At 40.1% G+C, this 144,179-nt stretch overlaps 1 protein-coding gene across 2 annotated transcripts; it reads right to left on the reverse strand.

Annotated features, from left to right (window-relative positions):
- Nucleotides 1-38,530: 38,530 nt before the first annotated feature.
- Nucleotides 38,531-105,293, reverse strand: PIK3C3 (phosphatidylinositol 3-kinase catalytic subunit type 3). 2 transcript variants are annotated; one of them, XM_063179619.1, is made up of 26 exons: nucleotides 105,167-105,293; nucleotides 102,920-103,108; nucleotides 102,267-102,410; nucleotides 99,908-100,037; nucleotides 95,932-96,018; nucleotides 93,865-93,960; nucleotides 87,970-88,041; nucleotides 87,452-87,541; nucleotides 86,770-86,874; nucleotides 86,224-86,316; nucleotides 85,854-86,039; nucleotides 84,414-84,568; nucleotides 83,131-83,218; nucleotides 81,909-81,976; nucleotides 78,775-78,880; nucleotides 77,765-77,881; nucleotides 76,102-76,233; nucleotides 73,983-74,111; nucleotides 73,594-73,663; nucleotides 72,941-73,005; nucleotides 70,630-70,714; nucleotides 69,500-69,574; nucleotides 61,486-61,654; nucleotides 55,911-56,001; nucleotides 43,140-43,265; nucleotides 38,531-39,260 (listed from the first exon to the last, which is right to left on the reverse strand). In XM_063179619.1, exons 1-26 carry the CDS (start codon nucleotides 105,232-105,234, stop codon nucleotides 39,246-39,248), a joined length of 2,751 nt encoding a protein of 916 aa, XP_063035689.1. In that variant the 5' UTR covers nucleotides 105,235-105,293; the 3' UTR covers nucleotides 38,531-39,245. The 2 variants fall into 2 exon arrangements, with proteins under 2 accessions (XP_063035689.1, XP_063035690.1); XM_063179620.1 differs by lacking the exon at nucleotides 87,452-87,541.
- Nucleotides 105,294-144,179: the final 38,886 nt, after the last annotated feature.

The following is a 144,179-nucleotide window of genomic DNA, read 5'->3' on the forward strand; positions in this document are numbered from 1 at the left end:
ATTCCATCTAAGTGGGTAAGGCCCTTCCTCCCGAAGCAGGGGACACAGAAGAAGGCTGTGCCACAGGTGCAGGTAGCATGCTGGTGGCAGTGGAGGAAATCCTCTCCGGTAACATAGTCTTTCTCTCCCGAACTCCCCCTTATTCCTGAAGCTGAGTCCCCTCCTCCCTCTTCCCCTTCAACTCAAGAGTTACCTTTAATTTATGAGTCCCGACCCTCGTCTCCCGTTTCCTCCCCATTCTCTTCTGATTTAGATTTATTATTTGGGGCAGAACCACCCATTTAATTACTACATACTTTCACTATTCTTTTTTTACTTTTAGTACACCTCCCCAATGGCCCCCGCATTGACATTGCCGTCTCCCAACCCTGGCCTTCTACTGGTGATACTGATGACCTACGGACTCCTTCTGCCATCTTCGGAGTCATGGGTCATCCCCCAGCCCAAGGTCAATGTCTGGCGTGCCTTGGCTCAGTCACTGGGACAGGATCATATATGCCTTGACACTGGTGCAGCAGAGGGCCCAATGTCGTCTTGCCTTGTGGGGATGGATCCCTTTCTCTCCAGGCGAGTTCCCATCTGCCTTTCAGTCAGCCCTTTCCCCTATTTTGGCCTGGAGCCTTACCATCCTCCCTAGTTTTGATTCTAGCAATGCCTGGAGAGACGGAGTGGTTAGGCTGGACCCTTTACCCTCCGAGCCCACAGAATTACATCTTCTCAGTTCTGCCAACGCCTCTGTTTGTTTTCAGTTTGATTACACCTTTGCCCCTATAGAGAAGGGCAGTGAGGTGGTCCAGCAAACTAAAGAAGAATATCAAGCGAACCAGTGGTGCAGGGCCGTACTGAAGATCAGTGGCCCCACCACCACTGGACGGACCCCACATGCCTTTCCTAGGGGGTCGTTTTTGATTTGTGGCGACCGAGTGTGGGCAGGCATCCCCTCTGGTCTGATCGGAGGCCCGTGCACTTTTGGCAGACTGATGCTGTTTACCCCCAACATCACCCAAATTGTCAACTGGAGAAAGACAAACATCACGTCTGAATTGGCCAGGCCTAAAAGAGATCTTAAGGATCTCACTGAGGACTGTGATGACAAAATTACTCATTGGTCTCATTCAAAATCCGTCGCTTTTACCATCCTATTGCCATGGCTATCAGTGGCGAAATCTCTAGGTGAATTGGGCCACCTGGAGTGTTGGGTGGCTAAACAAGCCAATCTTACTTCAGCTGCTATATACGACCTCCTCACAGACGAGGAAATAACAAGGAAGGCAACGCTCCAAAACAGGGTGTTAAGGTTTGACACTGGCACAAGGCCAAATGCCCCCATGAAAATACACTTTCTCTGGTGTCTGCTGTGAGATTTTGACCAGGAACAAACAAAGCAGGCTCTCACTTGAAAAAAAGAAAACTTTATTAACTAAACTACAAAAACAATTACTAAACTACACACAAAAGAAAAAAAGAAAAGACAAGGAAAATGAAAATCTCACAAAAAAACTCTCCTCCTCCTCCCCCCTAAATTCCCAATACAATACATCTTCCAAAATCACCAATTCTGGGTCCAGCACCACCCTTTAGAATGCTCAACTTTCAGTTCCTCAAGAGGGGAGTCCTTCCATGTGTCGTGGTGGCCTTTTCCGTCCTTCTTCCGGTGCTCTCACCACCGAACAAGAATCAGGGCTGCTTCCAGGGTTGTCTTTTTAAGGATGCTTTGTCCAGTTCCAGAAAAGCACAGTCTTCCACCTTTGGGACATCTGTCCCCCCCATATTTTATATACCCCCTGGGGCCGAGGGGTACCCACACTGAATCTTCTTTGGCTCTGGGACATTTCTCCCCTGGACTCAGTCTCTGTATCACACGGAAACATAGCTCTATCCATGGCTACACAAGAGTCCAGCATAAAATGCCACTCCATCTTCTCCATTTTTCCAGCATCTCTCACTCTTTCTCTCTCTGATCCAGACCTTCATCACTTGTCTAGGAAGGTTAATGTTCTGTGAAGTTTTCATTGTCCAAGAAGGGTTAAAAACTCCTCCAAGCAGCTGGACTCCTGGCTGCACACTCCCCCCATCTCCTCAGCCGGGCTGCCCGCTGCCTTGACATGCTTACTAAATTTCAAGGTAACGGCCACAAACACAGGCTGCACTCTCTCTCTCTGTCTCCAAGGGGGGGGGGGGGGGGGGGGGGGGGGGGCGGGAACGGGCTGCCCATTTCTTCCCAGCATTTCTTTACTTCTTCCTTCAACTCCCTTGTGTGTGGGGGGGGTGGGGCCGGCCAGGCCTACCTCTCCCGGGCTGGGCCACATGGCTTCAGCAAGCAACTGGGCTGGGGGAGAGACCCAACTCCTTCCCACCAGAAATCTAAAGAGAGCTCTGAAGGAAAAGAGCCCTGCTTTTAACTCCTTGGGTTTGTGGTCTCAAGAGGCGGATCCAATGCCCCACTGGTCAAACCAGGTGCTCGTCTTAAAATCCGAACACCCATTGGTGACCACAGCGAAAACAACATATCCCAGATGTCCCATTTCTGGTCAAACCACAACACAGGGCAGCAATAGATTTTCTATTGCTGCTTCATCACCATCGTTGTGAGGAGTCTGAAGGCCTCTGCTGCATGAACCTGTCCTCTCAAGCCGAGGACGCCAGGCACTCAAGCATGCGTTTACAAGACCTTCTTCACCAAGTGAAGCTAGAAACATCTGACTGGCTGGGGGACATCTTTAAGGGTTGGGGCCTTAGCAGGTGGGCCAGTTCAGTTTTAGAATCAGCATGTGAAGTTGTTTTAAGTTTGATTATACTTTTAGTCTTAGTTGCTTTGATCCACGGTTTGGTCAAAAAACTGATGACCAAAATAACAGCCCCAAGTGTGAACCACCACCACCTTTCCCCTCAATGAGCCCATCAAGCTGGAGAACCTCTCCTCCGAGGCCGGAGAAGCCATGGATGAGGAGGGGGCGACCGCGCCGCCCCTCGACCACCTATGGGCGGGCGGACTCCAGCTTGAGGGGGGCGAGACTTGGCCGGACCAGCCACGGGTCCTTGCAATTTAAGTTTTATATGGACTTTCCCATTCTTCCAATTTTTATTTGGTAAAAAACAGGGAGATGTTGTGATGGGTGCGTTAAGTTTATTGTATTACTCCCCCATTTTATGTATTGTTTCCCCCTGTTTAATGTAAGTGGTTCTGCCCTCCCCCAGTTTAGCCCTGCCAGTTATGTTATTCCTATGACAACTCCCACCATTGGGGTTGTCAGTCCTTTTGGTTATATAATTTCTCCTCTCTCTCCTTCCCTTATATGTATATTGGTTTCTCCTCCCTGGGCCCAGTCAATCACCCCTGCTCCTCCTCACTTGCCAGAAGCTTCCACTTACTCAGGGTTATGATTGGCTGTGGTCCCGGGGCCACTCCTTTACTTTGTATCTATTGGTTTCTCCCTTACGTCAGTTATGTTAACTTTATCCCTTCATCCTTCCTTATTGGTTCTTTGTGAATCCCTCCCATGTACAACTCTTTCCTTTAAAACCTCACTGCTCCCTCCCATCGGGGTCACTCCCTGGTCGGTGTCTTGGGTCCTTCAATAAACCTGACTTCACCCCCAGTGAGTGTCCAGCTCCTTTCTCGTCCTGTCGGCAGTGAGACCGTCCGCAAGACAGCTCAGCCCGAGGCCAACAGACGCCAAGGGGGGCTGGCCGTTTATGCAGCTGGGTGTCGGCCATTACCCTCTGCTAGCCGGACATTGACCTTTTGGCCACACACACCTCGCCGCACCCCTTGCCCCTTCTTCACTGGTATCCCATTGTCCAGCTCCTGTGGCTGCAGAGCAGGTTACAGGTGGCATGCAGCTGGTTTCCTACTTGAAAAGCAGCCCTGCCTTTTCACGGGCAGTTACACTCCAGACTTGTTCTGGTTCAAAAAACTCCCGAGGAATTTTCTCCACAGAAATAAAACCATAAACACACAGAGGAGAGAACCATTCCCAGACTCAAATATCTATCACATGACAGAATTGCTACAGCCTGGTGTCTCGAATTGTCTGTGCAAACCTGTCAAAGAGATTCTCCTTTATCTCTACCAGGAGATAAAAAGGCAGCAAGCTGGGCTAAAGGGATGGACAAGCCTAGTTTAATTCCAAAGGTAACAAGCACTTTGGATGGCCACATAGCAGTGACCAGGCAATTCCAACCCACAGTTCCTAAACTCTGCATGGCTTCATCAGGTGCCAGAAGAGAGATAACAGCTCGTGAAGTTCCTAAACAAACATCAAAACATATCTGGATGCAAGAAAGTTTTGTACTATTATAATAAATGAAATCCATGATAGATAGCTAAGTCACAGGAGGCCAGTTGCAAGCCTTTGCTGCTGTCAAGTGATGAATTTCAGTAAGAACATTGAAAAGACGGAACAAGGAAAATGGATGAGATGCTTGCTCCTGTGGCAGAAAAAGCAGTGGGGGATTTTGCCCACACTAGAACTGTAGCCCTGTGCTCAGAGCTGCCAGAACACATTGTAATTGCTATTCTATTTGCTCCACATAATCTTGACAAGTAGTAAAACTCACTGTTCTCTGAAACAGCACTTAATAGCAGGAGGTAGAGTCATTTAAGAGAGGCTGGATAACAGTAGTGGTCTGCCCTTTCCCACTGCAAAAGTGGTGAGATCAAGTTTAATAATCACAACATTTAAAAAAGAAAATCCATGTGTTGCAATTTGGAGCCTCTAAGTTTCCTCTCAGGTTGTAATTGTGAATTCTTAGCCCTTAATGAAACCAATTTTGATCTTCAAAAAAATAAACCAAAAATCATTGCATTGACATTGCATGTCAGGGACTTATACACTAATGGCATGGGAACTGCTCATAACACTTACCTCACTTCCTGAGGATCCTCCAGTGTCATTAATACTTATAGGAAAATGTCAGAGAGAAAGCAGAATGCAGTCCTTGGGTTAGTATTGTCACAAACCAGTAAAACCTTGGGGCAACAGGAAAAGACCAGCTTTGCAGACAGAGCATTTGAACTCTGATTCCAACTTCATATTGAACTTGGACTTCATATGGAACTTCAGGAAAATCAAAGACTTCTCTGACAACTGTAGATAGGGGGAATGATAATTTTGAAATGGAAATCATGAGCATGTTGGCTTTGTGGGTTTTTTTTGTGCATGTGTTTTCTGATTTGGTTGGTTAGGTTAGTGGCAGAGAATGATGTGGCAATTTTTGGCTTTTTTTCATCTAGGATATTTTCTTTGGTGAGGGAGGAGGCAGTGGGTACAGTATTGCCAGGAAAGCAAGGAGGGGATTTTCCTATTCTGCTCTGTACTGGAGCAGCCTCACCTTAAAACCCGGGGGCAGTTTTAGGCGTTAGAATATGAGAACATTAAACCGATTAGACAGTGCAAAAACAGGGGCAGGAGGGTGGTGAAGGTCCGTGAAGGGAAGTCATGTGATGAGGGGCCGAGGATGCTAGGTTTGTTCAGCTGGAGAAGTTTGCCGGGGGGCTTCAGGACAGTTACAACTTCTGCGACAAAAAGGGAGGGGCAGGCACTGATCTCGGCTCTGTGGGGACAGGACCCCTGGAAACGGCCTGAAGCTGTGTCGGGGGAAGTTTAAATTTGGCATCAGGAAAAGATTCTTGATCGAGTTAGCGAGCACAACGTGTGCGCTGCTAACCACGGCGGGTCTGCCGCGGCGGGCTGAGAGATTCATTAACAGCGGCGGGCTGCGTATCCCTTCCCCGGGCAAGAACATGCTGTATGCCCCTTCCATCCGCAGGAGCAGGCTGCGTGCCCGTTCCACCGGCAGGGAACAGGCTGCGTATGGTTTCTATCGGCAGGGAACAGGCTGCGTGTCCCTTCCATCGGCAGAAACAGGCTGCCGTGGCCACGGGCACTGCCCTGGAGCAGCCGCAGCTCCCTGGATCGGGGACCGGCACCAGGCGGCAGCGACAGGCTGCTGCTATGGAAGCTGGGTGGGTGCGAGCGGGCTCGGCTGCGTGCGGGCCGGCTGCGGGGCCCGGCAAGCACGGCTGCGTGCCTGGCTGCAGTGAATGGCTCCATGGATGGCTGCAGTACATGGCGGTAATGGATGGCTGCAACGCCGCCCGCCCCGTCGGGGAGGCACCGGAGCGATCGTGGCGGTGATGAATCGGGATGGTTCTCCGGAGTGACAGAGCAGGTTAACAGGACTGGGGGGTGGCGAGGGCCTGAAAGAAGTACCGAGTGAATCCTGCAGAACACACACCGCTCCCTCCGGGATTCCCCAACAAAATGTCTCCTCTTGCGTCGCCCTCAGCCGGTTTTATGTGCTGAGGCTCCTCCCACAGCCCGCCCCCGCGCGCATTTTTGGCGGGCATTTTTGGCGGGCCTCCGGGCATTTCACTCCGCCAGTAAATGGCGACGTTCACTCGCCGTCCGATCATGGAGGCTTTGTCAGCCCTGAGTGACTGCCAGAAGTCTTCCTGGGGGTGCAAGCTCAGCACAGCTCCTTTAAGAATATAACATATGCTGAGGCATAAGTGGAAATCAGATTGGTGCCTCTCACACTGGAACAGGCTCCCCAGGGAATGGACATGGCACTAAGGCTGATGGAGTTCAAGACAATGTGCTCAGGCATGGAATGATTCCATGGTGGAGTCCACAGAGCTGCCCTGTGCAGGGTCAGGAGTTGAACTCGATGGTCCTTGTGGGTCTCCTCCAACTCAGGATATTGAGTGATTCTATGATGCTTAGTGTTCTGGATAAACTCCACCAGCTCAGCCAGGTGTAGTTTGAACTCCTGTTTCTGAGCAGCATAACACAGAGTGTCAGGTAGAAGAGCAGAAACCCACCTCATGAGGAAAAAAAAAAAAAAAAAAAATAGTTCCAGAGTTGGACTTTTTTCCATGGACGTAATGCCCACTGCTTTCAGACACATCTCACCTGCTGTGAGTTCTCTGCTGCATTTATTCAGTCATTGGATTCTCCCAGATGTGAATCCAGGCTGCCTAATATTGAGGGTCCAAAACTCATGTGGATGATGTGGCACAAAATTCGAAAGAGCCTGTGTCCGATGGAGACTTCCTTCTCAGAAACAGAATTTAAACTTTCAATATTGTAACACAAACTCTAGGGCTTCAGCAGCCTGGGAGTGCCTAGGTGACACTGCAGTCTGTCCCTGTTTGTATTGAGATGTATGTTTTCAAAGGCCAGAGAGCTTTTGAGAGATTAATACAGCTGCAACCAATTTCACTTTCAGAGGTCTGGGACTTCCTTTCACGTATTCTGTAAAACACAGAGCAAACGGGAACCTAGAACACCTACCAGTAGACATTCATAGATCTGGAAGAAGAATTAATCACAGCCCTCTGCAAGCATGACCTTCTGTTTAATATAGGCCACAGGATTTCACCTGCTGTGGCGGAGGGAATTATTCTTTCTTTCACCCTAACTGAACACTATCAAGCCCAATAACTTGCTGGTGGCTGAATCATAGTTTATCATTAAGCATGACATCCAGTCCTGGTGTAAACGTTCCATTGTGAATTTACTGCCTTCTTTGCCAAGCTTACAAAGTGCTTAAACACCTTGACTAAATTCATTCTTTTCCATTTGAATTTATTTGGCCTAACCTTCCTGCTATCCAATTTTATTATGCTTTAGTGCATTGGACTGAATACTCCTTAATATAATTTTTCTGTTTAAGACTGTTAAATAAACTATTGCACTCCGGACACCAGGGACCAAAGCGGGCACTTTCAGTGTAAAAATCTGCTGTACCAACAGCCTGAGGTAGTTCAAAGGTTCTGCTCCATGGCAGGATAAATTGGACTGGGACTGCCACAGAGAAATACCCTGTCCCACTGGTACCACCCCTGGTGTTCCCGAGCTTGCTGAGTAAAACAGTTCCGTGAGTTCAGCCATAAGAAATCCAGTACTATAAAAGTGATGGATCAGGATTTTGTTGGCTTGCTGTCTGAACTCTGTAGGCACGAGCCTTACCCACACTGGGACAGGGAAAAGCAGCTCTGACAGATTGAGTTGGGCTGTGAGGAGCTCGCAGTTTTGAGGAACTGTGGTAGATTTACACCATCTGTGCAGAATGGTCACAAAACACACAGTAGGCCAGCAGGTAAAAGCTGATGTCAGGATCTGAAAATGCAGTCCTGAACTTTAACATACCGCTTCCAAAAAAGCAAATCAAACTAAACCAACCCAACTCAAACCTCCTTGCTTCAACTAGTGATTCCTGAATTAATTTTCAGTGTTGGTCAGGGCCTTCAGCACCATGTGTGGACTTATGGCAACAAAAGAACATGGGAGGAGTGATAATTTATAAATAGAATTTGAAAACCAAGATGGATGATCAATCCCACAATGCATCTCTCAGACATTATATCCTGAATAAACACCAAAAAAAGCTGCTGTGTCTGAAGTGAACAAATGCAAGACAGATTAATGAACTGACCTGAATAAAGGCAATCCATTTTTCATATTCTTTTAAAATATTGTTTTTCCCCTTTCTAAATAAGCAACTGGAATGTTAAATCAGTTAAGTGCATCAATTTGATAAAAACTATGCAAATCTTTAAATATATAAAGGCACCATCTATAACATTGACAGTTCAGATAAAGGGTTTAGTTTTAGTGGAAAATAAAAGTTCCCAGTATGGAATGTAAATGCAAACATTTGTTTTATTTATTTTTTTAAAGTACTTTGTATTTTGTACTCTGACAGTTACAAATTGCATGGGTAATTTATTGAAGTTTTCTCTCACCACAGACACAGTCCTCCCTTCATGAAAAGGCTTGCTAATATTGTGGGAGGCTGAATAGAAATGCAGAACTTGAGGGACAGTGGGAAGGAAGATAATAAACACAGAGAAGTGACACAGATTAAAGTAAAACAAATAGCAGGCAGCAGTTCAAATTACAAAATGCTGCGGGTATTGAAAAGAAATTTATCATATGAGGCAGGAAAATGCATGCACTACAGAGCATTCCTCTGCTTCCTTCCTAACTTGGGGGTCACTATCCACCTTTTTTTTCCCTTTGAAGAGGAACTGGCTATTACTGATGTGCTAAACTCAAAACCTTTGTTTATCAAGAAAGAAAAGAGCACAGCAGAAAAGGATGGAGGTAAAGAAACTCCTTCAGTTTCCTTCTCTAAAGAAAACTTCCCCTTCCCTTTCCCCTTCCTTTTGCCCCCTTCCCCTTCACCTTCCCCTCCCATCTGCTGTACCAGCACAGCAGAGTCCACAGTGATGTTGAACATGGCAAAAGCAGAAAAATGATGCAGTAAATAAGGTTTTGCTGTTTGTTTTAACCCAAATAATTCCACAGACCTGGCTTAAACTGCAGCTGTATCAACAGGGCTGAAGGGATGGCAGGGAACTTTGTGTGCTGCAGAAAAAAAAAAAATGTAGGATCTAACTACTCCCAGGGGAACCATTGAGATAAAATGGTTTGCTGTGCCCATTCTGCCTGGGGAGAACAAATTCTAGGACAGATTCAGCTCAATGAGATTGCATGGCAGTTAGGACCTTGCTTAGTGCCAAAGTGCTGTGTGGCGGGGTTTTATTTCCCTGAGTTAATGTACATAAATGGTCTTTTAAAACTAGAGTATCTAATCTCATTTTGACTTTGTAGAATCTGAATGAGGACAAGGAGAAACTATAAAGGTGATGTGGAAATCTGAAGAGTCACTTAAAGACCCAAAATAAGGTGCTATGAAAATTACTGTGAATTAGATAAATGCTCAATTTATTACTGGAAGCACTTCTGGGCCTCCCCAAACAACAAAGTAGAAGGCAGGCTAGAAATCCTACCCCCTGAAGTCCACTCCTGTGTAAAACAGCACAAAAATCACCTTTACAGGGTCTTCTGTAAACTGAAAATACGGAGCCCAGAGCACTTCACATGTCTGCAATCAAGCCAGCGCCATAGGTGTCTGTGATGAGTGAGAAGCTGAATGTATTTCTTGATATTTAGGTGTTAGAAATCATGTACCAGGTCAAATTTAAAAAGACAGTGCCATCATATCTTCTACAGATTTTTTTTTTCCCCAAGAAGCCACTGTTTCTTGAAAACCTTCTCTCCCTGCTTTTTTGGGTATATTTTGTTTTAAACTTTCCCCTTTAAAGAACATAAAGAGCCATACAAAATCCAGTGCAATGAGGTCTGAACCACTTCATTAGCTTTTTCTAGGGCATTACAGAATAGTTATTACTAAGAAAAACAGACCCATTAAGGCTGGAAAGGCCTCTAAGACCATCAAATCCAACCATTAACCCACCACTGGCAGGTTCACTGTGAAAACACCTCCCCAGGTGCCACATCTAAACAATTTTTGTGCATTTCCCAAGACAGTGATTCTACCACTGCCCCAAGGCAGCTTGTTCCAATGCCTGACCACCTTTTTGGAGATTTTTTTTCCCTAATAACACAATTTAAACTTCCCTGTTTCAGCTTTACTTTTTAGAGCCTACTCTTTGCTTCTAAGACAAGACTAGGATTCAACACGTTTTCATCAGTCTGCCACAAAGCTGAACATCAGAAAGGTGGCTTGATAAACTATCAGTCTTTATCTCCTACAGTTTTGAAAGTCAGTAATGCAGACAGATGGTGGCAAAACAATCCAAATTCCATGGGAATCTCAGAACTGACACTGTTTTCACATCATTGTTAAGTTACATCAGAAAACAGAAGCAGTAAAACAGCTTAATATGCACAGAGCATTTGCTCAGTCTAAAAACAGCTCAAAGATTATAGCTGGTAACTCCACAGACCAAAAAAAAGTCTCCAGGCAGATGTTGCAGCATTCTACAGCAACAGGAGCCTGATCCAGCAAAGCTTTTGGGTGGCTAAATTTATTTGAGTAGAAAGAGATACTTTGGGTTGTAGCTCATTTTAAGCTGGAGGTGGGATCAGCCCTTGTTTTGCCCAGCTCTCCACATCCTCCTGGATGGAGGATAGGTCTGTTCTGCAGCAGCTCAGAGCAGCCTTCAGATTGCCTCTAAAATAGAGGAGATGTTAAAATGCCTCAAAATAGGCATGAAAAGAGTGCTTTAGACAGCTACCTCTATTGGAAGGGCAGGAGACCCATATCCCTGTGCTCAAGGAAGGTTTCAGCTCAGTGCTGGGTCAGTGGTTGGATGATTTTAGAGGTCTTTTTTAACTTTAGTGACTCAGCAATGGGGATTGTGGAGCACACACATTCCTGGAGCTCCCCAGGCTGTTCCTCCCCTCCCAGACTGCATGCTGGGCTCTCATGGAAGGAAGCAAATGCTGCAGCTGAGCAGCTGCTAAAGCATCAGCAGCAGCAGCAGCAGGAGCATCAGCATCAGGCAGCCTGGGCAAGGAGCTGCCCTCCCTATACGTCATCAGGGGGTTTCCATCAGATCCCACTGAGGGCCCTCAAAGCCCTGTGCTGAGCCACACACTGTGCATTTATTTTCAGCACTACCCCCACTCCTTGCTGTACCCAACTCCTTGATTTAATTATTCTTTTGTCTTTTCCCCCTCCCAGGCCTGCTGCCTCCCCTGTCAAAGTCTCATCTTGCCTTGGGTCCCTGATCCAATTTGTTCCTGAAGCCCAGCTGGGTCCTGTGTGCTGGGCTGGCGATTCCTGCAATGCTCCCAGATCCCACTCAATTCCTCAATTAGCTCTCCCTGCACACCTGGGTGTAGCACTAATGTGGCATCTGTGCTGCTCAGGGAATGTCTGCTCCATTATGGAGCTTTTCCATCACTTCCAGGAGAGGAAGATTGCTGTGCCCTTAACTGTATCACTGCCTTAGCTAGAGGGATCATTCTCTGCCTCCTTGCCTCATCTACAGCCCTCAAGCTTCTCTGCAGATGGTGAAACTTGGGAAAAATGGTTTCTCTGCAAGGGAGGTGAAATCACAGAGCATCAAGGCTGTAGAACGAGTAACTTATTGGAAAAGTTGAAGCCTGAATCACAGAGCCGCACAAGGCTGTTTTAACTGCTGTGCCTTGATTGAACTTTGTGTAATCCCAGCCAAGTGCAGCTCTTTGCCCTGTTTGAGCTGTCTGTAAAGCTGAGGAGCTCTTCAGGCTGCAGAGCTCCTGTAAATCCTTCGTCAGTGTCCTGGTTTAGGGCAAATTTGGAGAAAACCTCCAAAAGGGGGACCCTCCAGAAAGCAAACCCATACGGCCCCTCCCCACAGCCGGTTCGGGAAGGATTCCTCAGAGAGAAGTGGAAAGAACCTGTTTATTTAACAGGCACAGCACCCCCCAGCACACAAAGTGAATAATACCAGATGACAACACTCTCAGTACTCTGAAAAAGATGACAAAATCAGAAAGTCTCTCCTGGAGGTGGTTGCTCTGTTATCAGTCCCTCCGGCGCCGGGGCAGCTGCTGCCCAGAGTAGGCCCCGCTGGGCCACAAGGTGCAAACTCTCGGGGTTTGCCAGGCCCCAGCCTGGAGCAGGTTTGAGTAGGTCCAAAAAAGGGAAAGGAAAAACAGTCCAGGAAGAATTTGGACTGCTTAGCTAAACTAACTAATCAGCAGAAGCAAAAAAGCAAGAGCGAAGCAGGAGCAAAGCAGAACCAAGAGTAAAGTGAAAAGCAAAACAAAAAGCAAAAGCAGAACCATGTACTGCCCTGTCTCTGTGTCCCACCAGCTGTGGGGGAGCGGCTGATAGCAAAACCAAAACAAAACTTTCACTCTTCAGAGCCAGTCTTGAAGGCACAGAACATAACACCCAGCATAAAGAGAACACATGAATGGGGATACAGACATCATAACGTCACCCTAGGATAATCATGCTCAGACTGCTCAAACTGCTTGCAATAAAAGGTGGACAAGGATTATTTTGCATGGGTATTTTCCATTTGTACCCATAAAAATGCTGCCCAGGTTTGCCCCATGGTCTTCAACAGGAGACTGAAGGACAATGGGAAGGGCATACTCAGAAGACAGAAGTACAGACAATGTGGATTTTTTAAATATAATAGTAGCAATAAAGTGTCTAAAAAAGTAGTTTATTCAGTAGAGGCAATGAGAAGTGAGAGCTAATGCTTTCTATCAAAGGTGATGGTTTTGCCCCTGGGTCTAAGGTGATAAAAGAGCATTTTTCAATAAGACACCAAGTTTGGTTCAGATTTTTTTTTTTTTTCATATAAAATTCAAGCTCTTAATATCCTGTATTCTGGAAATTGGTAGAGGAGAGATTGGCTAGCATAATTTTATTTGACGGACATCAAAGCTAAGGAGAACATTTTTAGTGCTGCAAGGTATATGTTACCACTTCTCATCCATCTGAGCTTCCTCACAGTATAACTGCTGAAGCTGCTAGTTTCAACTGTATCTGCTGGACTCGGGAGGTCACAAAAAGATTTTACGAATGTATGTTTCATGGAAATGAATCTTTAATCAAGAAAGGAGACTGTATTAATTTATCTGCTGATTAGAACAGCTGAGGTCTGCAGCAAGAATCATTAAAAAGAGAAAGTGTACCAGAAATTTTTATAGTCCTCCTAGCTTTAGGAGACAAAAACCCAAAACTAAAACAAGAAATACTGTCACCATTTGAAAATTCAGCTGAGTGACCACCCTGTTAGCAGACAAGCCTCTTCCATTCTTCAGACTTCCAGTGTTCAAAGAACTAGTTGTTGGCAGTAATTTGAGTGTCCAAGAGATACCCCCTTGAATTTGATCTGTACCTAAAAGGAAGCAAACCCAACACTGTCTTTTTTCCTCCTTTTGTCACTGATTCTGATTTTGCTTATTTCCCCTCACATGTGCATGTCTCCTGGCAGACAGCTTCAGTTCACGTAATTCAGACTCCACAGCAGTTTCCAATAACTTTGCTGGTCTGCCTGAGGCAAATAAAAAAGCTTGACGACTTTTAAAGGCTATTAAACTCCTTGTTTCCAAGAATTTTATTCCATCTCATTAAATGCTTCTCTGCCATTCATTTATCCCACTAGATTATTTGACTATTAAAAGACTAGACGTCAGGATGAATGGGCACCAAACTTCTACAACAAAATTTTTCCAAAGCATTTCAACCCTTCACAGGAAGCCCTTAGAAGGCAGTGAGATCATGGAGACAGAACTGGACTTATTCTGGAAGCTCAGCTGCCTTTCCAGAATATAGAGATATTCCCCAAGGGCTGGGAAGGACGGAGCTCTGTGGTCTCTGTTTCCTTCCGTAGTACTGCCCAGCAGGTACCTGCATTCCTCAACATGTAGGGAATTTTTTTCACTCACAGCACAGTTTTTTGGGGCTCAAAGCAGTGCACAGGAACCGATTTATCTTCATTTAAGTGTTAACAAGGTGTATCTTCCTTTGAACTGGAAGAACTTTAACTACATCCATCACTTCTCTCAATTAAACTTCTTTCATCCAGTTTCTTCATTCAGGAGAACCCTGTATTTTTTCACAGTGTTTCATGTTAATTTGTATGATTTCATGGCACACAATCTCACAGTGCTACACAGAGGCAAGAATGAGCTGTGGGACAATAGTAAGAAAAGGATGTCCTGAAGTGGGTTTGATACTAGAGACAATCTCCCATGGAAACTCACTATGAGAAAGATCTGAAATATGTGGTATTCTGAGCCACAGCACAGGTGTCCTCTCCTCATCCTTTAAAAAGAAACGAAATTATAGAAGCCCTTTTTCTAAGGGGCCTGTGCTGAGCCAGTAAATCATTCCCCATGGAAGCAGCACATCGTTTTTCATGTCTCTCGGACCCTGAGATCTGTAGGCACTAATTCCCTTTTGATTGGGGTCTTTTTTTACATACTGAGAGACCACAGCACATGATTAAAGTGGAATCCCAAAATGAGCTCTACTGCCTTCAGGGGAAAACTCTTTCTTCCAGAGCAGCCTGTCATGTCCTGCTGTGTCACTCTGGGTCTTTTCCTGTGGCAGATATAATTTCCATATACTACAGTTAATTTCAGCTAATCAAACAGCTCCACCAGTTGAAGACACTGTGCTGAAAACAAACCTTAACAAAATATGCATGTAAAATATGTATGTGTAGTTTTGACTTCTTTTGGGAAAGGGAGGAAATCTCAATACCCTCAGTTCTGTTTGTCAGCAGTGCCAGGGTTTGCATTCACAGTGGGTCCCTCTGTGGAAAATTGATTAAAGAGAACAAAATCACTGTGTGCTGAGTTTTATAAAAGTCTGTACAAATCAAGTGAGAGGCAGCTGACTCGCTGTAGTGTAGGCTTGTCTTGAGTACTATGGACTAAAAGTAGTTTTACATAGCTCTTTGTGTTCATAAATGCTGTCTATAACATCTTTCATGTTGCCTTTTCTGCAAGCTACAATGTGAGCTCACACACAGTGAATAATTAACAGCCAATGGGTTAAGAATAGTGGATGTGGAAGCAGTTTCCAAGAGGGATTTTTTTCTTTTTTTCTCACTTAACTTCTCAGAAGAGTACTTAAATAGTCAGAGACAGGAGGGATTATATCCTAGAGGTAATTAGTGTCAATCAGTCATCAAAACTAGCTGCTTTTATGAGCTCTAATGAATGAGGAGTCCAACAGCTTTGGGGATTATGCTGCACAGAGAAGTTCTGGCCATGTCCTTGCCCTAGTCCCTGGAGTGTGGTGGAGCTTTCACTCAGTACAGAGATTTCTCAGGGAAATCACAGCCTGTGGGAAGAAGCAGTACTCAGGGAAATGATGTCAGCCTGGAGTCCAGGAAGGACAGAGGCTTTGGCTCTCCTTCTTCTGGAAAACTTTCCTCAGTAGCTGACAATTGTTGTAACGTGGCTGGTGAAAGTCTGTGTGATGTCTGATTCTCGACTTTGTTTCATATTTCTTCAGATCAAACTCATCAGATTGAGGCTGCCACAAGCTGAGAGGCTCACCTTCTCCCACAGCCCTGATTTAAGCGCTGGTGCTGTTTAAACCCAGCAAAACAGGCATAATACCATTTCAACCTGAGGCACAAACTTTAAGGTCAAAGAAAGTGACTGAGAGATTTGTCAAAGTGAATCTGGCTCAGTCTACTTCTCAATTTGAGAAGTAGACACTCAAATTCTGCTTAAAAGCTGTTTTAAGCACTTAGGCTCCTCCTTTTTCTTTTCCTACTATCTCAGCATTTAAATAAAGACAATTTTTATCCCACTTCCATCACAGTTACATGTTTCTTTTGTGTACAATGCTTTAAATGTTCTTTAATTATCATCACATTTAACTGAAGAACATTATCAAAGCAATCAAAGTACAGACAAAGGGACTTGGAACAGTTACAGCTGTGTTCAGTTCTTCAGATGAAGCTCACAACAGCTTCACAACACAGCATGGATCAGGCTCAGGTGCTGGCCACAGAAATCAGTACTGACCCAAGGCAGATATGGGGGGGGAGAAGAAGTAAAGAAAGAAAACAAAACCAAAACCCCAAAACCTTAAGCTGGAATATTCAAAACAAATTTAGAGGAAGAAAGAGATGGGGTATTCCATGGGATTCTTCATACCCAAACAAAACTATCAGCCTTCCTGAGTTAGTAATCTGGAGTTCTACCTTTTCTACCATCTCATTCCAAAAACTTGGAGTGAAGGCAACAGCAGGAAAAAAATGCAGCCTTAATACAAACACTGAAGCATAATTGATCTGGTTCATAATCACTGCTCCACAGGGACCAGCAGAGCTTTAAAAACAAGATGTATTTAATCACAGTGTCCCACTGACATCTGTTCAAAGGCAGCTTCAGCTGCTCTCATCTTCAAGAGAAATCTTGCTTGCCCAGACTTCAGTTAATCCCCACACTGTCCAATTTCTCAACGTTTTCAACCTTGTTCAGAATCTTTGCACAAAATCCTGTCACATCCACTTATTCTTCTCTGTTTGAGCACACAGGTCTTCAGCCAGAAAGGAAATATGAAAACTTTTACTTACTCTTACTCAAACTTTTTCTTCCCTGCACTGCAAGCCAGTGGTGTAGCTGCTTATTAACTTGGTTTTTTGACATAATCAAAGCTAAAGATAAACCCTAAGGTTCAGTCTCCTCAATTGTAGTACATTACAGACATAGCCAGTCTTCTGGCTCATGCAAATCAAATTCTTCCCTATTTTGCCTAAATATTAATGATGATAAAACATGTCTTCAGCATATGCTTCAGATTTTCTTAAAACTGTAAGATTTGTTTTTTTAAACAGGAAAAGCTTCAGTCTCCTAATAGACTCTTGTGTTTTGCAAAAATTACAGACTTCCTAATTCCCATCTGACATTGTCATTTAAGTAATTTTATTTAAACTTCTATACTTTATAAGTAGACCAAGCCTCTGAAAAGCATATTAAATATTCACTTATGCTTGAATAGTTTTCATAATGGAATTTCCTGTATTACATATGAAATATCAAAATTTTAAATAGCCTTGGCAGTCATCAAAAGCAGATATGAGAATGGAACTTCCTTGCTGAACAAACCTGATCTCCATCCAAATAATTTCTTTCTCAAGGCACATTTTCTTCTTCTGAGACAAACTCTAGTTTATATATTTTTTTTTTCCTCAGGGCATTTGCAGTGAAATGGATTACAAAATGCACATGCATTGTACTTCTAAACGTAGGACCAGCTATCGAAGGTCAGCTGTCATGTCATGTCCTCAACTGTGACAAGTAACAAAAGTCAAAAGAAGAGTGAGACCACATTGTTAAGATTATATGAATGTAAAATATAAATTTAAATATATTTTTCTGTCTGTTCTCTGAGTTTCCAACGACTTGTAGATTAAGGAAATCCATGAATTCTGGGTAATACTGTATTTAACTGACCTTGATGAATGTTTCTTCCATGCATTTATCTAATTGGTATTTAACATCCACAAACACTATGATAAAGAGCTCCATAGTTCAATTATGTGCTGTGTAAAAAGCTCTTTTATTTGTTTCCAACCTTTGTCTTGTTAATTTCCTTTTGATACCATCTGTTCACTAAGAAAAGTACAGTAATTTCTTCTTTACTGTTTTTTATTTCCTTGCAACTCAGGATTTTCAGAATAGCTTATGGTAGAGAGACCCTGTTGAGACCACCTGGTCCAACTCTTTTGCTGAAGCAGAGGCACTTGGAGCAGATGTCCAGCTGGGTTTTGTGCACATCCACTGATGGAGATTTCAACGCTTCTCTGGGCAGCCTGTCCCCAGATCTGACCATCTCCACACCTCTTGTCATGCCACTGGTCACTGGGAGGACAGTCTGACCCTCCTCTTCATTCTTTGCCACTGGCTGTTTATACAGGTGGATAAGATACCCCAGTGCCTTCTCTTCTCCAGGCTGAGCAGCCCCAGCTGTCTCAGTAAAATCCCTTCCTCAGCAAGTTTTTATCTTTCTTGTACTGGGTAGCCTAGAACTGGACACTGGCACTGCAGATTTTAAAGAATTCATTCACATCCTTCTTCATTGGTCTCCTTTCTAGACTGAAGCTTCCTGGTCCAGCTGTTGGTGCTGTGTTAGGAGGCATTTTTTTTTCCCTTGCTTATGCTTTTTACTCATCCTCCTATTCCATTTTGGAATCTATTTTGGAATGGGACACCCATTTTTCTTTCCTTGCATTCAGTGTGTGTACATGCACACGTGCAGCAGCATGAGGATGTTCTCAGTACATTCTCTTAATTCTAAATCCTAATGATCAACTGCTCTGTGACTGCTACTGAGCATGAAAAGATTTTTCTTTAACATATTATGGGTATTAGAACACTGAAATCTCTTACCAGAATAAGCATTTCAACAGCTGGGCCTGCAAAAAGCAGTTTTTCGTTATGGTGATGGTGGTGCTCCACTGAGCAGACTTCCAAAACTTACAGAGTGCTTATAAGACAGATGGGGACAGACTTTTATTAGACCTCTAGCATTAGGTCTAATAAAATTTACCTTCTTTTAGCTTAAAAGCACTATAGGGATAGTGCTTTTAAGCTAAAAGAAGGTAAATTTAGGCTAGATATTAGGAAGAAATGAGAGTGGTGAGGTCCTGGCACAGGTCAACCTGAGCAGCTGTGGCTGCTCCATCCCTGGGAGTGTCCCAGGCCTGGTTGGATGGGGCTCTGAGCAACCTGATCTGGTGGAAGGTGACCCTGCCTATGGCAGGGGGTGTGGAACTGGATGCTCTGTAAACATCCATTTAAACCCAAATCATTCTATCATTCCATCATTTTGTTACAAATAAACCTTGGATAACTGTTTTTGCAATCCAGCATGTGCCTTCATGGTGAAGAGTCAGTCACAGGAAGGCATTACTGCCCTCTTAACAACATTTTTCAAGCTTAACTTTTCTAGTCTCTTTCCAGCTCTAGATTGTGTAATGCTAAGGTCTCTAAATATATTACCTGTTTTGTTCTCCACCAGAAGTCATTTGGCGCAGTCTGGAAATCTAGCTAAAAAGATTAAACTGTGTGTTTACACAGTTTAGTTTAAAACCAATAATTGAAAACTCTTCTCACTGTGAATTAGAAAACAAATTTATTTGGTTTTAATTATTTTAATTTCTTTAAGTTTTTAATTTCTGTTTTCTGGTATTTTCAGGAGGATCAAAATAAAAATGTGCAAGTATGTATTTTCTTAACAGGCTTTTGTGCAGCTATCCAGTGTTCCTTCTGATTTTACAGTTAATTTAACAATCAGGATCTAGCTATGTTATTTACAAGTGCCTTGTCATTTGGGCTTGGATTGCTAGTTTCTTCCATAACTATTTATATTATAGGAACCCTCACTGATTCCAGACCTTTGGCAATAATCACTATGTAAATGTAATGATATGATCCTTGCTCAGAAGAGCTTGCAGATTTAAAAGGTCAAGAGAAGACAACACAGATGGATGCAACAGATGAAAGAAGAACCACTTGGATACTTGATACCTGATTCCAGCTATATTGGATTTAAAGGAGACTGGCAAAACTCTTCATATATATGAAATGGAAAACAGCTGGTTTTCCATTTAATTCCATTTAGCCACGGAGCACTGGGATGAAGTCTGTCCTTTCTTGTGCCAGCAGGAATTCACCACAATTATTTCAAATTCAAGTAAACATCATTGCTTCAATTATTCAAATAAATATTAATAAGAAAAAAATCCTCCTTCTCATCCTCAGTCATGCTGGATTTTATAGAATTAAAGAAAATATGAAGGGAATAACCAATAAAATCCTCCAGAGACATTTGAAAACTGCAGTATGAGTAGAAATTCATGTTTAAATTGACATAATTCATGCAAATCTCTACCATAGAAAAATTAATAATTTAGACCTTGTCTGGCATCCTTCCGCTACCAGGAACTGAACACATTTGCTATTTTAAGCTTCACAAAACACCTGAAAACAGTTAAGTAAGAGAGATCAGAGAAAGCATATCTGAAGCCTACCTATGGTGGCAACTAGATGCTATGGGAAGATTCAGAGCCCAAGCTGGGCATAAGGGAAGAGCTACTTGATTTTCTGGGGTCATGTAATTATCTCCTCTTTGATATAGGCTTGGTTGATGTGCCCAGTTGTGTGAAGTACACTTGACTCTGTGACAGTTTCTGAGAAGTTGGCATTTCTAGAACGTGGTGTTCTCTGCTGCAACATCATCCATTAATAAATTTAGGGAAAAGCAGTCCGTCTTCTTGGGACACCACCATCTCCTGTGGTTCTGGGGGGTGACTGTTCATTAAAGCTCTCAGAGAATCACAGAATGGTTTGGGTTGGAAGAAACCTTAAAGACCATCTCTTTTCCACCCCCTGCGATGGGCAGGGACACCTTTCACTAGCCCAGGTTACTCCAGGCCCCATCCACAGGCATTTAAGTATGGGAAAAGTATCACAGGGCTCAGAGATGGGGCTTGTACTCCTTATACTTTATTGTATGTGAAGGTCTCAATTTCTGGTGAAGATGGGCCCATGGAAACAAAGACTTTTCAGGCTTATGGAAACGAAGGGAAGAAGCTGGATGAAAATGTGATAGGATTAACCCTTTCCCTGAATATTCCTTCATCCTCCTCTTGGAAAGTGCATGTGTTGTCGCCGTGTCCTCTTTGTGACCATCCGGTCACTGCCCGACCAGCCCCAACACGGCAGACTGCGGATGACACTGTGAAAAGCAAGAGCAAGGAGACCAGCTCCTTCTGGATGCCTTTATTGAGTGATCAGCTCTGGATGGGGCCTGAGGAGTCACACACACTGCTGCTGCTCCCTTTGGTGACACAGAGGAGGCAGACAGCTTTGCTCCACAGCAGAACTGGGGCTCCTATCCTCATGGGCGTGCCTAGGAAGACACCTTTTTTGGCTCATCGTCTAGGGTCCTCATTCTGACCCAGTTCCAGTCAGGCCACGGCGACATCTAAAGCCTTGCTGGTGGAGTAGGGGAACTTTTCGCTAGTAGGACCTGTTGCTTAGTTCAACCCACACTGGGTCTAGTGATTTCCATGTTAGTTTGATGGGCAGTTGTGGGTGTGTAGCAGTGGCCCTCAGAATAAATTTGTCATTTGGACATCTAACAGGGTTAGGGCATCCCTTCCTAGCAAGGGTGGACATCCGGACATCACATACAGGGATAGGGTGATGGTTCTGCCCGGTCCCCTCTCAGTGCAGAGTGTTAGGGTCATGAGCTGGGTGCTTTTTTGGGCACGGGACAGTCCTCCTACCCCGCCTACCATGGGGGCCTCTTCCAACTTCCACTGCGAAGGCCAGTGTACGTCAGGGATCACGGTGACATCTGACCCTGTATCGACCCAGAAAAGGATACAGATAGCAGAGCCATCAGAGTTGTTATGGAGACAGCAGGCAGCCGACACTATTAGTGGGTGCCTGCCTGCCTTCGCAGCGAATGTCACCCACGAGTCTCTCTTCCACATCTTCATGGCCAGAGCCACTCAGGGGCCTTGTCCCCAGGGAGCTGTTGTCGGTATTCCTGGGGTGTGGATGGGCATGACTGGGCCTTTGGTCAGGCTGTGAAGTTGACCGTGGGAGGGGGCAGTGGGTGTGGGAGTTCTGTGCCCCTTTGACAATTGGCACAGCCGGGCCGGTTCACATTCCAAGGGGGAGGGGTCTGTGTGCGGCCCAGGTGCCCCCTCCCCCTCCGGTTTTCCTGATCCTTGGGCTTGCACTCCCTAGCGAAATGCCCCCTCCTTCCACACGTCCAGCATGGCCCTCTGGGTCCCATCTGGCGGGGGGAAATGGCCGCCAGTGGGTATCCTGACCGAGGGCAGTTTGCTGTGATATGCGCCTCCTGGCCATACTTAAAGCAAGCCATTGCGTTGGTTATGGCAGTGTGGACAGCTGCCTGAATTGGGGCTAGGTGTTCCTCTTTAATGACATGCCTAATCACGTCTGCATGGTAGCCCCGGGTGGCAGCGACCGCAAGATGTCCTTTGTGGCGGTGTTACACTGCTGGCACAGGCACTCCACCAGCACAGGGCCCTTTGCCTCTGACGGCAAAGTAGAAGAATTAATTGCTGCCTGGAGGCGGTCCACAAACTGTGTAAAACCCTCACTTTCATTCTGCCTTATGGTGGACCACAGCGATGGTGTGGCAATGACCTTAGACACAGAGCGAATGGCCTCTCTGGCAGCTCAGGTTGTTGCTACTACTTCAGGGGCCCAAAGGCCCTCAGCCTGCGCCTGGGGGGTAATCATAGTCGGGTCTGTGCCCATTAAGTGCTGCAAGCTGGAGCCATGCAGTGGATGGTCTGCCCCAGTCACCAAGGCCAGCTGCCTTGCAGTTGTCCTCCCACTCTTGTTTAAAAACAATCATTTCTGCCCCATCAAAAATTAACCTACATGTCTGTTTGATATCAAATGGGAGCATGTCATCCCCCCCAAAAACACTGTCAACAAGAGTGGAGACCATTACCGAATTAATTCCTTTGTCTGCAATTGCTTTCACAATTGCCTGGACATCCTTGGGGTTCACAGGTGTATAAGTTCTTGATTTCCGCCTGGCCCCCCCCCCACCTGGACGGGAAACACTAGCTTGGCTGAAGAGGCCCACTCAGCACACGCTATTTTAATTCTCTTCCAATCCGTAAGAGGAGCTTGCCCCTTTCTTCGCTTCCCCCTGACCCAAGCAGGAGGATTGCGGTGGCTACCCTTACACGCCCTCACTCCCTCTTCTTCTGAACCAGAGTGATCAGAATAAGAGTCGGGCTCAGCGATGGACCATTTGTGAAACCACTCATCCGAGCTTCAGTCTGACTCGGTCCCGGAACTCGACTGGCTGGAGACTGCCGGGTTCCAAGACCTTTTTGCCCGGCTCCGACCCTGCTCCTTTGGCTCAGCCACAGGCTGCCCTCTTCCTCTAGGCTCATCCCGCCTCCGGCTAGGGAAGGCCAGTGCCCTGTAATGCGATCCGCTCCGAGTGGCACCAGTCTCCCTTCCATGCCCTTTTCTGCTGCTACATCCCCCACGTGCCTGCGCTACCTTGTAGCCCTTCTCCGTCTCGACCAATGGCGCCCATGCCCGCATCCCCCTCTTTCGGGGGTCCGCTGCTCCGCGGCACGCTGGGCAGAGGCCCTGCTCAGGCTTCCTCGCGGCCCAAATCAATGGCGGTGCCCTCTACCTCCCAGCTAATGGCCGCGTTCCACGCCTCTAACTTAACGGCCCGACCCCGCACCTCCGGGGTGGCAGTCCCGCTCTGCGCCTCTGACTTAACAGCCCTGCACTGCACCTCTGAATTAAGCTGCTCGCGCTTCCTCCAGCAGCCCTTCCCAAAACAATTCCTTTTTGCCTGCAGGGGGGGGGGGTTCCCGTGGCTGCAAATCCTCTCCCTCAGCGGACTCACAGTCGTCCGTGACCTGCTGGGGCCTCTCCCGCAAGCAATCCTGGGCGACCCCCCACTCTCCCCACTCCTGCCAAAAAATCCACATAACCCAGCTCCATAATTCAAAGACAACCTTAGAAAGGGACTCCATCCTCTCCTCACTGGTCCCTCAGTGGAGCCCTCCTGCCTCGCAATCACAATGCTAGCCTTCCTCTCTCGTCGCCCCGACGTGAGACTTCCTCCTTCTTTGGTCCCCCGGGAGTGTCCTCCCTGCCGGAGACATCCCGCTACTCCGGTTGCTGTTCTTCCGCCCAGGCAATCCCCGCTTTTGGGTTCGATCCTGCCTTCCCAGGTTTTGGCACCGCTTGTTGCCGCTGCTCGGAGTGTGGTGTCCCGGGTTGAGGGCGACTCTGTGGCAGCACCCCTGCCACAGGACCAAAACACACGCTAACACCGATGTGGTGGGCGGTGAAATGGCCTTTATTAACAGTTGAGCAGGTGATTTATAACATGGGGTAATGGCAGGGCAATGGTAAAGGGAGAGGGGTTGGGCGTAATATCGCAAGATGTCCTAGATAACCTGATATCTTGAGCCCGCATTTCCCACCCCTTTCATGACCTATTAAAAACATAGAAAACGGTAAGGTTAAAACTGCCTGGTGGGACAGTAACAAACTTGTAACTGTAACAAAACAAACAACTGTAGTAAACTTGTAACAAACTTATGACTGTAGATATTTAACAAACGCAAAGTTAAGCAATGTAATGCAAACGAAAAGCTAACTATCTCTAACTGCTTCTCTATAAAAAACCAACACGAACTTATTTAAAATACAGGGCGATCAGGCAACCATGGGGTTGACTGAACCATGACTTCGGGCATTCTTGCAGGACTTCCTCAGCTTATCTGTTGACATCACAGCACCAGAATCTACGATCTGTTTGACTTTAAAACCAGGGCATTTTGGAGAGCCCATGTCCGGACTCATGTTCTCCCCAAAACACCCCTGGGACCCTTTGGTGCAGGAAAGGTTCTGGGTTGACTGGTATTCCGTCCAAGTAGAGTCAGAACTTGGCCAGAGTTCCAACCCTACCTGATGGATACCACCTAGGAAAAGTGCTGAGCTCTTTTTTTCTCTTTCCCCCAATTCTTCTTTGTGCCGGCCTCTCACTGGGTTTTTTCACTACCCCGATGTAGTCTGCCATCGGGCTGCCTGATGACCCGACACAGCCTTCTGGGAGTGGGGTATACGGGCCGTGGTGATGTCTGAGGGTCCAGTCCTGAAAAACAAACTTTTCAGATTTCGCTAGTTCTTGCCCTGAAGGTCTGGTTTGATTGATTTGAGTGGGCACCATTTGCTATCTTTCTTTACAGCTGCATACCCTCGCCCCACGAGTACCAACCTCCTACCTGCTTCCCACTCTCCCAATTCATTTTTGATTATTACTTGTGGGCCTTCCTCTAGTGCCCGGGTGGCGCAGTGCCTCTGGACAGGACTTTCGATTTCATCTCCCCTTGGGAACTGATTTAAAGCTAATAAGGCGGTTGCTAGAATACGTGCTTGATCTCTCGGCGGGATGGAATTGGTGAAACCTTCCGCCTTTGCTAGCACCTCCAGTTTATTTTTTAGAGTTTGGTTGGCCTGTTTGACTATGGCCTGTCCAGTGCAGTTATAGGGGATACTGTGGACTAACGTTATATCCCATCTTGATATGAATGCTTGTATTGATTTCGAGGTGAAGCTTGGACCATTGTCTGTTTTAATTTGCCTCGGGATGCCTAGCCGTGCCATGGCTGTTAACCAGTCATGGACTGTTGCTCTGGAATCAGCTCTTTGGTGTTGCGTGGCCACGATTATTCCTCTATAAGTGTCTACTGTTACCGCTAACCATGCTCGGGGTCTCAGCAGCTGGCATAACGTAAAATCTGTCTGCCATACATCAGCAGCCTTGGTGCCCCTAGGGTTGACACCGCTGGACCATAATGGTGACCTCTGACAGTAGGGGCATGAGGCGACAACGTGCCTTGCATCTGTGATGGTGATCCTGCATTTTTTTGTGAGCGCTCTGGCCCCGACATGTAGGGATTCATGCAGCCGGCGAGCTTCTCTCAGGGTCCACAACCCTCTCGCGGCAGCACCCGTGTTGTTGTTACCCGCCTGAAAGAATCCTTTGACCGGACTGTGGCTGTTGACATGGATGACGGACACAGTGCCCTTACGCGAGTAAAGCGCTTCTTCCAGCATTGTCGCCACTGCGGACATTACCATGCCGGGTCCAGCCATGGCTAGACAGAGTCGGGCCACGAATATGGAGTCTGTCACAATGTTGAGGTGTTCCTCTGGGAACAGTCCACATGCCAGTGCCACAGCGGCTGCCTCAAGTTGTTGGACTGACAGCACAGGATCTGTTGTTTTAATGCAATGCCACCGCTCTCCTGTCACACTACTGCTGCAGTGGAAATTAGTGAGGATGCGTCAGTGAAAACTGTGGGTCCTTCGCGTGGCTGGTCAATTACCTTAGGTGGTAGGTCAATGTCGATGACCGCCAGCAACTGCGTCCATGGGGGTTTTGCCGTACCAAATCTCTCCCCCAAATCCAGAGAAGGCCATGGCCAGGTATTCTGATATCATTGGCGACTGCGTAGGAACCTGTTTGCGGAAGGGTAGGTATATTCTGGCAGGTTCAGCGGCCAAGTGTCTCAGAGCGAGCTTCCTGCCTTTCATGATGAGGCTACCAAGGCACTCAACTCCTGGGGAGAAGGCATGCGATGGTTTTCCCAGGACCACCCATTGTATTGGTTGGGCTTTATCAGGGACCCCCTGAGCTAGTGCTCCTACTCCCCCTCTCCTCGTGAGATAGACATACAGATCAACCGGCACGTTCGAGTCCCACCTGGCGAGTGTAGTTGCTGACATCTGACACTCGATGAAGTCAAGCGAGCTTACAGCCTCTGGTGTTAGTACTTTACTCTCCCATGGGTTCTTCCCTTTTAAGAGGTCATTTAGGGGATCCATGATCTCAGGAGGGATCAGAATGATGTTGGGAAGCCACTGTAATGATCCCACTAGCTGCTGCATGTCATGAAGTGTTCTGATGTTTCCGATGAATTTTTATTTGGGGAGGGGTGACATAGAAGTTCGAAATTCCCACTCCTAAGAAGGCCACGCGTGGTTCCCTTTTTATTTTTGTGCTGGCGATTTCAAATCCATTTACTTTTAGGATCTCTGAGACCACAAATACTAACTGGTCTGCCTGGCTCGTTGATGGCACAGAGATCAAGATGTCATCCATTTCATCTTGAATAATAGTCGTGGCAGGATCGCTCTGCCGGACTGGCGGTAATGCTCGGTCCACGGTGATTTGGCAGATGGCAGGGGAGTTAACCATTCTCTGCAGAAGCACTTGCCACTGGAAGCACGGGTTGGGTCGCTGGCTGTTTGGGAAGATGACTGAGAAGGCGAACTGTTCTCTGTCCGCATCATGTAGGGGGATGGAGAAGAAGCAGTCCTTAATATCGAGCACTGCACAGGGTTGTCCTTTTGGCACCACAGAATTCATCGGTAGCGAAGTTTGCACAGGTTCCATCGGCTGGATCTTTTTATTCACTTCTCGCAGGTCATGTAGGAGGCGAAAGCCTTCTCCGGATCGTTTGGGTATGACAAAAATTGGAGTGTTCCATGGGCTTGTGGAGGGCTCGATGTGGTTTTTCAGTAGCTCCCGGGTAATCAGTTCAAGGAGGGCAGTCATTCAAGGTTTCGACAGTAAATCTTCAATCAGCTCATCATTTTTAGGGTCTTTTGTTGGATTTTCTTGAAGGTCTCTTAATTTGCATAATTCCCAAGGATGTTACCTGGCGCCATTTTGGAGAGCAGCGGAGGCAGTACCAGACAGATGGAACAAGATACCAGTAAGGTAAGGGGATTAATAGTGGGGGCAACTTAGAGGTTTAACATTTAACGACTATTTAGTTAACACAACTAACCTACTACAATTTCAGATTAACATTAACAGCTCTAATTTTATTAACTTATGAACTTGTTCATAACAACACCCTCCCGTGCCCAGGAGGGCAGCTAGGGTTTTGAGCCCTAATGCAGAAGAGGTGCTGGCTGATGATGGTGGAGGAGTTAGGAGCTGACTCTTCATAGGGGTTAAATCCAAGGCTTATTGGGAGTCCAAAGAGAGCTCCATGCCTCAGAGAAACCAGCTGTGAAGAGCCCAGACTGAGTTATTGCAACAGGTTATAAAGGGGGATGGAAACAAGGGAGGGATTCACGGAACAACCAAAGGGAAGAACTGTGGGTGTGGAAACTGGGGAGATAGACATGGAGGGGCAACAAATTGGGGAATACTTTGAGGGAGGCCCTGACCTCCGACCAATCACTTGATGCCCCCACTGGAAGGTTCTAGAAAGAGGGGATGGGAGGTTGAGAGATTTACAGGGGTCCAGGGAGGAGATTGGGGAATGAATCAGCAGAATTAGAGGACTGACATGAGGGAGGAGGGAAGCAACTCGGGGCAAACCATTTGGGGAGAATTGGGGTACATAGATCAAACCATTACAGAAATGGAACAAAGGTAATAAAAACACAATACAACAGTGCGTGACTATAGAGTCAAACAAATTAAAGCCTGGATGCACACCTAATCCACGCTCACAGTGAATTCCACTGCTCAGGGTCTGCACTCCCACGCTGTGACCTCCTTTGGACATGGAAATGGCCCAATGCACCTCTCTGCTGACAACTAGAAGGATCTGATTCTTAAAATTCTCAAAACCTCTCATGGCTGAGACATACAGTTAGGAATGCTCTCTGTTTGGTTCTGGCAAGGAACATGCCAGTACTGGCAGGAAAGCAGAACTGTCACATGTGCCACAGTGCCGGGTTTGTTCTGCCTGACCAGCTCCTGGCACTGACAGCACAGGTGCGCTGCCCCCAGAAAGCTGTCCAGTCTGGGAGCAGCTGCAGGGTACGGCAGCTCTATGGCACAGGTGGACTGCAGACTGCGCCAAGGGTAGGGACAAGGACCAGGGAGAGGCCTTCTGTGTGGTTTCCAAAGAAGTTTATTCCCAGAGGTTCAGTGACAGAAAGGGCAAACTCAAGAGCATACATCAGCTTATAAGGGGGAGGAGGTTCCAGGAGAGGATACAATCTTTGACCAATTGGGAGAAATTGAGGGTGGAACACAAGGCGGGGAACACAATGTTTAAACCAATAGGGGACTGCAGGGGAAGAGAACAATGTAAACAAACCAGTGGAGTTTCGAAGGATAAAAAATTGATAGGGTAGTTTCTAGAGAAAGGGGTGGGCTTGGGGAGGGCTTGACATCCAATAGGAGGAGGAACAGGCAACAGAGGGGCAGATCTTTGAGGAGATGTACAGCTAGGGCAAAACCAATAATACAGGGGGGAAAGGAACAATCCATCCATAATAAAATATGCTATAACAGTACAAAATAGGAAAGATTATAAAACTGCTAGAAACGCATTACGATCAAAAAACACACTGCCACATCTCCCCTTTCTTCGTTTAAAAAAGAGAGAGATGTTTGAGGATGCAAATAAGTTTTTAGGGTTAACAGCAATTATAGAATTAACAATTTTGAAAAGATACAGAACAAAACCTTTTACCTGCAAAAGAAATATTTTCAAAGTATTTTAGGTTACTAAAATTAAACAAACAACTGACACAAATTCATTTGGAGTACATAAAAGATTCAACTTAACATTTACATGGGAACTAAGATAGTGGTAAAGAAACAAGATTCTACGCACTAGTATAACTTTAAGTGAAATGGTCCCCACTGAACACCAATGCCCACACACATCCATATCAATACAATTGAAATTAAACAGTTAAACTCAACAAATCTATCCAAAAATAATACACAAAGGTATCAAAACAACTTACAATTAAAACCTAGTAGCTTTAAGGTGCCTAAGATAATTAAATAAACACATTATTGATATGAAACTCATTTAAACCTAAAATAATCTGGACAACAAGGAAGAAATTTGAAAAAGATTTCGAGCAACTGAAATAACTTTACAGTCACTTTTAGTTCCTCTTGTATGGTGGCGATGGTGACTGCTGAACTTACTGAAAGAGCTGACAGTAACTAAGGAGTCTATTTCCCAAGATGTCTTCTTGCCAGCAGCTTTCACATGTTTGGTGATGATGAAAAATTATCTGAGTCCCTAGCAGGGAAGAGGATGAAGACAGGACAGGGGAGCACACAAAATGATAGTCTCCGACAAGAAGTCTCCACTTCCATCCCTCTCAGTAGAGACATAACCTAAGGTGGGATGGTTGCGACCCCTGGGGGTGGACTCTTTGGGGGAAGAGATGGAGCTGGAAGGAAGGGGTTGGGAAATGCAGGGAGAGAAAGGTTCTGGGAAGGAGAAGCCCAAGGGAAGGGCCAAGCCATGTGGCCACCGCCATCTTGTGCTCCTTGGGAACCATTTCAGGGAATGGGGGGACAAACTGCTTTGGAAGTTATTTTGGGAGTTATTAACTGGGAATGAGAGAGTGGGTCGAGGGATTAGGGAAGGATCCCTGACAGTGTGGCCATCACCGTCAGGGCAAAGGTACTGAGGGGACTGGGGGAAGCCAGGGAGACGGTAGCAGTCCTGCATCTGCTGTGGAGGGGCTGATCTCCCCAGTCCACCCAGTGTAGGAGAAAAGGATTTAGGGTTGGGGGATCAGGAAAGAGGGGTCTGGGTGTAACTGGGGAAACCAATGTGACTATTTCTCCACCCTCCCTCATGCTTGGGTCAGCTAAATATGGATAACTTTAACCAAAGCTTTCTAATTTAACTTAAACCCTTCCTTAAATAAGTGAACCAAAGTCCCAAATGTGCCCCTACCCAAACAGAAATCTACAGATGGGCAACACAAATCTACAAGTAAATAAGGGATTTCTTGAAGAAAATGGAGAAGCTGCCACTTGATAAATTTCTCTAACATCCCCTTAAAAACTTTAATTTTTCCCTCCCCACCAAGGGTACCCACAACTGGGAAAAGAATCGCCCTCTGCTGTACCGACAGATCAGCACTCAGCCTGCCAGAAACAGCAACAATCCACCCTCCCCTGCAGTAAAGCGAAAAACAAAGATAAAAAAGGGCCTCAAGAGCTGACGGCAGCAAGCCGCTCGCACTGTGCACAGTGCATCCCCTCCCCTGGGAGCACGGCTGCCTATGGGGGATTCCCCTAGCTGGGTCTGTCCCAAAGCCCCCAGGGGAACTCACCTGACCATCAGCCTCAGGAACAAAAACCTGCATGAAAGGTCCCCTACCCAGGAAGCGATCCTCTAGGGTGCAAGAGGGTTGCCGCTTCCCCCCTTGGAGTACTACCAACCAAAAAGTGGAGTAATCTTCCAGGTGCACTGATGCACCAGGGCTTCATACTTCCGATTTGGGTTATCCAGCGCCGGTTCCAGCCTCTTCGAGGGGTCTCACACCGAAGAGGCCTCTCATTGGTGCCTCAGCTGACACAGTCCACTGCAGTTCCTGAAGCCGGAGTCTTGGCCGCCCCATGTTGGGTGCCGAATGCCATGGTGCCGGATTTGTTCTGCCTGACCAGCTCCTGGCACTGACAGCACAGGTGCGCTGCCCCCAGAAAGCTGTCCAGTCTGGGAGCAGCTGCAGGGTACGGCAGCTCTATGGCACAGGTGGACTGCAGACTGCGCCAAGGGTAGGGACAAGGACCAGGGAGAGGCCTTCTGTATGGTTTCCAAAGAAGTTTATTCCCAGAGGTTCAGTGACAGAAAGGGCAAACTCAAGAGCATACATCAGCTTATAAGGGGGAGGAGGTTCCAGGAGAGGATACAATCTTTGACCAATTGGGAGAAATTGGGGGTGGAACACAAGGCGGGGAACACAATGTTTAAACCAATAGGGGACTGCAGGGGAAGAGAATAACTTAAACAAACCAGTGGAGTTTCGAAGGATACAAAATTGATAGGGAAGTTTCTTGAGAAAGGGGCAGGCTTGGGGCGGGCTTGACATCCAATAGGAGGAGGAACAGGGAACAGAGGGGCAGATCTTTGAGGAGATGGACAGCTAGGGCAAACCAACAACACAGAGGGGAAAGGAACAATCCATAATAAAATATGCTATAACGGTACAAAATAGGAAAGATTATAGAACTGACTGCTAGAAATGCATTACGATCAAAAAACACACTGCCACAACATGTATTTCGGCTTCATACAAATATCTCCATCAAGTGCCCAGCATGATCCATAGAAATCTATTCAGCATTGTCAGAGGAATTTAGTAATTTTAGAATCAGCCCATACTAAAGCAGGCATATGGGCATGATCCAGTTTGGCTAAAATTAAGCACACAGTGCCATTTGAAATGACCTGAGGTGGCCAAGACTGCCATGGCAGGGTGACAAAGACAACAGGGAAAACACTGGTATATCCATACTCCCCATAGAGCAATACCTAGAGTCCAGAAAGGATAGTGCTTAAATGCAGGCCCTATCTTGAACAAATCTCCTTTAGAAATCCTAATCCACGGTCCAAATAAAAAGCTAAGGATGGTCATCCTTACCTGCTAGTCCGGCAAGGCAAATGGGAAGAAGAGATTTTTGGGCAACTATCCAAGTGTAGTGAAGAATTGAACAGGATCCTGTAGATACTGAAATATACAGGATCACAACATGCATGCAGCTGGTAGCTTTAATCTAGTATAATTAAAACAGGGGTAATTGCCCCAAATCTTTCTCAGTATGGTAGCAATTGCAATAGCCCCAAATTCCTCCTTAATGCTCCTGCATTGCAGTATTTTGTGCAACTGAATTCAAGCATTCAGTGACTGCATCTTCAGACAGAGCCTAAATTGAAGACTGACACAGCAGTCACAAAACTCAGGTAACCTGACCCCCACAGCTGTGCCAGCCTTTGCCCCAGTACCAACCCCAGCACTGAAAAATGGTAATGGATACAAGAGAACTCAGTATGAGCAACAAAACCAACAAGCTTTATGACTGAGCAGAAGGCTCAGCACTAAAACTCTTGAGGAACATTAGTAGGTGCATGACCAGGGACATAAACATGGACAACCAAATAATGAAATAGTGGAAAAGCATATGGTAAGCAAACCTTTTGTATACACACATAATAGAGATGTAAGACTGAGCTGTAGGCATCCTGATTTATGCTGATTTCCAAGTTTTAAATGAGTTGTTCTTGCTCATTTACACGTCTGAAACTGTAAACAAGAAAATAATCCTTGGGACTCGTAATTCTCAGTTGTTCTTGTACAGTCCCATTTGCATTCCATGTGCTGATAAATGAGAAAAAATCGTACAGCTATTAGCTATCCTTCTGGCTGTATCTCTTCGCTGAATGAAATAATTTATCTGTTACAACATATTAAATCAGGATCAGGTACACACTGAGCTGGACAACATGGATGCAGGAAACATGGACACTGATAAAAATGTGTGCCTGACACAATGTGTCTTGAGGCTATTGCTTGCTTAAGCTGAAAAACTGCTGTATTTCAGTCAGTTTTACCTGTGTATGTACAGAACTGTAGGATCAATCATTAATGAAAGCACAGAAACATTAATTTTCCATATTTTTACTAGACAGAAGGGTGGAGGGAACTGCCAGAACACTGTTTGACAGGAAGAGGGGCTCCAGCAAATACATTTCTTCAGGCACCTTTGAGCTTTAAGGTATGGAACAAACAAAAGCCAATGATCCAAGTCTGAACACAAAGTCCAATCAAAACACACAGCTATTTGGCAAGTTCTAATGACACTTCTCAGGTCCACCTCAAATTAAAGCCCCAAGCTGTGGTACTGTTTGTGTGAGACAAGTTAAGAATTGGTTCTGCACCACTGAGTTTACAGAGCTGGGAGGGAAATGCAAGTTCAAGAAGCGAAAAAACTTCCAAGGCCAATGGACAACATGCCATGATTGTGGCACAGAGCCTCTCAGTTCTCGTTTCAAAAGTAGCATTTGTCAAGTTAGAAGCAGAACGGGAGCTGAGACCTGTCATCTCCTCGTTTGGAGTAAGATGTCGCAGAGCACCTTGTTACTTGGCATGCTGCAACTTGGAAAAGATAAATGCAATATGGCCCAATATGCTTGAAAATGTACCACTACAGGTTTTAGTAAATTTTGTGGATTAACTGTGCAACACATCTCTAAACTATATAAACACTTTTTTTGTCCCATATTCGAGATTTCTACAAGCACAGGTCTTACAGGTCTCCACAGCCAGATCTCTGCCATGTACTTTGCTTTTAAGACAACCTCGTTCACTGTCCCAAGGTTTGCAGCTGTGTTTTCCCTTGGAAAAAGAGAACCTGACCAGAGACCTCACCTGAATAATTCCTTTAAAGAAAGAGCTTCTTGCCATGCCAGTGGATATGCTCATCCTTGAAGTTGGTGAATGACTTAAACAACCATCATTGCACCACTGTCTCCCCTTCACTGCCCTGGGGTCAGCCATCTCAGCATCTGAGTCTGTCACTGCAGGATCAGGGATGTTATCTACATAAGAATGGCTCCCAGCAGAGACAGACAAAGAGAGAAAAATTCCAAGTTTAAGCTGAAATGGAAGCTGCCCACTTCAGGGAATAGACACTGCCACTAGACCAGCTGTGCTTTCATCAGAAATCTCTCACTTGTATGTCAATTAATGAAAATACAGCATTAGAAAAATGTCAGGACAGCTGAATGCACTAAGTAAGTACAACTGACATGATCAGATAAGGGAAAAAAAAAACAAACCCAAACTAATGCAGTATTTACTGGAAAAGCAAAAGGGGTTTGCCCCTGCCCTGAGGACACAGAAGATGCTACACCATCAGGAAGATGCACAGCCATCTCTCTATACATGCACCAGATATGGAACTTAGGTTACTCCCGAAGTTCAAAGAGAAGAAGTTTGCAGATGCTTTGTTAAAAGCAGATTCCACCTAATTACTTCCTATCTTCTCAGCTAGAAAACTGTTTATACATGTCTGTAGAAGAAACTAAACTTTAAAAATAAACAAAACCAAAACCCAAAACTTTTTTTTTTTTAAATAATGAGTTTTTCAGTCTGTAATCAGTGAGAGATGTTAAATTAGATATGAGAGAGAAAACCCTTTGGTTACAATTACCTTTATATTCTGATGCCCAGTGAAAGAGGACACACCAAAAAAAGGCAAATTATCTTCCCACTTAATAGATGAAGTAGAGACAAAGGAATTTGTCACTTTGGGATGTGTATCTTTATGATTTACCTGTTACATAATCCAATCAATATCTAAACACAGAGCAAGAGTAAGAAAGTGGAATTATCTGAATGTAACTGTGAGGACAACAAGCTGGACCAAAGTGAATTGCCTGACCATGGAAGAAAGGATTCCAGAGCTACCCACAGTGGTTCAGCCACATCTTCACATCACTTTTACACTGCAGGTTATGAACACTGAGCTTTGTAAATTGCTATCTTCTGAGCCCTCATCACTGATGAGGACACTCTTCTGTCAAGGGAAGGAATTCCAAATGGTTAAGTTTTGCAGAGCTTCTAATTGCAGAGGTGTTTTATCTGGAATTTAGGTTCCTCCCCAGGGTATAGCTTAATTCCCTTTGGAAAGGACTGTCTCACACACAGCTGAAGTGATTAATGCCTGTGTGTAGATGAGCTATGGATTCTTCCCCAAGCAGTGTTCTCGCTGTTTCAGGCAGGTGAACCACTTCACTGTTAATACTCAGGAAGCAACAGGGGTTGGGCATTTTATCCTCCAAAATGAAATTTCTTTCACCCTTGAAGGGTCCAATCTAAATGACAGAAGGGCAGGAGGGCACCAATATCACACTTTGAGTAGCCTCACTATTACAAAGAATCATCACATCAGCTGAAGAGGTTACAAAAATCTATTTTAACACAATCTACCTGCAATCTGTTTTCGATGACTCCCTTAAGACTCCTAAAATGTAGGCGCTTCAGATACTTCATAATAACCACAGTATTTCACCATCTGCTGATGATACCAGGTCTTGTGAATTAAACCTCTCCTGACTACAAACGGCAGGCCATTTAGACTCCCTCTCTTTCTGCTGTCCCCATTCTGCAAGGGGGTGTTATAATTCCCATTCGCTGTTCTTTCTTCCCTCTTCCAAAGTCATTATTCCTATAAAGCCTTGCAAAAGCTTTTATTTTAAATTCTACAAGAACAACAATACCAGGTAACTGTCTGTAAGAACAGGGATGTTTCTTGCCAAAAGTAGAGGTCTTTTGTATTAAAAGCACAGAGCACATTCACATCTTTCTCATTCCTCTACCCTGCCTTCCCCAAAAATCCTACTTTGGAAATTATTGCTTCTTTACCCTCAAAAGAAAAGCCAACTGTGGCACTTTCTGCTCCTGATGCACTGGCAGATGAAAACAACTAAGGACAGTCTACAGTAAGGAAGGAAAAATGAAATTATTTTATTTGCTTCTCCCACCCTCAATCCCAAAGAATCCCGATAGATTCTGTGAGAAAAAAGATCAGTATGAGACCAAGATGAATGCTGAAAGGCAAATAAAGCATCCACAAGTGTAATTTTATTGCACCTTTTATCTCAAGTTATATAAAATACAACTGGTGGTCAAAATAAGTCCATGGCAAAATTACTGACTGTTTTATTTCTTTTGCTCTGTAATGCTTCCCTGGAGGGACTCAAGAAGGTGACTTTTGACAAGTTACTCTGTGGCACACCTGGTACAGCCTGGTTTCCATGCTCCAGTACACAGGATGGAGCTCACTGCCTCACTCCATGCAGAGCTGTGTGTGTGTGTCTACCCCATTTGTGCACTCACACAAATGTAAGTGCAGGGTAAAACTCTTGTCTGACATTCACATTGGTACCTTCACCTGACTGGGCTTCTACCTTTGTGAAATATACAAAGGATTTCACCTTTAAGAATTGTACTCCTCAAGACAGAATTTTATGTAGTTATTCAAGGGATTCAGAATTTATTAGAGACAACAGGCACATCATACACTTATGGTGTTATACAGTGATATTAAGCCATGAAAGATAACCTGTTATACTCCAGTAAGTCAAAGATTTTAGTAACATACCAAAAAAAAATCTTTCATTTAAAACAAAGTAACATATTTCCCCTCAGCAAACCAGCTTGTTTGGTTTTCTTCTTTTCAACTGTCTGTTTTATTTTAAATAAATTATTCCACATGAGGTGCTAAGAGCCATCAGATTTTACAAAACAGTCAGAACTTTATATAAGACTATTAAAAAAATAAACCTATTGATGTTTTTCAATTTTCAACAATACTTGGTATTTAGAAGACGAGGCTTAAAGTATAAATGTACTTGCATCTAGTATGTTGTAGCAGTCTCAGTGCTGTCCTGTTCTTTGTTCTATAAGGGTTCCTAAGAGCTAGGGACAGAAGAGGCATATCAGCCTAAAAAATGCCACTAGCTGGATGAGAGACATATCCAGTTGGTTTGTCAGTGCTCACTGTTTCACAAAATTCTTTGGAAAATACACTGAAAATATATGCAGAGTCACTCCACATGCATAAACACAGATGAACACACTGGTTCAACTATTTCCCACTGATTCAGGCAAGCTTTTCTGCTTCTGTGCCTGATATTCTCCATTTAAAAAGTGGACCGTGAAGTCTGGCTCTTCCTAAGCCTTTCCTACTGTAATCACATTCCACTTGGGTTCACATGCTAATATTTATAACTTAAGAGTACAGTTTTAATAGGCTGTTGTATAGTCCGGCATAAGAACAGGCTTATTCTAAAACACAAGACATAGTGAACAACCATGCATTTATAAATTTAACAGTTTATAAACATCTCTGCAAAGTAAAAATGTGTTCTAGGATGGAGTTGATGTTGTCTTTTGGGTTTTAATAAGGAGACAACCCTGGCCTGTCGGGTCAACTGGTACACACTGGGTCATGCCCATATCCTTCATAATTAGACTTGAGCAGGAAGAACAGGAAGTTTTCTTCAAAAGAAATAGATGAAAAATCCTACAATATGTACAGTTGAAAAGGCTGGGGTCAGAGACAAGAATTCAAGTCAAATGAAGTGTGGCTGCTTCATAAAGATCAGAAGTTATGTGAGCACACAGGATGCACATTAGAAATTTATTAAAAGAATGAAAAAGACCTTTTTTTTTTTTTTTTGCAGAATTCTCTCTGAACATCTGAGAAGTCCAGGCTCTCAGAATTATACCTGGAAGGTGCCACAAAGCACATGAGAAACAGAGGCAGATGAGGAATATGTAAGTCTGACAGAAAAAAACCAAACCACAAGAAAATGATCACTACTACTTCTCCAAAGAAGAGTGATTTAAGTTAAGAGGGTCTAAAGAGATGGTGGATCCTCTGTGGCAGTGTGTGTTCCTAGACAACATGAGCACCAAGCAACTAGGGCAATGCAGTTCTTAAGTCATACATACAGGATAAAAAAGGGACAACAGCGCAAAGCAAAATTGATTCACAAATACCAGTCAGATTCACATTCAAATAGGTCCCTCTTATCTTTATAATTGGGAAGGATTTCTTCGTGACTAAAAATGTTATTTAAAAAAATACAGGACTATTAGAGCACACTTTGAAGAGAGCCACACATTTATGAAGAGCTAATTACATTATTGATCATACAAACCAGATTCATTATGAACTCAACATGTGGCACAAAAGTAATTTCATGAGTGGTGTTATTCCAGCATCAAGTAAACTGAGAAGTGAAAATCCTTGCAAAAAGACAGTAGTTACAAAAATAATCCTCTAGTGTGCCATGTCTCAGCAAGTGAGATTAAAAAGACAAAACAGAACACCTCAAGACTGCAACAACAAAGGTTTTTATTAGAGTGAAGAATATATAATCACTGTACAGAAAACATTTAGAGTTCAAGCGTGAAATACTGAACTGCTCACTGTGCATTCCCATTGCTGAGCCTGTTAGCAATCATTTAATTGGCTGCCTACAGCTGGGGTAACTTATCAGTACTTAAAAACTTGTAAGCAGGCAAAAAATGACTGTCCATTCTAAATGATAACATTGCCAAAGGCAGGAAATAAAGGATCCTATGAATTACATTTAAAACTTATTCAGGGAACAGAGTGGGTGGGGAGGGACAGGAGAGGATTAACATAGTTTTGTGAGGGGTTTTTCTGCACCAAGAAACTGTAGCCTCCCTGCTTTAGCTTTGTATCTACTTCAGTTTTTAAATAAGAAAATATATTAACATGTACAAGAATTCACCATTAAATCCAACCTCTTCCAGTTATCTTTGGCTTGAGAGGAAGTTGCTGACTTCAACCTTTGAGGCTCCCAAGGATGGTATACAAACAATGATATTCCTTTAAAAAAATGGTTGGTTTTAAACCTTTAATGAACAGAGATTCAAAAAGCTTCTCTACCTTCTGAGTTCTCAGTTCTTCACACTATTAAATCTGCAGCTTTTGCCTTCCAAAACTGTTTGGTTAAGTCCACAAGGGCTTGAGAAAAGTCTCTGTTTTGTGAATTTGCTTGTTTCCCCCATGAGCAGGCAAAAAGCTTATTTTCTCCAATACTGAAGGAAAAGAAAAGAAAAAAACACAACAGCACAGAGATTACTCAATCTGCTTTACTCTCAAAGAACAAATGCTATGCACAAATTGAACTCTGTGTTTAAAAACATGGTGAAATGTGTAAGGGTAGATGACTTTCACAACCTTTTAAGGGAAAAAGCAGAAGCTAACTCTATATACCCCTTTGACAAATTATTTTATCCAATATATACAGTCCTGCTGGTAGACATTCCCTATCTTATTTTGACATCTAGTAGGAGAAAAAGAGAAGCCCTGTGCTGAGGTGCTGCATTCTCTGATGCAGAAGCACTGGGGTTACTGCCAGGAGATACTCTAAATCCATGGAACTTCTACAGCTGAAACTGAGTTTGCTCCTAAGCAGATATCAGCCAAGCATTAATAAACCCCCAAAACTGTACAGTTACAGTTTAGGTGAGACGCCCTGTATCCCACAAGCTTTCACTTTTCTAATCACTGCTTACCATTTCAGCCCTGAATACAACTGACTTGATTTGTAAATTTACAAGGGAAATAAAATGTGAAACTAGACACTTCAACTGTAGATTGTTTCCTTCTCTACAGAAATAAATAATGCTGCTAAAATGAAAATGACTCTCCAGGGAGAAATGGCTATCTAGTCTTCATTAGTGTCAACTAAAATTAGTATGCACCTTTTCCTCCTCTTGAGAACTATTGTACAAAACCATTAGCTTATTCTAAATGCTGAATTTATTTACTTTTGAGACAACTTTTTTTTATAACCATTAAGGAGAGAGGCAATGCAGGAAAAGGTGTGTAAAATATCTGATAAAATAACAGATTAGAGACACATTAGAAATTAAACTAAAGGCTTCATAACACAGCCGTAAACTGAACACAATTTAGAATATTATTATAAAAGAAGAATACTGAGCTGATTCCAAAACATCCAGATTGCTTTATCCAAGAGCTTTACTTAATGCAGAGTGACATACAGAACACTGAAAACACCATGGTTACTATAATAACCAGCCTTGTTAAAAAGCTCTTAAGTGCTGCAGTAGATTGCGCAGATTCCTCACAGGCCTATTCTGAAGGCAGTAAAAGAATAAATATCTACTGATAAACAAAAAATGTGTTGAACAGCATTTGGAATTAAATACTGTGTGGCATTAGGCCAAATCTGCTGTTTACACTTGTGACTTGTGTCACAACACCTGCGTGGCATTGGGGTTTTTTCCAGAAAACTTATAAGACTATGAAGAACAAGGCCACTGGCAATTCCATGCAGAATTACAGATGAAGGAAGGGAAAGCTTCAACTGGCCATTGAGTAAGATGATCCCTTTACAGCAAATTCACAACCCATTAACTGTTCATTTGTTTAATGATTTGCAGACTCCATGAAGACTACAGCAGCAAATTCTTAAGACTGCCTCAGACAAAAAAAAAATGATTTTGACTGATGAAGTAATAAATATTGCTAAGAAGCCTCCCATTTCACCCATAATATAGAGAATTGACATTAATTACACTTACTTTTCATTGGATTCTTTTTAAGTATTTAAAAAATACATTAATAAACCACAGATTCTTAAGACTTGTCAACTGCTGATTAATCTTTGTCTATTGTTTTTGCATCCTCCTCACACTTGCAATCCAGTATCTTTGCAGGAGAAAGCCTGCAAGCCTAAATTTTTTAGAGTGCGAATAAAGGCAGTAACTAGAACTCCAAAACTAGCGTCACATGGAGTCATGAGATGCCTATAGCACTTGCAAATCAACACACTTGTTTTTCATTCTAGGCACCAGATGTCTGAAGCAGAAAGGAAAGCTAAAAGCACACAGGTTGCACACTCTGCAGCAGTGCACAAAGATTGCACAGAGCCTCAGGAAAATACCTCTGTGATGAAATTCAGCATGGGCCAGCTGAAGGGGTAAAAACCACAAAATGACATAACTGTATCAGGCCTACATTAGTGGCTGTCACATCTGCTTATTTGGTGTCCAAAGTGTAATACACCAGTGGGCTTGCACATTAACCCCCAAAAATATGAATGGAAGATGCAATCAGTGCCTGCTGGAATGTGTATCAGCATTTTGCTTAGAACATCATTCCTGGGAGGCAGAATCACAGAATGGTTTGGTTGGAGGGATCTTAAAGACCAACTAATCCTAGACCCTATTCCATAGGCAGGGAGACCCTCCACTAGACCAGGTTGCTCAGAGCCCCATCCTACAGAAACCTGGAATAACATTCTTGGGTACTTTTAAATATTCTGAACAAATCTGTTCTGTTATTTTAAAACCAGGGAAAAAAGATCAAGCAAAACAAGCCTGAATGGAAAAGCAAAAGGTCACCTGAATCCAACCTGTAATACACTTTCACAAATGCAGTAACAATTATCTGGGAGAGTGTGGCAGTCACCTCAGGCCAATGAAGTAAAAAGGCATGTCTTAAAAAAAAAAGTGACTGTCAGTATGTAATGAAAAGAAAGGTCTACACACATACTGGACAAACTTAAACCTGCAACCTTGAATATTTCTAATAGCTTTTACTTTTTTTATTTGAACCCTAAGGCAGATGCCAGGCATTTTCCACTTTGTCTTATGAAATTCCCATTCTCCATCCAAAGTTCAAAATAATCCATAGTGAATGACAACAAATTTTGCATCATTTCCATATAATTACACTTCCTTCTTTTACATCTCATAAAACATCACCTTAATTAAATATATACATAAATGGAAATTACATTATTTCTTCTCATCCTGCTCTACAGTGCAATTCTTCAAAATAAAAACTAAGTTTGAAGAAAAGAACAGATGCTTTTTAGCAAAACAGATAGCCATAAGAATAGTTCTCCACAGTTCATACCAGAATTTGACTGGCCTTTTGAAGAAAAAATCAATTAAAAATCAGGATAATGACTGGCTTTTCAAAGCAGTTTAATTTTTTCTCCTAATTCCATTTCTTGTCATGGTCTAATACTTAAGGAAAATAGAGTAATGTCTCAAATCCACGATAGACACAAACTAAATGTGTCTATCGTGGATTTGAGACATTTTTAAGACGGTTTTAAGGAAAAAAAAAAAAAGAATTGGAAATTCAAAGCAGAAATGCTTTTGTAAACACAGTTTTATTTAACACGGGAATCAAGTATTTTATTGTCTTAGTGTGTATTGTAGTAATACAGCACAGAATAAAAGATGTTGGGGTAAACACATCATTCTTCATAGAGGGTATATTGTAAAAATAAAAATAACAGAGCCAATAATCTATTGTCACCCAGATCATCACCAAGAAGGGTCCTGTAAGGTCTTCCTGGACCCTTTCTGTTCCAGTCTGAACAATCCCAGCTCTCTCAGACTGTCTCCCTAACAGAGGTGCTCCAGCCCTCTGATAACATTTGAAGTGCTCTGGACCTTCTCCAGCAGGTCCCTGTGGTTCCTGTGCTGGGAGCCCAGGGCTGGATGCAGGGCTCCAGGTGGGTCTCAGCAGAGCAGAGCAGAGGGGCAGAATCCCCTCCCTGCCCTGCTGCCCACGGGGCTCTGGGTGCAGCCCAGGACACGTTTGGCTCTCTGGGCTGGGAGTGCCATGGCTGGGCCATGTGCGGCCTCTCACCCACAGCACCCCCAAGCCCTTCTGGGCACGGCTGCTCTGCGGCTGCTCACGCCCAGCCTGGATGGGCATCAGAAGTTGGTCCCAGACACCAGACCTTGCATGATTGCTATGGTGCTTCAAAATGTTTTATAGGACCTCTGCAAGCTTGTTCTCCAGTCCTTACAACGAAAAGTTTCATCTTGTAGTAAAATGAACTAAAATATCTCACAGTGATGAATCTACCACTCACAACCTCTCAGCTACCACAGAGCCCAGCAGCAGAGAAGAAAACACCTCACCTGTGCAAACTTGTGTATTTGCTCCACGACAGCTGCAAAGAGGGCATGGACACTCTCATCAATTAGACTCTGCATGTAATGGACAGCTTCTTCATCAGACAGGTCCAGACGAAACTTGTCCTGCACCTGGAATGGGAGCAGAAATGGCTAAAATTAGTTCAGTGGTTAAAAACATGCATTATTCTATCAATGTATACAGAAGCAGACACAGTCATTTTGGCAGTTTAGTGAAGAATCTCTCTCTTACTTCTAAGCTACAGATTCTTGGAAGTGTACAATGTTATTTAAAACAGCTATTTAAAGTCCTCTAATAAAAAATAGTATTTAAATAAGCTAGAAACAATCCCCTAATTCAAACCAGTAATTTCAAAGCTCAAGGTCAAAAAGTCAAGAAAAGCACTTAGAAATACAAGTTTAAGCAGGACTAAAATCCTATGAGAAAAAGAGGTAATATTCAATATTCTGTAGAGAATGAAATGCTGCTTGAGAAAAAGCACAGAACTTCACCTATTAAATACAAATTTGGAAGAGTGTGGATGATCCCAATAATTTTAGAAAGGATGTAACACTTGTTACTCTAAACCTACTTTCAGGTTAACATTTGTCTTAAAAAAACTCTAAGTAGAGTTAAGTAAAAAATAGGCAGTTAAGAATACAGAATGGGAGGAAAGTCAGCAAATCAACTGTGCCAAAACTGACCTTTGTATGTAAGTGAGAATTTCTTTAACTGTATCCACAGGCCAAGAACACTTGCTTGGAGACACTGCTACCCCTTACATGGTTTTTTCTTTTGACAATAACATTGTACCAGTAACACATTCTGTTACATTTAGTACTTACGACTTGCACATGAGTTAAAATCTGAATGCTCTGAATGCACAATAATTAAGAATACGGCAATACCTTTATTTTCCAATTTCTGTCTTGGCAATGCCAAGAACATCTGTGAAGAGGCAGCAGATGCCTTTCAGTGACTTCCAACTAATTCAAAGAAAACAGTTCAGAACTGATCCAAATTCCCCTAACATACTGGAGGCCCAGCCCTAACTCCACTAAGCCTGGTTTTATCCTCTTCTGCCTTGAAATCTCTTCTGATGAGCCTAGATCCTACCACTGCCTAAGCAACACTATGGCCATCATTTAAAGTACTAGTTACCTTGCAAAGTAGTGCTGGTAACAGAATTTAAATTGCCCAGCAAATTCACATTAGTTGTGGAAGATTTATTGCTGACATGTAGTCATATGCTTTATTCTCATAAAGATAAATCTCAAACTATTCAAGCTCTTCTGGAGCTTGAGTATTTCAGCCTCCTGCATAATGAACTAGGTAAAATGGTATCAAACAATCTCTTTTACCCTATCTTTATGCCAAGTGAGAATGTTTCACATCCTAGGTAAGTTGTTTCAATGATTAATTGTCCTGTTTAACAACTGTGACCTATTTGCTATCTGAATTTGTCCAATTTCCATCTCAAACAGTTGAGCTCATTAAAACTTTTTATATTAAAGAGCTGTCAATCAGAAATCTCTAATGTAGGCAAATATCAAATGATTTGTTTCTTAACCTTCTCATGGCTGTGACTGTAAGACAGAGTTAAGTCTTTCCTAAACATTTTCCCTGAATTCACTATTTTTAGCTGGTGACAAAAATGTGAGCCAAATTATTTCAACAATTTTCACAATAAGGTTGAATTTGTGAGGTGATACCACCTTCATGTCCTAATTTGTATGCTTTCCATGCACCAAGAACAGCACATACTCATCAACAGCCCTCTTTATGACAGCAAAAATGCTCCAAGATTTCAGTTGAATGTTAACTGATTTCAGTTTAGCATATAACTGTGTTCCTTTCAAAGGTCATACATTCCAAAATAGTGCCCTTCAGCACTGTAATAAAAAGCCTAAGCTAGCCAGCACAGTATGGAAAAATTATGGAATTGTAGAATCCTTTAGGTTGGAAAAGAGTTCTATAAACATAAAGTTTCTTCATTCAAAATAACCATTATAACTCTGTTGCTGATATGTTTGAAGTAAGTATAAAGCAGTTTTTTCTCAACTTCCTCTCAAAAAAATGTTTGATCAATATGAAAGAATGGATTAAGCCAAAAAAGTTCAAACTTTCAATTAAACATGTTACCAGTGAGAGATTCAGCAGATTATTCTAAGAAGTTCTTGTTATGAAGAACTTTCATCTTCATAACAAACAAGAGAAGGAAGTTTATTAACTCCTACATCAGAAGTTTTAGACAGTGAATGACGCACACAGTAGAATCCAACGGAATTTAATGGACTACTCACGTGCTTGCAATTATGCAAAAGCTTAAATGCATCCCCAAATTACAGCAGAGATTTCTTTCACATCTAGTTTAGTGCTCACAAAAAAGGTAATGTTAATGAGAATTCATCAAAATCACTAGCTCCACTTTCAAAAAAAAAAAACCAAAAAAAAAACACCATAACATTCTTTTCCACAAGTTTAGTAATCAAATACTTTGTCAATCTTCTAATTTGCTCACAGAAGACCTTCTCAGAATTTTTGCAGTTAGTTATATTTAAGATGCAGTTTCATTCCACAGAATGAATGACTAATTAAACCCACCTCCCACAAAACACACTGGGCACACTGATATATGTGCAAAGAAATTCACCGATGGTTAGATCTCGCAATCAGTTCGCAATTAACAGAAGGATCAAATGATGCCCAGTGTTGAGTCTTTGCCTTAAAGTTTTTCAGCCCTGCATTAAAACTGATTGCTGAAACCTAGATGAGAAGAAATAAGGCAAAATTACAATTTACCGTTTGAGCTGCAACAGCAGCAACAAGATTAATACACACTGACTTACAGCTACTGTAGGAAAGCAATAGTAATTCTTATCTGAACTCTCTCGAGTTCCAATGTGGGATGAGTTCTAAAAGCTGACAGTTTCTCACAGATGAGGTCAACAGGAAGAGATTTTTGCATGGTGTTAAAAACAGAGCTGAATTCGAGGGGTGAAATTCTGATGAGATATACAATTATCTCATTTTATGCACTTATGAATGATGACCATCATGAAGGCATCAAAGATGACCTACCTGAAGACTTAGAGCTCTCACTTTGATACTTAAATCAACTGCATTGTTATAGTTCAGGATTTGTAAAACAGAGAAAAAAGAAGCTTGATGAATCTAATTGAACTTTTGCTTTGATTCCAGAAAATGAACCATTAAACTCCATTTGATATACAAATACTCTTTTGAAATATTAAATCTCAAGAGGACAACTCGAATGTTCCAAGGATGAAGAGGCCAAATAAGTAAGAATAGTCTACCAAGATACTGACTTTCAACTTGAAACTAAATTAAAGTTGTCCACTTCCTATCCCCCTGAACAGAGGATAGTTTAGTATTAAAATCTACAACAAGAGGACTGAAGTTTGTAAGGAAATTCTGTTAGTTACCCTGATACTGCGCCTGTTTTTCACATGACAAAAATTAGAAGGGGAAAAGAATACCAAGGACAGTTCAGAAGAAAATATGGGGGAGTGAAGGTGTGGGCACAAGCATTTAAGTGTAATTTACTTGTGGCTTAACTGTTGATAATGAGAAAAGAAGGGGATCATCACTTACAGCAGAATCACACTGGGGAACTTAGCAAGATAGCAAGTCAGAGAAGGGGAAAAAACCTTTTACAGGAACAAGAAAAGAAAAAAGAAAAACTACTTCACATCATGATTATCCCAAAAATCTAACACACAGAGGAAGAGCACAACAGCTATCAGAATAACAGTCAATGTTAACTGATTGTAAACTCAGACTCCGTTCTTTTCCTTGAATTGTCTTCAAGGAGAACTAAAATGAGTACTGTTTAGAAAATGGCATCAAAGATGTCCTATGAAGCTAATTTCACAGAAAACTTAGAAAACTCACAGTAAGCCTCACAGAGCTGTGTAAAGTAGGAAAAAAAAAAAAAAAAAGGATGACAAAAAGAAGAGATGAAATATTCAAGTAAACACTAATCATCTTATTAAGAATGGTAGTAAAAGATCTGAGAAAATGGGCAGGCCTGGGTTTTCATTCAGTTGAATGAATCTCCAAGTTTAACCTTCTGCCTTTGGCAATTTTGTGTTTGGAAGTGTGAAGGGCTCAGGATTGAGAAACTGTAACAAAACACAGGGGGGAGAGTACTACTGTGGGTAAGTGCACTTCCCTGCAGAGTTCCAAGACTCACTTGCACTTCCACCTTTTGTTCTTGAAGCACAAGACTGCCCTCTCCCTTCCACTAAAGAGCAGATTTGTGTGGACTTGTTGTGTCCTCAAATCAGACTTACTGTACAACGGGGACCATGGTTACCATATTAAACTCAGGGATTTTTTCACTAGCAAGCATCTTCTCACTTGTAAAACATTACCAGAAATGGATGAGGTACTTAGCACTCAGGGTTAAGACAAACTGGAAATTCTGTGGAAACTTTTATAATCTTCAAGCAGCTCCCAAATCCATATTTCATGGATACCAATAGCTCTGTTTTTCAGAATTACTGGTGGTAGTAATGTATTTTAAGGTGACATATAAGATGTACATATGAGAACCCTTTGTTAATCCTGTTTAGTTTTCAGACAAATTATAAATCAGGCATTCTGAAGACTAGTGGGTGCTTTAGTATTTGTTCTTCCAGCAACATTAGACAACACTGCTTATGTTTCATACAGTTTTATCACACTAGCATGGGATTGCGCATTGCAACTTCAGTTGCTTTAAAGAGAAACTTCAGTGTCCTTTTCCAATGCCTCAAAATATATACTGGATGTAAGCACTACTAAAATGAGACAGAGAACAATTAACAGAAAAAAAAAAAAGAAAAAAAAAAAAAAAAAACAAAAGGAAAAAATGTATTTTAAAAAAAATTTATTGATTTTATTGTTTTGCCTTATAATTATTACAGTAGTTACCATCCAATATTCATGTGGCAGAAATTGGCACTAAGTGCTTGGCTTAATCCTTATCACATTTCATCTTTTTCAGTAAATACTTTGCTCCTATTCCTGTTGCTTACAGTCCAAACAATGCACACCACAAACTATTCAGATGCTTTATTTGCATGAAAAATTTCATTTGAGAGACTATTCTGACAACAGTCTTTGTTTCCATGGTTCAATTTGAACAAAATGTGCATTCTAAATAAGTCCATGTAGGCTTCTCTAATTTTTTTTTTTAATAGAAGATAAGAAAGATGTTAGTGAATATCTGTAAACTGAACTTCTGTGAGAATTGGGGTTTCAGCCACTATGGTACTCAAAGATGATACTGTTCCAGCTCAGAATTTCATCATACTGGCCAAAAACTTACAATCAACTAGAGACTGATATAAAGCAATAAGAGCACAAGAGTATTCTCACACTTGGTTCATGTTTTGGTGTTTACTCCAACTTCTGTATTTTTTCAATATTTTGAAATTAATTAATATGCATGAAAAATCAACAGCCTAGAAACAAAAAACCTGGGTGTGCAGCTGCAGTGTCATTACCGAAATGGACAGAGAGAGGAACGTCTGCCGAAGCACAATCAGCTCAGTGGCAATGTGACACTTTTACAAAGCATAAACCTCCCTGGAGCAGTAAGAAAATAGTGCTGAAACAAAGAGCCTCTTATCAAGCAGAAGTAACTTTACTTCTCCTGTAAATTTCCTACTGGCATTAATAAACCTCTAGGAAGATTTCCTAGTACCACCTTTTAACAAATACTGCTGTTTTTGATATCCACTGCCTAAAAAGGCTTATCAAGCTCCAGCTTAGAAAGTCCTTTCCATTTCACTAACTTGGGAACTAACTCTCAATTATCCTTTGGCTGACTGGGGAGCACAGGGGAGGGGAAAAGCAGTGTAAGTTCCACTACAAGCCAGATGGAAAAAAACTGAACAATTAGCTCAGATTTAGAAACAAGGTAGCTCAGAAACTATCTGTACCTCCAGTCACATCTCTGCTTCAGCTTTTATACCTGTAGAATAAAAATAATTTACTTTGACATATTTAATGTTAAAGAAAAAACATATCTGCTCTCTCTTTTTGCTAGCTTCCAAAAAAATTAGACCGACTATTTTCTTATCAAGGGGGGTGAGCCCCCATCAGTGTAGGGTGCTCTCAGTACTACAGCCCACAGACAAACAACTTTCCTCTCTTATGATTTTATCCTCTTTTGTGTCAATCCAAAGATAGTACCAAAATGAATGGGGGTTCTTTCACAAACAGCAGTTAAGCTCCTGCTTATGGGAGCCAGGTATTTGTGCTTTCTGTGCTCACAATAACCTCGCCTATAACGCAGCATCTTTGCAGCACCTTCTTTAATCAATGGACATCTGAAACAGAGCTCAGTCAATTAGACACTGTCCTTTAATGCCTGCTGAATCCTTTGTCTGCCAATGAATCATTGGTCCCTGATGATTTCTCATTTAAAGGTCAAATCTGCTATGAAGGACAGATAGAAACCATCTGGCTTTCCAGCAGAAAAAAAAAAGCTTTTTGTGTTAGGAGGTGACAATGCTGAATCCATTAGCCACATCTGAAGAGTGATGGTGCACCTCTTCCTTACGCAAAACTGGCTACATAACTGACTCCAGATTTTAGTCATTACTACTTGAATTTATAGCAGTGGCTAATTTTACAATGCCCAACAATTAGCAATTAGCACTGCAGCTGTGCTGGAAATGGAAAAGCAAGGAGCAATGGCAGGGAAAAAAGTGAGTGTAGCGATATCTTCATTGTATTATTAGTTATGCATTGACAAGTCAATATAATGATTTCAGCCCAGTCTTTTTCCTGAAATCTGAGAAATGGAAAAGCATATGTGAAGAGTGGAAAATTTAAAGGCAATTATCTCAGAGGCCAAAGAAAGGGAGACACAAACTGAAGAGAATACTCTGCTACTTTTCAATTTAATTCCATTTTGTGACATTTTTGAGCCAGGTTTTCAGAAAGGCCTAAATCAGAGATTGGCAGTAGGAGATGGTGCCATGAACCATGAGATGAAGCACACTCTACTGACAGCTTTCATTATAAATAGTATGAAGAAGACAAAAGAAGATGAAAGGATCAAACAGACAACTAATTTTAAGCTTTGTAGTTACTTTTTTTTGGTCAAAACTGACAAGCTTTTTACCATAAAACTAAACACCAATAATCTGAAAAGGGTTTCTCCAGGTTTGAGGGTGGAGACAAATTTCGTGCAGTTGGTAATCCCTGTTTTCCAGGTTTTCCTATGGGGAAAGTAGTGATCAATACCGGAGTGAGGGAAGTGAATCAGTACCACAAGCTGTTCTTCCCACTGGGAAGTCCTAACCTATTTTTCTATAAATGCCTGGTAAACTCACTGAGTGAGACTGTGTATACCCACTGCAAGCAGACAGTTGGTTCATAAACCAGTTTTCCATATGATCTTCAAGAACAGTTGTGAAACTTCAAACAGAGCTTTGTTTGTTTTCAGGTCAATGCTGACTCACTTATTTTCAGTCCAATTTGAACTGTGAGAATGCATGATTAAGGTCAGCACTGATTTAATGTCTGAAAAAAAATGCTATGCAAAGCAAGTCAGAACGTACTGCCAAATTCTGATATGCTCTAAATCTATATATTCAGGGGAAGCCATAAGGAGTTTCTGTTTCTTTTCATGCTAGCAGGAAAAAAATTATCATCATTGCCATCTTTCTCGGTTAAGTACATGAGTAGTTTGCTCTCTTTTGTACAAGAAGATTGTTAAAGCTCCTTCAGGGAGGACAGGAACAGAGCACCCAGGTGTGATTACACCATCGTGCGCCAATAAACCGCGTAAATGAGGTGCAGTCTATACTTATTTTACAGAATGTTGTATATGACAAAAGCTACTCTTCCAATTTTGCCTTCCCTCAATCGGTGTTTCTCCCAAGACATTTCATAACTTTTGGACAGAAACAATGCTTGGACAATATACCTTCTGTTAGATTTTAAGCTTGATTATACAATTGCATTCTGTCAGCGAGCTCCCTGGGATGTCCCACGGTTATTAGATGGTAGAGGATAATTTGGGAAAAAAAACCCCAAAACAGTCTGCCTTTGTTCCTCAGATTAGTAGTTATAGTTTTTAGGAATATTTTCCACCCTCAGATTTTTCTAGAAAGTCTCATTCAACATATCAATATGAAATTCTTAAAAGAAAAAGCAATCAAATCATCCAAGGCCTCACAGAAGAGGACATGTTTCACTGAAGTTTCCTTATGATCTTACTTGGTTTCCTTTTATGATTAAAAGTAAGAAACTCCTTCCAACATCTCTTAACTATGCTCACTAATAAGTATCCCATTATCAAGCACCAATACACTACGAGAAATGACAAGAGGCAATACAACAAATAAAGACATGGAAAATAAAAGTAGTGTTCTTCATTTTATTTCAACTTATTTTATTCCAGCCATCACTACCATATGGCAGGTGCAAATTTTAGTTTTATTCAGAATATGTGTATGCTTACTAAAATCAAACCTTCATTCTGGCTCTAAGGCCACACAGATTATCTGCTGAAAGTTTAGAAAAGGGGAACACAAAAATTATTTCTGAATGCAGTTTTTACACCCTTCTGTAACCAGCAGGCAGACACTTCCTGCAAAGCACCTTCCTGCCTACTGGTGGGACAGGATATCCCTTTGTGACAGACAAAGACAAAGATTGGACTGTGAGTTCAGCTATCATCTAACATGGCAATGCTTTCACTTTGAGGAAGCAAAATTGTAGCCATTAAAGAAAAGTCTTTCTTTAGCAATAACCTTTAGAATGATTCATGCCTACTCCATAACAGCAGTATAGCTACACCTACTGAAAAGTTCCAGTATCAAAGATCTTTATGCCAAACAAATTGTTTGACAAAATAATTGCAGTGTAGTATTTCAACAGGCATTATAAAACACACAATATATATACTACTTCAGTAAGCATTCCTCTGTGTTACAAAAAAGGAAGTTACTCTCCTTGCAGTTTAATCATCAAACTAGTATTCAGACTAATCCAAACTGAAATACAGGTAAGCTACCTTGTTGCCTGTAAGTCCAGAGCCTGACTGGCTGCAGGCCCCTAAAGCAAAAGAAGGGCTCTACAGGAAAGTGAGCACAAGTGCTGCGAGGAAATGCTGGCTATGAACTTCACCTCTGCTCTTCACCAGGGCACCTTCTTAAAAACAGAAACATTTGTAAATCTCCAACTTTGTCTTCTGTGAAAGTGATACCCTGGTTGAAATGGCTATTGACTTGTCTCACACATCAAAGGTAATTTAATTTTGCAGGTCAGTCCAAAATGGATCTTTACCTAATTTGAGTCTGTTGAAATATATATAGATTTTTTGTTAAAGCTTTAAGGAAAAAAATAAAAATCAATGGAGATGCTGAAAGCATTTATTCAATTTTTCTACAACAAGGTACAGTATTACCTTGTTAAATGACTGAATCAACTTGCCACTCACCCCAAGAGAAGCAAGGCACATTGTTCCTGTTTCTATTAGTTCTAACAAAGCTTATACCTGATTTCAGGTGGGCTAATGGGTATTTAATACTCCAAACAAGTTTTCTAGCACATTATTAAAAAAAAAAAGCCAAACAACAATGACCTATTTACTGTTATACAACAGATTAAGATGATTCTGATCCTAGTCTATTTAAAGCTATTTCCTGGTTTATCTTTTTAAAATAGAAAAATGAAAAATTGAGAACTAAAGAAAAAAATTGCTTTCACAGGAGCTTTGAACATTGTCATAAGCATCCAGCAGATCATAATAACAAACAACTGCTTAATGGGAAGCTCCTCTGCTTACCCACTCTTTAGGGATCCTGGGATGTTGTATTAATTTTGCACAAATTTAAGGACTCATTTAAAGGACAACTTTGAACCAAAATTGCCAAACTGTCAACAGGATTCAGAAAGAGCTGAACTGTCAGAAAAACCCAAAAGTTTATATAAGATAACAAAACTTGAGAGAGCTGAACAATTTAGCTATCTTCCTGACAATACCTTACTGTGCGTGGGTTTTTTTTGGTTTTTTTTTTGTTTTTTTTTTTTGTTTTGGTTTTTTTGTTTTTGTTTGTTTTTGTTTTTGTTTTTGTTTTTGTTTGTTTGGTTTTTTTTTTGTTTTTTTTTTTTTTTTAAGGAACCATCACACTCTAGATTAACTTAAAAGAACCCAGGGAAGTAGAATCTTTCCTTCTCAAAGTGATTTGCATTCCTTATCAGAAACATTTGCCTTCCTGCTTCAGTTCTGTCTGCTTTCACATTTTAAAGCCTCTGTGAATGGACAGCCTGCAATCTCCCATGAGGGTAAGTCACAGTTCACTGAGCTGCACCACTGTCGGAGCGCAGGATCCTAATAACTAATTGCTGCATTTAATCTAACAGTGATCTGTCACGTAACAACTAAGCTCGTGTTCTTTTCATGCAATGAAAGCACTGTTATTTCTACTTTGTAATGGAATTTAGAGGCAACCACATGTATCTAATTCAGAGCTCAGGTGGTCAGAGTGTGTGCTGGTAATGCCACAGTTGTGGGTTTGATCCCACGTGGACCACTCACTTAACAGCTGGACTTCATAATCCCTGTGGGTCCTTTCCAACCCAGAATACTCTGTGATTCTGAATTTCCTTTTAGATTTTGCTGCCTAGCATGATCTACAGATGTATGCAATACTGTTATGCTTCACATAATCTTGGTTTTTAATTATTGTACATAAGTGAACTGTAACATACTTCTCAGCTGCACAACAGACCTTCTGGCTTTCAATTCTGTACCTTGATTTGTTAAGTCAATAAAATTATATTGGGAATTTACAGTGAGTAGAAGAGTTTTAGAAGAGTCTGAAATACTAACTATTGCTATATTAAAATCATTCTTTACAAGTATTTCACAGAACTCAACATTATATTATAATTAATTAGTGAAAGCATATACCCTTGGACAGCATTTCTAGAGAGTTTTCCGCCAAAAATGCAACACCAAGATGCTATTAAGAAACAAGGATATTGCATGTTGATAAGAAGCAAGCATAAGAAGACTCTTAGTAAAAAATATCAGAGCTCACAAGAACTGATTCAAGGCAAGGATGAACAACACTGTCACACAAGCAGTGTCCTAGTGGAAGTGGCCCATGGCAGGGGGATGGAATAACATCATCTTTAAAATCTCTTCTAGCCCAAGCCATTCTGCGATTCTGTGATCAAACGACAGGGAACTCTAGACCAGTGATAAGTAAGATTAAAATGCATCGTAAGTCTCAAACTTACTGGTGCAAACATCAAAGAAACCAGCACTTCTGAAGTTCAGTGAAACCACTGGTTTGAGCTCCTGATGACCATTTCAGTCAAGCACAAACTTATGGTGCATTTATCAGTAGACTTTGCAATCTAGAAGATCTTCCCCCTCCTTACTGTATCACTCATGTTTCCAAAGGGTAGACAGAGCCAAATACATCTTCTTTATAAAGATTAAATTCTTAAGACAGAACTAGCATTCTGTTGGGAAGGTCTCTTCCTTGCAAAGAAGGTGTCTGTACAAAAGTGTAGTTACTTCCAGAACTTGGAAGGTATTGAACCATTTCAGTTGCTTACTTTAGGCTTTTATCTCTCAAGTTCTATGTAAGTAACCTACCCAATCTGTAGGGCATTTAGGGACAGAGGTGAGGTTCAAGTATTAATAAGCAGAAATAATTTGCTGTCATTTTCTCAGGAAAACAGTTGAGTGGAGGGAACACTGTCACCTTTACCACAAAACACAGCACTTGTGACTAGCTCAGCTTCCTGGATATGAAACTGAACAGCCGCAAGAACTCTTTGTATTGATTTGAAACCAAGAAACTCTAAATAGAAATGCCTGGATCCTCAAAGAGAAAAGGAAAAATCTGTGGAAGTCACAATTTAGTTTTCTTTAAGGAAATTATATTAGAACATGAAATATTTATTTGAACATTCTGAATCTCCGCTAAAATAACTTCTTGAAAACAGTGAAGAACAGCCTATCTGAGAGACAATCCACAGCTTGAATAAAAATTACAGTGAACTAATTTCCATTGGACACACAGGCTCCACAAAGTCTTTTGGAGAATTAAAACAGATAGCCCTTCACTATAAATCAGATTATAAAAAAACCCAGCATTTGTCTAAAATGTAAGTGTAATGAAATCCAGATGGAGATGTATCCTGTATTTTTCATGTCAACTATTGCTCCAACACCAAATGGAGAAGAATGACTTGAGCTGGTATAAAGGACAAAGTCAGAATTACAGGACAAAAGTTTGCCTTCCCAAGAAACAAAAATTTCTCATTCATGAAGATATACCAGCCTACTGGTTTTAGACCTTCAGTATACTGGTTTTTTAACTAGAAGAAGACTGTTTTTATAAAACCATCCATGTCTTAAAGGTTTCTAGACTAGCTGGGACAATCTTTCATGATACAGTCAGTGTTGACTGCTTCACTTCTAAGTTTGATAAGGTGGAAACAACACTCTTCTTAGCTAAAGTTCCCACTGGAACAGGGTGCTGGAGCAGAGTGTGCAGCATTACAGGGATGATGAAAAGGCATTCTGTATTCACAGGCACATGTGCTAAGTGTTCTCCAAGTACACTCTCCTATCTTTAACTTCAGTGAAGAAAGGAATTGCTAAAAGCTTATAAAACAGGAGCAAGTATTTTCAGGTGAGACACAAATAAGTCATCATCACAAGTGACTGAAAATTTTGTAATGAGATGTCCTGGGTCACTGAAAGACAATGAAAGTGCCACAATTACCTTTTTTACAGTCTTGTCAGGTTCAAGAGCAATATCTGGAATGTTGGCATCCACCATGAGGGAAAATAAATTCAAGATCAAGTTGGAATACCTAAGCAGAAGAGCAAATTAGGTAAAACATCTTGTAAACTGTACAAAAGACATTTTGTAAACAATTTAAGAACTCATCATCATCTTACAAAGAACTGTTAATGCTTCAGAGATCCATTTTTAGTACGAATTGAAAGTATTTATGTTAAAGAACATGAGATACTGACACACACTATCAAAGTTTAAACTTCAAAATCTCTTAAACTGCCAAAACGGAATAAAATGCTCTGATTTTGTTACAGTTTTCTAAAATCATCAGAACATTTACTTAGAGACACATGAAATATAAACTATGATTTAATGTATTTTAAGTCATAATGCCATTTTCTACCTCTTTTAGGATAAACATATGCTAGAATACTGATGCAAAGGTTATTTTTTATTATTAAGTGATACAGCAGCATGATATTTATTCAAACAGGTGAAGTCTTCATAAGTACAAAAAATTATTTTTCCAATCACTGCAAGGGCTTTTGACATAATGAGTTAAATATTTAACCAGATCCAAGTCTTCAGTTCCTCAATTAAGCTCCAGTAATAATGGTAGCACAGTACACTTAGGAAGTACAAATACAAATGTCATCTATAACCATTAAAAGACAAATCAGAGAACAGTTTTCGGCTTTAAAATGGTTTTGGAAACATTCATGAGTATTTGTTTTAAAGAACACCATTTTGCCCTTGCAGAAAATTAGCTGTCAGTTTCTTTTCTAGAGGATAACTTTCAAGCTGTTCAGCAAAAACTGGAACTCCCCTTCCTCTGCAAAAAGATCTGATTCACTTTAAGATACAAAACATGTTACTGACTTCACCAATTGAAATATTGCTTTGCTAAGAGAACCAGGAGCTTCACAGTTGAGAGCAAACGAATTCTTAGCAGCAAAACTTGTTTATTAGGAACCTGCTGAATATATATCAGCTGACAATTGCAAGGAGTGCAAAGTATTTCAGCTAAACAAAACGTCTGCTTCACAGCTGTATTTTACAAAGTAAATACTGCTCAAAAAAGACATCTCTCTAGATAAACTTAGTTCCAACAAAACCACTTGACACTTTATTATTATCTGGAACTAACACTACCTAATACATTCCAATATAAGTTTTAAAACATTATAAGAAAAGCACTAAAATCAACTGTTTGGCTAGAAATCCTCAGTGTCTTATTTCTTTCAGAAGTTTTACTTCACTTCCCCAAGGGCAGAGAGCTGGAGTCAGGAAAATGACTTTTATGGCAAATTAAAAGAAAAGAAGGAAAGTTAACTCTACCATTTTGTTTCAGGTCTGGCTAAGAAATATGGCAGTCAGGTTGCTCTGCTCCTAGGAACAGATACCACAGATTTTAATCAATTTTTCTTCCACTTGCCTGAAACTAGATTTCCTTTAACACATACTTAAATGTTACAGGCACATGCTCTGAAGTCTCCTCCTAGATTACTGGTACCTTCTGTCAGTAGTTTTCCCTTCAAACTGACAGAGAATCCACAGTCTCAGAGTCCCTTTTGCTCTTCAACCACACAGAGGATAACAGTTTATAATCACTACAGGTTATTGGAGCTATTTATGTGATGGAGGCTTGTAAAAAAAGATTTTAAAGGTCTAGGGATCATTGTTAGATGCCAGTTAAGAGACAGTTCTGTTCCATACAATGAAGTCTTGTGATTCTTGAGGAATAAGATCACCCAAAGATACTCATTTGGGGGGAAAAAACATCAAGAAAAGGTAATCTGCAGGGGGACTATGGAGTGGAAAAAACACTAAAAATTAAGGAAGAATTGCTCACTATAGTATTTGCAGATCTGTCCTCTGCCCCTCACCCCAACATTTCGATAACTCAGTAATCAACTGCAAACCTTCTTACAGGCAACATCTTTGTAATCCATGAAGATTACAGCTGGGGAATTGACAGCCCAAACTCATCTGAGAGGAGAGATTTTGCTGAATCACCTGAGTTAGGAGCCTGACTTGTAAAAAAACAAACACTGTTATCAAGCAAGGTATATCACTCATCTTTGACATCTACATTACAAAGGCCCCTGGAATGGCTGACATCCATCCACAGCCAGAACAAAATCTGAGCCAGGTCATCCTAGTTTTAAGGAGGTTTAAGGAAGTACCTAAACTAAAATCTAAATCCTTCTCACATTACTCTTTGCTTTCTTCTAACTCAGTACAAATTAACTTATAAAATCAATAAGGATTCAACTGCACTGAAGGTTGATTAACTTCTGTTTTGAACATGAAGTACTGTTAAAGAAATTCAGCATGAAAATCCTACTTCTACATAGAAAAGGTCTCATGTATCAAGAAACGAATCCACTTCAGACAAAAGGTCAATTCTCATTACTATGTTTTCTGAGACCAGTAACTTTTGTTTTCAAGTAGTTAATATCTCAAACATCTGCTTGATCCTAAGCATTCCTCTATTTATTTTTTCAATATTTACCAGACCCTTTGCATACAGATGTCCTAAACCAATCAAATATTTAGGGTGTTGGCTTTGCAATACTCTACCAAATACGAAGCTACAGACACTCACTATAAAAACAAGGACAGGAAGGTATACAGTCATCTGCAGTCCCAAACCAAGGCCCTGCTGATCTTAGTCAATAAGTCAAAATTCCTAAGTTTAAAATGCCTTAAGGATGCTACCTTTCTTTCAGTGGAACATGGGACCCCCCATGACAAAATTATCTTCTCAAGAGCATGAATATTTCCTAATCATTGTCATGTCATAGTTAGCTGTAATAAATTATGGCATTTATTCTTCCCAAAGTATTTCCTTGCAGTCCAAACTCAGTGAATATGGACCTGATCCTACCCAGGTTCACTTCTGTTCTTCTCTCTTCACCATCGAATCCCAGCTTTAAGAACACTCTCCAGACACTGCACTACAATCTTTCCAAAGGAGCAGCACTTCCCAAGGGGCCATCACAGCTTTCCTTTTATTGCACAGTGTTTCCATTCAGATCTGGACTGCAGCCTCAGTCACTAAACAAAGAACAGACTGGGGAAAAACTACTCCAGCCAATTAAACTACCTCACCCACACAGAAAAAAAAAAATCTCAGCCCAAACTACAGCTTCTGTCTGTACTCCAACTTACCGACTACTCCTCTGCCCTTTCCTATGCCCAGTAACTCAAACTGAACACACCTTCTCACAGGATTAATGCAGGGGAAACCCTCACCTGGAAGGAACAAAACAATGTAGAGCCATTTTCACTCTGGAAAAAAATCTGAAATGCTCTGACTGATACCTTGCTGTCATAAATTGCCCAGAGAGGGTGCAGAGTCTGCCCCAGTGGAGATATTCCAGAACATTCAGAACATAACCCTGTGCCATGTGCTCTGGGATGACCCTCCATGAGGAGGGAGGTGGGACTCATGAACCATTTTGTCACACTATGGAACCTGCTGAAGATGTGTAAGCAGGAAATTCTTGATGGAAAGGAAATGCTGACATGTAGCAGGATTTAAACATCTTTAAACAGGCTCAACATGTATAACGAAAGCAAAAGAGGCTGCTACAGCCCAAGTCCTGCTGACAGCCACAATTTGCCCTGCAACACATTCACAGTGCAGCAGCTGCTCCTTCACTACAGCACTGCTGACAAAGACACTTGACTGATTACACTATTACTAAGAAAGCAGAAAGCATCTCCTTATTCCTACTCCCTAAGAAAATCCCCAAACTAAAGAACATACAGTAAGGATCATATGCCAAACTGCTTACAACCAGAAACAATGGACGAAACTATTCCTTCACTTGTAACTTTAAAATTCCTTGTATTTTTCTTTTCATTATGCAACATCCATTCCACTAGGAATCCTGATATGCCAAGATACAGTACTTGAAATATTTAGAGAATTAGTTATTCCTCAGGGAAATAAAGAACTAAAATAAAGCATAATCTGATGGAGATGACAGAGTTTGCATTTTGTCTTAGCTATCAGAGGTTATGATTTCATACTATTTGGCCAGAAAATCTGTCTGTGAATGGGTTTTTGTCAATATGCAGAACTGCTAGAACTAAAGTGTTCCACAACCAATTATTCTTTTTTAACAAGTAATCTTAATTATTTTTAGTTCTAGCTGCTTAAAATAATTGTTGCAGTAATTTTAATATTATCATACAGTATTGCTGTCGAAAGCCTTAAGGGTATTTATCTAGAACCATGTAAAAATATTTTCCAATAAAATGAGCAAATATTGGCAATACTATAATTACAATTCCAGACATTAAAAATAAAACCATCTTGATTTACAGCTTAGTTCTATACACAAATTACCATTATACTACACACATTTAATGATGAGCCTTGTAGCATATCATTACATAAATTAATTCAATGAATAATCCTTCATTGACACAACAGACCTTTCCACTGAAACAGCTAGGTTTAAACAAAAACAACTCAAGTATATGACAAATAAATACAGCATTACAAAACAGTTTTAAGCAAAGTTTAGAAGTTGGACTGTTCTCTGAAGCCACAAATATTGCTTGCTGACAACATGGCACTATTTTTTCAAATTGTTGAATGGCTTTTTAACACATTAATAACTTCAGTTCCTAGACCAATTCCTTAATCTTCCTCCTTTTATCAACTGAAGAACTACCTGCAGCATTTTATTTTGTAACACTGGCTGCTTTCCATATTCCAGGCACTTTTCACATAAGCTTACCATATTAACAATTTCTTACACATACTTGAAAGTTTCCGTTAGGTCATCTTTGAAATTAAAATGAAAATCTTTCCTCTTCATTGAAGATGTGCTAAATCCCTAGACAGACCAGGAGTGCTTACCTGTCCTCTCTTCAAACAGAACAAAAATGAGCTACTTGGCTCAGAAAGTTAATGGGTAAGTAATATAGTCACTGCAAAAAAATGAAACTGATTCTAAATGTAAAAGAAAGATCTGTTGGTTCATAGACACCAGAGTCTAAAGAGTTTTTAGCTGCCACAATTCTGGGTATTTAAAGAAATTTCAAACATGCTTGATTGTCACTACAAGTTGCTAATTTTTGTCCCACAGGAGCTGAACTGAACTAAGCATATGTGTGTGTCATCTTCAAGCCAAAGAATTTGATCATCACTAATTTAAACTGGAGGAGAATCAAGCAGCAAATGAGTAATGACTTAAATTAAAATGACAGTTCCTTGATCATCAATAATCAGAGGAAAAGAAGCTTAAGGGCAAAAACATACCCCAAAAGAAATATAATAACGCATTTGAGTTATGAAATGAAGCTATTTAAGTTATTAAACAAGCAAAATTGAGGGCTTTAACTTGAACAATTACATTCACCCTCCACATTACACCAACACTGTGATGTTTTCATTCCTTTGTTTCATACAAATGCTTGTGCTCTCACTTAAACAAACTTTGAATTTTCAACAGAAACATTTCAACAATTCATTCACTGGTGTCCTCTCCTGCTTTAGGGTGGCTCTCGGGCTGTGCCACAAGCCCAGTGCTGTTACCTGCGGAGGTGGAGAAAGGCTGTGTAGCACTGCTTGCGGAACTCCTGGTACTGCTCACTCTGGGTGCCTCCCATGCCTTCCACCATCTCCTTGTTCAGCTTCATCGGGGGAGGAAGGGGCTTGGGGTCCCGGCCCAAAATATAACCAAAGTCAATGTGAAACAGTTTACCTGTAGAAGAAGGAAAGACAAACACTGTGCATAATAAAAGTTCTTGGTGCAAATCTTAGAAAAATAGAATTATTAAGAAGATAGCAAGCAGCTCCCAGAAAGTTTTCTGTAAGGTTTATAACAGTGTATGTTTTATCTTCAGCTGTTAACTGGAAATTATGGTTTTAAAGGAAAAAAGCTGATTTAAAATTCAAGCTTTTTTGATTTTTAAACAAGTGGAGTATATTCACAAAGACTGTACCAATACTGAAACTGGTTAGTAGATACTAAATGCACAGTTTACATAATAGATACTACTAATTCTTAACACCTTTATAATTTGTTAGCAAATTCAAACATTAATACTTAAAGCAGTGCCATGTGTGTTAGGCATTGTCATGAAATATGGTAAATTTAACATACAACTAATATAACAAAGAAAAAGTAAGACTCATAATCCTATAAACAACCTTTCAAAGCCACTGAACACCAAACATGAGTTCAATGCTGTTTCAAAAGTCTTTTGAGTTGTTCAAGTAGAGTCAAAAATTATCAGTAGTTTTGAAATGCACTGAAGAAACATCACTCCAACTTTAAATCTGAAACTGGATTTCAAATCCACCATAAAGTTTGTCATACCCTTTTTCAGTACTAACATGAATTGCCTCACTTTATCACTATGTTTCCATTCCCAGTTCAAGTAATTGCATTTAGAACACTTCTGCAGCATTAACAAAAACTTGTATATGCCTTGTCTCTTCAAATGCACAAGGCAACTGCCCTACCTATCAACAGCCTGCCATGCTGCTCACCATAATGCTCACACACTGACTGGGGAGAATGCAGTGCTCCCTTCCAATAGCACTGAACTACACATGAGATGTTATTGGTAGCAGAATGAACAACTGAGCTTCCCTTGGTAAACCTCAGTTTATCAGCAACTTCAAAAAACCTAAAATATTTAGATTAACTGAAGAATAAATATATTATAAATACACAAAAAATGCACTAATAGAAATAAAAGTAAAACAATTCATTATTCTTAGGTAGCCATTTTTTTAGGAATAATCTTGACTCAGTTAAATACTGTCCACGTTAAGCAGAAAAATGTCTCTTCATGTGTGCTGCAAATGTATTTTCAGTTTGGAATGTGTAATTTAGGCAATGACTTGAGCCATACTACAGCTATATTACAAAAATGATGGTGAGACTGCAGATATGCATGCAGATACAAGATAGAAAATCTTTCAAACAAGAAGGTAGAAAATTATTAGCATGACTGTTATCTAGACAAACACAGCCCAGAAGATAGAGTCTTGCTTCAGAATTATGGAACTGAGCAGCATTACAGACAGGGGTGTATTTGCCTTTGGGTATTTTAACCTGCAGCTTGTGTGTTCATTTTAAGATTTCGTAAGATTAGGTTCTCAGTGCTTTTGGAAAAAAAAATGGAGCAGTCATATTTTTCACTTAATCACCTGTCTTTGACTATTTCTTTGAATAATAACGTAGTATCAAAAGAAGAGGCTTTTTGAGATCTGTCATAAGCATTCTTCTTCAATCTAATAAACTAATTCCATGACAGTCCAATTTCAAAGAGAGATCACAAGTATCCTCAACAAGTGGTAAAACATTTGCTGACTGATAAATGCCATAACCATTACATTTTGCATAACTAATTGTGCTTTTAAAAAAAAAACATTCCTTTGATACAGTCCTACTGGTCTGATAAAGGAGATTCTTTTAGAGCTCCTTTTTGTACACCAAATTTTTGAACCAACCACATACAGAACCCTTTCATCATTAAGCTAGAAAAAATGTTTAACTGAAAAGTTTAGGGGGATTTGCTTTCTGTTCACTTATTTAAACCTGTCACCTTGAAGAGTCAAGAGACAACATTTTGAATAAAACAGTAACCCTTGTAGCAGAAATTTTTTTTTTTTAGTTTGCTCTGGAGATAAGGAATAAAAGATGATAATTAATAATTTACACTGGTAACAAAGACATCTAAAACATTCAAAAATATTTCAATAATTGAGTGATAGACACTTTGAAAGTGAGATGAGGCCATCCTGCATTAACATCATAGTTTTCCTAGATGTACTTCAAAATTCAGCTGTTTTTTAGGTTGACTTAAAATGTACGTACAAGCTCATATTTAAATAAATATATTTAAAACCTTTCAAACCTGTTTACTAAATATAGATTTGATTAATTTTAATTCAGCTCCTGCAAGATCAATTAAACCAGCACACCATGGTATAGAACATGGACAAAAGGCTCTCCCTGGTGCTGGCACAAATCTACACCAGAAGCAGCCTGAGGGAGCACTGAAGGTCTAGAGATTTCTACAGAGGCACCTGACTCATGTTACCCTCCAGGAGTTAACAACTGAATAAGTGAAGAACAAGCCTGCTTTGGACAAATTAAATTTGCAATGCATTTAATACTGGAAATAGGTAATATTTATATTCTTATTTATGTTAATATATAATAAATTTATGAAGTTAATAAACTCAATGATTTCAAATCTTCAAGACCAAGAAAAAAAGGTTGCAAGTCTCTCACGTGATCATCCCAAGTGCCATTTGTATCAGGGCATTACACTGACTATTCCACTTCCATTATATTAATGAATGTGACAGTTTTCACTCAACATTACTCCAATTGCAAGAATAAGGGGACCTCTGGAGGACACCTGGTCAAAACCCCTGGATGAGCAGAGACAGCCAGAGCCAGGTGCCTTAGCCAGGGCCATGTCCAGACAGTTTCTGAGTATCCCCAGGGATGGATGGTCTCTCTACAACCCGTATCAGTCACTTCCCTGTAACACTTGATACTCATATCACAGTATTTATATACAGTAATCACCTATCCTCCCAGTAATACAGCATTCATGTGAAATTTGTGCAACACTTTTCTAAAGTATGTGCAATACTTTTTCTAAGGTATGTAATTGTTTGTAAAACATGATTTTACAAACAATTACACATCCTTCCTTCAATATACAGGGTCAATGTCATAACACATACCCTTCCATCAATCTTAGACCATCATGTTTTACCATGATCCAACTTCTTCCACTTTATTATGTCTTAATTTAAAGGGCTCCTAATCTTTATATATGCTTATAAATTACAGACAAAACTGGACCTCTGCTCTGGTTTACTACCATTCCCAAATGAGCGCTAAATCATAAAGGTGAGGGTTTTTTTTGTTTGTTTCAGTCATGATTTAAACTAAAATCAGGAATTACTTAAGACAACACGTGAAACAGATCTCATCTTTAAAACTAGTGCACTAGAAATTACCCTGCCCTTCCCATTTATTTTACTGTAGAAAAAGAAAGACATTTTACTAACTGGAAGGCATTTACTGACTGGAAGAAGAAGAGAAGCTTCCAGGAAGTAAGCAATATGCATATATAAAATTATTTAATTTAAAATCTAAAAGTTGATACTATTGGGTACTTTTGAGCTTTTGTTTTTTAAAATTATTTTATCTTATGAGTTTGACTACCTTTTTCCACTCAACACCTGGTTTTCTAACATATGGAATAAAGAAGCAAGGCCACTGGAGACTTCAAGGACATGGCACAAAACATGGAAGTCACCCCAACTACCAGTCAGGGTGTCAGGGATTTCAAAGTCCATCTGACTTTCTTTCAGCGATCTTTGATTAAGTGAAGCATGGACCTGTAGAGAATAAAAATTCATACTTGGTCCTTGCAATAGCCAGTAACACCTGACTGCAGCTGGAGAGGGTGATCTGTCCATTACTTTCACTGCTAATATCTAGATTTTAATACAGAAGAAAGTGCCTATAGAGCAGCACAGAAGATTGTTTCATTTTGCTAGGAAAAAACACTGAAAACCAGACAGATCTCTGAAAACCTTAAAATGCAGAGGACAGAGCAAATTAGATGCAATTACTGAAATAAAGTAAGTCTGATGGCAATTGTCTCTTAACAATAAAAAAAGCAAATTATCTCAAACTACTCTGTGCGCATTGCTGGGGAAGAACACAAAAACCACTAAACCAAAACACAATTTGTAAACCAAACCAAAAATTTCATTACTTCTTTGCAACCCTGAAGCACCACTATTATTTTAACTTGGCCCACATTAAAAAAATATACAATTTAGTTATTATTTTAACTAAATTCCTATTTTAAGTTTGAAGCAATAGGATGAAAAGTCCTTGATGAAAATGACTGGATGGATGGGGTCCTTTTCTGGCTTTCCCAGCAAATTCTAATGTTACTATAAAAATTTCTCTTTTGCAAACAGACCAGTGGTATGATGAAAAAATTGGAATGCCTAATTTACTTTCATAAGCAGCATCTTACAACTTTTCTAAGACTCCAAAACAATGAAAGTAATGTGAATTTTTAAGAACTTATTCAGGATGCAGGTTTTGAAGTCAGTATGCAGCAACAGATGGAGGTAAAGTTTAACACTGTCACCCATGTAACTGTTAAGAGCCCAGCTTGTCTTAAGCATTGTAACTCATTTCCCTCCCCCAAGCTGTCCATTCTCAAAATACATTCTATTCAGGCATATTATAAAAAAAAAAAAAAAACAGGTCTGATATTTATAACTAGATGACAAATGCTGTTCAAGGTACCTAGAAGAAAAAGTGTTTCAACAGATCAAGAGCTAAAAGGTTATATTCTTTTTAATAATAAGCACCACAGAAAGTGGAATTCCAGAGAGAAATCTAAAGGACAAAAGTATGCATTAGTTTTTATTTTTTACAAAAATAAGGATGTCCCTCTATCAAGACCAGCAATATTTAAAAACATCTTTAAAAATTGTATTTTACATACTACAGTATTTTACAACATTAATAAATGTACTTAACAATGTACTTGTCTAAGCACTGACCGAGACTGAATGTTTGAATCTTGAACGTTTTCCATTTCTACCATCTCAGACATGCTCTGGGATAGATTTTTTGAATAAAAACCACAGGAAGTACAAACACATGGTGTCATTTCATACATGAATCTGTCCAGGTCCTTGCTGTCTTTCCTGGCAACCCTTTCTAACAGAGACTGAAGAATAAATGTGGTGTCATTTGGAGACCACAGTTCTACCTCTTAACATTAAATGAAAAGACAGCCCAGTTCTTTCATTTATTTACTTCTGATACCAAAAGCAAATGTGGTTTTCAAGTTCTGAGCACTGAGTCTTTGACCTGCTCTTAGATATTAATAACATAATTTTATCCACATAGCAATTTTCCCTCCTGCTACAGAGCAATGACAAGTGTATGGCTCAGGTCAAAGCCCCTGTACTTTGGGAACTCATACTGGGAACTTGCATTTTCATGCAGGTGACCAGAGGTTACTGAAAGATAAGCTGGTCATCACTAGGGTGAGAGTAAATTGGTCAGAAACACACATAAGCAGTGCCATCAAGAAACTATTTGAATGTCTAGGATATCCTAGAATATCCACACATAGCCTGCACATTTGTGAAAACTCTGCATGACTACAAAGCAAGCTGAAATTACTAAGATACCTCTAAAGGGACAGGAGACTTCAATTGTCTATGAAAGCTGAAATACTTTCTAACTCTGCTTATGAATGTACTGACTGCCTTGCAAATATGAAGACATCCATATCTGGATATTTTATTAGTACCTAGATCCTGACTCTACAATCAAATCAGTGAGTGTAAGAGCTGCAGAACAAAATGTTCTCAGGGGAAGGCTTGGCGTAATTACAATGTAATAGCCCAGTGCATTTTCCATGGAAGTTAGCTGAACATGCTACACCTTGTATATCACAATCCAGCTTCACAACCACCCAGATCTTCCCTCCAAAGCAATGAAAGGAATGTTAGCTGTTAAATCAGATGTCAACTTCAATATATAAATCAGTCTGTAATTCTAAAAGGAGGCACCAATGTTGCCTAATCCTGGGCATACAGCTGAAAAAGTGTCACGTTATCCACAAACCACAGTAGTATCTGCTATGGCTTTAGAAACAAGATTTTAAAACACAGAACAATTGAAAATGCATTTTGTCTCTATGAGAAGTAAGAAGTTCAAAGTTTTCAGAGAAAGTAAATATCCCTGCCATGGAATACTGAGTGTTTAATGGCCTTTGGGTTACCAGTCAAGACACATTTATGAAATTGATGCAAGTCTTTTTGTAATTTTTAAGATTACTGACAGATAAGGATGTTTTGACTGAACATTCCCACATCTTCTTCCAAACACACTTCTAGAGTTGCCATTGAAGTATAATGATACAGTACTAAAAAATGTGAAAATCCAGATATCTTTTTCAAGACTGCTACTACAAAAAAGCCACTCCATTTCTAGAACTATAGGTATTAAAGAGTCATGAAAGACAACAGAAATTATTTCATTAGGTAACTGACATCTCATGCAAAAAGACACATTTCTAATGTGTAGAAAACAATCTGTTTTTATGAACTTCTGTATCTAGAGCTTAATATTTAAATTATACTGCATCTATATTATAAGCATGGGCATCTTATGTTACAAGATGATGCACCAATTCCATTGGAAGGAGTCTAAAAGATGTGGCTACATTCACCAAACAGAAAGGTTGAGCCAAAAAAAAGGTAATGATATGTAAGAAATATATGAACCCACAGCTGATACCTAGTATTCTTTACTGAAAAACTTCAATTCATGACATGATTATCATCAAGAAAGGATGCATATAGGATAGTATGATTTCAAAGGAGGTACTTGGAGCATGCATTCTTCAGGAGAAGAATGAAATTAGCTTCTTCTGTCTTAAGGCTAAGGGATTCTCAGTAGCAAGATACAAGCTTTGGTAGAAGGTCTTTGTTGTATCTGGAAAATGTGGAAGATAAGGATTTCTCCTGACAGCTCACAAAAGCCCTCAGTTTGTGGCAGACTGTGGGTTTTCAGACTTGGAATGTACGATGGATGTGCACTGCCCTCTGCTGTACTCCCCAAATTCTTCCAGTAAAGCCACTGTGCTGTACTTAACACAGACAGGTAAGATGCACTTTATCCCAAATCAAAACACTGAACTATTACTACTCTCAGCATGCAAGCAGAGCCTGCTGTGGAAAGATTTATACCCACCACAACAGATAAATGAGAGACCTCTGAAGACAGATCTTTAAATGACTGTATATTTTCAAACAGATAGGGTAAAATACACTTGCTTTAGTTGTTCCCCCATGAGCTTAGAGCAAGACCTTTTAATCAAGACCAACTGTAAATTTTCTACTCTTTCAGACTTACCATGGTTAAAAGCAGTATATGCTTCAGCCTTACCTGTAACTAACAAGCCTTTCACGTGGATGGGTCTCTTTTTCCAAATAACATTTTTATTTAAACGTTTCTCATTCAATAAACGTTTCACATCATAATAAACACTTAACCACAACTCTTAATTCTCCACCACTATGTAATGAAGGTATTCAAGCAATCAGAACTCCTAGGGAAGCTGTAGTTCAAAAGTAAGCAAGCAAGTAAAAATAAGCCAAACAACAATTCAAAAAGATGTTCCGCTATAAGAAATGTTATCAAAACTTTGTGAAGCACATGCAGCTACACATGAACTCATTTTCAATGAAAACAACTGAAATTCCCTCTATCTCCCAGCAGTGATTGTAATAGTTGAAGTAGTTTTATTTTCAAATCCCTCATTTCCTCTAGTTAAGAAATCATCTTATTACACACTGGAGCAAATATTACCTTAAATGAGACAATACAACTTACATTTTAAAATATAATCTAGTCTGCAATACTCAGTGGGTTATATTCACAAGGAAAATGCAGAGAAAAAGTACCAACACAGTAGAAATTAAACAACTGTTGCTATAAAATTATACAGCTAAAAAGAATTACCTGTTTTTGTTAGCAACAGATTATCCAGATGTCTATCTCCAACTCCAAGGATGTAAGTAATCACACAATAACCAGCTGTAAAAAGTAAATTGTAAACATCAGTATGAGTACCTTTCCTGGAGAGAAACAAGTTCCACACAATTAACAACAGCATATTACATTATTTTAGCTCTAGTTAACTAACAATAAATATACCACAGAGACTTGGGGCAGGAGTGGTGGTGGTGAAGAATAATCAATGCCAGCTCTATGAAGAACGTTTGAAGTACTAAAACTCTAGAACTCACTCAGTACTGTCAGGATTTTAATTTCTTATGATACAATTACATGTCTAACCCTTAAAGACTTAATTAGTTCAGTACTGGGAAAAACATTCTTCAAAAGGAGGTGAAGTATTTTTAACTAAGTGAATATACATGTTTTGAACTGAAGCTATTTTAAGGCCACTGTAAACAAATATAAAGCATGGATATGAGCCTGGATATCCATGTCAGATCACCAATGGTAAAAAGCAAACAGTTTTAATAGTTGCTTTTACCCACTAACCAGAACAGTTAGCAGTTCTAAAGACTGCACTATCAGAAAGAGAAGGGAAAAGGAGAGGTACTGTGGAGTCACATCTGAATGCTCCTTTTTTTTAAACTTTTGTTAAAATGGAGGTTTTTTAAATTTTATGGATAGCAAATGTGGTATTTTAACACAGTCATCAGTTTACTGAACAAAAAGTACGCTACCATTTTTTCTTTTCATACAAATGTAACCACACCCCCCAAAATGCCTAATGTTTTCAAAACCAATTAGAATTTTGACACAGATGATTTATCATTACATAAATGCTTTACGTGTCCCTGCATTATGAAGACCCCAACTCGCAGTACAGAGAGGGCAGAGATAAGATTGCTGCTGGAAAGCAAAGAGTATTTATCTCATACTCTCCTTTAAGACCCACCAACAGCGGTCTTGTGTGTGACGTGTCAGGCTTAAAATTACTCTTTCTACTGCATTTCTGACAGCGAGTACATGCACAGTGCCCTGTTTGCAGCCACCTAAACTGAAACAACTTAATACCTCATCCACCATGCCCTTCAGACTTCACCTAAGAAGTTGCCAGCTGTTAGACTGTAACTCACCACAGCTCTTAACATACGTGTCCATCACCTCTGCGCTGATTCCATAAGGGCCAGTCTCACTAGGGGCATGTTTTCTGAAGAAGTTCTGGAGAGAATGCCATGAAGATATTTAGTTATTCCACATAATACAAAACTGGGTCTTCAGAGAAAAAAAAAAATTAATCAAGACCACACATGGCCATTATTACAACTTGTTAAACTAACAACCACCCCCAAAACACCTCCTAAGATCTAGTTTAATATCACTTTATTTATATCCTGTCTCAATCATCATATTCTTAGCACAGAAACTGAAAAGCAATTTCCTTTATTAAATGTTACAGAAGATTAACAATGCACTCAAAAGTTACTAATCAGCAACAATGAGTAACAATACTTCCAAGGCAAACTGTTTAGGTCATATCAACAAAAAGTAAAACAGGATTAACAGTCCTGCTTTAGAACTATACCTGGGGAGTATGCTCTTACATAGTTTAGCATCCTTATATGTCTCCCTATTCCTCAATAAAACCAACTGCTGCTATTAAGTTTAAAAAGAAAATAAGTCTAAGTCATGAAATGGAAAATCTGAATTTCCTGCGAAATGTGGACAGGGCCAAACAATTCTCTTAACCTTCCTGAGTAAAAGAAAACTCAGTTATATCCAAGCCAAAGCAAAGTTTCTTCCAGTAGGCACAATCTAAGGAAACACTGTAAGAAGAGTGTAGTAGTTCCCTGGACAGCAAGTAAGTTACTAAAACCATAATGAAAAACTAAGACACTTACGTAAATGAACTTCTAAAACATGAACTGCAATTTTAAGGTTGTTGATAGAAGGTTAGTAACACTGAAACACCAAAACACCTTTTCTCTCCTGGAGATCTGCATTTCACCAGGCAGCACTGGTTTTCTGGCTTTAAATCTTTTCAATAGTTAATACAGTAGTTATACAGAGTGCTCCTCTTTACTAGAACTGCTGTGAAATCCAAAATGAGTATTTTCAAAAACAGTAACCTAAACTTCCACAACTCCTGAAAGTGTTCAACTGCTTTTCATTTCATTGGCCTATGATGCCCAGCTATTTTATCATGTTTCAGCGCAGGAAATCTCACTCTTTTCGTGCACTGTCTATTTAGATTAAAAATTCTTCACAGGAATAATTGCTCCTTATGTCTGCATAGCAACTGAAACAGGGCACCTATTTCCAGTCACATGATGTTGCAAGGAATTGAAAATTAACACTTTCATAGGCATTTCTAAACAGATTATTTTATAAAAACATGTAATGGAATGATTCATGAACAGTACACCTCCATGATTACAAATGATTGTCAAGAAAGCACTTTATAGTCTGTAAAATTACTGACTGCAGATGAAATGGAATCTATGGAATGGAATGGAAAGCTAAAAAAACTCCAACTTACGTAACTTGATGCTGGTTACTGATTAGTGAAAAATATTTTTTATATGTGATAAGTATTTGGTAAGCAAATGATAAGCAAAGTATTTGATAAGCAAATGATAATGAAAAATGATAAATAATTTAGATCTTCTTATTTTTAACATAGGTAGTTTATAGGAGCTGAGAGATAGTTTGCTTCGACTCACAGTTACTGAATTACAAAAAAAAGCAAGCTTCCATATTGTCTACACAATAGGAAAAAAGCACCATGAAAAATCAAATCCAAATAAATATGCTCTATTTTCATTAAAAAATCTATTAGTTGCTCACCTCATATAGCAATTTGCTTTGTTTTTATCCAGCTATATTACTCAAACAGCTGAGCTCTGCTATCTAGCTTGTGTGCTGGGATTGAAACCAGTATGAGTTTTGTGTGCCACTATTCAATTGTATGTCTCCATTCAAATCCATGAGAATTAAGAAAATCTGCTAAAAAAACTAAGTTACAGTACGTATACATCCACTATCAAGGAGGAACAGGCTTCAGAATTTGTATGAATTAATTATTTAGTTGTTTCATTGAAAAAAGAGGAGCACTAATCAAAGCATATTTTGACAAGGTCAAATAAATGAAAGACAAACATGCAGCAAAAAGTGTCAGGTATCTGCCATTTGTCATTACAGCAAAGCTGAGATTTCAATATCATAACTAAACTCTAATTTATTTAAATAGCGTTACTTTTAGAACACAGGATACTCAAGTGGTCATTTATGTATACCTTTTCAAACAAACCCCAAATGTTTCCAGCTGTAATTTGTCTTCTAACAGACCAAAAAATCAGCTGAAAAACTAAAAATTTTGCATAACATCTACACCTTCAGCTTACACTGTTAGATCAGAAGACAATCTACAACTCCCCCATCACGTACCTGTATAGTTTCCTCAGTAGCAAGAACTTCTGCAACTGGTACTGATGGAATAAACTGCATGAAGCCTATGACAGAAAACAGACAAAAGAGAAAATCTCCAATGCACAGAACTTTCAAACTACTCTCTAATACATGTTTATGAATGGACAGAACTAATACACAGTCATTCAACTGCTTCTAATAGCAAAAAACCCACTTTTTTGATCCCATTTTCCAATCTCCTGCCTTTTAAAACAACTTTTCATTAACACCAAATTAACTTGTAAAAGGTGTGTTTTCACAAGTTTTCAAGATGAGAGAAAGTATGTTGATGGCTTTCTAAATATTTATCCAGAATCTATCTAAAAGCAGCCAAGTTTGATTTTTTGTTTTTCTCCTCCATTTAATGAAAAGATCTCTAGAATAGAAGGGTTAGATTATTTATTCATGATCACACTGAAAGCCAGCAGATTGGTAATTGCTGATTGTCATTTGCTCCTAAATCCAGACCAGGCTCCTTTTATGGAGATATTTGAGTCACCTTTGGAACACTGTGGTGACTCAGACTGTTTACTTCCATGGCTTAAACTCTAACAAGACTTTCTTACACACTAAGAACCCAGGGAGGAGATTCTTCTCCATACTGTATTTTTAGGAAATAAGTGTATTCATACCATGTTTTGTACTAGTTGCCAGCACTTTATAGGGTGTCAACTTCAAATCCAGATTCTCTTTTCTTAACAGCTGGAAAAAAACAATATACAAAAGCAAAGATGAATGCAACAGAAAGTCAGATTTTATTACTAAAAGGATGTTTACTGGACATTGATCTCCACTGAAACTGATAATGAGTGAGAGCCTGTTTGGCAATTATGTATTTTTTTTCTTAATCTACATAGGGTAATTGCACATCTATATATGAAAGAAAAAAAGGCCACCTAGAGATCTGAGAACTCTCAAATTATCAGCAATATAAGCTGCATTAACAGTGTTAAACAGTCTTGCTTTTGACAAGGAAAATCAAGAAAACAGAAAGAACAGGATATAGATTAATAATTTTCACCTTATCCATGAGTGAAATAATCTGAAGAATAAGTTGATCTTGACGTAAATCATCGCCATGCTTAAAAATCACAGGATATTTGCCTCCATCTTCTGTCTTGAAGAATAACTGAGCAGGCATTAAGGCACTCTGCAAAAGGAAATATACTAATAAGCTGGTTCACAGCAGTGTTCATATTAACTCGGAAATAAAATCTTTGCATTGTATTTGCATTGTCTCAATAGTTTAGAGTGTACCACTTCCAATTACCAAAAGTACAACTGTATTTTAATAAGAAAAATACCTTAATGCTTTCCTTCCTTTTTAATCAAGGATACATTCTCCCTCCCTGCACCCCACAGCAGCAGAAGAGGAAAGGACAGAAGTATTCAGTTTTTTTCCATGTGCATATAATTCCAATCAACAAGGAAGCACTATGCAAAAGGTCACATCAAAACAAATTTTAAGTGATCAGATCAAAAAGCAGCACAATTATAGGATAAGCAGAAAGAACTCCTAGGGGCAAGTAATCTTAAACAATTAATTGCTTCCTTAATCTATTTAGCAAAAGCAAAAGTGCCTTTTTACATTATTGTTTGAGAAAACCCATTTAATTGTTTGCAATTTTTCCATGTAAAATGGGTCAAAGAGGATCAATTATGTACATGAATGTTACAATCTATTGCAACTGACCAAGTCACTTCCCTCCACAGCAAACCAAAAATAATTGAGGTACAGAGTTTAATCTTGAGCAGTAAGATTACATTTTTAAATTAATACCACAAAATTATTAAGTTCCACAAGTAAAGGCAAAATTATTCTTTATGCAGTCCTACAAAAGTTATGTGATATCCAAGGGCACCAAAAATCAGTAACTCCTTCCTTTTTAATTCCATTCGTTTTTTTTATCCCATAGCCCAGGATGAGATATTAAATGGAAAAATGTCAACTGTCAGAATTAGGAGAAGAAAAAAAATCTCTGATTTTGAAACAAGTTACATCTCACATTTTTGGTCCTACTTTTTTTGCACAGATACAGAGGACCAATATGTAAAAGACTGCGTTTGTCCTGAAGAATTTCAGCTATTATTACTGAAAGGAAACATTTGGGTGCTGTTCCAGCAATCTGTTTTTCTACATTCTTTCCCTAACTCTTAAATCATACTCACACAAAATGATGATTTGCAAAAGTTTGCTTTCCTAACAAAATCTTTTCAATGTTGCCTCCAACCAAAGGTGCAAGAGCATGCAACTGCAGAAGCCTCTGCTCCAAAGGAATTAACCTGATACAGAGAGAAGCAAGCTAGAACGGGTAGAAAACTATGCACAAAGTATCTGATTTTAAGCAAACTCAAATGACAACAGAGTCAACAAGGACTCTGATGAAACTACTGGGCATAATAAATCTAGAACCTATCCGAGATGAGAGATTTAACACTGGCTGTCACAGCAGCCTACACGAATTCTTTAACTGGCAAACAAAGGCCTCCGGGACATAGGCCTGACTTGTACAGAAAATTTTGGTCATCCTAAAATTAGACTGCAGTCACGTATAGGAGTTGAACAAAAATTAATAAAATAGTCCAACCCCACTGAGCACAGGCAACAACTTACACTGCAAGAATTAACTTACATTTCAAGAAGTAAAATGAACAAAATAACCCCAGCCCTTTCTACATTACATTGGCTGTTTTATGGTCACACGCAGCAGCTACAGTCTGGTTTAAGGAATTACCAAACACAGGGATATAGGATTTACTGCAACTACATGAAATGGACCACCACAGTGCTTTCCACTCTCTATGAACTTAAGCTTGATTAAGCAATGGGACAGACCCACAGATGTAAATGAGACACAGCACACCTGCTTTTAGTTACATGATTTTGATCTTTAAGTGGTACTCACACAAAATTTGGGAAAATTCTGAACTTCGTCATCTGTATCACTGTAATAAAAGCTACTTCAAATTAAAAAATTTAAATTGAAAAACAAAAGAAAATAAGGAGTTGTTTAACAACTTAAAGAGCACGCTATAATTGCATTTTGCCTTGACTGTGTCTGTCCCTTTACATTTTTCAACTGATGTTTAGGATTCACAAGACTTGTTTGTATTTCAGCTACTCAGAAGCTCTCACTTACCTTGAAGAGTGTGGCTTTTTCAGGGATTATTCCTTTAATCTTCACCTGAGGCTCCAGAGGAAGTGGAATAAGTTCCATGTCTGCTAAATTCATCTTTTCATTATCAGCTAACAATGCCTGAAGCCTCTCATTCTAAAAGAATTAAAATTTGTTTAAGAAAAAAACCACAAAACATAAACCACACACTAGGTATATATGAAGTCCACAAATGAAGGATGCATTACTAACGAACATTCAATTTATTCAATTCTTTATCTGTACAACGAATCAAGGTTTTACTCATATAATCCAGGAGAATAAAACTTTCTATCTGCAGTAATTTGAATAACAAAGGAGATAGTCCATTTGGTGTTAGCCCCATCAAGCAATTTTCTAAGTTCCAGATGTGACAGTCTTAAAACAACTTACTTCTAAACTGCCTGCACAAAGCACAGGATGATTTGTTTTTCATACCAAAAATTAAATGTTAGTTGTATTTCAGAAATTGATTAAAATCCAACTCAGAAACTTTATATCCCTCAATTCCACCAAGGAATTTCCTACTACCAAGGAACCAAATGGCCTATAGCTTTCACTGATCTCACTTCCAGGCTTGCTCGACATTCCTCCATCTGTAGTTATCAGAAACACAAAGCTGCTCAACTTTTGAGTATTTTACACTTGGTGTCCTACATAGTAAAGGTTGAATACATTAAAATCTCTAGTCTTTTCCCTTGTCGAATATGAAAGACACAAACAGACAATAAGGAGGACCACAACTGTTAGGAGTAGTTCTAGTGCTTAATTGCTGCTAGCTAGATTGAAATCTAAAAGTAAAAGCCATGTATTTCTTAGTTTTTTAGCGATCTCTTAAAAGAATATACAACTGAACACTACCAATGTACAAGCAGGAAAGAGAATCTTAGAAATTGAAAAATTTTCCTCTTCTTTTAGCCTTTGTTATCGATACACAGAACAAATTGCCTCACTTTTTGTTAATAAGTGCTTTATTTTTCTGCATAAATATACCCGATACATTTAAAGAAACCATCACACTGAAAAATTCATGTTTAAAAATACTGATGTGTGTCAAAGGAAAACATTACACATAAACAGAAATCTCTCTGCATTTCCACTTTCTTTCTCAGACCCACTTGCCAGGGGCACTTAAAACACTTTAGCTAAGAAGGACAAAGCTTCCTGAAACATATAACAGAAAGCCTTTTCCTCAAGACCCAACAGAAAGCAGAATTCTGATAAACACATACATTACAGAAGAACAGTTTTGTTGCTTTTGGAACAAATGAAACCTTGCCAGTAACTGATTTTCACTATCTGTCCTGCCATATCACTCACATGACAATAACCTGATACTCTCCCACATCCCCACAAAATGTTCGGTTATATCATCAACTGTTTAACAATTCTCACATATTTCTTTGGCCAAAGCACCCCATGAGTGCTTATAAGGGCCTCTTCTGTTTTCTATCTACAAACTTGAAACACACTTTGGAGCTTTGAACTATCAGAACCTTTCTAAAGTTTGTTCACAGTTAACCAAAATTATTGCAGAAGGATGGACATCTGTTACAGATGTCAATGCTAAGGAACTTTAATTAAAGGCTAACATTCCTACCCACTGTCAAATTTAGGCCACAGACAGGCTTTCCAATCCTTTAGTTACCTTTTTCTTACGATTCCCACTTTCACGCTGCACTGCCTTCATTACATGAACCAGCCGATCTACAAACGTCTGCTGGGCTGCCAGAAGCGAGCGCATAACTCTGACACACTTATCACCCTAAGAGAATGAAAAGTAACAGAATTAATTCCTCATTCGGTAATTACTTTATCTAGAAATCATTCCTTTATTCTTAGACCTTTGGGCTTTTAAGAGGTTAAGTGAATAATGATCAATTTCCCGTCAATTCAAAAGGTATTTTCTGTAAAACACAATCACAGTCACTGTAGCTGGCAATCAATTATCTGACCTAACAGTGCACTTCAATTTGCTTCAACAATTTCATGGTGAACAGCCATGCGTGACAAACCAATTCACACAGCCAAAGTAAGTTAGTATGGGTAACTGCAAAATATTCTTATGAAGCACAAGAATCAGATTCAAGTAACCCCCCTAAAATTGGAAATAATATAAAGGTGAGATACATGGAATTATGTAAAGACTGCAAACTTGCTATACAGTAAGACTTCCAATTCACAGAATTTTTTTCGGCTGTTTTAGTTTTTTTTCCCTGCTGCTTCAGCACCCTCTGCTGCCGACACACAGAATAGCAAGGGCTATTTCTGAGTTCCACATGAGTCTCTCCACTTGTGCCTCAAGGACAAGAGTTTACAATAAACAACTAAATAAACAGTAAATAAATAACATTGATTACAGAAGGCTTTTAAAGTGTTTTAGACCCAGTGTAAGGCAGGGTATTTTAGAATCAGTATGTTACTAACAGGAGCAAGCAACAAAAGAGAAGAAAGAGTTCTAATATTTGCTCTTTTCATTTTTGGCAGTTTCTTCAGCTTACAAATTCAAAATTCGAGCAGGAGTGGAAGCTTTTATAAAATTTCAATGCATGTGACACACATACACAAAAAAACCCTACACAGCCTCTTAGACACCTGAACCTTTTTAAGGAAGAACTATCCCAAATCATTACACACTTCCTGATACAGAGCCATTACCTTCAGCAAAGCCTGACTGAATCTTCTCATCACGTTTAAGTACATTTCGTGAGTCTTTGGGTCCCTCTGCTGCGTATCTTGGTCTTCACACTCCACTATTACATACCTGCAGCATAAAAACAACCGGAGTTACGGCTTTCTCTTGGAGCTACACAATTCGAGTGAAATGCAGTAACCCTGTATTACCGACCTGGAACTAAAAATGAAGATCATCTTTAGCTCAACCAACAGTCGAACTCTTAAAATTGCATAGTCCCCAGTTCCATTTGGATCAGGAGAGTCTATCAAAGTGTCTCTGGTTTTTCACTTACAGTGAAGTGTCATGACTCAAAGAGGACACACCTGAAGTCCAAATCACATGAACTCTCCAGCCAAGAAGTACAACTGAGCATGTTTTCCACTGTGAACCATAATTCCACCTGCTACATAATTTAGTGGCTGCAAACTTGTTATTCAAGAGCACCTACAATACAAGGAGAATCTCACTCTACTTGCTCCCTGTTTTACCATTAGAAATGGTACAAGGAAAAGTATCCATCCTAAAGCAGCTGTGCAGAGTGTACATGCCAGAGTTTCCATTTCTAAATTATTAACTGGATACAAAACTTAATAGTACAATCTGGAACACCTACACTGAAAATTTATTTTCATGTTAAGCAGTCATTTGCAGTGCTTTTATCTAAATTTCTACTTGCAGCACTGACAAGCAAAGAGTAGCTATTAACTGAAACCTATGTACATATCTGCTTTCTGTTGGTCAATGTATCTCCTAGTACTACCCAGCAAAAACATTCAATAAAAATATAACAAAGTAAAAGCATAATAAATAGTATTAAAAAAAAAGAAATTAGCATCTCAGTAAATTTTCAAACACTGCATTTGGATTCAAAAGTGACTACTTCAAGACAGTCTCTTGGACATTACACGTCAGCAAGAATTACACCTTCCTTATGTACTTGTAGAGAATCTCTTCATGACAGAATAACTGTGAGACAAGACTAGAGGTCTGTCATTTGCAGCTGACCAAATTTGAGTAGTCTTATTTATAAATACACAGTGTATTACATCCACTAGAATAAGGCATATATAACTTATTCCAGGTGTACAACCCCAATGAAATCTGTAACTAAAGATTCTTCCTAGGGCCTTGCTAATGCATGTTATAGACTGTTCTCACACAAATGTGTTTATAAAAGTAAGTCCAAAGTCTGCATGTAAACTTGAAGGAAAAGGAGAAGTAACGAATTGAAACATGCCATTTTCATCTTCATTTGTTAAAAAGCCCTGGACAGTTTCTCAAAGTTATTTGAAGCAAGGAGTAAGAGTAATGGTTCATAGTTGGGTAGGTGTCTCGTATGTCTAAAGAGGAGACAGAAAAAGCAGTAGCACTGACTTCTGAGCCACTGTTAAAGGACAGGATAGCTTTACAATGACAAGTGACTGTGCAGAAGGTTCCATTTTCAAGGGTTATTGTACTTTTTCCATTGATTATTTTAGTTGCATGCTGTGTCTGGATAGTTGAAACATACAATTGATCAGCAGCCATGAGGATTTATGGCTACGTCACCTCATACAGTGGCTGCAACATTTGTATTTTGTCACTGAGAAATTGACATGTCTGGAAAGAAAACAAAGAATAAATTGACTAGGGTTTTTGGTTTGGTGGACTTTTCTTATTCGTTTTGTTGAATTTATTTTTTTTAAGTCATAAGTCAAAAAACTCCACAGAGTTACGGACATTTAAACTTTCTGAGATGTTGCTGAAATGTAAGAGAACAGTTTCTATCAAGGTGATAGAAGAAAGTTAAGATAACAACATCTTAATTAAGAATATTTGACTAGGTCAAGCGCTTGGTTTCTACTCCCACCAATTCAGACTACAATTATTTTAATAATTTATATTTAATAGTAATTTTTAATGAAGCTGAATATTATCTTTGGCCACCGCAACAGAAGTAACTATTGCTTGCAAATGTACATAAGTAATTCAGTTAAGTATCTTAAAATTCAACATAATAAGAATAATTACACAATAAAACTTAGAAAGTTATAAATGGACTCTCTCAGCATAGTTTACAGGTTTCTTGCAAAAATTTTATAAAAACTGTTGATTATATTTTACATCATATATCACATTTAGTTCCCAATTCACAACTTATCTGTGGTTAATGCTCTTAGCACACTAAAATATGATCATATGATTAGTATTTTTGGTTATTTGATGCAGCTACAAAGGTTGCAAATGAGAATCATATGACTTGGGTTTAGACACATAAAAGGCACCTAAGGTCTTCCTTTTAAAATACATAAGTACATGCAAGTAAATAGCTGTGAGTGTTGTATATATGCAGATGTTTGTACACTAATACACACACAGACTCACACTTTCACACAGTGCAGCTCTATCATCTCAGCTTGCTTCAAATGAGAAAATTCCTACATGCACATACTTGTTCAGAAGGCTTGCAGATTACTACTTTAGACATCTAATTTTACTCCTAATGCACTGAGCTGAGACAAGATCCTGAACTAAGCAATCCTACCTCTCTAGAGTATAGATGAACTAATATTTACAACCAAATTTCCCCCTTAAGATTGCACATATCTGCAATGACATTTTGTTTGTGCTCATAACCATAAATGGAATAAAACTAAAATTACGTTACAATTAAAAAAAAACTCCTTTATGAATCTTCTTAACATACACCTTTGATTAATATTTAAGTGCATAAGTTCAGTATTCTAGCCAACACTGTCAAAGATTATACGCACAAAAATTACAACCACGCAAATAGCAAAGCAGAGCAAAGGTGAACTTAATCTCTCCCCGAAACCATAAATAACTTGAATGACAACTTTTAACACTGGCTGCTTTTTGTGACATTGTACGTAATGTTCTAGACATTACCTTCCTTAGTCTAACAGTAATGCGTATTTCTACATTTCATTAGCCTCCATTTATAAATTACTATGTTTAAATGCCTATTGTTTTAAATCTACTACTTTACCCGGAGAAAAACTGAGATTCTGAAGCTCTCAAGACAGGTCATCTTTTCATGAGTATCCTTCTGGGCATTATAGCTTTGATTTCAATTACATCTTGATACATTATAAATATACAGTTTCTAACATACCAGTACAAGTAGTTTGCCAACGTGGAATTTTTGCATGCCCGTGATATCAAGAAAGTGCAAAGGTCTTGCTGGAAGGGATTTAAGAAGAGCAAAAAAAAATTTAGGTTACAAAGAAATCTAAGCATCTGAGAGAGAGACAAAGTTAAGGAAAAACACCAAGTAAATGTAAGAGTTGTGAGAGATATATTTCCTTCTAAAATCTGAATCCAATCCAGCAACACTACTAAAAAGTAGGTGGTCTGCTACTCCAATAATGTAGTTAGCAATATATAAAAAGCACATAATGTTCTCCAAAAAGAAACCTTTAATGTAATTTCCACTTTTAATATGTTACTCTTTCCTTCTATGCATTTGCATCTTGCTATCAATGCCATAACATTCAACTCACATAAAGATTTCCCACTTGGTTTTGTATCCAGAGCATCTAACAATCTTGAAGATATTCTAGATTTCAAGAAAACAAATTTGTATAGGATACACAACATTTACATGCTTCCTTCAGATTTTATAGTCCAGATAGCAAGAAATCTGTGTACCTTTACTGATATGCTCAATTTGAGGTTTATTTCCTATGCAGTATTAAGACTCAAACAGGACAATTCGCAACAGGGAATGGATCATTATTTCAAAGACCAATTAATCCGCATATCAGACGAAAATCACATTCCTTCAAAATGTCTTTACCTTCTATCTTTCCCTTCTTTCAGTCCCATTCCTATTATTTGTCTACTTTTGGCATAAACTGAATATAGTCCTTGGCAGAAGTAAACCAATACAGTGTCTCACTTAGGTTCAAAAAAGATGACATGTCAAAGAATACGAAAGAAGAGACTGCAGGGATTGAAATATCTGGATAACTGTTTTGTATTACAAGACTGTTTTAGAACACCCTGAACACATGCAGTTTTCAGTGTCCAATCAGTATGTGATAGCCTTTGCTATCACATAATAATTTTCTCTTTTACAGAAGAATACTTTAATTTCAATTTCCAGGCCCCCAGCTTTGCATACTGTGATCATGGACATAAAGAGACACTCTGTAAAAAAATTCAGTTAAGTCATTGCTATTTTCTTAGCATTTACTTTAAATCTATATTCTTTGGGCACTTTAAATATTCAGTGAGATTTACCCACAGGATTCAAATATTCTAACACAAAAGCAAGAAACAGTACCAGGTCACTAGAAAGGTACAATAAATAGAAAGTAAATCATGTGACTTACATCAAGGTTTTCATTTTCTGCAAGCTCTTTTGTCTTAGAAGTAAGAGGTGGAGAGGAAACAGGTGGAATAGGACTCATAATCTGGGAACTACACAAAGGAAAGCACGTAACTGGTATGATTCAAGGCTCTTGCTTAGGGGCCAGGGAGCATGCATGGAAATCACAATGAATTTCACTTCCACAGCACAATAAATTCAGAAAACTGGAAGAGTTTCCTTGCTACCTTTCTTTGAAGGTAGCATCCCAATCTTGTTTCAGAACAAACTGCATGAACAGCAACTTTGACAGCTGCAGTTCCTGAAAACAGCAAAAATCTGTGCCTGGAGAGCTAGACAGTTTATGCCTGTGAAGGACATTCACTCAAACAAACTTTGCATTTTATTAAATCTTCCATTCAAAATAAGCAGACATAGATATGAATTCAACAAGTCTGCATTTCCAGGAGCTTTCTCAAATGTTCTAGGATGAAACTGCTGATACACAACACCTGCAAGCACTAGTCTTTGGAATGAAACTACACAGATTGCTTATTTGCAAGGCAAAGTTTTCAGATGGTAAATTTACCTGAAAAGAAGTAATTAAATAGCTCTCCCAAGATCTAAGTATCATTTGAGCCTCAAAATACACCACCCTTCCCACAACACCCACTTTTACGGCTTTGCAGAACGATCAAAAAATACACCCTTGTGTTACAAGTCATTAGAAGCTTATGACTGAAAATTCTAAAAGTCTGTAACAAATATTCACAGAAGACTTTGGTTACCAAGTTCATTTGCACTTTGCTTAATACTTTATTAGCTACTTCAGTCTTTCTTTTGGATTCCTGCAAGACTTGTTTCCACAAGTCTACACCTTCTTTTGCAGAAGCAGAATGAAATTTCTTTTCACTTCAAATTGACTGGACTTTTAGATCCACATTCTGTGAGGAAAGCAGGGAGTGGAACCTCACATAACTTCAATGAAGACATCTTAACTTTTGCAAATACAGAAGGAAAAAAGAGCAGTGATTTTCCTGCTCTACAGAAGTTTTCTTCCTTTTGTGTAGTAAGAGCAAAGGCCACAACTTTAACACTGTTTGCTCTGTAAACTATGTATAATCAGGAAGCACATTTCATTAATGCTCCAGATTTGTTAGGTTTGATTTTATTCTTGGGGTTTTTTTTAATGTTCAGATTATAAAATAACATGATGAATATGCAAAGCTCCCCTAAAAAGAAGAAACAACTTGATATCTTAGAATATTACATGTTTCTGCCTTTCTGCTGGAAGTCTAAGCTTCTTACCTGTCAATTTCTGAAGCATTAGATCCAGATGTTGTCATAGCTTCTGACATGGAACCTTGACTGTCCCTCTTGCTAGGCTCCAGGCCATTCTTTATGCCATCGAAGTTTTCGTATTTCAATGCTTGGACTAACTGCAGCAGGTACATCAGCAAATCCTTAGGGGGAAAAAAAATCCAAGTGAAAGAAGGGTGTCAGTCAAAGAAAACTAGAACTCCTTCTGTTTACAAAATTGTAATTTACAGATAAACTTAGTCAGGATTTAGTGACCTCTAATAACATAGAAATGGAAGCCTCCCTAAACAAGCAATGTACCATAGCAACACTGGTGCTGGATGCAGTTTGACTCCCAAAAGACAGTGCATTATCATTCTACTATTCTTTGCTACTCAAAGACAGTAAGTACTAATTTAGTGAATATTCAGGTGCAATTGCTATGTTAAAATTCTCTTTAGTTAAGTTGCCCTAATTGCTTCCAGCATTCACAGAATAAAGCTTTCAATTTGTGTCTCAAAAGAAGAAAACTGAAAATTCAAACATAAATTGTACTATGGTATCAAGAATGGAAATTCTCTCTTCTCTTATGGACTATTTTTTTCATCCTTTGTGTAGCTGGTGATCTAAGAGAAAAAAAAACACATATCTAATCTGTTTTAGATTAAAGAACAGATTTTTAACCACTTACTGTCTAAAATCAGCTCGTTGCCTTTACTGTTCAACTTCTTCTGTTTACTTACCTTCCAATACTTTGTAAAAGGTACATTTTTAATGTCACAGCAGTATGACCTAGGCTATTGAAGTAGGCTTGAAAAAATACAATTTATTAATGCTCCCTATTTTAAATTCCTTTGATTTCCAAAGAATCAAGAGTTATGGTAATACATTCAAACCTGGGTTTGCTTTTTTTTTAACTGTCAAAATAAAATACATAAATCATTGATATTTAACATATTAGATTCTATTAAGTGGGCTCTATTTATAATCACAGCTCATCACATTCTAATCAGTACACAATTAGAAAGACCTCATTTCCACAGATAATCGACTCATTTTCTTTAGCAAAAGAGTATGATGATATACTGAATTCACCAGATGGATCTGCTGAAAATCCTTCCATTTACTATTTAAGTTCAGAGCACTTCTGCAGGTTAAGACTCCAAATTTATCACTGGTTTTTGGTGAGAGCTGTTTTACCTTGTTTAACAAAACCAGCTACTATTGGCAGTTCATGCTAAGACAACTACTAATGTGTGACACTTAATTATGTAAAGACTGCTTCCGAAAAACCTTACAATAAATAGCAACACAGTGAATAATCTTTTGTTTTCCTTTACCAATATTCAGGAAAATGTCGTGAAAAATAGCAAACATTCCAAGGACTCAATGAGATCAAAAATCCTGGGACCAGCTGACTTTTCCATGTACCAACAGAGCAGTGAATACCTCATCATCAGCCTGCTGAAGCCTGGCGACAGCGTAGCGCCGCACCGTTGGGTTGGTGAAGTGAGATGACAGAAGCTCCAGAGAATCTTCCACATCCATGGGCTTCCACTTGCCCAGCAGCTCCAGGGCTTGCTTTGCCTCTTGAGGTAGATCCCAGTTGACACACTTCAGGAATTTTGTCAAGGCCTAAACAGGGGAGTGGACAATTCATCAGTAGAAAGCTAGCCAAAGGAAATTATTTCAGAAACTAATGTCTCACACAAAGGTAGAAATAGATTCAGATTATATTTATGTAAGCACAGACTTGGAAAAGCTTACTGATAAGGGACGAAGTATCTTCCAGCCCAAACCATTTAACAACTCAACTTACCTTCTCCTGATGAGTAAGGTAATATCTGAACTTCCACACCAAATCCTGTTCCTCATACGTTAGTTGCTTTGTTGGTGGATAACTCACTATGATCTATTTGATACAGTCAGAAAGCAAGTTTAAAAACAGGCAAAATCAACAAGTTAAGAAAGTATACTGTGAGAAAGCACAACACTGACAACACAAAAATAGCTAGGGAAAAAAAAAAAAGCTTTCCAACAACACAAAGCTATGGTATCATGGTGATGCTTCTCAGTTACGTGGTTGATTGAATTGACAGTGCAGGCAAACACAATTGCTTTACGTGTACCACTCACACCTACATGACTTGCACAAAATACACATTCTTAACCCCCCTAAATGGTTAAAAAAAAAAAAAACAAGCACCTTATGTTCCTTTCTGAGTTGGACTCTTCTATCTAAGCACCCTGAAACATTTAACTAATGATTTTCTATAAACTAAAATTAACTGTACTTTCCTTAAACCATATATTATTACCAACCTACCTAATAAAACTGAACTTAGCCATCATATGACTGACTTACATTAAGCTGGTCTCGTGTAGTTGCATTAGGCTTCAGGTCATGATCAGAAGGTCCACTTCTTAAACTTCGAGCAAGTTTGTGATGTTTGCTTTCTACTAAGTTCTCCTAAACGCAGAGGGTAAGTCAATGTTTATAAATACTAAATTTCAGAGAATATTACTATTGAAGCAAAACCATCTAGAGAAGACTCACCAGTCTCTTGAAAAATGCATGAAAATGAAAATTCAAATCTGAAAGTACAGCATCTTCTGGCATTTTTTGTTTGTTTATTTTACAAAAAAACTCCTTTAATAATGCCTGGAGGATTGTTGGGAGTTTTGAGAGTCTGTTTCAGTTTCTGACTTAGCATTAACAAACCCTACCTTGCCTTTCGGTGAATTGCTGCAAAATGTAAGCGTTTCAGTCAACACATCCATGATTGACAGCACTCAAACGTGCTAAACACTCTATAAACATTTTCTTTAGGATGATGTTTGCAGCATAAAGCTTTGTATGCAAGAAAAAACATGTCAAAAACTTGTCCCACTGTTAATACCATGTTAGCAACAGTAGGAGCCACAATAGGAGCCACAGTGCCAACGAGTTTTCAGCAGCCAAGGCAGTTTCCAGCATTGTCAGGCTTGCTATTGCAGTGTTAGATTACACGGTGCTCAAACAGGGTTGCCAGTACAAGCCCACTTACATTAAGGTTCCCAAAGCTGCCAATACCAGTCCCACTGAATTGGCATCCACAATAATGGAAATCTTTTCTAGAACTGTACTTAGGCACTGTCTACATGAAAGACAACATACAAGAGAGTGTAGGGAGAAAATGTTTTAACAGAGGAAGCGACCAAGAGTTATTGCACCAGTCACTAAATTCTACATTCCTCTTCTTCAGCTCCCTCTTATCTTCCCACCCTCTAACCTCTTTTGCCAACAATCCCCCTTCTCTGCTTTCTTACACCTCAGAAGCAAGCACATTATGCATGGAAAGAAGGAGGTGAACATAAGCATTAAATCAATCCTTGTATTTTAATCTAGCAGCAGCTGAAATAAAAAAAAAATACAAAATTCAAACCCACTGATACTTCTCAACTGGTTAAATATATCTTGCCACTGGAATTTTAAAATATTTAAGATGGCAAGCTTTCATCTACATTTATGAAAAGTTCAACAGTAACTCTGTAATACAGATGGCACCACATGTAGCATGCTTACCATAGACATCTGGGGATCAGGAATCTTAACAATTTCAGGACTTGTTAAAATTGGAGATGACTCATCACCATCCTGAATGACAAAAAGTTGAAGGCATATGAAACATTTCAAGTTTTAGGGAGAAAATGTATCACATTAATGCATTATGAACTCTACTACAGTAGAAGAATGATTCAACTGCTGACGGTTTTAAGGGGAAAAATAAAATAATAAACAGATTATTTTTCTTGTCTTTTTCCCAGATGACAAGCGATTTGGCAAGACAGATGTAAGTTAACCAGAGGAGACACAGCTTGACAGCTCCCTACTGTGATGCCACACAGGTGAGTGGAGAAATTTGCCACTATTGTCATGTGTCCTCTGGAAGCATGAAGAGAAACAAAACCAGACTCTCTATTTCCACCAAACCCACACAGTTTTCCAGAAAAAAACACCACGTTGCTGAAACCACCTCCTAAAAGTTCAACACTTTAAAAGTTCAACAGAAAGATGTATGTAACCTTATCTCTCAGAGGTTCTACATGCTTAGAGTCTAATATATGCTGTTTAAATAAGGAAGGGAAAAGCTACAAGATTCCTGTTTGAACCAGACACAAAAAAATTAAAAGCCTGCCACCGCATTACAAAAGTAGCAACTCTGTCTTCGAGACACACAGCAATGTACTGCTTTTGTACTTCATAATACAAGGGGTTCCTGAAGGTAACTAATATTAATAAAAGCTATGAAACGACATTTCATTTAAAATACAGAATAAAACAGTCAAACTCAGAACAAAACAAACTCAGCATGAAATGTGCTCTGCCATATTTATATTGAGTCTGTTTTCATTTATTTTGCTGTAAATTTGAGATCAGAATAAAATTTTTTTGACATACCAACATTTCCCAGTAACTAAGTTTTGAGGTAACTTGCTCAGGTTTCTTTCTGCCTCCATCCTCTTTTTTTCCCTACTTTTCCAGTCACGTATGCCCTTTGGGGTAGCTATTTTTTAATACTTTTAAGAGGTAACTTTGAAAAGAGAGGTTGCTTCAAGGGGGAGAATCATTTGTCACTAACAAGATATATGAGTTTAAAATTGCCATTATCCACACAGGAGAAACTTTTTTTTTCCTACTACATACATTTTGTGTTGCTGGCTACAGTAAAATATCTCTTATTATTAAAATGCTTCTTTAAAAAGACATTTTTAATTGCATTTACTAGTGTCCTATGCATTTCTGAAGTAACAATTTTGACAAAAGTCAAAGTAAAAGCAGTAAGAATACACATATCCTTCCTAGTTAAGGGAAATAAACACACAGTCTGCCTGCAGCTGATGATGGTCCAAGAATGTGAGCAGGTTGCTTTTCTCATTAGTCTTTGAAAAACAAAAGCATGCACACAAACACTGAAGAGGCAAAGATGACATTTGCTTACAGTATCTCTGCTCTAAAAGCATATTGCCTAAATAATGAACTTAGCTCTGACTTCACTGCACAGAAATAACAACATCAAAGTATTTCCATAATAACAAAATATGCTGCATCACTAACAGTAGACTGAACTGGGCTGGAGTCACAGTGACAGATCAGCATTCACACTGAACTAAGCCTCTGCCATCTCACCAGGCAGAATGCTCAGATCATGTCATAGAGTCAAATGATATAAAAAACAATGAAATTGTTGCAGGTTGGTGGAATCCTTCTTATAAACACATCTGATGACAGACTGACTTCTATATACCTGTAAGATATTTCTTATCTTCCCATTCTAAACTCTAAGGCTGCAATCTGACTTTGCCTTTATAGAAACACAAGATTCCAATCTCTCAGTGACAAGTCTCCACTCTGTTTAGAACCTTCGCACAAAAACCCTGTATGAAAAACTTGACACTGGAGGGGATTCAGAACAACAAGCTACTAACTTGCTACTAACAAGCATTCAAACTCTTCAGAGTATCCAGGTCCCATGAGGATTCTCTAGGGATAAGCAGTAGGAGCACCCATTGCTGTATTTTTTCCTCAGTGAAAAAAATATAAAATCACATACATTAACTGAAAAAGGAAAGGTTTCAGCCTGGTGAAGTGGAGCACTTACCCCACAATTAGAAGTCTCTGAGAGATATTAAAAATTCAAAACTCCCTAGGATGAGAATGACAAAAGCACTATTGTCTAAATTTTGCTTACTTATAAAACAACAACAACAACAAAAAAGCCTTCCAGTGTGTCATGTCAAAATGTTTATAAATGAAGTTATGGAGTTTTTTTCCCCCAAGACTAATGTAAAAAGAATGATTTTTACACTCATTGCTGGCAACCCCTTCTGGAACCTTTCAAAAGAATCATGATAATGACTGTTTATTTAAAACTCTTTGAATGTAGTCAGATCATGCTGTAGAGTGAAGCTGACAAGTTCTAGCTATTCAGTTCAACTACCAGGAAAACCATTCCCAGTGTTTCACTGCATGACAGAACAAAGCCTTAAGCCCAACCAAAACCTGCCATGAAATCAAGTTTTTCCAAGCATTCATGGGACAAGTAACAGTGTCAGGAGCAAACATTTTGAAACAGACTGCTTAGTGAAATACTCAAGAAGGCAGAATGACATTAGCTGTCCCGTGAAGGATGTCAGCTGTTTAACTACCCTTCTGTAATTCTCCATTATACCTTGAGAGCAACACATGCAGCACCACAACCCTGACCATACAAACTTACTAAACCAAACCAGTGCCCAAATTAGCACTTGAATTTGGCCAAGTGCATACTTTTGAAGTGTCTTTCCTGATCATGCCCGTATAGACGGCTTTAGTCCACGTCACGGAAATCTCAGAAATCCCTGACATCCTCTAACTGCCAACAACCACGTGGGATGTGATGAAAGACAGACCAGAGTACAAGAACACAGGGCAGACACTGGGCCTTCAGCAGCCTCTTCCCTCAGTGAATCTGCTCCTCTTGGCTGCTAACACTTCCCAGCACAGGCAGAACCTGAGATGACCTGCTACTTTGCCGCCATGAAACAAAAGCAACATCAATGCTAAACAGCACTAACTGGCTTTCAACTACTGTGTTACAGAGCTTTGCAGATATTTCACTACACTAAGGTCAGTGTGGGTGACTTTATACAAATATTAGAGTTCATTTAAGACAGTCCACAAAATTTGCAGTTTTTTCCAAACCAGCAACATACCTCCGTACTTGCCTGAAAACCAGTTTCAGAGCACAAATAAATAAGGAGGTACTATTTATCTTATTTTTTAACCATTTAAAGTAACACCAATGTGAACCAACATCTCCCCCACAAAAACAAAAGGAAAGACAACCACTAAGTAGACAGTACTTCTTTCTTTAAAATAATGAAAGATCTCTGATAATCAAATTTATTTATCTTTTTTAATGAAATGGATGCAGCAGTGCAATCATTTACTCAAAGACATGTTTCACTTGAAACCTGCACAAAAATACATTAGTGATAAATGCTGGTGTTATTTGTACTTGGTAAGTCACTCAGAATTTCTGCCTAAATGGAGAATCAAAAGTGATGCTGTCATTACTAGCAGACCCTATCCCTCATGTCTTGAACACTGTATTTAAATGAAGTTAACACAGAACATGGAAGGAGACACTGCCACCTCACTTCATTGTAATTGAATGTCGAGTCAAAGAACCCCAAATCCTATCAGTCGCTGCTTAACAGGCTAGTTCTTCCTAAACACTTGAAAACAAATATATCAACAAAACTGTGACAAGTAATCTCCACTTTGACTATCGGTCACAAGCAGGTGACAACAGAACCTTCTTTCATTATGCTCGATGCGCCGGATTGGCGATGGCCGACACACAGACTGCAGACGGTAATTGGAAGCATGACAAAACTGAGAAAACAGGCACTAATTTATGTACCATTTCCCACTGCTGTCAGAAAAGGGTCAAGAACTTGTTGGAAAGCTACTTTGTAACAACAAATCCTTCAAACTGCAGTTAGTTACAGCTCTAACATGTACTATTACACATTCAATTACTTTATTTCTGCAAGAGCAGCCAATTCATAGTTATTCTGCTCCATGCACTTTTAATATGCTTCAGAAACATCTGTTAAAAGAAAGATGCATGTTTGGAGTCTGAATCTTCTTTCCTGTATTGTGCACATCTATAAAACCACAATGATGGAAAAAAAGAAGTCATGTGTGTAAATCAGGAATAATTAATCCATAATGGCAGGTTGTTGGAGGCAACGGAGAGAAGTCATTTTTAGGAACGCCATGCTCATTTATAAGAAGAAAAGAGCCAAGAGGACACAGAGCCACATATGTTTGCACCTGTGAAAGGTTCAGCATGTTCTCATGTAAGGAGCTAGCTGTTAGTAAAAAGTTTCAATATTTTCATCACATCCTGTTAATGCTCTCCAGACAAGTATTTCCTTTATTTCCACAGAAGTAAATAACATTATTTTGTTCATGGGGAAATCTGACACATTGTAGATTTTGTTGTGATTTGTAACACAAGAAAGTTTTGCAACAGCACAGTCCTCTATAATTGCTAGTTTTAGGATAAGCGTACAGAAGTACTGTAAAAAAAGCTATTCTAAAGACAAAAAAATTTAGAACAGGTGGAGAGGTCTCACTGTCAACTACAGTACCCAAAAAAGAAATGCTAGGCAGCTAACCTAGACAGCTGCATAATACCCACTTTCATCCATATTACCAAAATTTACCAAGAAACTAAATTAAAAGATAAACAAAGTCACAAAATCAACTGTCCCCCCACAAAACCAAATAAAAAGCTCCAACCAAACACTGACCTCAGAAAACACTCCTGAAAGCCAAAAAACTCCAAGTCTTCCAATACATCAAATAGCTGAAGCAGATCCTGACCTGTTTTCTCTTTTATTTTTTTTAATCCTGCTTTTTGTTATTTATTGCTGTATTTTTCACTGCCTTCTTCAAAAATTTAAGTTAGATCACAGCTCTTTCAGGCCAGGCCAACCAGTAATAGCCATATACACAGAAATACAATCCATTTTGCATTATGTTAACATTCTGTATAATGAATTAAGCTTTTTAAAATTCTCAGAATAAATGCTGCTTAAAGTTAGTGCGTCTGGCCTCAAGAGCACACCAGTTTCTTTTCCTAATATCTATGTCTTTCCAATAAAGCTGCATTATTCAGTAACTTTCTGACTTCTTATGAATCGAAACATGATGAAATATCTAAGAAACAATTTTATTTGAAAACAGATTATAGATAAATTGCTTTTTCCATCTCAGTGGGTCTTTCCACAATACACAGAGTGATAATGTCTTCCAATACCACACTGGGGTCTGTAAAGCTCACTGTCAATCCTCCATCCCATTAAATTTTAACTTTAGAAAAGTACTGAAGGTGGTGCTTTGCAAATCTATTGCATAAACAGCAAGGAAAGATGCGAGACATTTCAACCTAGAAGTCTTTTATTTAATTGCTCCACAGCATTTTCAGTATGAAAGACTAAACTTCTATATTTGTTCATTTTACAGAAAATGTTCACCAGCAGAGCTCCTGTGCAAAGTTTTAATAACTCATCTTCTATAAAGTTAACACTCAATACAGGTACATATCCTCCAGATCTAAGTCATAATTTTACATACAGCTACTTGGAAAGTACTGCTGGATGACTGAAGGAACTATAAATCAGAAAGTTTTTAATCACTCACACTTGTTAAATTCTGTAATCCTGAACTCTATTACACAAATGACTGACATCTGCAATCATGTTGCATCTATAGTATCTGATTTGTATGTACATAAACAGTTGCCACTGACAGCTGTCTGCTGCTCTACTGCAGCAGAATATTTCATCTCAGCAGAAAAACCCATTCATTTTAGGTACATATGCTGCTTTTTAAAGACAACCATAAAGCCTGCAGGGCACATACCTTTTCGTAGTAAACTATTCCATATTCTTTATCATCGCACTTGACGCAGCGGAATTCAATCATCAGGTACATAAAATTGGAGCTTCGTTTCTCCCTCTGAGGAAAGAGCCACCACAGATGTGTATCATTTTTTGCAGGGCATCAATCTTCAGCATTCTCAGTACAGCAATTACCCTACTTCCTTTGTGCTGTAACTGATTAATTAGGTTATCAGCTGTTGCAGCAATTATTTAGTTAATCACTTCATAGAAGTACTTGAGACCATATCACCTCCTTCCTGACACTCTTACTACCTCACATTCCCACTTTGTGACACATATTCACACTTAACAGACAAAAACTTGTCTTCATCAGCAGCTTCCAGCTGCGGGCTAAAGGTATAAAAAATGCAATGCAGAATAATAAGATGACCAGTGGGTAATTGGTGTTTACTTTTTTGTCTAAATCATTACCTATAATTATGCACATCAAAGTAAAAAACAGAAGATATAGGAAAAACAAATAATTTTTTTAAACCAACACCATAAAAGAGACAGAATAAACTTGTACTACAAGATTAGATTTGCAGCTTATTCATCTTCAGAGGAAGATTTGCTCATTATGCATTTTTTAAATGCTCTACCTAGAAAAAGCGCCTAGAACTTAAAAATCTGGGTGAGAAACAAGCAAGAAGTTTAACAATGAGTAATGTAATTTCAGTTCATTTAATGCATTCATACTGGCTTGACTTTCCACCATAGACAAAGTGGCTGTTTAAAGCACAGGTCTAAAAAATTTTATTTCACTGTATTTTTACTGTCAGTGATAAAGAAAAAGCTAAAGGGAAAAAATAGGATAAAAAAGATGATAGGCTAATTTCTAAAAAACATCAAAATATTTATAGAGGCTTATAAAACCACAGATTTTAGTTAAAAAAAAATCTCACTTCCAAATCTCCAGTTACCAATAAGACAACAAAGATCTCAGGGCACAGGAAAAACCAGAGTTCTTTCATGCAAGATGAGTCTAAGAAATTAAACAGTTTGATTTTGATCAATGAGGGTTAAAACCTCATTTAGGAATTAAACTATCAGATTATCTTATTTTTAAAAAATATTCGTTCAAAACTACAAATGTCTTTTCTCCACACCCAAAGTTCAAAAAATAAAGTTGAACAGCTCTGAAGCCAAGAAACAGGTCAAATGTTTAAAAAGCTCCCCATCACAACCTAAAATACTAGAGATAAGTTAGTCATGTCTAACAAACAGTGTTTGTTTCAAGCTGTTCCAAATTATTAATAAAGTCTATGTTCCATGATCAAGTTCACTTGAAGCTGAAAACAGCTAAGACAGCTGTGTACATGGTGATGAAAGGCTGGACATAAGCTGGCCATGTGCACTGGCTGCCTCAAAACCAGCTCTGAGCTGAGCTGCCCCTCAGCAGGTCAAGGGAGGGGGTCTCTGCCCCTCTGGTACTGTGAGACTCCACCTGCAGAGCTGCATCCACCTCTGGGGCCTCAACAGGAAAAAGATGTGGCCCTGATGGAGGGAGTCCAGGAGCCACAAAGATGCCCCAAGGGCTGCAGTGCCTTTGCTTTTGAGACAGGCTGGGAGAACTACGATTCTTCAGCCTGGAGAAGAGGAGGCTCCAGGGCCTAAAGGGGACCTGCAGAAGAGCTGGAGAGGGACTTTAGACAAGGACTGACTGAGAGGACTTTATTGTGAGAGTGCTGAGGCCCTGGCACAGGCTGTCCAGAGAGATGGTAGAAACCTCTGCCCCAAAAACATTCAAGGTCAGCCTGGACAGGGCCCAGAGTATCCTGATCCAATTGAAGATGTCCCTGCTCACTGCAGAGGGGCTGGACTAGATGGCCTTTAAAGGTCCCTTCCAAACCAATCTATTCTGTGATTCTTATTATTGCTAAAGTAAAATCAACTTTAAGCTTCCACAGAATTACTTTTTCCTTCACCATTTGCACTGGCAGTTGAAGGAAATAAAACCAAGCAGCTAAGTCTCCTAAAGAAGTGAAGGTTCATATTAGCATGACAAAACCCCCAGAATTCCAAACCTGACCCTACAATGACTTACCTCATTGATCATTTCTATTTCTCTAAAGGTGAGTCTGTCCAGCCAATCCACCTTCACCATGTGACCTTGCCGATGAGACTTGGTGAGCTGTATTAAAAAAAACCACAATGATAACATTTAAATTGCTCAGAGCAAGAAAAAGAACACCAAAGTTCTAACAGAGATATTAATATGAAATCAGACAAAAAAAATAAAGGAACTGAAAAAACTGTACTCACCTTGTATAGCAGACACATAGTGACATAGTACACACCTCGTCAACAGCCAAACCATGCCATAAAAATAAGTCTACAATCTAAAATACCAATCCCAGCAAAGACCACAATAATTATCCATGCACATCACCTTTGCATTTTTAGCATAGCAAAAAGGGGAACCTTTTTCTTAACTAAAGTCACATAAAAAAGACAACCCATTTTTGTATTACTATGTTTCATATAGTAAAACTCACCAAGCCAAACAAAAATAAAGTATTTCATAAACTATCTATACTGAATATTTCTGCCTGTGTCAGCCTTTCCTTAACAGAAAAGGCTGTTTCCAGACTGACACCATAACTGGGTCAACTGAAGATCTTAGAGCAAGTCATAGACAGTTTGCTTTCTCCTTTAGTCATCCGATTAGTAAGCTCAAGTTTTATTCCTATGTTTACACACAGCTGTAGGAATAGCAATATAGTTGTTTAAAGGACTCATTAAGAATGGAAGACAAGATGAGAGCATACTACTTGTATAGTATGATACACTAACACTATTTATAATGAAATTTTTTATGATAATTTTTTATTCAGAAGAAGACCACACAAATATGAAGACAGCTTTTTTGGCTGCTAAGAAATGACAAGTACTCTTCAAAAAAATCATTAATTATTGCAGAATGCAAGAGATGCAGAGAGACTAGAAGACATGAAGTTCCTTCATCTCCCAAAGAAATTAGTATCTGTCTAGAAAGTGGCCAGCAAAGAGACCCCTCAAAATTATTCTTCTAAGGGGAAAGGTTATTATTTCATTAACTTTGTTCTGTGCTTAGCCTGCCCACCCATGAGCATCTGAATGTGAACAGGCCACACAGTGACACTGTCACTTCTTGCCCAGCTAAGGGACAGGCAATACAGAGACCTAGGACAGCAGGAATGAAGGTACTGGATGCAGGAAAACACCACATCAGCCTGCTGCTTCCACACAGAAGTGGAGATGGCATTAGTACAAAAAACCAACACAGAAGATTTAAGACTGGGATACACTGGGAGATGTCCAGGTTGCACAATCTGTAAGATATGTGCCCTAGACCTTCCATAGCTCAACACTAGAGGTACACTAAAAATAAAAGTCATTATGAAGACAGAGAATTGAAGAGTTTGTACCAATTTTACTGTTTCATTATTCGCTCTCAAATCCTCACTAAACTGATGGTTTAACAGTACAGGTACAACTATATTGGGCTAGTTTGTGTAATCAAAGTCTCGGAAAAAAAACTTGATCACAAATTCTTAGTTCATTTTCTTGTTCACTGCACTAGAGAATAAAGAAAATGAAAGTTATTTTGTGTATTTCAGAAGAAAATTATTTAATATTTTAAACCTTTACACCTCCCTTATAGAGGAAAAAAGTTATAATACAGGAATTAATTAGGTCTGCATACAAGACCTGGAAGATCTGTGAGGATATAGATACACATGAAGAATTTGTTGTTTTGAATTAATAATTACAGTTTAAAATAAGAGAGAAGCTAGTATCCCCTTCAGGGAAAGAAGCATTTATCATTTGCTACTAAGTAAGATGCATCCTTTTAGATAGTATCTCAACATTACTATTACCTAATTTCATTCAGCCAGCAGAAGGTATGATGGAAATGAATGGATCAAAAAGAACTTAAGAACACTTTAAGTAGAATAAGTTAACACACCACTCATGGGAGAAACCTCTTAACGTCATTCATGTATGAGAATGCTAAAATACTCTTCCTATTAATATTCCTTAGTACACAAAAAATCTGCATTCACAATGCCTCCAGAATGCAAAGCCATGGTGTTTCCATCAGTAGCAGTTTTACTAGCAACATTCATGTGTTTTGCGAGAGCACAACCACATGGCACCTCAACATGAAAGGGGAGACTTGCCACAGTATCAATTATTTAAGGTAAGGTAAAACTCTTTGACCACCTACTCACTGGTTTTATACAAATTCTATGTATCAAGAAGAAACACATACAGACATAAACTCAGAAGCATGTCAAGAAAGGAGTTATCTTTCAGAAGGAGAAAAGATTCTTCCCAAGCTCTTCTCCAAAATTACCTCTTATCTGCAAGACTCTAGCTTGGGCTCTGGTACCAATATCAATCAATAGCACAACATTGGACAAGTCTGTCCAATAAACAGAAAAAAACCACCAAACCAAGAACAACAAAGCCCACACAAACTTGCCATGTATGTACCTAAGTGCTAGCTCTTTTACCTATATTTAAATATACCTTCACACAGAGTAGCATGAGAAGGCATTCAGAAACTGGTCAGTAAGTCACAGAAGAACTGAAGCTGATTGCGTTTGAGCAACTGCTATTTAGGAGTGACACAAGAACCTCCTCTGCTATGTAAACAGCTGTGCAAATGAAACCTCCCATAGACACACTCCCCAGAAACCCTAATTTCCCTAGCATTTGATGGTAAAATTGTTTTATACAAAGGACCCCAACAAAATATCAGTGAAAACACTCCTCTTTCAGAAATTAGCATCTCCCAAAACAGCTTTCAGAAGAAAAGAATGGGGGCAGTGATGTTATTAGCTTTCTGTTAGCCACTACAACTCTCAAATAGGATCTGAAAGAATTCCCTCCTACTCCTGAGAAGCTTTGGGCCATCATCTTCCAAATGCCAAAACAGGCTAAAACAGAATGATCTATTTTAAGACTGAACTACTCTATTTTATTTATGCTTTTTGAGCTAGAGAGAGTGAGTGATAATGTCTGTATAACAGAACTAACATGAAAGGCATGGCCTACACTTTCAAACTCTTTCCCAGAAACCCAGAGCATCCATCATATAACCAGATGACAAACTGGAAATAAGAGTTGATATTTAGTGTCTTTTTACAAGGACTCCGTAGGCCAGAGGGCATTTATTCTACTATGATCAAGAAATGGGGCATCACTGGCTTTAATGAGCTTTCCGTTATAAATTCAGTGCAAACTACACTAATGAAACAGAGACCCTTAAATGAAAGTTAATCACTGTCATAAATCTCTAGATGAGAAAATGGTTCTGTCTTTTATTGCGAGTCCCACAAAGGTCTGCATAAAGTCTGGGAGACCAAGATTAAGAAGAAAGCTCACTGAATAGGTGGACTAAGCTTGGGGTAAGCTTACCAGAATAATCAGAGATCTTCTAGTAAAACAGCCCAGTAACTAACACACTCGGATCAATTTCCGTAGTTTTGAAGGCAAGAATACACTCTGCCCACAAAAGCTTGGAGGCAAAAATAGTAATGTACATATTCATGAGCTTAAATGAATGAAACTTGGGTTAATTTCTGCAGTTCTACTCAACTTCTTTCTAATGTACAGGTATGACACCACTTCTGAACACTCCTCCACACAGCCTCAAAGATAAGGGATGGTCTCTGAAAGAAATTCAGGCGTCCTCACAAGTCACTGTTAGGAGAGGCTCTTATTAAACCTGATGGAATTTTGTCTTTAAGCATCTTCAAGGCATTTTCATGTTTTAACTCTTTACAAAGAATTTAGATCTTAAGTTGTTCCAACAAACTGCTATGTGTAATAGAAGTTTTTTTAAAAAAACACTTCAGAAGCAATTAAGTATGATCTGCCTTACTCCTTTGTATAAATCCTGTGAAACACCTAAATAATCAAAGGAAGGGAGCTATCACGCAAGAAAATAGCACTGGAAGCTGTCTTCATTTCTCCCCAGTGAAGTGCATGCTTGTCACATACATTTTAAAGGTTACTTGCTATTCCATTACCTTTGCCAAGCGGCTCATTTGATCTTCAGAGACTGTACTGCTGGTTCTCCCTGGAGTTTTGGTGGGCTCGGAGCCATCAGCTTCTACATTGGGCCAGACTTTCAAGTCATGCATTCCTTGTCGAAACATACTGCAGGGAAAAATGCAGAATCACTTCAGGAAACTCAATATAATACAGCTGTCAGGAACCAAAGTTGAGCAGCAGCTGCAAGAAAATGAAGTTGCTTCCTTTGTCAAAACTACAAAATTGCACAATTGAACTCTACTGCACAAGTGCCTTGCACCTTATGCTCTCTACAACCTTTATTTTACTGGCACATGGAGTTTAGAAGAAAATTGTGAAGTCAGAGATAACTTATTCAGCAAGTAGAAGAAAAATGGGTAATTCCCAAAGCCAGTGGGGTGGTACAAACACAAACTAAGGAGAAAGCTCGACCTTCATAGCTTTATTATTTGTAATTTAGCAGAAAGTATTCCTCTTGACTTGCAAATTGTAACAGTAACCCTAGCTCTGCCAGTATGAAAAAAATGAACTAAAAAGCTACCAAAGTTGCATCCAAAGGTCAATAGACATAAAGCAGCCTTCTGAGCTGCCAAATAATAATAACAATAAAAACATACCAAGAAAAAAAATGCCAAAAACTCTACACACACCACTTTCTCCACTAATGCTTGAAATTGAATTGATAATTGAAGGTGTGCAGTGAACAGAACTTTGCAGGGCAACTGACCACATCTTTTCTCTGCAAAACCCTGCTTACCTTGTACATTTGTGCTGATCCACCCATCAAAGATGCCCCAAGAAATCAAGTGCATTCATTACCTTTGCCAACAAGAGCTCATCGCCTTGCTCTAATAACATCAGGTAAATACAATTGACAGGAATATTTTAAAAAGTGAACCATTAAAAATGAGAAATAACAATTAGAAAGACCATCTGACCTCAAATTTACACATCATTTCATGGAGCATTACTACAAGGGTTTTCTTTTAAAAACTACAAAATACAAAAATTTTTTGTTGGTTTCTCTTCATCAATTTCATCTGAGTTCCACATGCTGGAAGTAAGACTTAAAATTGAAATTTATTTTTATCTTTTTCCAGGTACTGTGCTTTAATGCTTTAACAGCTGCCAGCAGTCTTTGGGGCACAGTCCAATTGATCATGTTCAATTTTTTGCCTTAAGGCAATCTCATCCTTTTTTGTTCAAGCAGCATCCTCAATGAGAGAGATACAACCTTTCTCTACAGTCACTTTCTGCATTCAAGCATCATTAGAGCAGCTTTCCTAATGATTAAACTTTTCCTGCACTTCAGTCTAAGTGAAGTCTTACTCCTCATCCACTAGCAAGACAAAACAGGCTATTTCTCCCCAATTTCCAGCACTATATACATACTAGAAAAATGTTCCTACATTCTTTTTTTTCAGCCTGACTAGGCATAACACTTCCTCCATCCCACCTACTTTCTAGACATTCAATGATACAGACTCCCAGTAGTCAGAAATTTGACTGAAGCTGGTTACAAAGAACAGAATACAGCCCAGCTGAGTGGAGAAGGAAAGGATAGGAAAAGAAAAGGGTACAGAAGTGTCTCTGATGCACATACTTGTAAAGTGTTTATGTGGTCAACATTATTCACACATTTTACAAGAGCACCGTGATGCTGAGCCACACAAAATTTAAGATTCACTCTGCAAGTCTGTTCCTGTCTTTTCCTGGGTAGCTGCTCCCCAGTCTGTATGTGATAACAATCTATTGCAAAGAAGTACCAGTGCCTCTTAATTTTCCTTAGACCACGACCTGTTTTCTCAGTCTCCTTTGTACTTAGGTAAGATTCTTTCAAGGTATTGTTCACCACACAGATTATTACTGTAATCCTTCCCACTTTAGTATTACCATCCACAAATTTACTGAACACCCCTCTTACTGGATCATAGCATATTAACTTTGAAAATTGCTGATTTACTGAGTGACATTTTATCCCCTATAAATAACAGTGCATTCACAACCTAATTGCAAGCCAATTAAACAATTTTTTTAAAGTAATCAGTATTGGCATCCATGCAGTACAAGGGTGTAGATGGGAAGTGATTTCAGCACTTGCCATCTTAAAATCCAAGCTTGTAGATCATCACAAAAAAGAAAAAAGGTGTTATATAGAGCACTTATTTTATACAACACTGCAGCAAGTGTGAAATTACACTCCAGAATAATCAAGAGCAAATCACCTATGTATCTGATTTTTCAAACATGGAACTGTTAACCCAGTTTAGAAAATATTTAAAAACTTATCTCTCATAACCCATGCCACATTACTATTCACAGGTGAGCTTTAAATGAGAAGAAAAAGCAGTATACCCATATTTTCCAAAGAGTGAGACCGTTGTTCCTCCCACAGGAACGGCTTTACCAGGTCCATATACATCCCAGATGGTCAGAGCCACCTGAGCATTCCGAGGCAAGTCTGGATACTTCACAGGCAGTTTCAGCCATTCGTTCCAGCTGCAGAGAAACACCATTTATTAGTTATAAAGCTTTACAATTCAAGTTACTCTCTGTAAGTTTAAATAATAAATAAAAGCTTTACAATTCAAGTTACTCTCTATAAGTTTAAATGAAAATTTCTTAGGGCAAATGGACTATTTTCCTGTGGGCTTTAACTATTCAAACACCATGACTAAAGGCTATACCCCGAAAGAAAAATATTCTGGCTTGATGACTGAGTAGCAAGGATCAGGCCGTCAGTGAACAGCATGAAAATGTATCACTCCGGGCCCCAGAAGTTACTTGAAGTAGCAGGACATGCCCAAGAACACTAGTAGCAATTTTATCACTTACCCTTTACAGAAAAAGGTTGGTTTTGTGCTGGCTGGATAACACTAACTATACAGACACTTGAAAAAGCCTAAGCCATTTTATAGAAGACAACAGAATCAAATCTTTCTGACAGAAACAAATACTTGGTGCCCCACTAATTATGAAGAACATGAAATAAAAGGCAAGCCACTTACTTCCATCTAGTGCTAAAAGCCTTGTAGGAAGTTCTAACTGGAAGAGCAAGCGGCTTCCCCTCTGCAAACACCTGACAGGTTACATACAAGTCAGAGCAAGTCTCTTGGTACAGTCCCGAGAACTTCAGCATCGGATCTTCTAAGAGAGCTTTGTAGCTTTTCTGTTCTCTTTTCCCTTCCAGACTTCCTCTACAGGGGAGAGGGCAGGGGAGGAGGAAAAGAAGAAAACATAAGTAAACCAGAATTTATTCCATCCACAGTAGAAATCCTATTGCATTTCCACAGCTTATACTTAGATTACCCAGAACTGAGGCTATTCTCACTTTGCAATACCACTTGTAGCGAAATCCAAACACCAGACAGGAACTCAGGATGTGAAATGCTCAGCAAACATGGAATGTACTGCTGTACTGATTTAGGCGGGGTGAAGGGAAAAGCAGGGAAGGCAAGAATTACTTGTTTGTCTTTTAAATGCAGGCAACTTTTTCTAGTACAACCTGTGGATTCTCAGACAGAGCTTAAGTAGGGCAACAATAAATGAGAAGACATATGCTGCTATTATTAAAATAGACAAAACAAACATCAGATTATGAGTGCTTCAAACACTATTTGGAAAAATAAAAACCAAAACAACGATGGTAAGTAAATTTTTAAGATCTATGAAATGCATGACTGGTTTTGGAAGTCAGTCATCTCTCAAATCCACAACAAAATAAAGTTCACTTAAGCAGATTGTTCAAATAAAATTTGGTCAAAGCCCTGCAGCACTTTGCACAGTTACTATTAAGAGTAATTGATGGAATTTCTCAGGCTTCAGCTATACCACAATGAAAACAGACACGCACATTAGATATCTGTCTGTGGACGCGCTAGTTAAAACAAAACCAAAAACTAACAAACAAAAAAAATAATAATTGAGGTGATGGGCAAACATGTAAGATCAATCCTCCACTAAACAAAAATCTCTTTGTTTCCACAAAACCATTCCAGAGTAAATTAACAAGTTACTTGCACAGAACTGACACTGTACATTCTAAGGATGACATACACTTCTATGCGTTAAAATAAAAAAAAAAACCTGCTAGTTTTAATTTTGTTTGGTGGAATGAACTATCAAAGAGGTCACATGAATCTGACTCCTGATGGCACAGAACAGTGTGGGCTGGCAGGGACCTTAAAAATCATACAGTTCCAACTCTTGTCATGAGCAGGCCCACCATCCACTACCATCACCATCACTTTTTCAGAAATTAAACAACCCTTAACAAGCTTCTCCAAGTTAGTTTGCCAGAAAAGTGCAAGATACTTTAATGCACCACCACTGGGCACAGTACATTTGAGAGTCAGCCACATCCCTCCTACTTCTCAAACTTCTCACTGCTGTGATGAAGTAAAGAAACTTAAAAAAACAAACGAAAAATTAAAACACTGTAAGGTAAATCCAGCTTCAACAAAAGTGCTTCCACACACTCAGTTAGGAATATATTTACATGCTGCAGCACCTGGATCTTGCTACAGTAGAACACCCCAGTAAGAACACCACGCTTTCACAGGAGCATGTAAACAAGCAGCAAGAGTGTCACCAGTTTATCTCCTTCCCTTAACACTCAGGAGTGAGCGGTGACACAGCGGTGGCCCTCCAATTCCTGAAGGGAACTTACAGGAAAGAACAGGCAAGATTATTTACAGAAACATGCAGTTTCTGTAACAGGGCAGGGGGAGATGGCTTCAGACAGAGTAGATTTAGATTAATTAGGAAAGAATTCTTTACTGTGATGGTGGTGATGCCCGGGCACAGTTTGCTCAGAGCAGCTGTGGCTGTCCCATACCTGGGAGCGTTAGAGGCCAAGCTGGACGGGGCTGGGACCAGCCTGGGATAGTGGAACATGTCCCTGTCCATAGGAGGGGGTGTAACAGGATGGGCTTTAAAGGTCTTTGTAACGCAAACCAATCTGCGATTCTCTGACAGGTGAGAGACTCTGGGAGCCAGCACTGACAATCGCTGCCTTGGAGCACCTGAGGACACGGCACACCTGACACGCGTTCGCAGCACAGCTCCAGCCCTGCCCCTCGCCCGCCGCCTCCCCGCGGGCCGGGACGCGGCACCGGAGCTGAGCCAGCACCGCCTGTCCCCGGGCACGGCGGGGCTGCGGCACCACGGCACCCCGCCGAGGGGCGGGCGGCCCGCTACACCCTCCCAGGGCGGCAGCGACCGTTCCCCTCTGAGCCCCGACGCCGCTCACTCACATCTTCAGCTGCACGTTGATGTCCAGGTCGCAGCTGTACACATAATAAAGCCTCTCGGTCTCGCCCATGGCCGCCGCCGCTGCTGCTCCCCGCCCGCCCCCTCAGCGCCCGTGGGCAGCAGCGCCGGCCTCCCTGGCCGCGCTCCGAGCATGCGCCGCTGCCGCCATCTTGAGTAAGGGAGGAAGGAGCCGTGCCGGCCCTTGACCAAAATGGCCGCCGGCCCGCGGCCGCCCCCGCTCCCCCGCCAGCGCCTGGGTGCACGGCGCGCGACATGGCGGCGGCAGCGGGCAGCGGCTAGGTGGCTGCAGGGCCGGCTGCCGGCGGGATGGCTCCTGTGCCGCCTGAGGGCGGAGAGGGATGGAGCCTCGCAACAGCACCACAAAGTGTCCTGAGTTTGAAGGGACCCAGAAGGATCATCGAGTCTAGCTCCTGGCCCTGCACAGAATGCCCCAACTACGTGGTAGGAGTCGTGTGTCTGAGAGCATTTCCCAAATGCTTCTTAAACTCAGACAGGCTTGGTGTTGTGACCACATCCCTGGGCAGCCTGTTCCAGTGCCCAGACACCCTCTGGGAGAAAAACTTTTTCCTGAAATCCAACCTAAACCTCCCCTGACTCAGCTCCCCGCGGTTCCTTCAGATCCCATTGCTGTGACAAGAATGAAGAGATCAGTACCGGCCCTTCGTCTTCCCCTCATGAGGATCTCGAAGACCACAATGAGGTGTCTCCTCAGTCTACTCCAGGTCTAGCAAAACAAGTGAGCTCTTAAGGCTTCACTCCCAGGCTATTCTCCATCCTTGTGGCCTCCTTATAGAAAAGTTTGGCTTGGAAAGGAACTTAAATCTCCTTTATTTCCAACCTCCTGCCGTGGGCAGAGACACCTTCCTCTAGAGCTGGGTTCCCTCCAGAGCTCAGGGCTCCATCCAGCTATGCCATTATTTATACATAGAAGTTCAGACTTAATAACTTTCCCAGCAAAGCCCTCTATTATGATTAACTAAGTAGTTTTTGTACAAGTTAAATAATCTCAGCTCAAGGAAAGGGTCTTCACCAGGGCTGGGGTGACACAATGACTCTACATCTGGTACAGACAGCCAGAAGCTACCTACAAAAACTACAGAAACTACAACTAAAATATTATAAATTAATGTATAATTTAAAAAAAAAATTAGCGTTTTGAGAATTAATACAGACTGTGAGCATCTTTAAGTGACAAATGCAGAAACTATGCATATAATCATTATTACCCTACACTTATTCTCTCTATATAGGCAAAGCAGTCAGCACTGACAAACAAAAGTTTTTGTGTTTTATGATACACCACAACTGCTGAACTTCTCAGGACTGCTGAACAAAAGTATAAAAAGTGCTATTTTGCTCTAGCTCACTGTACTTAAAACACTCTTGGTCCTGTGGAAGCATCCAAACAGATGCTGTCTCACAGCGCAGCTCAGACAAATAAGTAAGTAAGTAAGTAAGTAAATAAATAAATAAATAAATAAATAAAGTCACCTGGAATAATTGTCACCTGGAAGCAGTGTTTTCCATTTTCACAGCAGGACAGGGTTTACAGGTGGATGTAGAAGGATGTCTCGGCCAGTCTTCTTCTGCAAGAGAAGAAGGCCAAAGCAGAGGAGCAATACTTCTTTTAAGTGAAGGACTTTTTCACCTCAACACTTTTTTCCTCCCTCAGGTACTGTGACTAAAAGGTCTTTCCTTTCTGTTTTTCTAAAACAAATAGGAAACTAGAGGAGTCCATAACTGAGAACTGTATCGCTAAAATGAAGCCTTTGGTTTCCAGCACTACTCCACTGACATGTATCATGAGTGCCAAACATAATTTAAGTATAATTAAATTAACAAATTCCTCTGCATAGTAAAGATGACTTTTTAATCTATCTTTTCTATCTTAATTCTTCACTTTCTGGTCACATTTATGGTTTCAGCAATCCTGGCAGCCTGCTGAAACCATTAATGTGTTTGCCTGCCTCATAATTTTTGATGACTTCTGTTTGTTTTTTACTTTGGTTCCATCCTTGGTTTTTTTTACATAAAATCTCTGTTATCTGTAACAGAAATAAACAAACCTTTTTTTCTCCTTGGGTGTGAAGAAAAAGTAAAACATAAACCTGCAAAAAATTAAAAGACAAAACTCACTATTTTAAAGCTAAGCAACGTATGTCTCTGTGCACAAGCGGTAAGTACATTCATATGTATGTACCAGTTTTGGTATGATTTTTTTGTCAGGAAAAATTAGATTATTTTTCAATTAATGAAATTAGTGGTATCAGTTTAATAATCTCATACTCTATTGCACCACTATAGGCATTTTCAGATAATTATTAAAGATTTGTTTAAAGAGAAAAAAAAAAAGGAAAAAGCTAAGGGAAAAAATTACAGAAGGCCTCTGAAAAAGGCATTAAAAAAGTTTTTTTCAGATTCCACTATGTCTAACTAGATAACTAAATTAGGTGAGGCAAAAAAGGAGAAAAATGTTTAGGAGAGACATTTTTGACAATAAAATTGAAGAAAGATGCTATTTCAATCAGAAATGTCACTTTATACCACTTTCTGATATTAATAACCTTACATTTCTAGGTTCTCATATACTGCCACGGAGGCAGATAGGAAGAGTATTTTTCACCTTGAAGGGTCCCGAAGCGCTTGGAAGAGGCAGTGATGAACATCCAGGGCCATTGCTTGTGCTCTGACACCGTTCTGGCTGGAGGTGATGGGCATCTGCACTGCCACACGCCTGCAGCCAGTGAAGCTGAATGGGGCCTTTCCCTCTGGAGCAGATGCTGAGCTGTATAAGGACATTTTCCTGTTTTACTCTCTGCTGCCACTTCTGTGTGTCCTTCACTTGCCATTTGTGGCAACATCTGTACTAAATGATAAAAGCATGAACCATGGGCTGTTGCCCCTGAGTCAGGTAGTTCATATAACTCACAGCTACGCTCTCTTGGTCTGGCCCCTGCAGAGTGGTCCATCCATATCCCAACTGGTCAGTTCTACCAACTTCTGAGCTTCAGTGACCGCTCTGTGGCCAAAAGATATGGTTATTTATGTGTGTGTTTTCCAGCTCTAAGTGCTGGATTTAGTAGCAGACTGTGCTGGCTCAGAGGAGTCTTGTTTCCCTGTCTCTGGAAATGTTCAAGGCCAGGTTGGATGGAACTTGAAGCAACCTGGTGTAGTGGAAGGGATCCCTGCCCATGGCAGAGGAGGAGGTTGGAACTAGAGGATCCTTAAGATCCCCCTCCGGTCCATTCTGTGGTTCTATGATCATACGGATTGTTTTACTGCCTGTGGGAATGTTTTGTGGTGTGACACCTAGGGCACATCATGAGAGCACTTTTGTGGTGGTTGTGTTTCTGGTTTTGGCCTCTTGAAGTAGGGCAGGATTATTCCAAGTGTTGCATTTCAAATGAAGCACATCTTTTCTCTTGTTGCTGATATGCAGCACACCCATAAGCAAACTCTGCTGGCAACTCTGCTTGGGTTTCTTCCTTAAGGAGACTAATAAATACATGCCACAACAGAGCCCAGGAGTGAACTAGTGTGCAACTACATATATGTTGATAGCAGGTACACGTTCTGGAAGCAAACCAGTGTCAAAATTCCTGATGCTCCAAGTGCATGAAATTCTGACCTTCACTGTGCCAACAGAAAAAGGAACATCTGTCCTGTCGCCCTGTTTTTTAAGTTCTTCTAAGCCTTCTGATGTTTACATTCTCATAACAAACTTTCTCACACACTTTCCTGTAAATACTTATCGTTTTTGCATTCTTTTCTGGAGGAGGAGAAATTTGATGGACTGTTGGTTTTTCCAGTGTCATTGGAGAGGCGGCACTGTCATCCTCTAATCCACTGTCACTTTTGGAAATCTATAAAAGTTGGAGTCAGAATTAAACTTTCTCTCTTTTTACCTTGGAGATTCCAGTGTCCGTGTAGTTTTATTTCGCGTCCTAGAGCAACATGTCCCTTCTGGCTTGGGATGAAGCTGAGAATGACAGGAGGGACTATTAGGAGTTACTGGTGGCCAGTGCCTCCTGCTTATGGCCCACAGCCCCATTGCAGGGAGTTCTATGTCCAAGCAATGCCATAGAAATCAATCTCCTGCTCTACCACAGCCCTGCTTGACCCAGCCATGGACTTCACTGAGCCAATTCCCACTCTTAGACTAAGGTCCCATCCCTGCAGAGATGCCTGATGCCCTGGTCTGGACCTGCTCTGGCAGCACAGTCTTGTCTTCTTTCTGGTGGATGCAGTGGGAGAGCCCCTGGCTTTCTTTCCCAGGACAGCCCAGAAACATATTCTTGTAGTTCTCTAACATTTACGTGAATGTTTGGTCTTAAAGCACCAATTTAACTCGGCATATTTAAGTGTTTAAAATTTCTTTGAAAAAAAGTACGCCAAGAGGAATCTATTTTTTCTTATGAAAATGTAAGTAACTGGCCAGCTATGCCTAGATTTAGTTACTTGCTGATATTATTCCATTCTTGTCATTGGAAAAAATATAGCAAGCATGCAATTGACACTCTTCATTGCTCTGCTCATGCATTAGAATCTCCCCTACTCCTGTTCTGTTTTTCAGTCCGATAGTTTGTCAGCTCCCAGAAGTCTGATGAGGTGAAGCGTTGAGAAAACAGTGGGAGCAATAGAGAGGTCTGCTGCTGACACAATTCTCTTTGGAGGGAATGGAGCTATTTTTCTTGTTTTGAAGCAGAAGTGTCACTTGCAGTTCACATTCAACTGATAGCCACAGAGAAATACGTAACCTTTCCTTCCCACCAAGAAATATATGCCATCTTCCAGAAGACAGCACTGATTCCTCATACACCATCTATTTTCTGCTAGTGGGACTACCACGATACGGAAGAGGACTGATCAGATGTCCAGCCATGCCCCACATTGCTTGTAAAGATTTTCAGCAAAGTTGTTGGAAGTAACTATGTTGTCAGACTTGTTTTATCTTTCCTGAATGTGGACATCTGTCTGCTAAAAACTGGACTGAGACATCTAGGAACTATACATAACCTTTAGTGCATCTGTCAGAGGATAATCACTTTTTCTCACTAATGAACTGGAACAAAACTGACTTGGCAACTGCCTTTTCCCTCTAGGAATATCCTGAGAAAGACTTTACATGCTGGGTGTGCAGCAGAGAGAGTTTCTGTTATTCAAATACCACAGCAGTGATCAGGTTTTCAGAACCACAGTGGAGGGGTGGTTAGCACATTGTATTTCCTTTAAAAATGGATAAGAATGGAGTTTTAGAAAAGAGCACACCTTGCCTTCTATTGATTTGTGGAGTTTTACCTAGTAAGTTTCACTTTCCATCTGATTTTATATGTTTCTATTATTCCATGGCTAAGTAGTACTATCTGGTATATGCCCAGCCTGTTCTCATTAAGTGACCCTATGAGTGAACAAACTCTCTTGTTTCCCCAGCCTTCTGTCCAGCTTCATTCCTTGTGCTCAAATGAACCCAGGACTGGCCATCATCTCTTACCTCTTCACCCACTCAGTCCCACCTTTTGCTGTTACCAGCACCAGCCATTCAGTGTGTCTCAGCAAGCTCCACTTCACAAGCTCCACAAAGACCACAAGATGGGTGTGCTAGCTCCTGGTGAGAAACAACCTTTTTAATTTTGACACAGCCATACGGGTCTGTTTTCTCTCAGCCCAATCCAGATCAGTGCATTTTAGGTAATTTTTAGGAGCCCAATCCTCCCAATCTTACCTTGCTCCTGAGACATTTGTCATATCAGTAAGTCAACCCTGTCCTCAGTTGCCATTGATGGAATTAAAAAATCATAGAATCATTCAGGTTGGAAAAGACCTTTGAGATCATCAAGTCCAGCCATGAACCCAGCACTGCCAAGCTTTCTCCTAACCTATGTCCCTATGTACCACATCTCCATGTCTTTTAAAATCTCACCACAAATGATGAAATAATGAAATGATGGAGAAGATGGGCACGTGAGTTACACTTACAATTTGAGTTCTCCGGGGAATAGGCAGACATAAACTAGAGTATCATTAAATGAATTTTTGATAATAATGAAATATTTGTTCTAATCCATTAAAAAGGTATGATTTTACCTTTTTGTTGTCAGTACTCTCAGGTTTCATCATATCAGCTGAATGTGAAAGCACTGGGCTTCTTTAAACATTTAATTTCTGTTGAAATGACAGCAAAGCTCTGGACTTTCAGAATAAGCCTCAGAAATAACTCTCTTTGGAGGAGTCCCTGAACTCATTCATCTCTATATAACTTGAACTCAATATATTAAGTTGCACTAGGGAAGAGTTTGGCCCATTAACTTTAGTTTTCTAATGCTGTTTAGTCAATAAGTCATTTAATTCCCAAAACAAGGAAGGGGAAGGAATAATAATAATGGGAAACATGAAATGTCAACACCGCCAATTCAGGAGGGGGAAAAAGAAAAAAGCTAAACCCAAACCAGAATACTGTGTCAGGTCATCAGTTAGAGAAAATCAGTGTAAGTTAAGTTCAGTGAAATCAAGTAAATTGTATTCAGTTGCCTCAGAGCTGTCATGTAGTTATATAAGTCAAGTCAAGTCAAGACAAGTCCTGTCATGTAGTTATATAATTTTGGGGTTTTCAGTTCTTTCTCCCCTGCCCCCATCATAAAATTTATTAAAAAAAAGTCCCCAGTCTGCTAGATTTTGCAAGTTCAGTAGTCTGTTAACTGAGTAAGTAAAGATATAATGAAAGCAATAAGTGCTGAAACATCACACATGCAGTACATATCTCCAGCCAGTCAAATTTTATGCCTAAGAAGGCTGGCAGAGTTCCTGCTGCGATTCAAATCTTATGTCAAATTTATAAACTTGTTTTCTCCATTCTCCTCTCCTATCCCCATGCCCCATCAATCAGAACTTATACCTGCACAAAAGGCTGATCCATCATTAAGGAGGCAGGTTGCAGCCAAATGTAAATCTGCACTTAAAAAAAAAAAAGAAGGAATAATACTCATGCTGCAGGGCAGGGTCACCCTCTGACCCTAGGCAATCTGCCTCTCAATCTGCAGAACACAGGCTGAAATAATGTGTCCATCGAACAAGCAGTAAACTTTTCTGCTTCTGCCTTTTTGAAGATTCCTGGAGTTGCTGCATCTGCCGGCTGACACTCTGTCTGACTTTTAAAATATGAAAATCTCCTCCATATGCATTGAGCTCAGTTTTCTACTTAGCATTTCAAGAGCCCTAAGGACCTTCAGGGAAAAAAAAAACATATTCTGAATTTTCAATTTTGATGACAATTTGCTTTCCCTACAGGATGTGCAGAAACACCTTGAAAAACTTGTCAGCTGCTAAAGGAAATGTTCTTTGCCATGAGAATGAGAGCACATCACTTTCAACTAACTTAGGGAAAGCAAGTTTGACTCTGCACCCCATGCTTCCCCAAAGTAGCTGAACATCTCTTTTAGGTTGTTCCAAATAAGAATCAACAATAATAACAACTAAAAAGAATAACAAACATAGAATCCCACAAATATAGGTTTTGACCATACAGTGAAGAAAAATTAAGTCCATCCATCCAGTTGCAGAAGACTCCCATTTTCACGGCATTCAAATCCAAATAACGATTCAGGCCATAAACAAAAGATTATTATTTCTTTAAAATTAAATTTTTGTGTTGGGATACCTAACTTTCCCTAGTCTGGGCTAGTCTCCCCTTGGATTAGAGTCAAGGAAGGAGGCAATAATATTCAAGAGCAGTACAGTCATGCTCACCTTCAGTAATTGTGTGAGGTCAGGTTGTTCCACTATTTGCAGTCCTGTTTTTCTCAGAGAGCTTTTAAAGAGATTCTAGATGACCTACTTGTATTAAGCCCAGTGTTTATAAGCTAATATTAAACAGGGTGAATCCCCTCCTTTAGCTGAGGTTTATGTATTTTCTCTTCCACATCACTAAAGGGCACACTGGAAGTGTTAATTCTTCAAGCACCAGACATTGTGCAAATTTTTCAGGGTGTGTTGGATTTTGTATCTTCTGTGCCACAGAGGAAAGGTGCTCAGGAACTGGGAATATGAAGTTCAATGTTTTCTTTCTTCTCCAACCAACATGAAGGACAAAACCATAATTGACCCTGAAGTGTTCAGGTACAAGTTGTGGGGATCCCTGCTCAGAAAACCCCATTTACAGAATTCACTGGATTTCTTTTGTCTGGATGCTCAGTATTCAGCCTTCATTAGTGATCTCCAGCCAGATGAGCCACAAGCTGAGCTAGGAACAGGGGTGATAAGTTTTGATTTCAGGGCTTGTGTTCCAGCATTATACAGAAATTGTCTTTAAACTAGTTTTAAAGACACTGGACTGATGACAGTTGGGGTTTTTGTTTGTTGGTTGGTTGGTTTGTTTGTTTGTTTGTTTGACATTACAGTATTTTCATGTTTTACATGGGCTAGACGAAGTGTATGAATTCTAACATAATTTAGCATTTCTGCTGCTAATCCTGGTTTAGCTGTGACACAGACAAATCTGGTATTAAGCAAAGAAGTTGTTGCATAAACACAGAAAATGCTGCCTCTCTTCCTTTCAGTGGACTCAGAAATTCACACCAGAGCAGTCAGTTAGAATATTCAATTTATACTGCAGACTATTTAAATGTTTTAAAATGGGAACATTCATTACAAATGCCTTCTCTAACCTTTTATTCAGGGTGAGATGCAAATAAAGCAGTGACTGATAAAGGGAGACATGAAAATGAATATGTATGTTTGCATAAGCTGTATTTCTCTGCTGCTGTGGAACAAATTCTGCTCTTAGTCCCATTTAAGCTTCTGCTGCTGATTTCAGTGTAGTTATGAGCATGCAGCTGAGGGCAGGATAAATCCTGCCGTCCATCTATTGAATGATCAAACCGTATTTATTATGGATCCCATTTCAATGTGGAAGTGAAACAGGCCTTAATCTCAAGGGCAGGCTCTGCAGCATCGCCTCTGCAGCCTGTGACATGATATGGGTATAAGCCTCACTCCAGTGGATGCTCATGTTGGCTACAAAGGGAAAAAAAGTCCAATATGCCTCTGAAAAATCCTGGGGAACAGTCAGACAGACACCAGCAATTAGAAACCTGTTATTTTCTTTTAAAAAGTATTTAATAAAAAATAGAAGTGCTAAGCTCAAAAAAGCAAGTTGAAAATTCATAATCAATTTTGTCGTTGCCTTTCTTTCTTATTGGTAGGAAAAAATTACTCACTTTTCTCCCACCCTCAGATAAGACTAGGCTTTTGCACTCTATTAACCCCAGGGACTAAAAGATAGACTGTTTTCTAACAGGTGAATTAGTGCTAGATAGCATTACCACAAATGCCAAGTCATTAAACATGTAATTGGATTTTTTTTTTTTTTTGCTATCTTAACTTTTCTACGTTATAAAGGATCTTTACAAATTAATGACAGAATATGAAGCTGCCCTGAGAGCTATTTGCCCATTAAAAACAGGCATGAAAAACTCCTATCCCCATCACATAGAGAACTATCCCACCAATTTCCAATTATTTCTGCCACTGACAGTTCACTGGACTGTTAAGTTATATTCTGCACCATGCTGCTTAATGTGGTTAAGTCAGGCAGGTATTTTCTGCTTTTCTTTTTTCTTTCTTCTTATTTCTAATTTTTTCCCCTGATTGTAAAGCAATTAAGCAATGTCAGTAACAAAAAAGCAGAATTTTAGTACTATAAAGGCATGGTTAATTCAAAGATGGATTAGCGCCCTGGTCAAAAAATGTTTCTCGAAGTTTATTCAGGACCTCCAGTAAAAGCCTGTCCTATGTCATTCACAGACATACAGAGGCAAGAAGCCTTGGTAAAAAGCTAAAGAACTTACTTTTGTATAAGATAATGACAATGATAATATTAGAGCTAATAGTAATAAGGAAAAGGATTCACAGTCTCTTTTTTTCCTTCCATTTTATGAGAACTTTCGGTTGTAAATTTAGTAAAATATGGAAAAATGCCACTTACGTGAAGAATTGGAAACAAAATAATGTTAGAAGCTCTTTGATGGGAAAACCTAAGTGATTGTTGTGTTAGCCTTACTATTAGGTGATCTAGTCTTTAAACAGATGTTAGTGGTATCACTGAGAATTGAATATGGCAGTGAAGCACCCTGTGTCCATGGATACTCCCTATGAGTTAGAGCTGCTGGGGCAGCTGTGTTCTGTGTGTTGTGTGTTGTTTCACTTTTCACAGACCTCACCTCCTTGAGGTGCTTCTGATACATCCAATAAGACATCTGCTCTTTGTAGGTTGGTGATTAAGTAACACACAATTCATAAGATTGTTATATTCAATTATTAAGATTTAAGTGGGATTTAAGGGAATATTTATTAAATAAAAAATAATCCGTCTCAGCATGGCCAAGGGTGAGATAGTCAAAATGTAAATGGACTTAATAAAAATGTGTCAGATGTGGACTTTCCTTCAGGTTGCTGGTAGGATTCCTTTTGAACCAGTTGATACTAGTGCTATCATTTGTGAGCTTAGGGGGAATTGTAACTTAGCCATTTCTGATTTAAAAAGAGAGATAATCAGTTATTATTCATAGAAGTTGTGTGAAGTCTGTGACTCATTTCAGTGATGCAACTAGAGGAAAGGCAAGTAAAAAAAAATACAACAGGAAGTTATAGGCACTAATGGCTACAAAAGGACAAATCCAAGATGGAAAGGCTACAGAGAAGGAGTATTAAAATTAACAGGGGAATATAGAACCTATTTTATATGGAGACATTAAAAAGAGATTGGACTTCAAAATAAAAGAGGCAAGAACAAGGCAGGGGAGTAATATTAATACTGTATTATTACCTTTCCTAATGGGAACAAATGATGTTCCAGTTAAAGAAAAACAATGGAAAATGCAGATAGATGCTGAGAAGTTGTATATGTGTGCAGCTGTCCTCTGGACAGAGAGTGCTGGGAGCACCCACTTGCTACTTTGAAGCATCCCCTTTGAGCATCACTGTGTATTTACAGTGTCTCCTTTATCACATACACTCCATGTATATTTTTTCAGTGCATCCTAATAGATGTCTCTCTTATAAGTCTGAATTCCAGCAGATCTCTCAAGTAGATTAATGCTGAGATATTGCTGGATAACATGGTGTTTGTACTGGAAAGAGCAACTCATTCCACACTTGCCAGATTTACAGGGTGCTTAATTTGCCAGACTTTTTCTTTCTCCATCTTCAACTCTCTCACTGAAGTCTGGTTTGGTTTATCAAAATTTATATTGGCTCTCTGATTTGGAGAATTTAGTTTGGCCTGCCCAACTAAACAGAAGAAAATAACTGATGCTTTAAGATGGTAAAATGCATTTTCACCTCTTGCTGCTTTTCCTTTCCTTGTATGCTGTTCTCACTCCTTTGGCTTCAAAGATCTGCAGGCAGATGTTAGTTCAGGTATTCCTTCATTTTGTAACCTTGTAATTATTTACACTAGTGTGGTTACAAGGTGGAATGTCTTACTAAGCCAATGGAAGATGATTTAACACCCCTTTTCAGGGTGTTTACCAAGGCTAATAATTTCAGAGAATCACTGTTTTAAATGCCCATGCTTGCTTCAAGCACTCCACTGCTACTCTGCAACACCATATACAAATAATATAATTTAATAATGAGTGGGAAACCTCCTGCTCCAACCTGTAAATTAATAGTTGAAATTTACTCTCGAGCAGACAGCTGATGGCTGGTTCACACCTGGTATCACTTCAGGGCTTGTGTGAAATTCAGGCAGGCCACAGGCTTTGTGCTGGGTGTTTGAGCAAGGTTATTTTCACTCTGTGGAGAGCAAGTGCAGTCGTATGTTTCAATAAGGGACTTATCCGTTAGCATGTGAAAATGTTACTGCTAATTTTACACCTTGAAAACAAATCAGGGTTTCACAGTTCGAAAGCAGAAACCAACCAGCTATAAACCGTCAGATTGACTGTGATCTCAGAATTGAATAGGTCTATTTGTTCTAACAAACAGTTAGGCCATTAAATTGCAAAGCCTTTCAGTGTTTGTCCAGGTAAATAAGGACACATCCAAATTGATTATCTGTTGTTCGGAGGTAATGATACGTAATAAACTATTCGCTCTGGATAACACAACAGAAATGTGCTGTAGCCCACAGATGTGCCATATCTTCCCCTGTAAAAGCAGGATTTCTCCACTAGCTGCAGTCCAGGTCTCCACATTCCACCCTCCTGCCCTCCCCACCCCTGCAGGCAAAATGCATTTGTCTGATGAAACAAACGTGCTCATTCTTTTTGCTCCCATAACCCTGCATGATGCCTCTGCTTCTGATGGGGATTCCTCAGAAATCTGCATGCAGGTACATCTGCAACTCACAGAAAAATACTTCAGGGACATTAAGTTTGATCCTGTTCTTTCTGGTGTCATTATACTTATTTGAAAAAAGAATATCTGTCATCACAGATGTCAGATCTACTGGCTGCCCAGGAATAAATCTTGTGCTCATGTCAAAATGTCTCCAGCAGAACTTCTAGGATGAAAATTCACAGCTCAACATTAGGCAGCAATTTATGATGTATGATACAAGCAGCATGAGCAGTATTCTATCAGGAAAAGGAGGGAATCTCTAAATTTTGTCAAATGGAAAGTAGTTAAATGGTGCTTTTCTCAGTTAGGAACTTAACCGACTTTTTAAACTGTCATATAAGAATTCTCCCTGTGCTCATATTCTTGGTAGCTCCAGTTAGACTGTGGCTATATGCAAATATGGCTGGAAATCTACATTGTGGGGGAGAGGGCATAAGCAGCTGGGACTGAGAACCAGGGACAGAAACATTTTCCATTAGCAGCAGGACCTTCTTTATGGGATCCTGCTCCATCACTTGTGACAAACACCAAATTGAATGTTTGTGGGGACAAACTCAGAGAGGGTAATAACCCGTGCTGAGGCAGTGTGAGAATGATAAATGTTTTATCGTCTTTATTTTTCTCACATCACTTGCCAGTTAGACTTACAAGGTGAAATTAGTAACCTTCTGTGGTGGAGTTTGTCTTGCCAAATATTAGCTGACTGAAGTATTGAGTGGGATATTGTCTGTAAATAAAACACTTGAATTTAGACACCTACAGATGTTTATGTTGGTATTTAGGCTGTCCTTACAGTGCTGCCTGTGGCTCCTGGGAAGCTATTGGGGCAGTGCTGGAGCCTGGAACAGCATCATCCCCTCACTCCACGAGCTGCACTGACTGATGGCTCTCACAGCACATCAGCAGAGATGAAGCTTGTGTGGACTTACCTCATCCTTCCTGATTTCAGGCCCTTTGAGCTGCTGTGGCACCCTCCTGCCCTGGATTGCCAGCTGGGCAGAGGAATCTCCTAAAGGATCTGTTTTGAGGAGCTTGACTATCACTAGAGGTCAACAGCAAGGAACCTGACCTGTATCGATAAGCAGCCTTTGTAATCAGGAGGAAGACAGGTATCTTAAACATTTTCATTTAATCTGTCATAAATGTCTATTTTGGAATGAGACAAACTCTAATTTCTTCCAAACCATTGTTTAGGGGACTGAAAAAAGTGATTACTTTACTGGTGTTTGGAGCCTTGTGCTGGAAGAGAATCACATAGATTTGGTGAAAAAGAGGAGGTCACCTCTCCCTGTTTACAGTGTAACTTTGCTGATATCAGGAGAGCAACACAATGGGTACATTTAACCAATGTCCACTGACACAGAAAGCAAGATAACTAATCAAACAAGCGAACCAGGCTTATCTCTCAGTGATCATGTAACAGATGGCAGGCAATATGGAAAGGAGAGCACACAAAGAGAGATATTAATATAAGATAGGCAGATAGATGGAGCAATACTTTCAAAAATAATAAATGGCTCAAATTGAAGGCCAGTTCTCAAATGCATATTCAGAGACATATGTGTTGAACTCTTAATGGAAAAATCGTTAAAAAAATAAAAGATAATGTAGGATCATGTGTTGACATTTACTTTCTCTATGTAAAAGGAAAAATCCCCACATTTACATTTTTCTTGAGCCCTCTTTTCTTCAAAGTTGCTAAATCTTACAATGGAACTGAGATGATGTAAGTAAAAAGACATGAAGATTTTCTGTCAAAAAAAGGGAAATAATAAATAGAAGAGTGTTTCTTTTTATTTTATTTCAGAAAATGATAAGGCTAGTTAATTCCTTAAAATATACGGAAATCTGAATCCAAAGACCCTCCAACAACAGAAATGCAAATATCTTTATAACCACTAGATGGTACTTAAAGCACAGGATTGGAATGAGTTGCTTTTTTGTAAGATGTGTAGTGAGAGCATCTGTGTCAGAGGCTCAGCAAAGTCGAGGTTGGTTTTATTTTTTCCATATCCAGGAGGAAGGGGGGGGGGGAAGAAAACCCAAAACTAAATCTCTTCTGTGCCTTTTTTTGACTTGAAAAAGAAAAATGGACGTGGCAAAAGTGTTTCTGATTAGATTGGTACAAAAAGATGATGCATTCTTTCTGGATGAATCAGGAGATATGAGGTTCTGTCACTCTTTAGATATAGACCTGAAATACTAAGCTTAAATTTATAGCCTCTTGAATGAGCCACAGGACTCTGTTTACTCATAGAGTAGAATTGGGTGCAGTTCCAGCAGTTCTTCTCTGTGATCAGTTACTTTATCACCTTGATCAGTTCAGAAGATACAATAACTCTCTTTTTTAATACACCCTACTACAGTAGATCCTTTATCAACCTGCTTTGGATTTAATCACACTTCTGGGTCAGGAATCCTCTTCCCATCTGTCTCTCTCACATACATGCAAACACATGCCTGCACCGCCATAAATGTCTGCATGTTACTTTTTGATTTTTTTTTTTTTTTTTTTTTTTTTTTTTTTTTTTTTTTTTTGCAATTTTATGTTTTCTGGAGGAAAGGCTGGAAGAGGCAGGGAGCAGGTCTAAAGAAGCGATAGCTCAATTGCAGCAGCTCTTTTTTCCCCATTCTAGTTTCCAGAAACAACAGTCTATTTCCAAAAGTAACTAGTAGAGGAATTTCCAGTTATAAGAATGATATTGCAGGGGCTACTGGATATTTAAGGGTGTACTTGGCTGCAGATTTTTGACTTTCAGTCTGACTTTTTAGCATGAACTCAAACCCGTTGTTCTGTTTGTTCTGGGTAGCCTCTCCCATTCGGACCCAGGCTCAGTAGTTTAATCTGGTGCTTTGGTTTGGCTTCATTCCCCACATAAATCTTTTACAGCAAAGAGTAGCACAGGAGAGGTCAGTGAGATTTTCCAGGAAATCGTGAATAACAAATGTCTCTCGGTGGTTCCTCCCGATGAACACCCTGCTGTGCAACGGGGAGCGTTTCTTCCTGACCTCTTCTGCCTATAAGCTGTCCCTGGAGGTTTGTGGATCGATACTACTGCTCAAGGTACATGAAAAGGTTAGGCTGATTCTTATTCTCTAAAAAAAAGAAAAAAAAAGGCCACTAGGTTTCTTCTAAAAACCTAGAAACCTGATTTGTTTCTAAGGTATCCTGTGTCTTTGAGCTCTAAATCCTCCAAATATTTGTATGGTGTCTCTGATTATCCAACAACAAAAACAAAAACCATATCAAACAAACAAAAAATCCCCCATCCTAACAACAACAAAAGCAAACCCAAACACATCTGTGATATCTTTTTACAGACAACTGTGAATGACATTCAGGTTGGAAATGTGCATCTAAAAATGTTATAAAGTGTTAAATGATCCAGAGAGTTAGTAGGAAATTACTTTGTTACCTAGGTCTAAATTTTCCTTAGGAAAGGTCAGTCTCTGCTGCTTCATATTTCTTTGCTTTTCCATGGCAAGCTTCATCACAGAAAACCAGCAGCTTTGGGCCTGATCTAAAACTCCTTGAGCACAGTACAAGTTCTCCTGGAGGACAAAGTCCATTCATTAGTTTCATGGCAGCTGCTGTGAGCAGGAACATTTTTCACAAAAACAAAGTTTCAGAAGCAACTCCAGAATTGGTCTCATTACTGAGATTTGCTCCTTCATAATAGCTTTGCACCAAAAGGTTTGACTTTGGTAATGAGAACATGTGTAAAACTTTTGAACGTGAGCTTTAATCTACAGTTCCTGATTTTGTCCATCCTATTATTTTCTAGGATGAAGGTTGCTCAGAGGTAAATGTCTGGTTAGTTTTTATTTTGTTCCATGGTGTTTTTCATAAATACACCCCAGCATCTTTAGAAGTCACACAGTGGTTGTATCTCGTGGCTAGTTGTACCCCATAGCATCAAAAGGGTCAAGGAGTGAACCTGGCGCAAGAATACCTAAGAACACTTTCCTCTTTCTTGCAGTTGGCAACATCTGTTTTTGTAGTTGCAACTTGCCTCCAAGCCCCTGAAATTCCTTTCAAATATTTGTTCCAAAGCTACACTGCGCTGAGCTCAGCTATGGAAGTATTTGCCGTTTCTTTTTCTGAGAGAAAATACTATCTGTTCCTGTCTGCCTGCTGCTCCATCTGTCTGCCTGATCCGCTGCTTCATAATCTGGAAGAGAATACCTTTTAGGTTATTTCATATATATTTTGCAACCACTACAGAGCTTTGCTTGAAGGGGCCAACCTCATCTGTGATGGTGAAACTTCACTGACTTCATGTAGTTGTACAAGGTGAATCAGATCTTCCCTTGGGACCACTCCAGAGAGAAAATGTGTAGATGTGTGTATGAACAGTCAGAGGCTGGGAGGGGAATCAGAAGGAAGGTTTTGCAGAGATTGTTCTAGGACAATAGTAAATCATTCACTCACTGCTGCACTGCACAGAAGGCACTAAAGGAGAGCAAGAAAAATGACGGAATATGCAATTCTGCTCACTTCAGCAGTTAAGCTTTTGTTAGAACACTCTTAAGCAATTACAAAGCTGCCAGGACTGTCTTTAATTAAATATGTAAGTATCAGTACAAAAATAAAACCCTAGCAACACTTACATCATGCCTACAAGGTGTTATTGTTGTGCTTATTTTTTACAGATGGACATTTTTTCAGGAATAAACTTTCCAAGTGTTGTGAGAGAGAGAATGAACGAGAGAGAGAAGGATGCAGAGGGAAGTAGTGAAAAGAAATATGGATGCTACAGGAAAAAAAACAGTGTTTTTTTTCAGAGAGGCAAACAAAATACACAGTGCATCTGTGACAAGGAAGTATGACTTGATTTCCCTACTTAAGGCAAATTCATTGAAATTGCCCAGTACTTGAGAGAAAACAGATGACAGAATAATTAGAGATGGTGTTTATAATTTATCAGTCACAGTCTTGACTTCCTGTAGCTGATTGGAATGACCAAATGATTTTTTACTAGTAGATCATATATTTGGGGGTGATGGGGGAAAAGGAGGAACATAGCTAAGCACAAATAATGACTCTTTATTTGCCTAGACTCATTGAATGGTTTGGGTTGGGAAGGACCTCAGAGAGTATCTAGTCTCAATTCCCTGCCATAAGCAAGGATGCTACCCACTACATCTGGTTGCTGATTTAATGAAACCTGAATCTTTAACTCACAAGAAAACTTGCCTGCAGATGTTCAGGTGAGGGAAATACAGCCATCCAGAACCTTTGACTCTGCTGCTCTTTCTGGGAGAGGCTTTGCACACCCAGGAAAGTATGGAGCTGCTTTTGCTCCCAGTGGGAGAGGGGTTCAGTTGTCCACAATGTCCTGAATACACTAAGGCTTTACCTGTAGACAAGGCAGGTTCCAGAAGGGCTGTGTCCTCACAGGGTCTTACAGGCCCAACTATTGCCTATTGGAAAAGCTGGCACAAGATTTGATCCTGGGCTTCTTTTTCTTGGCATTAGTGAGGTTAGTAAAAGATTTGTATATAAACTATATTGTAAATTGCAACCAATGTGAGGTAGGAGAATTCAGGGACAAAGTAGTACAGTATATAGTTTATACCATCTTGGTTAAATTATATCATAAATACAGGTGCAGTCACCCTTTTTCTGAACACCAACATTTTCTGAAACGTTGGTGTGCTAGATGAAGCAGCCAAGGCATGTTTCCTTTCCAGCTACCAGTAATGTGAATTATTTTGACTCCGCTGGGAAAACAATTTAAAATTGTACTCAAAAATACCAGGTGCTTTCTGGGAATCATAACTGAGCCATTGCTGTGGGGGTTTTCTTTTACCAAAGAAGGGGATCAGTTCTTCAGGGCAGCTACTCACAGCCTTGAGAGATGCACCTGCAGGTGCCACGAGTCTGTGATGACTCCCAGGAACAGGACTTAGGTTTAAGTAAGAGAGGCGTTTTGCTCTTAATGCTGGAGTCCTGGCTGGAGTGTTATTTCTAAGGAAGATGATCACCACAAACTCATATGGTTGTATGTGGTCTGTATGTGAGGTTCTCCCATAATTGCACATGAGCTTCATTTGTCCCCATTGCTCTGTAAGAGTGTTTACCAACAAAGAAAAAAGGGTATTCTTACACCAGAGGAAAATGTCCCCGTTGTCACTTGGGCATGAAGCCTATTGAGCCTCCAGGAGGGGGAAATAAGGAGAGAGGTTAAGATGAAGTAACAGTTGGATTTGTCTTTCACTCCCTGAAAGCTGAGGCTATAGTTTTCAGAGAGGCTAAAGGAATTACCCATATGTACTTCTTTTTCAAGTGAAAAGTCCAAATCTCTGACATAAGCCTAGAAAGTAAATGTTTTGCTTGTTATGTTTTAGCCTCAGAACTGATCATGTTTTGAGTTTATCCTGTGTTAGATGAACAATCCTGTTCCTGTGTTACATGAACAATCCAATAGCATTTCTTATGCTAGTAGCACTCTTATGTTAATTTACAAAGAGAAACAACTGGGGGCATCCATAAGCTCCCACACAGAAACACTGATGAGGAAACAGCTTGGCGTTGGGTACGCTTTCTGTATTTTCCTCAGACTGTACCAGGTGGAGGCTGCAGAATGAAAATGCTCCAGTGATAAACACTTATGAATGGTGGGGAAAGACACTGTAATTCCAGGTGCAAATCCGATAACTTACCCTGTGGATCTAGGGAGAGGATTACTTCCCTTCACCACGCTCTTCTCATACCTCCACCCACCCCCCATCTTCAGGAACTATACCCAAACCCTCCATCTGAACCAAAAAGCTTTATCTGTCCCTTAGTGCAACATCTTTTATTTGCCAACTTGTTTTTCCCACAGACTCCTGCTCCCTTTTGTGTTTGCGCTAATGTGCGAATGTCTACACCGCGTAGCCGATGATTATTTGTGAGACAGAGTGAGTTAATGCAGATTTGCAAGCTGTTCCCATTTGTTAAATGTCAGAAAAACACATGCAAGTCACTGGCTTTAGCACTTAGCTGCCAGCTGGCTCTTCTGAAAGGAGGGGACAAATGACAGTCTATCAAACAGCATGCTTTCAAAGAAAGAGGAGACCTGTTCCAGAACTGCAGCTTCAGAGGCTCTTTTTAACAACATAAGCAAAACTGGGAGCCAACCTCATTTTTTCCCCCTGGCTGTAATGAACACATAGCTTAGCGACAGCATTCCCCCACCCCCAGTAAAAACGAGCTGGAATTACAAAGCTTATGAGGAAAAAAGTGTCATTTTGTCCCCTCTCTCTCTTTCACTTCAAATTTTATTTATTTTTATTTATTTCTTTAATTTTGGCTCAAAAGTAAGACCAAAAATGCCAAAAAGGAAAGGAGTGGGGTTCTGAGATCAGTCACAAATCTCAGAAGATTGCAGGAAACTATGCCAAATGGAAGTGTTTATCCATGGGTAAGTGCCCAGTGTAGATTAACATATTTTAATTATGGTCTCCGGGTTTGCTGCACTCCCTGAAGAATACACGGTTTAGGCCTCACTGGTGAGCCAAAGCTGTCGGGGGGAGGAGGGATTATTTTTGGTCGTGCATGCTGATGGGGTGCCGTGCCTGGGGTTCCGGGACATGCCTTTCTCCTGGAGCAGATGCCGCAGGACGGCGGCGGCGCCGGTTCCTTTGTGCCCCCCGACATGCTCCGACCCCGACCCAGCGGCCGGCGCTCCTGGGCTGCTCTGCTGGCCGGGGTGATGCCCGCCGGGACCTCCAACATCACCCGCTCATTAGGATGTCTCTGAACAGCTGTCATGTGGTGCTGACTTTTTGTCACGGTTGACAGCGGTGAGATTAAAGCAGGTAGCCGGAGGCTGAAAAAACTCTGTGTTTTGTTGCGAAGCCCTGAGTCATCCAAGCCCCTGTTATAAATATTAGGTGTCAGGTTTGGATTCACAGAGTCACTTGTAGCCTTGGGTAGGTCCCATTACACAAATGGTCCAATTTATTACAGCAGGACTATTTGTATACAAGATTGCCATCATTGTCAAGATGTCAAAATCTGGCCTGGTATGTTTAATGCTTCATAATTAACAAGCTGCATCATGCTAGTGAACATCTTCCAATTATTGAATAAGATTTTGGAATGAGTGGTTATTTCCCAGAGTTTCCTATGGTTCAAACTCAGTTACAGTTGGGACAGAGCTTTGAGAAGAAAGAGTGTTGTGCGAGGAAAGGTCTATCTTTTCTTTCCTGTTCTTATTTTAAGACGAATATCCAATTTCCTTATTATAGGAGAAAGGGAGAGACAGATCCTTGAATAAGGTAATTCATGCTGCATAGCTTGCAGAAGAAGGAGTCCCTTCTGCTTACCTCTGTCACTGAAAAGATCCCAGGTTCAGTACTACCTGATGGAATGGGAAAAACTAGGTGAGATGAAACATTTTCCAATTGCAAACATTGCCTGCAAAGCCCATTGCTCCATTGTTCATAAATTCATTTCAGGAATACTCTTAAATGAGGAATTTGGTGTCAAAGATGGTCTCAAATTGTCATCTAAACCATACCACTTTCAGCTGTTTAATCCACAGGAATAACAAGTCTCTTGGTCTCTGTGCTTTTACCCTGGAAACATACCCTAGGCACCCCTAAATTTGAACAGTGGGTTGGCTGACTCCTTCCAAAATCCCAGTGAGATCCAGGAATTAGGCAAAGTTAAGGCTCTGAATCTGATAGGTACAACTTGAGCCATCCCTGATGTCTTCAAGTTCAGCACAAGGCCTTACTTTTCTCAAGGCCCCTTTCATAGATAAAAAAGGTCTAGCTATTTAAACGAAAAAGTAAAATATCCCAGGTTCCAGGCTGTCCTCATTCAGATGAATATGAAATAAGATACTTCAATTGCTCTAAACTTCTCATTATAGTCTCAAACTCTAGGCTTTGAGACTGTCTGGGGAAAAGGACTATAAAAGTTATTGTTCTGCAGCTGGAGGAATCTAACCCCATTTTGAATTTTGAATGCTCAGGGTCTTCAGAGCTATGTCCATAGAGATATTCAGAGATATTTAGGCACCCAACTGCTCTTTGTCTCAGTGCCTTCATCAAGAGAGATCACAGTCTGCTTGGATGTAAAGCGTAACAGAAAATGAAAGCACCAAGCAATATCAGCCTGTGGAGAGAGTGAGAAGACAGTTGTTAATCTGAAAATTTCCTCCACATTATATTCTTATTATCTTTCCTTTTACGCCATAAACTGTTCCCTGCAATTGTGCTTGGGATCATTCAACTGAAAAGAAAAGCTCCCCTGTCCATCTGCCTGGCAGGACTGTCCAAAGGTACCTCCTTTTCTCCTTCCTTTCCTCAGATCTGGCTGGCAAAGCTTATCACACAGAGCATTACGATATAGTAGCCTCTCCAAGCCTCCAAAGTCTGACTCTGAATACTGAGATAGCTGAATTTCTGGCATAGGGCACCCGTACATTTCTGGTGGCTTGAAAATATTGCTAGGGAAACACCAAATTGAGCAGCCTGGGAGAGCTGAGACTGCTACAGATCCACACCAGAGGTCCCATGAGTACAGAGACGGAGGCACACAGGCATGCAAGCATGTATGTATTTATATAGAGATGCATCCAGATCCACACTCCTCAAAGAGCCTCTGCACACACACAGTCAGCACCCAAACCCTGTCATAGCCCCTCTCTGGCTGGTCAGGGTGAAAGTCTGTGCAAAATATACCCAGATGGATAAAATGTGGATCCAGCAGCAGCTGGGCTCAGGCACTCAGTCTGACCAGTGGCTACCTGTGAATCCCAGTCTCTCTCATATTGCTGGCACCTGGATATAGGAGGCTGCAGCCCAGGGTGGAACAGACCTTGCACACACCATCACAAACACCCCCCCATCCCCCAGAGGATCCAGACAAGAGCACTGGCCATAGTTATGCTACGTAACTATTTACACGTAGCTGACTGGTTTATTCCCTTTTCCTTCAGTTTCCCCTGTCTCAATCCACTTTGAACCTCCATTTTCCATGTTTTTAGATTTCTTACTTCTCCCAGATTTTCAATGAATTCCATCCTATTCCAAAACCCTCTTTTGGTGCACCTCATAAGGTGCCCTTGGGTACCAACCCTTCTCTGTCCCTAAGGTGCTCCTGTGATTCACCGGGGTGGGGTGATGCTCCCTATGGACATGACAGGGGCTCATTTACCCCCTGAAGTTATTTGGGTGTCTCTCCTTCACCATTATTATGCTCTAGGCTTCTCTGAGTGTGTGGAGATTAGCCTTTTATTTCACAGGCTGACAAATACCTGCTTTCTGACAGAAATTTCTTGTTGCCTGGGTAGATCCTTCTTTGTCTCTGAGGCATATAAGCTCTGTCATACTTGTTACACGAAGAGCATTGGGGTGAGTAAGCCCTTTCCCTTCATTTCCTTGAAGAATGTCAGGCTCAGACTTAAGCAGTAGATGCTGGTAACAGCAGCAATGTGGTTCATGTGAGCAAGTGGCAAAACAAGACCAGTCTACTAAGTAGAGGAGCATGTGTCTGTGGAGACTAGTCTCAGCTCATGGATTTCTAACCATGTGAAAGCATCCCCACTGGGCAAAAAGGGTTGTTATTAGTGCTAGATTTTTCTTGGGGCATCACTGTCTATAAGTAATACCCTTAGAAGTAACTTCAACAGTTAAGGGTGTCAGATATGCACAGACACTTCATTTTTAAGTGGACACAAGATGCAGATTTTCAAGTATGCTTATATTAAAGATTTTCCTTATGTTCAAGTGAAATTTTCTGTGCATCAGTTTGTGCCCATTGTTCCTTGTCCTGTTGCTGAACATCACTGAGCAAAGCCTGGTCCATCCTCTGACACCTCCCTCCATTCACTGAATGACATTGATGAGGTCCCATCTCAGGTGTCTCTCATAAACTAGAATATCAGACCTGGTAAGAGACTAAATATAGCAAAATACTTGAGAGCAGAAAAATATGAAAACAATGTTCTTAGTTACCATTCATCCTGAACCCTGTTTTGTCAGCATGGCAGATACACTTGATACAGGATGGTGGTAAAGTACTTATTATGACTGTAAACATTATTTTCTCACTTTACTGGTTCCTGTGCTAGTGTTGTGTTTGATACAGCCTGGAGTGCTGTACATTGAGCCAGCTCTGAGTGAGGAGGCTGCAGGACCTCAGTTTACCAGCACCAAGCTGGGATGACCAGTCTGCTTGAGTAGCCAGAACCAGCCTCTCCTCAGGTGGTGATGCTGCAGTGCAGACATTCGACTATTTTGGAGCCAATTTAAATCTCTGTTTCACAGTGATGTTCTGTGCAGAGCAGGATTGTGCTTAGGGCCTGATACACAGCTCACAGAAATGGATAGGATGCTTTTGATTGTGCTTCAGCAAACCCCAGTTAAATCACTAAATTCTCCCCACCTCACTTACCTTCCTCGAAACAGGCTTAAGTGTCTTTTCTTCACACAGTGAAGCCCATCTTGCTCAACACCACAGATTCCTAATCATTCTGGGAGGAAGAGAAGAGAGGGGAAGCAAGGGCAGATGGTATCATCCTAATGCAAATAATAAATAATCAGATTAATCCCTGCATCATGACAAGAGTTGCATTAGGTTCAGAACTAGGGAAAAGCACTGCTGTGCTCCCCGGGAGCAAGTCAGAGGGGAACGTGATAAAAAGTGCTCCCAAGCTTGCTTTTTCATTTTTTTTCATTTCTTTCTTTTCTTTTTTTTTTTCCTCATTTGTTTTATACTGAGAGTAGATCAATGTGGAAGAGCAAAGACAGAAAATTAGGGTTTGAAGTAAGCTTCTGTGTTTCAGAGATTTTTGTCAGCATCTCATGAACAGGGTGACCAAATGCTCACATTGTACGGGTCTTGTTTTTGTGATCTGCATCCATATGTCACTTTATCAGAGAGGCATGATTATGGACTAAAGCAGGCAGACCTGAAATGTCAGTGCTCAGGTAAGAGGAAAGCCCTCTTTTCCCTGAATTTTTTAGCTGAAATGTTGAGCTCTTTGCACTACTGTTGCTGTTTCTTGGTTGGACTGTTTCTATTTCTGCAGTGTCCTCATGCCTGTCATTGCCTGGACCTGGTTCAATAAACACATTAGCCACATCTGAGAGTACAAATATTTCTTCAGAGGCTTAAATGTCTGTTTGAACATATGATTGCAGCAACTGCACGTGCAGTCAGAGGCAGCCCAGTATACACTGTCAGTATTGACATGTCCAAATTTAGGGAGATCCCACATGGGAGGAGCTTCACCGGTGTGAGATGGCAGGGAACACAGCCTGGCTGCATCGATGGGTCTGCCAGAAGTGGCTCTGTAAGTCACATCAGAGGTGGGGTGGGATTGGCAGTCGCTGGAAACCCTCTGTGTGGAGGATGGAGATCATGTCCTGAGCATGGCTTTCCATCTGCTTGCTCCTAACCACCATTCCTGACTGGGAATGTCACCTCTTGCCCTGTTGATGTAGCAGTGGCACTGGGATGCCATGTGCCAAAAGGCCCATGGTGGCATTTGTTCCCATGCTGCACCCCAAAAAGTGAGCATGGAGATTTTTGATTGGCAAGCACAAGATGAGAGGAAACTCAACTGCGCTTTTCCCAGAACCAGTCCCTTCTTTTGCAGTTCTGAAGGAGGGGGTTTCTTCCAGTGCAATGGCAGCTAGTCAATAAACACTTTCACAAACAGCATGAATTGAGCAAAGTGAGTGTTTAATATCTGAAGAATGATTTATAAGGTGCTTTACAGAAAAGTTTTCAACAAGTCTGAATTCTCTATTAAAAGCTGCTTGCTTCATTACAGAGTTACCAAAATAGGCAAAGAAAATATTCTCTGCTTATCCCAAGACTCCTTAACTCCTGACAATTTTAATAAATCAAGGAACATTTGTAAGTACTAAATGTTAAATGTGTATTCACAGTTAATTTTTAATCAACTAACAACGGTGATGTGTTAATTGAATGCCATTAAGAAACCATAACTTGATGCATTAGCTATTTTCCTATGCACAGGAACTTTTCCCAAGGCTTTCAGTTGTTGCCCAGGCTGCTTTTGAAAAAAAGAAAAACTATTTTAAATGTGTTTAGACCTAGACTGTTCAAACCCTAAAACTGAGCCAAGTTCACAGGGTTAACTGAGGTTTGTAGTTCTGTGAACCTGAGATGAATTTTAAACAAGCCTGGGCTAAGTTTCAAGTTATCTTGTGCCTTAAGGAATGACTTGCAACCTACAGAGTGATCATGTAGGCTCAGCATGTAGACTTCTGACTTCAATATGAATTGCTTAATTTTTGAGATGTCAAACAAAAGATCAAACACAGAGGGGTGGCATACACCCATCTCTGAGAGTTGCGGAACTTGCTGGTTTTGCATCCAGCTTATCAGCTGACTTCCCCTTGGTGTGAGCTAAGTAGAGCTATGGCTCTCTCATTCCGAATGAGAATTTGCACTATTGCCTTGATCATTCATCTACTGGATGTACTGCAACTCACTGAGGAAGATGTTGCTTTCTGTCTTGCCCCATCTATTCTCTTTGCTCCTGCTGGCCTGAGGAGTGGACTGTTTGTGTTTTCTGTTTCACCTTTTTTTTGGGGGGGGGTGTGTGTGTGTGTGTGCGTGTGTGTGTGTGCGTGTGCGTGTGTGTGGGTTTGTTTAACCACTCTAATTAGGAACTCTCTGCTAACCTGGCTGGATCTAACTGTCAGTAGGCACTGTTCATATAAGCAACTGAAAGAAAAAAGTCTCAAGGGACAACACCGGGCAGAACAAATGGGAATAAACTGAACCTACTCCTTTGGCCAGCTATGGTACGGATGAAAAAGAAGGTGCTGATGTTTCCAGATCCCTCTCCGTACATAGTTGTTGCCTGGATGTTTTACATATTTCTGAAATAAGTCTGATCAGAAATGCAAGGAGGAAAGGGGGAGGAGAACTGTGACACAAAAACAGCTAAGTTATAAATATCTCTATTTTTAGATACTCAGATGAAATTTGCTATGGGGGTTTTTAGTGATGGTAATCAGGAGAAGAATGAAGGGCATCAGTAAAGATGATTGAAACCTATCCAACAAAAATAATCTACTGCAGTTGGCTCATTTTCTTTCTGATGTTGTGCTCAATGAAATGAATTTAAACTGTTTATTTTACAATTAACATGCAATGTGCATTTCTGAAGTAATTTATGAGAAACAATTTTCTTTTTATATGGGGCTGCAGCAGACAGACAGCAAAGCTTCAGTTCACAACATCAAGGTGAAGCTCCAGGGAGAGAGAAGGTGCTTTCTCATATATGAATTTTGCCAATTCCCATAAAACTTGTGTGCCCTTTCATGTGTCTTGGCCACAATAACCCCAGGTTGCCAGGAGGGGAAGCTGGAGGAAGAGGATGAGGGATGTCAGGCTCAGGGGCACCTGCTACTTGCAGTGTTGCAGAGAGCATTGCTCTGGTTCAGACTACAGTCAAGGCAGATATTTTTTATTAGGTTAGAAACAGGTTGAAGCAGAAATGTGGGAAAGAGTCTGTCTCATGAGAGGCCAGAGCCATACATTGCTGACTTCCTGAGACCTTTGTGTCCTGCATAACCAGGTCTCTTCTGTGGTGTCCCAGCTGCCACATGCAGTGTGTATCACTGGACAAGACAGAGGTAACACTGTTCTTTCTCACTGTCTCACCTGTAAAAACCCTTTCTGCATGCTGCATTAATAACCATTCTCTATCCCCATTCTCCAAAGTGCTGTCAGCAGCATGGATGAGATGATGACCTCGGGATTATCCTGAGATTTCTGAGTGTAAGGTTTGGTTCCTTGCTCTGTTATATATTTCCTCTGTGACCATGTGTAAGTTGCCTCCTAAGGGAAATATGCTGGGTTGTAAAAGGATCTTGAATCTTCAAGATAAAGTCTTAACAAGAGTCAGTGGCTGGAAGCCAGGCGAATTCAAATGGGGAAAAAAGGTGTACATTTATAGTGGAGAAGGGAATTAATTCTCAGAACAAACTACAGAGATGAGGGAAATTCTCTTGCTTTTGATGGACTTCAGTCCAACACTGAAGGCTAAATGTAGCCAAGTACAGATTAAATTTAAGCAAAAGAATTGACTGGGTTTAGTGCAGTTCTGGTTGTGTGACAGTAAATAGCTGATGATATCCAAGTGGTTATGCTGGGTGAGCTGATATACTTTTTCCAGGCTTTACACTTCCTGAGTCATTAGCACTGAAGAATTTTTGGAGGACTGTGTCCTGTTCTCAAGTCAACATTTAAATAAAGAGAATTTCCCTCCACAGGAAATACCTGGTAGGGAATCCATCACACCTCAATTAAGTTGACTAAAAGCAAGCCACCCAGCAACTAGTTATCAAGATTTTGCTGAAGCTGATGACAAGTGCTGGCACAGGCCATGAGTGTTTTGGCTGCCAGTAGTGGAGATACCAGGTGGCCCTCTGGTCATGCTCTCTCCATCAACTAGAAAAGAGCTTAGATTAACTTTGAACCTGACAATGATCTTTTAAGTGGATGAAGTTGGATGAGATGAATTCCAGTATGTACACCTCTAGCTCAGACATTTAGCAGCTGTACTGTTGCCTTCATTCTTCTTGTCTCATAACACCTCTCCTATTTATCACTGCTGAAGGACATTCCTACATTTCATACCCACCCCAAAATGACTTTCGCTTTACCAAAATCAAGACCGGCCCTGGCATTAATTGTCCTCTGAACATGTTTGCCTCTTTCTATTATCTGTGATGGAGCCTGGGTATGTAGCTCAGACTTTAATAATTTTCTGTCCTAAATGATAGGTACAGTCTTGTAAGAGATTGAAAAAAAAACAAAAAAACAACCCAAACCACAATGTTTCATCCTTGCTGTGCTTGAATTTTAAGAGATCTGAGATTCACCCTGATGAGAGGAATTGTGCTTATATTTATAAAAAGAAGAGCAAGAGGAGCACCTCATATGACTTCAGCTTTCAGAAAGTTGTAACATAACCATGTGAGGTCAGTCATGTTGGGCTGACACCTCTAGAATTGATGCCATTGGTTCCAGATGCCTGTTCCAAGATGAGGTCAACCACTGAACCAACCAGGATTAATTCACTGCCTTCAAACACCTTTCTACTGATCTGCCCCTAATAAGGGGAAACATTGTTTTATTTGGCTGGTCAAGGAATTTGGAACTAGGCACCAAATTCAACTTCGATTTTTTAACTCAGCATGCTAAGTAAGAAGTAATCCTATATTGGCTGCTTAGGCAGGGATGAAATGGGCACCTTCAGAGGGTGATCCAACCCAAAAAAGAGCAGGGTCACCTTCTCAAAGAACATCTTAATCTCCTTCTCTCTTTCAACTATAGAGAAATACAAGGGTGACCAAGACCTAAATTACCTAATAATTCAATAGATAAAATCAATGAGGAAGAATCTGAAGAATCTTAAGAATATTGAAACCCAAACCAACTGAAATTTTCAGAAGTCCCCATCTTCTTTGTTGACATTGCTGGAAAAAGATATATTTTTATGTTGGCTCAAATGCCTCCAACTAAAAATATTTATATATTCATCTATAGATACTTATGTATTTATTTATCTGAATATTTATAGATGCGTACAGATAATCACATAGATCTCTCACCAAACAATCCTCTAATTAGGTGTTATCACAGAAGAGCAGTATTACAAAAAGAATTAACTAGAGATTTGAGGTAAGTTTCGTGGGGTAGCAGCTTAGGTCCCAATACTGCAAACACTTTTTGTATATTAATACCATTACAGTGCAATTCATGGTAGCAATTATGTAATTAACTTATTCTATATCACACTAGACCCAGTCATGCTAGCTAAGGTACGTATATATTATATTAAAAGTCGTAAGAGCAAAATAATAAAATAATACTTTTAGACTCTTCTCTTAGTGTGGAAATTTCCTGTAGCATTTTGTTGTGTTTATTGGCTGGAAATTTTTTTGCTATCTGAGGTAGCTCATGATAATACAGAGTATCTGCTGACAGAGACATTTAAATGTTGTCTGTTTATGAACTTCTATGATGTTTTCCATTTCAGAGTTTTAATTATGTTCTTCCCTCCAGGGAATTATCTCTGCACAGCTTCTGCCTTAAGTTCACAGACTGCCCCTAGGACTGGACATGTTTCTCCACCCATGTGACCTCTGTGAGAAGCAGCAGAGCAAATTTCCAAACCTATTCTCTCATCTCATCTACCACATCCCTTTGATTCCTCTATGGTCTATAAGGGTAAAATTCTTTCTTCCACTATCTGAGATACAGCTTTTTTTCCCCCAGCATCTATCTGCTCCTCAGCATCAGATCCTTTCTCCTTGCCCAGCATGCTTTCATAGCAGCCACATGTGTTTAGAGCTCATACAGCAACTTGGACAGAGTGGTCTGCTTTGGTTTCCTCACTCAACAGGAAGAGAACATCTGGATCTACAGAGGAGGGAACAAAACCCAAGACACCACTTTTTGGAGCATCAAAGAAAGATGTGATTTTAACATTTAGCATTTCACCCCCAAATTAGCCATTTTTGCCCCAGGTACATTCTTCACTGGCTCTCTCGTGCTTGTGTTGCTGTACACCCAAACCACAACGAGTTTGGAGAGGGAGGTATTTATTTTCCATCCCCAAAATGAACAGTGGAAGTGCAGCTTGCTGGATGTCAGAAGGGAGTTGGGAGCATTTGAGCCCAAGATTCTGCAGTGTATCTGTCTCCATGTAGTGGGTAGGATATAATTTGATCTGTACGGTCAATTCACTGTAACAGAGCATGGATTGCAATTTTTTCCACCTACAAAAGCAAGATTTAATACTGCTAGGTCCTGGTATGCGTGAGCATTTCAAAACACGTGTTAAAGGTCCATAAGAGTTAAGCAGATGCCCACCTAACAGTGTGGGTATTTTCCACAAAGCTCAAGGTCTTTCATTTGTGGAATGGTACAGGTATGCTGATGGCAAACTTTGATTATCCCTAATCCTCTTTTGTCTGCAGGGGAATAAATCAGAAGGAACGTGAAGCACACAGTAAAGGAAATTTTTTTTTTTTTTTTTTAAACTGAGGAACATTGTGCTGTATATTCCTTAGCCAGCAAAGTCAGGGATAAGCAGATTTTACCTTGGTTTGCATCTTCACCCAGAAAGCTGTGGATAAACTGCCAGGTCTTGCTCTCCCTGACGGGAAGAAGGAAAAATATTTCTTCCTGGTATTAGATTTTCTAATACTGCTTGTCTAACAAAAGTTATTTTGCCCTGGCTTTGTGCCAGTGAAATGGAGCTTGGGTTTATTATAGACTCTTGTCCTATGTCCCTTATTCTTCAGCAATGATATTAACAGATACAAAATACTGTTGTTTGGTTTTAAAAATAACCTTCTGTTTTCATCCACCTTTCATGCTTGAAAGGAAATTTGTAAATTGTCAAGTTGACTTAACTTTTCCTGTGGACTTGCACCTATTTGCTGTAATAAGAATTTCCCCCTTGGGTTTCACTCATCTCCAGTGTGTGGCAGGAAAAAGGGATTAGGATTGTATTTGTCTTCTTTCTGAAGCCAATACCCTTTCAGCAAGCCTGCTATTAGTTCTGGCTGCCAAAACAGCCTCTTAATGCCTTACCTGAGCGTCAAGTATTTTATATTAAGTTAACTTTTGCCTCTGCTGACTTTCACTATTTTATTTACTTTGGAATCCTCACTCCTTATGGAGCTTACTATTGTTTTATGTGCACTCAAACCTGTTTTATGCCCTTTGGTTCCTCCTGCTAACCTGGCACAGAAATGGGGAAGGAGTCTTGGGGCTTCTTCTTTCTCCAGTAATCGCCCCTTTTAATGAGTTTATCCTCTGATTTGGAGAGACTCTTAACCCTTTGGCAGCAAGAGATGGGCTTTCTTGACACTTAGTGCTCTGCAAATGCATTTTTCTCAGAGCTGTGGGCCACTGGTACCTGAGGGAATTTAGACAGCACTTAGCAGACCCATTTATTTGCAATACGAAATAATGTTTTGTTTACAGCATCATCCTCACAGGGCATTAATCATGAAGTACCTCATTCCAGCTGCAAATTCTCAACCATCCAAGGGGGCGTTATTATTGCTTTTTTGTCATGGTATAAAAGATCTCTTATGTCTTGTGTTAGGAAGAGGCATGTGCCTGTGTGAAGTTCTATGTGCAGATTTTTCCAAGGTGCCTTGCGCTTTTGTAGGTTTTTGTTAGTTCAAACTCACAGACAGCAACATCCAGTACATGAACTGGATGGGCACTGTCACCCAGCTCTGACCATCACAGGCTGTCTGTGAAATGTCTGTCATGTTAATTTAAAACTTGACCATCAAAAGGGAAAGAATTTCTATCTGCAAACTACAGTCATCTATTGTTTTACATGAAAAAGTCAGCAATAAGCTATTATCTACTTCAGCAATTACCTATTTTGGTAAAGGACATAAGTCAAAGTTGAGCAGTCATGATTTCTTCCATGGGAAAGCTGAATTTTACATTCCTTCTGGCCACTCAATTGAAATATTTCTCTGGTGATAGCATCACTTCATCTACCGATCGAAAATGTATCAATACATTAGATAGATAGGTCCATGTATTTTAATATTTTCTGTCTATAATTTCATCAATGGATTAAATAGAATTTTTGAAGCATTCACAAGACATATTAATTTCCTTTTTGAAAGTGAATGAACTGATGCAAGCAAAATTGATGTAATTTAACCTAAGAGGATACACTTTTAGTAGTATAAATGTAGGTATCATGTTATACTGTCTATGGCACAGAAATTTCCACATGTGAGTGTTGTAGATGTGTCTGGATGTGACACAACTGGACACAATGGGCCCTTGAACCACTCACTGGGTGAACCAAACCCATCCACCTTTCTTTTCTTTTAGGACAAGAAAATACATGAATTTGTTACTGGTTATAGGATTTTTTTTCCAGTAAATCTATTTAAGTTTTGTTTTGTTTTGTTTTAATTTTAATTTTAATTTTAATTTGTCTTTCCAAAACAGATTAATATTTGCTTATTTGGGATTTTTGTTGTGAAAAAAATTTGTTGCAATCTCTAATCTCTAATTTTATTTTCCTAATTTTATCTCTGCTTTCATTATGGAAAAATGTGATAGTAGGAAGTTGAAAATAGAAAGGAAGGGATATAAAGGAAGAATGGTAAAGGGAAAAATTTCATAAGGAAAAAATCATTAGGGGTTAAAAGAGTTTCATAGAATGGAATTTTTCACAGAATGCTTTGGGTTGGAATGAATGTTACAGCTCATCTTGTTCCAGCTCTCTGCCATGGGGGTTCCACTATCCCAGGCTGCTCCAAGTCCTGTCCAGCCTGGCCTTGGATGCTTCCAGGGATGGAGCAGCCACAGCTTCTCTGGGCATCCTGTGCCAGGGCCTCACCACCCTCACAGCCAGGAACTTCATTCAGTCTAAACCTGCTTTTTCTCACTCCCTCATTTTGACAAGGATGCAGTTTCGTTAAAAAGTTTCTCTTTTTTTTTTTGAAGATTTTTGTTTTACTTTACTTTCTTTCACTGTTGATTTCAGCTGTTTTTCAAAACATTCCCGCTATGCTACCTCCTGAGGCAGTCCTGCTGGACTTGGATAGATGCTGACTGGTCTTTCTCATCATATCTTGTTTGCTGTGATTTTGTGGACCTGGTCCTTGCACAGCCTGAAGACTTGCAGGCAGCTTTTTGCTGCAGGATGAGCAATTGCAGCATTCTGTACTGAACAGTAACAAAAACAGTGATAATTGTTGCCCAAACCAGAAGTGGCTTTAAGAGATAGGCTGAGATATCTAACTCTGGAGAACTTTTGTGCCTGGGTTTCGTGGCTACTTTTTGTGGTTTTGGAAAGTCCAATAGCCCCCAGTTTTGGGGCTTGCTGCTTCATGCACCATCCTCAAGCAGGATCAATCCTTGTGTGTCGGCATTTCTGCAACCTGACAGTAATCAATGTACACTTTAATTGGATCAGATAGCCTCCTTCCCCCCCTCCCCTCCCCACCCCACACCCCCTATTTATGAGTGACAATTTCTCTTTCTACAGGATTGAGTTTTGCATTCACCTGGTCGGGAAGCACGATATCTGCTCCCTGGCATGTCATCCAGCATCAGGCCCATCTACTGTCTTGCATGAGGTTATTATGACAGGTTCCTGTGTTTTTGTGGCCTGGCTCCATGAAGCATGTCACATTTGATGAATGTCTGACAAACGTGAGTTGCTATTTGTAGACTTGATTTAGATGAGAAGGAAGTTTTGCTTGGAGAGCTGTTTCCCCTGGATGTGATCGGATTCCAAGCCTTTCAGTTCAGGACAGTCAGTCTGCAGCCCTGACTGAATGATGGGTCGATATCCAATAACTCATGATCAAAAGCTGAAGTCTTCTTAATCAGCAGAGCTTGGGTTTCCTTCAGGGGATGAGAACTCTGTGCAACCACTCTGAAAGAGATGCTATTTCCAATTTCTTTAATCTGAGGACATTACAGGCGAAGTTAACTTGGCATGAAATATTTCTTACATTAATTACTATGGCAAGATAAAAAATAATAGAATATACATTTTGGTGCTCAGTCAGTTAAGACCAAACCTGATTCATTTTAGGTCAAAGCTCTGCAATTAGGGTTGGTTTTCTTTAGGATGTGTGGTTTCCACTTAATTGAGCTATACTGTCTGCAAGTTAACTTTTTTCCTCCAACTATGAGCAAGATTCTTAATAATGACAAATGGATCTAATCCATCGCCTTTCATCATGTTATCGAGGTACAGAGCATGAAAATTTATGACAGTCAAAGGATTTTGCCATAAAAAACCCTGCTGTCTCCTGCCTAGTTGAGCCAGCATTGGAGATTTCTCTGTCTTCCCTGTTGGTATGAGTCAGGTGTCAGACTTGGCTTCAGCTTTTCTTTGGGGAGAGCATCTGTCAAAAGTGCATGACACACAGAGTGTCTTCACATTTGGCCAAGATCTTCCTGAGCAGTTCAGACCTTATGAATATTAAATTGCAAGTTTGCCTTCTCTTTTCATGGTTTATTTATTTTACAGAAGGCATCTTCTCTTGTTTAATGATCAAGTGATTTTTCAGGCATATCATTTGCAGTATTCAGCATTATTTATAGAAATTTGTCATTTCTCTGATACTGCTTTGTTAAGTTTGCCTTGGAGGATTAGCCCACGTGTCTACCAAATGAGGAGAGGAGAATAGGATATGCAGAACTTTTGTCCTTCTGAGTCCTGAGATCTAAAAGGAGAGACAACACCATTACCTGTGGCAGGGAAGAGAGTGACAAGGGAAAAAGCCTTGAGGGTCTGAAAGTGAAAGACAGGCAGCACTGGCCAGAGCTAAATATGATGTGGGGACATACTTAATGACCATTGTTCTGTGAAGTCTGAGAGAAGTCCCAAGTCTCATCCTTAGTTAGCCAAATATTGTACCTACAATTTAAATGTCCCTGTTGACCAAAGCCATTGCCTCTTTTTAACAGATGGAAAGGGACTCTGCTAATAGTCAAAATTTTGATCACCAAGCTTCCAGGGTACATTTGGGATAAAGGCAGCTCTCCTGTGAGAAGAAGAGCTTATTTTGTTTGTACCTGTAAACAGACCATGGTCTGACACTGTTGAACAGCTCATGCCAAAAGCCATCTATCTTTGCCCCTTGTCCTTTACATTTCTTCCTGTTTTTAACTGTTACTCATTTTTACAGCACCTCAGGTGTGTAAGGTTTTCTGAGCTATCATGAAAGCCAAGCGGTCCCAGTCCATTAGTGACGCGTAAAAGCTGTTTGCAGTTTTATGTCTGCTGGTTTAATCGACTTTTCTGCAGACTACCACATGGTGTTCCTTCCATTATATCACACTGAGGTATAGCAAGAGAGCATTCAGTGTCAATAGAATCAAAGCACAATGAACAAGAATCATTTGAAAACCGAAGAGCTGCTGTTTGAAAAGCATTTCCCTTTTGAGCTGGTTTTAAGGGGCTTAAGACCCTTTCCTGCCTCTTGTTGTTAAAGGTGGGTCCAAGTGGGCGGTCTCTCATAAAAATCGGAAAAATTCTCATAGAACAACACGTATCATATTAGAAAGAAACTTTTGGATTGCTTGATAGCAAAAAGACGGTATTGGCTTACTAAAAGAGATGTTTTATATCTAAAGCCCACAGTAGAAAACTGGGCCAATGATGTCATTGTCTTGAATGAGAGTACCACTCTGGTTGAGACACCAAGCAGCTTTTAAGTGGGGACAGGAGGATGACACAGCTTAATGACTGCAGCACGAGACTGTAGGTCCTTCAGCTGATTTTGCTTAGAGAAAGCTGAAGTAAATCTTTCAAAAAAAAAGCATTAATTTCTCAGAATTGGAAACCCTGATGTATCTGAGAAGTCCCAGATTTCATATGTGGATTTCTAATGGTATATGGTCCCCTTACAGTTAGAGGGATCGAAATCTTCCTGCTAAATAAGGGGAAAAACATCCTACTCCATAAAGAAATTTAGGAAATATTTAACAGTGTCAGTAAAACAGTCTTCAAATCATTTTAGATATTCCTCTGCAAACATCAGCTCAATTCTTAGCAGTGGCTGAAATAGTTAATAGCATGTTAGCAATGAATAGGAAAGGAAGTGATCACTGAATGGAAAAATCCTGTGCTTGCAGGATAATAGATCTCCCTGATATGGGCAGGAGGGGAAATTGTAGGCTGCAAGTCTAAAATGCTGCATGCTGTTATGCTGTTTTGCTTAATGCACTTAATGGAGAGTACACTCCACCGTTCTAGTTCAGCAGCATGGTCTTGGGAGTAAAGATTTGCCTGACCAATCTCTGTTCACTGACAGCCTTGGACGTAAAGACTGCCTACCAATATCAGCAAAGTAATAAAAAAACCCAAACAAACAAGAGAGGGATCATTTGGGTCAAGCCTTGCATAACTGAATTAACAGAATGGGAGTCAGCTGTGGAAAATGTAAGATGAATATTTTGCATTTTAGCACTGCTATAACAGCAGAGTAGGCATTCAAAAGAGGAATTTCAAGAAATTTGCCTTGATATTGAGATGATGAAGATTTTTCCTATCTTATAGGTAGGTGGTAGGAACTCTGAGTCTGTTTCTCAATCTGTTATGACAGTTTACATCACTGTTGCTCCATTTACTCCAGATTTATGCTTCAGTTAGCCTAGACAAGCATGAGGATTCCCAAAGTCCTATCTGTGTTACTAAATGTTCTCAGCATTTCAGCATTCACCCATGTGTGTCTGGTGCATATCCTGTGGTTCTTTAGGCTGAGATGCTTTAGTGTTTTTTCCCATTCAGTCTTTTCATTATTTATCTGTCCCTGGGGGAGGATTTGTGGAAATGGCATTGGAGAACTCTCAGCACTTATATGTTTTTGTTTGCATCCTCTTGGCAAAGTGAGTTCCAGATCAAGCAAAGCACATGCTCAAACTTGAATTCATATTCCAGGTAGGCATATTTACAAAGAGCAAAGACTACACACTTCTGAGTTGTATATGCACTTGGAGGGTGGGAAGGAGAGAAGGATTTTTATCTAAAAGCATGGTGCAAAACTATGATTTAGCCTTCCCCAAAAAATAATCAGATGAGATGTGTTTTCTGTGAACATCATTGGAGAAAGGGTATAGCAATTGGTTTTCCTTCTTATGACTTGCTTTGTATTACATCTGACTTCTGAGAGTCCAGATGAAACCTCAAGAATTTTAAAACTATTTAATTAGTCTGGAAAACAGGTAGGACAGTGTCATGTAGTGACAGGTACTGAAATAGAAAGGCTAAATTAACAAGTCCTTTTCACCTTGTGGGAAGAGCACTTGGTAGAAGACAAGAGTTTTGTGATCCATGTTTCATTCTCCCCTTGACCTCTCCTATAACTTTGGCCAGGCGCCTCTGTGGACATTTCCTTACTCATCTTCTGTCTCACTTGGCTGTTCCACGCTTCAGGGATGCTCTGACTCATGGCATGTTCAGCTCTCACCACAATGGCTGTGCTGGAGTTTGGGGAACTGATGTCAACCTCAGACTCCCTAAAGGTCCTCACTAAAAGCTGGTGAAAAAAATAAAGTAAAAGACATTTTGTGTAAGCTGCAATTTTGGCATTTTTCATGAAATATACTTGGTAACAAGGGTGAACAAAGCTTGACATTCATAATGGTTAAGAAGCAAAGCAAAAATTGGAAATTTCCTCCTGAGTACTGTCTGAAATTTCTTAATTGTTCAGGTATCTAAGAAATTCTGTGTGAATATATAACATCTGTAATCTCCTAAGAATCTAGATTTAATATTAAAAAGAGAAAAGGCAGTAAATCTGGAAGATAAGCAATAGAGCAATATAGCAGGACCTCCCTGTGCCAGTGGCTGTGTCAGAATGGAGCTGAGTGATTTTCAAATTGCGACAGTGTGACTCTGGTGACAGCCATGGGGACATTTCAGACAGGACTTTATCTGGAAAATAAGCTAACTGTTGGTGGAAAACTGCTCTTCCATGTGTGGAGTTGATGCCTGGTGATCTCGGGGCAGAAGATACAGATTACATGGATTCTGTTTCTGTGCTGATGACCCCAGGTAAGCAGCTGTGCCTCTCTGGGCCTGTTTTTCCTGGAAACTTTGTAAAAAATACTGTTAACAAAGCAAAAGCAGGAGTCAAAATGTCACACAGACCATAAACACACAGGGAAAAGACTGAGACAGTCAGCTCTGGCATCTCAGTATCTGAAAAATAGGATGCCTGACAGCAGCAATGTAAAACAGGGTGGGATTCAGCTCTACATTCAGACTGCAGTACCCATTTCTGGGTGGGTTGAATAGTGCTCCATATGCTGCTGAATTGCTGCTGAATATAATAAAAGCTCAGGCTGCCAAGCTCAGCTCTAGGCTTCTCCAGATAGACAAGAGTGAAAGCCTGATCTTTCACAGTCACTCTTCAGTGGCTACAGGGAGGTTAGCTCTGCTCTGCGATCCAGAACTCAGCTAAATGGTGATTGCTAAGAGCTACCCAAGAGGAAAAGAGGTGCACAGCATCCTGCCAGCCCTGGCTTTGCCACTCAGCCCTCCTCACTCAGGATGTCCCCCTTGGCAGGGAGCTGAGGCAACTCCCCCCTTCCCATCTGTGGCAAGCTCTCCTAAGTGACAAACATGCTCCTTTCCAGGTGATGGGAGAGCCCAAACTCCATCAGTTAATCCCTGGCTTGAGAGAAGGTGGTGATGTGCACTTTTGATTTCTGTAGCACAACTTTTCCTCCCAATGAATTAACCTTATGTCAATACTAACAACAGCCAGTCAGTTGGTGTTAGGAGCCTGATCTATCCAGCATTGTTGTCAGCATGTTATATATCATGTAATCTGTCTTGGCTCAGAACAATCAATATATTGCTCCTGAATTTGCTTAAAACTGATGGAGTTGAACCAGTCATAGCAAAAGTAGAAACATTTGCAAAACTTACCCTTAAGGTGCACAAATGTTAGGATACCCTCCCCACTCTTCCTCTTCATGGAAAGCAGTGAAGATAATGGCTAGATTCCTGTCTCACAGGTGTTTAATGAGGTTAATGGCTCCCTTATAACAGTTTGAGATCCTTGAACAGAAAACATTACTGCAGACCTAGGCATTGCATTATTATTCTTCCTTATCCTTTTTGAAAGGGGAACATACCCTTCAGA

This window comes from Melospiza melodia, chromosome Z, assembly GCF_035770615.1.
Source record: "Melospiza melodia melodia isolate bMelMel2 chromosome Z, bMelMel2.pri, whole genome shotgun sequence".
Classification (NCBI taxonomy): domain Eukaryota; kingdom Metazoa; phylum Chordata; class Aves; order Passeriformes; family Passerellidae; genus Melospiza; species Melospiza melodia.

Coding starts and splice junctions, on each gene's coding strand:
- PIK3C3 (XM_063179619.1), bottom strand. CDS start 105,234: ATGGGCGAGACCGAGAGGCTTTATTATGTGTACAGCTGCGACCTGGAC. Junction 103,109..105,166: donor ATCAACGTGCAGCTGAAGAT/GTGAGTGAGCGG, acceptor TCTCCCCTGTAG/AGGAAGTCTGGAAGGGAAAA. Junction 74,112..76,101: donor AAAAAGCCACACTCTTCAAG/GTAAGTGAGAGC, acceptor TTCCTTTTGCAG/AGTGCCTTAATGCCTGCTCA.